Source organism: Castor canadensis, chromosome 1, assembly GCF_047511655.1.
Source record: "Castor canadensis chromosome 1, mCasCan1.hap1v2, whole genome shotgun sequence".
Classification (NCBI taxonomy): domain Eukaryota; kingdom Metazoa; phylum Chordata; class Mammalia; order Rodentia; family Castoridae; genus Castor; species Castor canadensis.
In genome coordinates this window covers 30,511,223-30,655,401 of record NC_133386.1, presented here as the reverse complement: position 1 = coordinate 30,655,401, position 144,179 = coordinate 30,511,223, and the positions used below count along the sequence as shown (strand labels likewise).

General features: G+C 37.2%; 1 long non-coding RNA gene across 1 annotated transcript; it reads left to right on the top strand.

Moving 5' to 3' along the window:
- Window positions 1–38,242: 38,242 nt before the first annotated feature.
- Window positions 38,243–108,684, top strand: LOC141423373 (uncharacterized). The gene is made up of 3 exons (XR_012448173.1): window positions 38,243–46,578; window positions 67,493–67,585; window positions 93,933–108,684. It is a non-coding gene; the product is annotated as an uncharacterized lncRNA (long non-coding RNA).
- Window positions 108,685–144,179: the final 35,495 nt, after the last annotated feature.

The following is a 144,179-nucleotide window of genomic DNA, read 5'->3' as shown; positions in this document are numbered from 1 at the left end:
TATTCTGAGCCATTATCTGACTTGATTTTTCTTCTGTAAGGAACCATGTATTGATAAGGCTTGATTCTCAACAAATGGTTTAGTATGTTTGAAGTATAAATATTAGTTGCTTTTAATAACCAAACACAGAAGATGAAAAATAGTTTTTAAATAGATCCAGCCCATGTAATTTCTAAGCATAATCTTTCTGTAAAATTTTATAAAAATCCTGCTTCCAACTTTTGCATTCCAGTTGAGCCTAATCACTTTGTGGATTTTGATGACCTAGCAGGTATGAGTACTATACACTAAATGCAGTGTTGACAAAGGAAACTCACTAGCAAGGATTTCATTAACTGGGGATTAAGCTAAAACCCTTTCCCAGAATTGCCAATAAATGAGACTCTAATCTAAAATTTCACATTAAGTTTAGTAGAACTAAAAATGTGTGTGTTCGTACATGTTTGTGTGCTTGCTGAATTAGTGTGTGAGTGAGAGCAAATCCCAAAATGAGTTTTTGAAAGAAAAATTTATTTAGTTGGCTGAAAAAGTGCAAATTTTCCTTGTAAGTATAAAGTACTAAGTGGGGATAAATCCTACAACTTAAGTATACTCAGTAGATCTGTCCAAGGAGCTATGTACATATACATAATTATACAGATATCTGTACATATCCAAGTACATAATTGAGAGATTTGAAAGGAGAAACTGGTCATAATGGATGGGTGTGCTTAGGCTTCACTTGAGGCAGAAGGTATCTCTAATATTTATTTTATGTAGAGGAGACTTTTTGCAAAGTTGATCCTGAAAGTGCCACTCTTAAAGAATAATTTGCAGTTTTCCTGTATTTTCCATTATATTTGGGTTGGGTTGTGATCATTAAATTTTACTGAGGTAAGGAAAAAGATTACTCAGACTCATTGTATTTTTTTTTCAATATCTATTTTCATATAGTTTTGGAGGTGAAATTGATTATAAATGAAAGTATCTACAGAAACCTAATTTCATGAATAAATAATAATATTTGCTATTTACTAACTACACTTTTTAGTTGAGCATTAAGGTTTACCAATTTTTTGGTATGAATAATTTGGACTAATGCTTAAATTCAATGACTAATGGCATATTAAAGTTCAGTTTGTGCTGTCATAGGCTAATTTTGATCAAATTAAAATGATGAATTTGGAGATATTTATAATTTGTAGTCCTGAGAGCTTCAAATGAACTCCCTAGAAAATCTGGCCTGGTCCCTGCTCTGAGAGTGATAGCTTATCTCTGACACTTGTAAATGAATTAACAAAAGCTCTTTGAAGTTAAGTGACAAGAAACTACTTGTTTCTGCCATGTATTTAAAGTTTCCTCCACTGCATCTTAACTATTTTTCACTTTAAAAAGTTTAATTATAAACTTATTAATTCCAAACACATTCAAACTTACTATGCTATTCAAAGCCCACATTATCCATTTGTAGTCAATTTTTTTGTTAGTATACTGGGATTTGAACTCAGGGCTTCACGCTTGCAAAGCAGGTACTCTACTGCTTGAGCCACACCTCTAGTCCAATTGTTTTTTTTTTATCTATACCTGGATTTACTTTACTTTTCCCATATTATTTGAAAGTAAAGCTTAGACATTATACATATATGTAGACACAAAAGATAATGCTTCCACAGGAAGCACAGTTTTAATCTCTTCTATTTTACACATGTGTCTCTTTTCTCTCATGCTGAAAATTCTGCATCTCAAAGGTTTGTTAGAATTAGAATATCTTCATTAAAACAATTTTTTTCATGCATTACCCACACAACAGCCTCGGAATAACAACACCAATGATGCCATAACACCATGATTGCTGAGAATTGTTTAATGTGTGTATGTGTGTGTGTAATTCTTTGTATCCTTGGGGTATATGCTCTATAATTTAATTCCTCTGCAATTAATTTGGAGATGATGGTAAACTCTCTGCACAAATAAAACCAAGGAATGTTCAAATATAAAGAAAATCCTCTAGAGAATAACAGAAGCATATGGTGTTACAAAGCAAAGCACAATGTCAGGAACTGGGTAGGAAATGAAAAGCAATTTCTCTCTATATGCGTTGATCAGTAATGGTCAGGCCACAGCTAGGATACCATACTTATTCCCTAGTTTTTTTCTGAAGAGCCAAGTGAAGACACTGTAAAAAATTAAAGAATATTCTTAAAGATTAGAAAAATACAGCTAGTAAGACCACTGAGGAAAACTAGGATCACCCACATTGGAGAAGCAAAGGCTGAAGTGATAATTGAGTCACAATCCCCAGGTATAAAAAAGTTTACAAGTACACTAAACAGGGAAAGTAAAGACTAGATGTAAAAATTGAGGAAAATGAAAATCAATGATTTTTAAGTATTTTTCCAAAATCTGAACAGTGTTACACAGTCTAGGGGAACCAGAATGTATGTGGCATCATTTCTTTTTCAGAGTTAATGATACACTAGGCACTTGGATCATCCTCCCAGCTCTTTTCTGGCAGGCACTCACAGCAATGGTCTTGAAGCAAGCCTGATTTTCTGTGTAGTCTGTGTTCTTGGACATAGATCATTGTTTCATTGTTTAGGGTAGATGTGTGGACCCACTATGGAACAGTCAGATTGTCTCTTTGAGGAAATATCAATTGTGACCAAAAGTTTTGAACTCTGCCTGGCTTAGTCTCTTGAATGTAGGAGATTCATTGCTGTGGAGCTGTGGTGTGGCCAGTTTTTTGCCATATGAACTAAATTGCAACAAAACCTGAGAGAAGAAAGCAACTGTGTGGAGGAGCAGCACAAAATGTTGAAGGAGAGGAGTTCTACCTCCCGAGAGCTTCTCAGGAGGATCATTTTGATCCTTGCTGGAGACTTAGCTATAGTTCTGCCATTGGATTGTGTGAGATACTCCTTTATTCACTTAACAAATTTCCCACTTTTCTTTTTTTGCTTAAGCCATTGTCAATCTCTGTAGTTTGCAAACAATAGAATTCGAATTAACTGGGCCAGTTGGGGTGGCTCATACCTGCAATCTCCACTCTACAGGAGGCAGAGACAGAAGGACCATTGTTCTAGGCTGGCCAGAAAGTGAGACCCTATCAAAAATAAGATGCTGGGCATTGTGGTACATGACTGTAATCCTAGTTACAGGGGAAGAGATTATGGTCTGAGGCCAGCCTGGGGAAGAGTTTAAGACTGAAAAACTAAAAGCAAAAGAAATGGGCGTGTGGCTTGTAAGGTAGAGTGCTAACATGAGGCCCTGAGTTCAATCCCCAGAACCACTAAAAGAAAACACCACCACCACTACCATCAACAACAAAAAACCCCTGAAATTTAAACAAGTATCCTCTTGGGGAATAATAAAACTAATTACCACCTGGGTATTTCTATTATGTGCCTAAGGAACTTAGGATAAATTTAAGAATGATGGGTAAAGAAATCAATAATAAATAACAGCAACCTGCATTTACTGGGAGTTCATCGCATCTCTTGCAGTAGGATAATCTTTTCCTAAACATTATCATATAGGTTTCATGCAGCCCTGAGGAAAACACTACTCTCCTTAATGTTTGGTGGGGAGAACTAAAGCATCTGAAATCTTATTCTCCCTTTTCTTTTCAATAATGTCAGTGGAATCAAAACTCCTTGGGAATAAAATTATACAAATCATGTGTAGATGAAAAATTGTTTAAAATGGAGACATATCTACTGCTCTTTTTGATGTCAGATAACAAAATGAGATGTCTTAAAAATGACAAACATTTTCTTTCTTTACAAAATGCTCCATTTTCTCTCTCAGATTAGGGAGGCCTCAAATCACCAATAGCTGATCTGACAGAATAAATCTGAAACAAATTGCCACCACTGTAATCCTTCCTACTGTGACATGCTAATCAAGAAACAAAATCACAGGGGTCTCAGAAATGAGTCGACTTGGTGAACAATACATTCATTATCTAATGAGATGAACACATGCCTTTTATCTTTACACATAAAAATAATTTCCTAAAAACTGAATAGGTATACTAATCTGGATAAAATAAGTGGTCATCTAATTATTTTCAATAGTTGTGACTCTAATATTAAAGTAATTCTGAATGAACACATTTTGTATGATCTTTACTTATTCATATTTCTTATACTCTCATCATGAAATGGCACTAAATGAAACAATAGAAGCTTGTGAAACTCAAGGTTTAATTCATGTCTCAGGCTGCCAAACAAAGAAACATCAGTGTTCAACTGTTTCTTGGAATGAAAACTGCGAGCAATGAATTAACATGCAAGTTTGGTCCTCATCCCTGACTGCATCTAAATGTCTTTCAGACTAAATCACAGGAGTAGTCATTGAACTAGTAACAGTTGTATCCAAGGTCAAAAGGCTTGATCTGGAGAACAGAAAAGATCTTTATTTTCATCAGATTAATTTTATTTAAAACACCTTTATTGTAATTGTATATATTTATACTTAATACTTCCTTTTATTTAGTATATCTTTTTTTGTACTAAATTAAAGCTCCAGGCCTTTGACCAGCTGAAAAAATTATTACAAATATAGTTGCAAGGAGACCAGTTCAGACAGATTAAAATGTAACATTTGAGGACTGGGGATATAACTTGGCAGCAGAGCACTTGCTTAGTGTATATGAGCCCTTAGGTTTCGTCTCCAGCAAAAAAAAAAAGAAAAGAAATTTGCAGTATTATTAAATAGTCTATGAGAAAATAATATTTGATGCTATAAGCAACGTTTTAAAAAGATATGTGAAGAATGACATAAATATGGATTAGATTTGGATAAGTGCTGTATTAAAGTCTCAGAAATAAATTATTTTTTTATTTTAGAATTTCTTAAAATTCTGCAATTGGAAAATGACAATTCTTTTTCTGAGCAACTGATACAGATAAAAATCCAAATGTACCAAAAAATGGAACTTAGATTTCCTTGCAAACCAATTCATGTTAAATTTCAAATCTAGCGAGGAAGACCCAAGTGTGTTTTTTATTAGCGCTTAAAACAACCAGCTAGTGTAATGTTCCTGAAGTTTCATCCATCATGCTAACCAGTTTCTTCATACTAGGGAAACATCATATTCTTTTGTTATGTCTGAAAGACAAGAAACACATTCAAAACGTTTTATCAATGACACATGAACAATTAAGAGAATGAAAATCACAGACAGCATAATGCTTGCTTGAGGTGTTCAGCAGTAGTGCAGGGAGATTTCCAGCGTATTTTACTATAGCATGAAAGATGCCTTGTTGATCCTGAAGTGGTGAAATCTACAACTTACTTTTGCACTTTTCTGTGGAATTCAGAGCTCATGTAGCAAACAGTTAGCAGTCAAGACTGTTCCAGGAATCACCACATGTTTTAAATAGGGAAAACAAGTCTTTTTGGAGAGCATGGCACACAGGCCTAGACAATCAGGACTGATTCTGATAGAAATTATAGCAAGAAGCTTATTGCTCTCATATGTTAACAGATTAAGAGTGTTTTGATACTTTTGAACAAGGAGAATATATCTAAAAGTTAAAATCGGATAAGGAGGTAACTTTCTTTACTTCAGTTGGAAGTAGGCTGTCCTATTTAATGTTCAAAAAAGTATGCCCTGTGTTTCTCTGTGTGAAACTGACAATTTTGATCCTGACTCTTTAGTACTATTCTGTCATTTTGATTCAGAAAAAGGAGTCTTGGTAAATAATTAATATAAAATAAAATGGACAATGGTCAAATCTGCCCAAAATTCTTTCTTCTGATCCAGATTTAGGTGTGCAAAGTGAGATCAAAGAGCATTGTCCTTGGATATGTAACACACACACACACATAAAAAAACCACCTACACCATGCTAGGTGAAAATTGATAATGATAAAAATCCCATAAATCAGCAAAATCTTGATTGAAGATTTATATTGAAAATTATTCTGCTAAAAACAAGCTCAGTAAAATTGAAAAAGTGACAAAAAAATGAAAGTGGTTAGATGTGTCACTTTGACAATCAAAGGATTAACCTGATTTAGTAAATTTTGCAAAAAAATATTCTTGATAACAACTTTTTATTAGGCTGGGAATGGTGGTGCACACCTCTAATCTCATTACTGGGAGGCTGAAGCAGAGGATTAGGAGGTTGAGACCAGCCTGGACTACATAGTGAGACCTTGCCTCACCAAAACAACAAAAATTTTTGTCAATAATGGTAAAATCATGATTAAAATGCTTATTTTTATAAACATGGACTTAGATTACACTGAACAAAAAAATGCACTTGTTCAGATTGCAAGGGTGAAAAATGACCAGAAGCTGGGGTTTAGCTCAGTGCTAGAAGTCTTGCCCAGCATCTGCAAAGCCTTGGGTTCCAACTTTACCACCACAAAAATATGACCACATATTTTGTATTCAATTTTATGAGTTACTGTTCACTCGTTTCCACTTAATTCTTCACTTATGCCAGTTCAACAATTCCTTGTGAGACCAACCATTGCGTTAGTGTTCCACACAAAGAAAGTGCCCAGAGAAAGCTAACATGATACTTGATGGCTTTGAATGTGGTCACACTCACCCAGCTTTGATTTGATGAACCATGGTTACCTTTTCAAATTCATGGTGTTCTGCTATTGTTTATTTTTATTTTTAAAAATTTATGCCTATTAAATATTCTATATGTTGGGGGGTTAATAAATTCAATGAGGTTTCCGTTAGTTATTTGAGCTATTAGCAAAGATAAATGGAATTATCAAATTTAATTTCAGCACCATAAGACAGAGGGAACAATTCGTGTTCTGTCTCTCTCATTCTCTCTTTCTATACATGTATATATGTGTGTATATATATAATATTGTATGTATATAATTATATATATATGTATTTGTGTATACACTTGCCTTTTAGGTCAACTTCCATATATGTGGGGACACATGCTCCCTTTGTCCTTCTGAGCCTCACTTACTTTGCCTAACATGACGATCTCAAGTTCCATCATTTACCTGCAAACAAACATAACTTTATACTTCTTTATGGATAAATAATACTCCATTGTGTATATATGCCACATTCTTACTCCATTCAGCAATTGCAGGGCATCTGGGCTGTTTCTCTTATTTCTTATATCCTTTCTGTCATCGATCTCTTTTTCTTTTAGGTGGAACTGGGGTTTGAACTCCAGTGTGGGCCCTCATGCTTGTTAGGCAGGTATTCTACCACTGCAGCTACTCCACCAGCCCTATCAATCTCCTTCATTTTTACTTTTTTTTTTATTATTATTATTATTGGTGTACTGGGAGTACATTGTGACTTTTATCAAAGTTCATAGTTCAACTATTTATCATAGTTGAATTCACCCCCTCCATCATTCTCCTTTATCCCTCCTCCCCCCATTCCTGGAATAGTTTCAATAAGTCTCATTTTTCCATTTTCATACACAAGTACATAATATTCCACAATAATCACCCTCCTTTACCCTTTCCTTATATCCTCCCCCATCCCACAGGACCCAACCCACCAGATGGACCTGTTTTACCTTCTTGTTATCTGTTTTTGAAAAAAGACATCTTTATTTGTATAAGGTACCTCTACAGGGAATTTCATTGTGACATTTCCATGTATCAATCTCTTTCTTTATGTGACATTCACATGCGTTTACTCCCTTTACTTGCAGCCACCACCTTAGTCTGTACTCATAGCACTCCTTCCTGGACTACTCAGCTTTGCTGCCTTTGGTCTTTCCTCACACTTCTGTCATTCATATTGACTTCTTATAGCCTGGATTGCCTTTGTCTATAATAACTCCTCTCATAGCAGACTCAGACTTCTGGTTGTGGTCAAAGTGTCCAGTATTTGGCTCCTTCTACCATCTAATATTATCTTCCCTCCTTAGACAGTCTTTCCCAATTAGATCAGTATTCTCAGAATTCTCATGTAGAGACCACAGCCTCCTTCTGTTCAAAGCTGTGTGCCTTTCTCCAGCTGTCCTCTATCTTCTTACCACTGCTCCACTGCTCCATACCAATGCTTCTCTTAAGCATATTTTGATTCCCACCTCATCTTTAAAGTATTTTTTCTGGATAATCCCAGACTATGTTGAAATTTTGTGTATAATTGACTTTATGGAATAAATTCAGACATGGAATTTTCCTTTTATTCTTTTTCTTCCTCTTTTAGTGGTGCTGAGGATTGGACCCAGGGCCCAGTGCTTATTACACAAGCACTCTACCACAGGAGCTATGCTTCCAGTGATTTTGTTATTATTAATTTTTCGTGGTACTAGGGGCTGAACTTATTCATGCTTTCAAGGCAGGCACTCAACCACCTGAGCCATGCCTTCAGCCCTAGATAATGTCTCATGATTTTGCCCAGATTGTCCTCCCACTGAGATTATGCTGCTTTTGCCTTTTGAGTAGCTAGGATTAAACGTATGGGCCACCACACCTGGAATTTTCTTGTATTTTTTAAATTAAGTCTTTCGCTCTGTATTTTAACTATGAAGGAAAAGTTAAGAATGCACTAATCTACACTGACCAATTACCATTTAAATATTTTTATTAGTTTATCATTTTTACATTTATTTACATGTGTATACATTATTTGGGCCACTTCCTATCCTCCTGTCCCCAACTCTGGATAGAACCTGTTCCACCTTCTTGTTCTCCAATTTTGTTGAAGCAAAAAACATATAAGATAAAAAGAAAAACATAGTGTTTTTGCTAGTTTGAGATGAAGACAGCTATACAGGAAGATTCCTTGTGTTGTTTCCATGCACAGGTATATTGCAACCCCAATTGGTTCATCTCTATCAGACCTCTTCCTAGTCCCCTTCCCATTGTGGCCTCTGCCAGTTTAAGATTACTATATTCGCTTCTATACAGTGGGCATATCAACCACATTCAAGTTTTTGGTTTCCTTCCCTTTCCCTATTCCTCCCGTGTTCTCTGTCGATAATACCAAATATATGCTATGGTCAGATTTTACAGATCTTAAATTTGCTAAGCAAAGGAAAGGACTAAGAAATGAAAAACCTGCAGGGATTCACATATTCTTTTGTAATCACACACATAATGAAGAGAGGATTTAAATTTAAGTCAGAAAGAAGATATATAATAAATATGACTTTTCGTATAATTTATTTTATTGGAAATAACTAACATTTGTCTAAAGGCAAGATTTAGTACTGATTTTCATAACCTCTGTCCTTGCCATAACTAAAGTTTAAACAAAGAGCTAATTTTTAAGAAATTTTGTTGGTGTAAAACTGACAGGCATTGTAGCTGTTAATGTTTAGAGAATTTAAAAATAATAACACAACCAAGTTTTACTGAATCTTTTTTCTTCTTTTTTTAAGCATTTATTATTTGTATGAAATAATAAGTTTCATCATGACAATGACATACATCATGCCCAAATTTTTTCTGTTGAGGTGGAGTCTAATGAACTTTAAAAAATTTTGCTTGGGCTGGCCTGGAACTATGATCCTCCTTGTCTCAGTCTTCCACCTAGCTAGGATTACAGACCTGAGCCATTGCTGCTTGGCTACACATTCATTTTTGAAAGCAAGTTTTGAGGGTTCTACATCCCTCTAGCCTACTCCAGACACTGTGTCCACAGCCCCAATGGTACTGTATAGCTTTGCTTTTCACCTGTTGTATTAAAAATATATGCTAGGATGGTGATTGCTAAGAGGAAGAAACAGACCTTGAGTTACTTCAATTCTGTCATTCTCTATATCTAGCTTCAGCTTTTATTAATGTTTGAAACTTTAACCTATGGAAATATTTGATTGCTCTGTATTCATCAAGGGTTTCCATGAAAATAAAAACAGTAATATATAGAGAGATATATCTATATCTCTCTATATATTATATAGTCATCTGTTGGTATCTGTGGGGGATTGTTCCCAGGACTCCTGAAAATACCCAAATCTGTGGATGCTCAAATACTTTATATAAAATGCTGGAATAATGTATGCTAATAAAAAACTTAAAAAAGAGAATTGAATCCCCTTTCACCTTTTGTTACATTTGAGCTTATCATGGGTTAGATTGGGGAGAGCCATCTCCTTTACTCAAAACATAAATTCAAAAGTTATCTCTTTCAGAAACATCTCACAGACATAACCAGAAATAATGTTTAGCCAGATACCTGGGCATCCATAGCCCAGTTGAGTTACAGATCAGACTAATCATAACCAAGCAAAGAAACAGCAGAATCACAATTTCTGGAGTTTCTCATGCAATGAGATTTTGGTAATTATTTATCATATTTATCCTTATGTTTAGGAATTTTCCTCTTTCTATTGCCTTCTTCATGTGAAGGAAATTTTTCAAAATTGATATTAACAAAAATGTTCTTTAATTTAGTATAAGGAACTGACATATAAACTGATGTTCACAATATGAGCAAAGATAGGTTAATTTTGATAAAGTGATTAATAATTTGTATAAGTTAAGCTTTCCACAATACTGTAATGCTATTATAAATTAGTGTGATAGACCAATATTCAAACATAACATTTTTTCTTTTTCAAAAATATATGCAATCTCCCATTTCCTGTGTGGGGAAAAGGAAATGGCTCTCCCTTTTGTCCCCCACTCCTCCCTACTTTAGCCTCTTATATTGAAATAAATCCTTGCTAAAATTTACAGTTTGTGAGATTCCTTCTTGTAACACACCTTGAATTGCTTTTCATGTTTGTGATGAAAGAAACTATAATTTTGCATGAAAATTGGGAAGCGATTTTAACCCCTTCACCTCTCCTCCAGTAACAACTCTCTAGGTATGTGAGTTCATTTATCTTGAAATTCTTCATATAGAAGCCTTTCCAGTGGTCCAGTTGCTACTTTGGTTGGAGTTGGGGAAAGGCCCAGAAAAAATTATAGACATCTTACTCTGCCTGTACAGTGGACTGAGTCTATATATTGTATTATCAATCTATACCAGATTCATGCTTCATACAGGCAAGACTGAATCTTTCCTGATAAGCAGGACTTTTTCATACTGATCTAGTAGTCTACCATCTCAAAAGAGATTTAAAACATCTTATTAAATCTATGATAACTTCTGTAAGAACAAATATACAGTGTGTCTTAGGTACGGGCAGAGTGACTCAAGTGGTAGAGCGCCTGCCTAGCCGGCATGAGGCCCTAAATTCAAACCCCAGTACTGCCAAATAAAAAATATTGGGTTAAGGGATAAAGGAGAATGATGGAGTGTATGAGTCTAACTAAGATAAATTGTAAGCACTTTTGTAAATGTCACAATGTGACCATTACAGCTATAATATACTAATAAAAAATATTTTATCTACATTATTTTTGCTAATCCTTACTTTAAGAATCTTTAATAATCCATTATTAGATCTATTTTATCTTACTATGCCTATTGAAACTGAGGCAGACAAAGGTTAGATGATTTGAACTGACATTGCTAGTATTGAAACCAGACTGTAGCTTATACAATAGGCCATATTCTCAGCCACTGCCCTCTATACCCCTCTGCTAATGACTGTCAAAGGGGAAGTACTCCAGGCAGAGTGTCTCCATAGCACCATTTATCTCTGTGATTGTAGTTGCACATTGTCCATTGCATTTTACATTTCCATGTTCTGTTAGATTATGATCTTCTTGCAGGAGGCATTTTACTTTGTCTTTGCTTACTGTTTGTAAAATGAATGATTAAATGAATGATTCATGTTATTTGTTTTGTGGCAGAGTTATTTAGGACTCCTCCTAAATAACTGATAATCTGATGTGAGTCTAATAAGCCTTGTTGCTACTATGAGACCCAAGGGGTTGTTTTGTAAGTAAATGGAACCAGAACCAAGTCTGAACTGGGTGATACCTCTCTTAGTAATAAGATGTAGAACAAAGACATATTGTACCTTTCATGATGCAAGCATGAGTTTGGAGAAAAGCTAAATCCATAAATTTTTAGCAAAACAAAAAAACTTGAAAAAAATATAATCAGAGTATACCAAGCTTCTGACATCAACCTGTATACAGAGGACAGAGAAACTTGTTAAATCAAACCATGAAGATACAGTCTTTGATAATGGGAATATGAGGAACTATAGGAAAAATGGCTAGAGTTCTATAAATAGAATGCAAGGGGAAACAATTAAACAGAAGGGAGACTCTATAGATTTTTAATGAGACTTGAGCAATGAATCGCCTAAATGCTCTCTGTGGATCCTGACTTTTAGGAACAAAACAAGTGAATATTGGGGAAATATAATTAGTGATAGGATATTTAATTCCAAAGAATTATTAAGGACATTTCAATTTATCCTTAGATATAAAAATGGCATTTTTATGTTTTTAAAAAAGATTGCTGAAGTAGTTCTGAATGAAATGATATGACACCTTCAGTTTGCTCTAGTATCCCTGGTGGGTTTCCTGATAATTGAAAGGCATTTAACCTGAGTCATGTACATGCATGATAGGTAGTCTCAGTTCACTAATTGTGTGACTGAAACCATTCCAGAGTAAAAAGTTAAAACATTTTTTTTTTTAGCAAAATGGCTTACAAGTCCATTATAGTTTTATATGAAAACCTGGTCTTACCATTCATTAGCCAGTTACTTTGCTCCATCAGTCCTGTGATAAACTATCCCAAAGCTTATAGACTTATTAATTATTTTGTTCTTCAATTTGCAGTCTGTGTAAATTGCCAAGGACGGCTTGTCTCTGCTCTGTGCAGCATCAGCTGTGGCAATTCACCTGTGCTCAAGATGACTAATTTTTTTATTTTTTTTTTTTGCGGTACTGGGTTTTGAACTCAGGGACTCCACCTTGAGCCACTCCACCAGCCCTTTTTTATGATGTATTTTTTCGAGATTGGGTCTCACTAACTAAATTGCTTGGTCTGGCTTCAAACCTCCTGAGTAGCTAGGATTACAAATGTGAGCCACTGGCTCCCGGCAAGATGACTCATTCTTATTAACTGACAAGTTATATTTTAGCCAGGGCCATGAGCATGTGTGTCTATCTGGGCTACAGGGGCCTCCTAGAAACATGGTGGGTACATTCTAAGAACAAACTTCCTGTCAATTGAGAAACTGCCATTTTCTTAAGGTCTGGGTACAAAAACTGTCACAATGGCATTTCTTCGGTCTGTGGGTCAAGCAGTCACTCAGCCCAGATATGAGCAGTGAAACACAGAGTTTGCCTCTGACTGGACAGGGTCAAGACTTCTGAGGCCTTCATAGTCAGTCTCAGAGCCTTAGGGCAGGAGGCAAGCTAGAATAACAGTTACTAATGTTTGGGTCTAGAGATACCAGTTGCTCTCCTTATGGTAGACTGAGCATATGAGCATAGGTGATGTCCACCTTTGAGTAGGAAATAGGAAGCAGTTGGAGGTAACAAAAGTGAAACACATCACCTGACTTGTTTGCAATGGCAGGAGTTAAAGTGGGGTGGCATGGGAGGTGATCTTTTGCTTAAACTCTGTCTTAACTGGCTTCCCTGCTTGGTCACAGACATGACTTTAGCTGGCTGGGCCATTAGGGGCTGGTCCCTCACTCCTTTTTTCTCCTATAGTTTGTAGCAATACCAAGTAGTTAATGTTACTCAGTTTACTCATGAATGTAATAGGGACAAGAGATTCTAAAGTAGCCTAGAGAACATGGAAAATTGTCAAGGCACACACTTATAGATGAGTTTTGGAGCTAAAAGAGGGATTGGGAAAAGGTGGTAGGTGGTGTACACCAGACAATGAAAAACCTATGTTCCCCCCATACACACAAGTATGAATACATTATCCAACTAGAATGTTAGCATCATGGTAAATAATCATTTGGAATATGCTGATTTTTTCTGAGACTTCCAGCACATTTTGAGCTATGCTTTGTTTCCAACCATATCTTCTGGGAATCTTTTGCTGCTTAACTGATTTCCATCTCTCTGTCCTAAACGAATTATTGTTAATACACTTGCTTTGTTACCTGCTTTGATGTAACTGTCATTTTATACACCTCTAGATTCCATTGTTCGATAGACACTTATTAAGCACCTTCTGTGAATTGTCTTTCCCTGGAGAACCTGGCTATTGAGATTTTAAATGAAAAATATATTTCATGAAAGAAGTACAAAAGGGCTGTGGGAACTCAGTGGAGGTGAATAAGCTTTGCCTTGGGAAGCTGGGAAAAGCTGTCCAGGGCAGGTGACATTTGAGCTGAATCTTGATGGATGGGTGGGAGCCTGCCAGTTCAAGAGAGAGGAAATAACATGTTCAAGTGTCCAGAGTTATGAAAAATTCATGGTATGTTATGTGACAGAGAGTTTAATGAACTGACTCAGTAGGGAGCAATATGATTGGTGAGGTGCTCTTTTCTTTCTCTTGTCATTGCTTTTTCCTGACCTAGAATGAGAAGAAAAAATTCCAGAGAAATAAAACACTCTACATTACATATGAGCAAAACACTTTCCTCAATAAATTTATCCATCCTCATTTTGGATACAAAAAGGACAACATATGATATGCCAATGGATTCGAACTTTAATTTATAGGCAGAACAAAGTCAATGGCAAATATTAAGTAAGTGAATGAAATGAACATATGTTTTAGACAAGGCAATGACTAAGACTGATTTGCAAGAGGCAGACTATTTTATTGGCTAAGTAGCCAATGAAAGAAAGGAAGAGGCTCAACGTTTGGACTGTTGGTGCTATGGTGACGCCATTTACTAACAAACAGGCAAAGCATTTTGAAAGGAGGAGCAGTGGAGGATGAGTTCATGTCTGCGCTAATGATACCCAAAAAGTCTGACGTACATGCAGCAGTTGTGATGGGTCAGTTGTTCAGAGGGCAAGTCAGGTCATGAAAATGTGGGAGATAGGTGCTGATGTTGTGGAAATAGACATCTCCAAAAATAACCTGAACATTGTGCCTTCTCCATTCTATTTAAGATGATACCTCGATACTTTTCACATCTTTCTGGACCTTTAATTGAGCTTAAAGTGGATTTTCTGCAGTTCAGTTAATTTGACAACAGATCTGTGTTTCTGAGCTGTACTCCTCCAACAGCTTTAGGAGCATGTTGGAGAAGTTATGCTCTTTTAGTGCTTACATATTGTCCTCATTTCAATTCCTGTACTCAAGACTTTTCTATCCTTTCCTGCCTCTTTGACAAACATTTTTCTTTCCTTCTAACTAACTCTTTCTTTGCCTTTTGTGATTAATGTCCTTAGTCTAAGGCTTTCCACTCTGGATTTCTCACAAATCAGTCCCTCTTAATCGTCTCAAGATTGGTCTTTAGGAAAGAAATGCTTCTTTCTTTTTTTCCAGTGGTGAGAGGCCCATAGGCATTTGGTTATTGCTTGTTTTGGAATCGAGTTTACTTTGATGAGTTATTTTCTACAACCTATTTCCACATTTCAGCTCCTTCTAGTTAAATAGAAGAAATCAGTAAATAGTAGCTTTAAGTGCCATGCTCTGCTGAGCTCTTAGATTGAATCACCATAGCAGCAGGAGTAGCAAAGTCTTACGCCTGTGCCAGTCACAATTCTAAGTGTCAATCAATCCTTGCTATTATATCGTCAGGTGGGTACTATTATTATGTCCTCTTTGTAGCTGAGCAAAGTGAAACACACTGAGCAATTTGCCAAAGGTATACAAGTGTGTGATGGTCAAGTTGTTAATCAGATGCATATCTATGTACTAACTAGTGCTCTTCTCTTGCTCTACCAATTGGTATCCCTAAAGTTGTTCTTGTTCAATCTAACATGTTGTAGATGTACAGAGAAATTTTTTAAGTACTAAGGGTGCTTGACATCTTTTCTGTAATCTAGGTTAGATGATATTCTAATAGATGGTATTCTTATCAAGGGTAAACTCATAAAAACTATAGCTGACTTGCTATAGAAAACAAACCTTAAATTTTACCTCTGTGAACTCCATATGTAGTCTCTTATAGACTGTAGCTTTTTTTTTCCCCCTAAAAGCCCATGAGGCTGAGGAACTCTTATTAAAATCACATCCAATGGAAGTCAGTGAATACTTCAGGTTGAGCCTTCCCTTTCCAGTGTCAAAAATATACAAAAATACTTATAAGCATCAAGTGATATTTAGTGGCTAAGGTTAAATTCTTGTTTTTCTGAAAATGTCTAGGAAAATTAACCTTCTGCATAACTGAGGCCTACTTAAGCTGATTCTGAAAATTTAATTGTTGATCATTCTGATTACAATAAAAGTTATTGTTACCACTGAGGCCCAAAATCAATATGACAATTGAATTTTTGGGGTCAAGGGGCCATTAATTTTCTTCCATGTACTGGATTCATTGTAGATAAAACATTGTTTTTCCATTTCAGATTAGATACTGTCAGTAAAGAGGTTTTTGTTTATATCCCAGGTGTACTATTTGAAATGTATTCCATGAAAAGAATTTCATATCCTGTCACTGAAATCAAATGACATTTTCATATAAAAATTTGGAAATAATAAATTCTCAGTTCTTCAAAGAGCCATGGAAATTAATGAACAGGACTTCATTTTTTACAGTGCATCTATTATTACTTAGTTATTTATGAAAAATCTTTGTTTTTTAAGTGTCTTAAAAATCCACGTGGAGGAAAAAACCTTGAGATCGCAATATATTGTACTTGACCAATTTCAGCTACCAGTTGTGTTTACTTTCTGACAGAAACTCTATCAAGAGCTATGTTAACATTGTATACATTCTGTGAATTGTATTCATGATAGCAAGAATTGAACTGTGAATGGCCAGCAAAGATTCCTTCTGATTTCTGATTCTAGTAGATGCCTTAAACACAAAAATCATGTCATCTAATTTCTTCTTCTTATGGGAAGCAAGATCATTTAGGATATTGTCCTTTTTAAGAATCTTATAAAATTATTCTCCAAAGTATATCAATCACTCCATAGACTATTGCATTTCATTTATAATTTTCTTTTGCCAGGGTTCCCCTTTCAATTTTGATCAAACAGTTCTTTACTTGATTATGTCAAATCCAGCTGAGTTTCTTCAGTGGGCTCCACTAAGTCTCCATCCCTGAGAGAACGCCAGACTTCCGCTTTCTCATTTGCATGGCTTCCCAAAGTCAGCATTTGGATAATGACTTAAAATGAAAAAGGTCCTTTGAAAAGGAATGGTTTGCTATTGCTTTGGACAGGAGGCATTTGGGGTGACTGAACAGGCAAGTCATCTCTTTATTTGGGGATAAATGATGAAGGGAGTTTGTATGGGTTACCAAGTTATAAATTAATCTTGAGGTACTCAAATGATTGTAAACCACCTGAGTTTTCCTCTCAGCTTTTAAATCATATGATATCAATCTTTGCTCATTTTCCTCTGGGTAATTTGTTATTATGCTGATGGTAACCAACTCCATGAGACATTAACCGGCCATCCACATTACCAGCAAGTATACATTACAGCAGTAAAATAAAAATAAACTGGTGGAAGAAACAGCTTGGGAGCTCAACCATGCTTTTCTGTCTTGAAAATGGCATGACAGTTGAGGATTTCTAACTGAAAATAAATTTAATTATGTTGCTACTTTGCTTCTGCTAATTACCGCCTAAGATGTGTATCAGGAGGGCAGCCCCACACAGATCTGCAAAAGGGGGCTCACTACAAAGTCAGGATGAAGAAGAGAATTACTTTTCTCACTCTCACTATCTAGTCACATTTAAATTAGATCCTGCAATGTACTTTCTTTGTTTATGTTAGCAAGATTTTTCTCTTTTACTTTATTCGAATAGGGAAGTAGCTTTATAGCATTTTGCATCATATGTATGAAGTGTTTTGCATACCTGTAACCTTTCAATTAATGTTATTTATGTTTCAATAAACCACCATGCTACTTTTCCAGATGTCCTAATCCTTCATGTAAATGAATTTATTAGATCCAGCCACCAGACTCAATGAAATCTGCCAGATTCACTGTCTGGGCCACATACCATGGAGTTTAAACTATATTTGCATAAGCTTGTTCTGTGAGTGTAATCTTATGTATCATCTGCAGAGTTAAAGTTTCACTAATGTAAATCCCTGACAAATCAAATACAGATGTAGCTCTTTGCCCTCAGGGTTGAGCCTGTCAATTCTCGGCTCTCATATCTACCTCCTCCTCTTGGCGCTGGGCCCCCCATCCACAACTTTTTTTTTCTACACTACTAATCTTTCAAAATTGTTTACGGTAATACATTGCAGGTACTAACCATGGCAATGAAAACTGGTTGCTCAGGTCTTCTTTCCATCATTCTGCCAGGCTAAAATAAAGTTGGCAAATCATTTGAAGGAAGCTGGTTATACCACCTGGAAAAATTTGCCCTGCCAATCAGTGGATGGCAGACAGATTGTTTCAGTTTGCCTAGAGGTGCTTTAGATAAGGGGGAGTCAGCTCAGTAAATGGGTTAATGTGAGCCGGCAAATTCCACACCGTGGCCAAGGTAAATTCAATAATAAGCCAATAGAGGAAGGGGTTGGGGGTTGGCATGAAGAGGTTGGATAGGGTTGGGAGGGTGGGTGTATCTATTCAGGTCCAGTCCTTTTCATTATTGTCACAACCTCAGTGAAAGGCAGGATTCTTCTATAGTTTTAGTGATTAGTTTCCAGAACTCATGACAGGTTTAAGCCATGTATAAAAGAGGGAAAATATGACTGCTGAATGTGGAGGGTGTTAGTGTTCTTTGGGTTTGTTTTTGATTATTTAAAGTCTAAATATATTTCCTCTGCTGGTGCCCAGTTGCTATTTATTTGGCTTTAGCCTTTGATCCCCCTTATGCTGGCACATCATAAAAAACATATTCCTGCTCAAGTCTTATATTATGTAGTTTGTTTCTGCTCAGGGTGTTCACCAGGCAGGCCTGTACCCACTGAATAAGCCTCTCTTTGTTTTTGATAGACTCCAGGTGTTTATCGCTATAAGTTAGTAATGGAGTTAACCACAAGAAGCAAACTGGAAAAAGAAGGAATTGGGGAAAATTCCGAGTTTGATAACTTAGGAGTTTGCCTCCTAGCAAAAAGCCCTCAGGGAATAAAATACTCTACGAGCAAAGGGCCTTGCCTCTGCTTTCTAATCAAGTTGGATGAAATTGGGATTTTAGTATGCATAGATTCTCATTCCTTTTAGTTCTTCAGTGAGTTTCTTTGAAAGTGGCCAGAAAGTCTTGTTTCTCCATGCATTTTCTTCATGGCTCTAAAATGAATGATGGCAGCTATTCCAGAAGAGATTACTGATATCCATTTGCTTGATCTGAGCTAGGAGGATTAATGCCAGAAGCAATTTTCCACCTGGTGGTAACTTTTTCTTTCCCCTCTGAAGGGGGAAAGATGGGGAATAAGGATAGTACTGAGATGGATGCATGTCTAACTACTAAGCAGTGAGCATTATCAGGAGCACACTTCTTAGTTTTGTATTTCTTTTGTGCACAACCTAGACATTGTTTGGGGATTGGAGGCCATTGAAGGGAATTTTGTAATTGTGAGCAAGGGTATTGAAAAGGTTTGGCCAGTTGTCTGCTTTCTTGTGTTGAGGACCAAAGCTTTATTTTTGGACGTGTTGGGGACCAAGGTCTAAGGGGAAAGCAGGGTCTCTGGGGAATGCAGTTATTCTACCCCTGGATTTCATAAATGATTTTTAATCTGATACAAGTATTATAGTCCTAGCCCTACTAAAACTTTGTGCAGTTAAAGAAAGTATTTGTACAAAGTGAATTACAAAGAAATACAGTGTCTAAGGAATAGACAGTTTATCAAGTATTAATAATAGCAGTCTTTGAGCACGTGATAGGCATTATTCTAATTTCTTTAAATGAGTTAAATTGATTTGACTGACCTATGAAATAAGCCATATTATTGTTATCCTCATTTATTGACGTACAAAGAAATTTAGCTCAGTTTCCTCAATGGCAAAAGAATGGCATAGCCAGGAATAAATCGTGGGCAGTTTGGCATTAAAGCTTGGGTAAGATGCAAATAAGAATGAGATAAGTTTCCTAACTTTCAGAAGCTTATACTGCTGAAACAGAATTTTGAGTTAACAAGATACTATTTGAGATATTTAAGAAAAAAAGCTCTAAAAAGGATAACTTAATAGTAAATGTTCTATTATATTGTTTTGACATTTTTACAACACATGAAGGACAGAAAGGCAAAACAGGTCCTTTCTGGGAGAGGGTCCCAGTGGGAGAGGTGAACGTACAAGAAGAAGGAGGAGGCTGAATGCAGTCCATATACTTTGCATATGTGTATGAAAACAGAACAGTGAAACCTGTTGAAGTGGTTCTATGAAGAGTGGGTAAATGTAGTTATGATACATTGTAAGCACAAATGTAAATATCAAAATGAATCCCTCGTACAACTAATAAAATCCCCCGTATGCTAATAAAATGTTTTAAAAATGCATGAGACCCTGAGTTCAATCCCCAGTACCACAAATAATAACAACCAAAAACAACCCACCAAAACAACATCCATCAGTAAAATAGTTAATTCAGTGTCTACCTTCCATGTCTAAGTAGGTGTGTGCCATAAATGTGTACATTTCATCTCAAGCTAAAGTAGGATTCACCATACTACAATTTGAAGAGACTAAAGTCTATTCTGACTTTGGCCTTTCCAGAGCTTTAAATTGCATTTTTTCCTCTGGAAAATGGTATACATCCTGTCCAAAGTTCTCAAACTCCAAACTAGTTCTCAAATTCCTGAAATTAAAAAATTCAGAAACTCCTACTTCTTTTTTATCCTGGAAAAAAAGAGGAGCTATTAAGAAAGAAGAAACTGGAAAGAGACCCAGATCCTAAGAAACTGTGTTTAGCTTCCCAGAGGAAAGGGAATATTTAAGACAGCAATTAATTTGGGCATCTAAACCTTCTGTTTGTGCCAATAAGAGGACTAGGCACTTTTGATAGTTGCGGGTCCCAGTTTACTGAAAGTTCCATTCCTTGCTGGAGCTATTTGATTGATAGAGGAGGATGAAAGGGTGGCAAAAAGTAGTTCTGTTTTTATGATATACCATATGACAGTATCCTGTTTTTGGCCCTCTTCATTTCTGTACCCATTTATATTTTATTTATAAAGATATGTAGCCCTTCTTGGATACTCCCCCACCACTCTGTTCCACAAAATTAAACACAAAGTTTAATTTTTTTATAGGATTTATTTTTTCCTCTGTGTTTTTCAGAGCAGTCACGATCATATTCAAATGTGTGCAGAGCAGTCTTTGAAGGCCTCTCTATAGAGGTCAAGGTGAAGCATTTGTAAGTGGTCTGGGCAGTTATTACATGATATCTTTTTAGTTACCTTGCAGGTCATGGGGTTTACAGAGAGAAAACTCTTCTTGAGGGATGGGACTTGGACTCAGTGTGCAGGTCAGCAAAAATCAGCCATGTAATCCTACCAAGTGGATTAAGTGGGCTTAAGACTTGACAGTTTTCCAGTTGAAAAAATCAGCACAACTGGTGCCAGAAGACCACGGGTGACTCCACGCAAGGCCAGAGGTGCCTGCATATTTGAGAAGTAGCAATAAGTTCAGGAGGAAATTATTTCTTCTCACATTGCCACCTTCCACAATACCTCCAACAATTGTAACATCCTCAACCTGAATGGCAACACCAGCGACAGCACATCTGCACATTCCCACCAGGTGTCTTGTACTGTTTCCCCTCTACCTTTTTAGCTGCCAGACTCTTAATCATAGATTTTGTCTCAAGAGATACAATTAGGTGAGTAGTGTTAAATAGCTATGTACTCCATTTATTTCTCTAGCTTTTCTTAACATTTGCTGGTCAGCTGCACACCTTGACCAAATTGCTTTGTCCCCTGGGAAACGGCTTGTACTGAGCTGTATTTGGCATTAGGCCTTCAGTTGGCATCATCACAAGTAAGAAGAAGCAGTGACAGGGAGTGATTGTGAGTTTTTTTTTTTTTTTCTTGAAATGATGTTCTTCAAGAATTCACTTAAACTTGGATTGGGAGAATAGCCCAGTGATAGAGTGTTTGCCTAGCACCTTGAAGGCCCTAGGTTCAATACCTAGCACTGGATGTTACTCACTGTTGTCTTCTGTGGTACTGGGAAATGAACCTAGGACTTCATGCAGATAGGCAAGTGCTCTCCTGCTTGAACTACGCCCGCAGCTTTTTTGTTTGTCTTATATTTTTAAGCTACCTTTACCCAGGCTGGCCTTGAACTCAAAGTCCTCCTGCCTCTACCTCCTCAATAGATGTGAATACAGGCTTGTGCCACCATGCAGACAATTTCAATTTTTTATGTTTAGTTAATTGATAACAAATTGAAGGGGACAAGGAGATAAATGGTAGTTTCAAAATTCTGTGTGGCAAGGCAAATAAATTTATCAAGTAAAGTAAGAAAACAAATCTTAGGGGCTATGAAGCTCCTGAGATTTTGATATCAGATTCATTAGAAGGAAAAGAGCTATGGACTTTAAGTTGGCAAAAAGAGTCTCCTTGCTATTTAAAAAGTAAGGGACAAAAATTAAACTCAGTGCCCACAGAAAAAGGTCCTCAGGATATGGCTTCAGAATCAGCAATTGCAGCTTCATCCTCTCCTGAGCACCCTTTGGTGCAAGTTCTTGGCCCATCTTAGACCCCCTGCACCGGAAACTCAGGCCCTGAAGATGATTCTGATGTCCACAGAGGTGTGAGAGCCACTGCCGTAGAACAAATCTCAAATTTCTCCAAGGCTGTATACTGAGTCAGCCTTTTCTCACCCAGGCTGATGGCACAGAGGCTTCTGACCATTTTTATATTATTCCCCACACTGCAAGCTATTGATTCAAACAAGGAAATAAAGAAGTTATTCAAATTTTATGACTTATCAGCACATTTATCTTCATATGACTTTTCTTCGAAGAGGAATCAGTTTGCTATGATATAATGTTTTTCAGTGCAAATGTATTAGTAGTAGTGGAATTGGCCGAAGTGCCTATTCCAGAAGTCTCTGGATAGCAAGATCTGGCCCTGTGTTCAAAAATTGCTGAGTAGCAACTCTAAATGTATAGACTATTAATAAAAACTAAAGTGAATCACACAATGCAGTATTTGTACCTATCAGTTCTGTTCTTTTTTTCAAATCTTTGAAATTATAAAAATAATCATGCTCATTATATTTAAAAATATATAATATTTTTCAAAGGAAAAAACAAAAATCTCTTATAACCCCTACCACTTCTCCTTATCTTGCCAAAGCTCTGGCTACTTACTTGTTTTTTAGAGACAATTATTATGAATGATTTGGGTTGTATCTCTCTAAAGCATTTCCAGTCTAAGAAACCATAAATAAACCATATTTTAAAACTAATCAACTTATGTTTTCTATAATACTTTAATATACTAATACAGAATACTATGCTTTTTGCAATTAAAGTATATTATGGGGATACATTTCTCTAGCCAAGACTGACAGAAAATACAATTATGAAGAATCAATGCACAAGCTCTGTAGCTTACATGGAAATCCTATGAAAGGACAAAAGTGCTTGCTCTCAGTAGGTCTACAGTGTGGTTAGGAAGAGAATATTAATACAAATGAATCCGAACAATGAAGAGCTGAACTGCCATGAACTTGTTTTCATGTAATCTCATAGTGAAGAGATGCAAGCGAAACTAGTGAAGCTTAGTTGCCACCAAGTAGTGATGAAAGAGGAGGCAGTTAAAATGCAAAGGGGACAAGGAAGAAGGACGTGGAGGGTAAGACTGATCTTTGCAGCCTTTCTCAAGAAGGAACAAAGTCATCCTAGTAATTGAGCACGGCATCTGGAGGGATCATTTAAAAGACTGGTGTGGAGTAGAGGGGAACGTGTAGGAGTAGTGGGAAATTTATTGGATTAGTGTGCGGAGGGGGGGGGACGTTTGAAATGAAGGCATAGCAAGTTAGATATGATGTGGTGAAATATTTGGATCAGAATAAAAGTGAAGACATTATGTGGTGTGGTCAAGAAGGAACGTCTTTTCTTATTTACATTTACTTAACAGATGCTTGATCTTTTTGAAAAAGCAAACACACACACACACGAACAGCCCTACTTTTTCAAGTTTCATTTAAACAAACGGTAATTTTTAATGGTTTCTACACATTTTATAAGATGGGTATTTCAGGAGGGGTTAAGAAAGAGTAATAGAGGGAATGAATTTGACCATAGTACATTAAACACATGTAAGTAAATATTATAATGAAACCCCTTTGTACAATTTATGCTAATACAATTTTAAAAGATATATGTCAATAGTTAACATCTAATTTGACCTTGCATGATTTATTATGTCAGTCCATAAACTAAATTATTGATTTGTATTACAATTAAACCTAGGGGAATTGATCTATGGCTCTAACAACTATTTACTAAAGCATAATTTGTAGGTATATTCTTATTTCTAGTAAGAGGGTTCATTCTGAACCACAATTCATTGCATGTCACTGATAACAAAGTGTTCATAGTAATAACTTTATTTTTAAAATATGTAAATGGCATAAGGCCTATGTTTAGCACTCATCCAAAAGGAAAGTTTCCCTGGTAAAATACACATAATTGTTTAGCCCACTGGATTCACTGGACATTCTAAGCATCAAAGTGTAATCATCATTGCCTGAGAGTCCAACACTGGATAAGCAACGTGTTAGCTGGTTTTGAAACAGGCTGAACACTTAGCAAGCTTTGTTTACTTCTTTTCCTTAGACAACGATCAAATGAACACATTTTAAGTGAATGTTATAATAGAAGGAGACAAGGGAATATGAGCACTGTATTCCACTATTGACCTTTCCCCTTGCATTGAGTCAACATGTCCAAAATTTCAGTTTTGTTTCATGGTTCTGATGTGTGCATAGGATGTAGGATTTTCCCAAGGAAAGCAGCAGAAAGTCATGGGGTTTGCATGCCTTTAAGCCTTTCATAATGTGATTGGCTGTCTTTATAAAGAAGACAACACCACACTGAAGAATCTCTCTAGGCTCAATATAATAATGAAAGATGTTGGACACATTTTATTTATTCCCTTTATAAGCACTATACAAATTTAACACACAATTTGTTAACACAGTATGAAAGGAGAGTTAAATTGTTTACAAAGGGATGGAAACACATTAAAGGCAGAAATTTGGAAAAAGCCAAGGAAATCCTTGATCTATGTATTTCCCCCATTCTCATCTAGCTTGTATTTTAGATTTTAAAATATTATACCTTAAAGTTTCCTTCTTTTCTTCCAATCTTTTTTTTGGTAAGCTCTCTGTTGGTGAGAATTTGATCTAAAATCTGAAGCAGTTTATGGGCACCAGTTGTTTTTGGTCTACTAATCTTTCCCAGGCTTTCCCTATTTGTAAGATACATTCTAATTTGGGGTCATATGGATCATTTATTAGGAAATGCCTTTTTGTAATCCACTTGCCCCTACATATATTTTTATTTGTAATATTTACACAACTAATTTGACCAGAGGAAAACTGCTTTTGGAACATGAGTGATTTCTACACAGAGAACAAATTTAGTTCCAATCAAGATCTCCATGATTAGGAACGGGTGTTCAGGGTAATTTGGAATTCAGGGCAGCTACCAAAGCAGTACAAACTTAGATTTTTAGATGTGGTAGTGAACTGCTGAAAAGAAACTGGCTGAGATTTGAGCATCATTTGAAGTGGAAAAAGAAAAATAGTCTGTCTTTGAGCTTTGTGCCATTTGCCTCTGTGAGAATCTGGAGATTTTTTTTTTTCCATTCTGGTGTGGGGAAAACACAAAAAAGTAATCAATAATGGCTCCTGTATAAGCAAGGGGATATCTGCCCAGTGCTATCTCAGAAAGACTAGGTCTGGAAAATCATAGGCAGACTCTTATTGCAGGTTTGATATTAGGTTGTTTAGGATAGTTTTAGCTGCAACTAAGAGAAACCTGATATAAAAAGTGGCTTAACATAAGAGAAAATTATTATATTACATCCTAGACATCACAAAAGAAAGTCAGTTTTCAGGGGTGGTTCATTTAAAAACATGTGAACAGCACTAAGGGCTCTGTTCTTTCTCTCACATTCTGCTCTCTCACACACATTCAGGGTATTTCTTTTGCTGGCTATGACAGAGCAGTGAGGGGTAGTCAGAACAGTCCCTTCCCAGATGGTTTTCAAGAAGACAGTGGAAGGAAACTTCCTCTCCCTCACATGTTAAGGACTTACATGGTAAGGTCTCTTTGCCTCAGTGTGGTGCGCCTTTGAACCAGGGCAATGCCATGTGTGACAGACGAACGCAGGCAAGATGCACCTGGAGCGCAAGACAGTCAGCTTCTGCTTTGTTGTCTGCAGTGTGGGAATGCTGTTCTCTGCCACTTGTAGAAAGCATTTTTATATGGCCACATACTTATTTGTTATTGTTCTTTGGCGTAAATGAAGTTAGTATCAGGAAACCGTTATAGTATAAGATTAGAAACTGGCAGTAAAGAATGAGTACAGGAGAAACATACGGTGTATGGAATTGGTTTGTGGGAATTTAATCTCTTCATGATGGATTGCTTCTTTGGAAAATTTATTCTGAGTTTTAAAAAACTTCCAAATAAGTAGCTGTGTTTATTCCCAAGAAATAAACAGTCGGGCATGGGAAATTCTAGGTGATCAATAAATTTATGTTGAAAACATGACTTTGGAAACCCATTTGTGAATGACTGGGAATGCCTACTGTCTGCAACTTAATTCCCACCCTCCAGGAACTTTCAGTGGAAAAAATGACATGTAAAAGAGTATTTCTGATGAATAAAATACTACACAATAAAATGTTTACTGGAGTATCACTAAGATCTCCAAATACCAAGTGTAAACATTAAGATGTAGCCAGTAAGGGCAACAAGAGGAAAAAGATAGTTTCTTTCTAACAACATATGTTGTTAGAAAGTTTAAATGGAAGTTGAATCTGGAAGAGATAAAAGAAAGAAAAAGAAAAGAAGCACTCAATATATTATAGTATTTTAAAAAAGTATGTACATGTCTGGGTTACAAGAACAGGTTATAAGCACTCTCTTTTTCAGAAGCTCACAACTTAGTGGAAAGATAACCTTACACTCTGTGATACAACAAAAAAAGTTATAGGGATAGCAATCTTGATTTCTATATAGATAGGAGGAGGGACTAATTTTAAGGATGTGGACCTCTGGCATAGAGAAGATGGTGAATGAAAGGTGCTCAGTTTTGGTGGAAGGGAATTTTTAGAATGAAGAATAGGAATGGATAGGGAAAGATGAAGTAAGGAGGGAGAGCTCATCATATTTTAACTATTTCACAATGATTCTCATAAGTGGAAACTTTTATAAAATGATCACTTGAACTGCAATTCTTATGTAACATTTGCTTTAAATTTAGAGTCAAGATGTAGGCAATTAATAACCCTTGACAACAGAATGTGTAATACAAATGTTACAAGATACCTCTGAATATTGTGATGATGTCACTCTTGTTCTCCTTCATCTCCCAAATACATAACAGATGAAGGGAAAGTGACAGACATGTACACAAATGATGTTAATAATTGTATAATTAGAAGTTACTCGTGACTGACAAACCGTCACAACATTCCTTGCTTGTTTCCAAATACTCCTCCTCATGTCGGCAACAATTTCCTGTGCAAAATACCAGAGCAATTTCTTTCAAGACTCTATCTCCCAGTCATCACTCAGACATTATTTCTAACTTGTATGAAATGTTAACTTAGCCTCTGAGTCCTAGTGGTAAGGGCCCAAACCTGATTGCATGCTTTGATGGGTCAATAAATCTGGCTTGCAGCACCATCTTCAGTCAGATATCACACTTTTATGATCGTCATCCTGTAGGAGATCACCATCCATGTCTGAAGGCTGAGCTATAGGACCTGTGAATGCTTGCAGGGATCTTGGTCCTCCTTTTAGGTATGAGTTCCACCACCATGGGACCACGTGTTTCTCAACCTTAGCACTTACTAACATTTTGAGCCAGGTAACTAACAGCATTCCCAGATGCCACAAGCACCTCTGTCCTGAAGTTGCGGCAAACATAAATTTCTCCAGATATTTTCACATGACCTCTGGGGCACATGCCAATATCCACTATGTGATTAATATTGTTTATATATCTATCTTACAGGTTTGTAAGGTGTTAAAAGGAAGCCCACATGACTCAGTGAGAAATAATGAGTGGACTGGGAATGTAACTCAGTGCTTATCTGGCATGCTGAGGTTCTGGAATTGATACCTATCACTAAAGTGGAAGGGAGAGAGGGCGGGGTGGGGGGGAGGAAGGAGAAGAAGAGGAGGAGCAGGAGGAAAGGAGGAGAAGGAGGAGAGGAGGAAAAACAATAATAAGCAAACTAACCCGATCAATACCTGTAGCTGGTGATACTTCAGTATATAACTCATCTCAGACAACAGACTGTAGCTCAATCAGAAGGAAGTGAAGTAGGTTGTGAATCATGTGGTATAATAGATTTCTTTTTGATGTGTGACACTTATCTTTTTTTTTTTTACTGCTTTTGCAAGTAACATTTTGACTTTGAGGTCCTGAGTTCAATACTTTGTGCTACCAAAAAAAGTAACACATTGGCTGGGAATATAGCACTCAGTGTTAGAGTGCTTGCCTAGCATATGCAATGCCCTGAGTTTGTTCCCCAACACTGCAAAAATAAACCAATAATAAAAGTAATGTAATATGTATTCATTATTAAACATATACATAAGTATAAAGAAAAGTTAACCCTAATATCACCACCAAGAGATTTGGTTCTTGTGGTGTTGCAAAATTTTTTTCCTAGATTTGTTACTGTTCCTTGTGATGTCCTATCTATAAGATGACTGCCCCTCTTGCCCCAGGAAATCCAGTCTTGTCACTGGGACTTGCTTTGGCCAATGAAATATGATGGAAATGATGAACAGCTTCTGAGCACAGCCTTTAAAACTCATTATCTGATTTCTCTTTGGCTTTTTTCTCTTGTCTCTGATAGGGATAAAGTACCAAAGAAGGGCTCTTGTGTCATACTGTACAAAGGAGCCACAGATGAATAACTGCAAGAATTAAACCTTTATTATTACAGGTCACTGAATTTGGGGATTGTTACTACAGCATAACCCCATAAAATCTGGCTTAATGTATATTTCTTTTTTTTATTCATTTATTCGCATGTGTATACATTGTTTGGGTCATTTCTCTACCTTACCTCCCTCCCCCACCCTCTCCTCCCCTTCCCCCACTCCGTATATTTATTTTCTACTTTTTTTTAATGTGTGCCTATCTATAGATGACTTATAATGACTTATGATGGTTCAACTTACAGTTTCTCAATTTTACGATGCTGTGAAAGCAATGTGTACGCAGTAGAAACCATACTTTGAATTTTGATCCCTCCAGGCTATAAATTCTGATCATTTCTCAAGATACTGGCACTAGCAAAAAGTTAAAGCTCCCACTGAGCCCCACAGTCATGAGAAGAAACAACTGGTCTTCTACAGTGTGCTGTTTGACTTCAGCTATGATGTAGAGGTTATGGGTGTTGAATGCATTTTTGACTTACATTATTTTTAAAGTTTGTTGAGACCTAATCCCAAAATAAATATAAATAATATATATATAAAATGAATATATTTGTATACATAGTGAATAAAATATGTGTATGTTGCTTAATAATGCAATACTTCTATAAAATATATTAAAACTATTAGGATAATTCTAACTTTATAACCTCTGCTTTTATAAAGTTTTTTTCTCTTTATAATTTTCAAGTATAATTATCTATCTTTTAACAAAGATTTTTGCATTACAATTTAAGAGGAAAATACATATTTAGGAAGAGACAATATATTGACAAAACAATATCAACTGATATTTCAGGTGCATGTATGTGTAGATCTCTAATCTAGAAAGGAACAGGAGGTAACTTAACTGTTACTTTTTTTTTTTTTTTGGTGGTGCTGGTGCTGGAATCAAACCCTTGGCCTTGCTCAGTGAACTCCACCCCCAGTTCCCCACTGAAATTTTTACTGATATTGCTTTGTTAACATTTTTCTGTGATGGATCTCTGTTATTATTATTACTTCCTCTAACAATTTTCCATATAGTAGTTTAAAAAGCTAAGTTCTTTGGCAATTTTATGCCAATTCTGGTAATTATAGTCACTATATATACATATATATATATATATATATATATATATATATATGTATATATACACACAAATATATTTGACTTATTTTCATAATTGAATGCTAATTATTGAAGCAAAATGAAGTTTTAGAAGCTGGGTGGCTATTTGAGTTTGTAAAACAAGTTAAACTTGACAATAAGGCATGTGCTTTAAATTTCCTTGGTTTGCAGCACTGTTTACTCTGGCAGTTTTCTTGTTCTCCCCCATAAACTGTAACATGGTAGACTGATGCTGGCTGTTCCTAAAGGAAATATCTGAAAACAGCACATTTATTTTTGATCTAATGCTGATCAGTCATCCCTCTAAGTTCCTCTAGTCTATGTGGAAAAGCTTTTAAAATCTGGGAGAACATCCTAACATGGGCCACCAAAATTTAAGCATTTTAGAGAGAGGGGAGACTATCAAAGTTGAAGTGTGACTTTGCAAAGTATGCTATCCTGGCTTAAGTAGCTCAGGTCCTCAAGATGATCACTAGTTTATTTTAACTGCATCCTAAAGCAATGAGTCCGCAGATGAAAAAGAACATATTTTTTCAGAGTTATCATGTTTTATATCAAATTTCAGTTGATGGTATTGATTTGCCTTGATGTTTGAGTGTTGGTTAAGCAGAAAAGGCATGTCTAATACATGCATTTTTGTTATCTTTATTTGCTATGTAGCCATATAGCAAAGTAGAGGTAGCTCCTGAGTTAAATAGGAGGATAGATAAGAAAAATCCTTTAATGGCTCAGGTGTTGTTTGAACAAATGAAGGTTTATCAGTAACTCAAGGAGACAGATAATTTTTAGGGAGCTCTGTATGTTGCTATGAAGGGATTATTTTTCTGCCAGGAATATATTAGGCCTAACAACAATTTAGTTGGGTATTTCCACTTAAGCCCAGCTAGATTTCTCCACTAAATCAAATGTTTCCATTCATTCATTTATTTACTTGTCTAGACAATGAATACCTATCAACAATCCAGTATTTTCTAGTTCCTTGAGTTATGCTAGGCTTTGATAAGAAACACAAAAATTCATGCTTTGGATTAATAGGCTAGAAAATTATAATATTTTATTTATGTGTGGTGTGCTATGGCTTATAAAAATATTTGCTTGCATGATATCCTTTGATTTACAGCAACTCTATAAGGTAAAGATAGACATTGTCTGTGTTTTATAAATTAGATCACTGATTATTGTGTTTTTGACTAGAATTTACACTGAATATTGATCTGGAATCATGAGTTGGAATTCCATGTATATTGTAAACACAAATATTGACCTACACAATAGCAATTTCTGTGGAGTGATGGAAATTGAAAGATTGGTTAAGGAGACAAAAAGGTGAGGAAGTGCAGACAATTACTATTTAGAAAACATTTTTTGAAGAAGTGGGGAATAAAGCAATAGCTAAAGATGAATATGAGGTCCAGGGAGGTTTCTGATAAGAATTTTTTTAAAAGCATGTTTATATGCTAATAAGATTGAGCCAGTAACAAGGAGATGACCAATTATGCAAAATAGAGAGTGGGGAGAATTGTAAGAAAAAGTTTCTGAAGAAGCTCCAGGAAGATGAGATTGGGGTACAAAACAGTCTTAGGGAAGAGAGAAGGGAGCGTCAATTCAGCTTGACAGAAAGGAAGACAGGGATATAGACATGGACAGGCAGATTCATAGATCTGGCGGTGGAAAATGGGAGGATTCTATTCTAATCAAACTCTGTATTCTCAGTAAAATACAAGAAGCATTAGCTGAGAGTGAGGAGTATGCAGATGGTAGGAAGTTACAAAACAATCACTACATATTTCACTCTAAATTTTAATGCAATAGGTTTTCTCTCTAACTTTCTATGTAAAGATAAAACCACTAATTTCTAAAATTTTGTGTGACTGTAAACTCTTCACTATTGTCCTTATTGGTAATTTATCAGGAAATAAAAGTATTTATACCTTAACATCAGATTACATAGACTATTCAAAAACACTGTCCTATGGAATAAATTTACATGTGCCATATGCAAAAATGTTTAATTGACCTCACTTTTTATTGTCAATAGTGACTATTTCTAGTTTTGAAGTTTATCATATTTGTTGAGCTGATGGTGGTTATATGCTTGTGCTTTGCTGAGCTCTGCAATGGAATTCTGTAAAGGTGAGTAATTCTATAAAATTTTAACAAAATTTTTATGTCTGTAAAGACTATATCAAGGTGTGGGTATTGTTGAGGACACTTCTCCATGATGTTTCTATACATCTTGTGACTACTTTTTTTCTGGACTAATGTTTACAGACGGACTTGAAAGATAGGAATCACTTTGGAATACTGGGAAGATATTGCCGATAAGAAAAAGATAATTACTTTCTCTGGAAAAAGTTGAGTAGTTTTGTTAGCAGCCTTTATAAGACTGGAGTTTTCCTAAGCTCAAAATTCCTCAGGGAAGGCCCTGCTGGCTTCTTTTAAGGGAACCAAAGCAAGGTCTTAGAAGTGATCAAAAAGTGAGACACAAGCAGGGAGACAACCTTCTTGAATTGGCAAGGGAACATCTTGTGCTTTCAGGTACTGCAGGATGTGGGTTGACAGAATCAAGCATGCGTCGTACTTAGCTACTCAAATGAGGCAGGAGTCAAGATGTGATCAAAATCAAGAAGTAAGTAAAGGTCCCAAACACTGGAAACCATGATGCATGCTGCATCATAAAATCCAATGGAATTCTTTCAAGAGGTAAGAAAACATCATAAAACAATAATGTGCCGAATTCTAGAAAGCCTGGTACGTCTTAGAGGTGCTTTTTCCTGAATTGTCCATGTTAAAATTTAATAATTATTTAAATATGCATCATGTGTACGTTGCAAAGAATTTCATGTAAATTTAAGGTTTTAAGGTTATAGGCCACTAAAACAATCTTACTATGACAATGCTAATTCACAAATCATTGCATTTCATTTATTCCTGAAGTTTTTTTTTTATTATTATTCATATGTGCATACAACACTTGGGTCATTTCTCCCCCTGCCCCCACCCCCTCCCTTACCAACCACTCAACCCCCTCCCTCTCCCCCCTGCCCCCTCAATACCCGGCAGAAACTATTTTGCCCTTATCTCTAATTTTGTTGAAGAGAGAGTATAAGCAATACTAGAAAGGACCAAGGGTTTTTGGTAGTTGAGATAAGGATAGCTATACAGGGAGTTGAATCACATTGATTTCCTGTGCGTGGGTGTTACCTTCTAGGTTAGTTCTTCTTGATCTAACCTTTTCTCTAATTCCTGGTCCCCTTCTCCTATTGGCCTCAGTTGCTTTTAAGGTATCTGCTTTAGTTTCTCTGCTTTGAGGGCAACAAATGTTATCTAGTTTTTTAGGTGTCTTACCTATCCTCATATCTCCCTTGTGTGCTCTCGCTTTTATCTTGTGATCAAAGTTAAATCCCCTTGTTGTGTTTGCCCTTGATCTAATGTCCACATATGAGAGAGAACATATGATTTTTGGTCTTTTGGGCCAGGCTAACCTCACTCAGAATATGTTCTCCAATTCCATCCATTTACCAGCGAATGATAACATTTCGTTCTTCTTCATGGCTGCATAAAATTCCATTGTGTATAGATACCACATTTTCTTGATCCATTCATCAGTATTGGGGCATCTTGGCTGTTTCCATAACTTGGCTATTGTGACCAGTGCTGCAATAAACATGGGTGTGCAGGTGCCTCTGGAGTAACCTGTGTCGCATTCCTTTGGGTATATCCCCAAGAGTGGTATTGCTGGATCATATGGTAAATCAATGCCTAGCTTTTTAAGTAGCCTCCAAATTTTTTTTTCCAGAGTGGTTGTACTAGTTTACATTCCCACCAGCAGTGTAAGAGGGTTCCTTTTTCCCCCGCATCCTCGCCAACACCTGTTGGTGGTGGTGTTGCTAATGATGGCTATTCTAACAGGGGTGAGGTAGAATCTGAGTGTGGTTTTAATTTGCATTTCCTTTATTGCTAGAGATGGTGAGCATTTTTTCATGTGTTTTTTGGCCATTTGAATTTCTTCTTTTGAGAAAGTTCTGTTTAGTTCACTTGCCCATTTCTTTATTGGTTCATTAGTTTTGGGAGAATTTAGTTTTTTAAGTTCCCTATGTATTCTGGTTATCAGTCCTTTGTCTGATGTGTAGCTGGCAAATATTTTCTCCCACTCTGTGGGTGTTTTCTTCAGTTTAGAGACCATTTCTTTTGATGAGCAGAAGCTTTTTAGTTTTATGAGGTCCCATTTGTCTATGCTATCTCTTAGTTGCCGTGCTGCTGGGGTTCCATTGAGAAAGTTCTTACCTATACCTACTAACTCCAGAGTATTTCCTACTCTTTCCTGTATCATCTTAAGAGTTTGTGATCTGATATTAAGATCCTTGATCCATTTTGATTAATCTTGGTATAGGGTGATATACATGGATCTAGTTTCAGTTTTTTGCAGACTGCTAACCAGTTTTCCTAGCAGTTTTTGTTGAAGAGGTTGCTTTTTCTCCATCGCATATTTTTAGCTTGTCTTTGTCAAAGACAAGTTAGTTATAGTTGTGTGGCTTCATATCTGGGTCCTCTATTCTGTTCCACTGGTCTTCATGTCTGTTTTTGTGCCAGTACCATGCTGTTTTTATTGTTATTGCTTTGTAATATAGTTTGAAGTCAGGTATTGTGATACCTCCAGCATTGTTCTTTTGACTGAGTATTGCCTTGGCTATTCGTGGCCTCTTGTGTTTCCATATAAATTTAACAGTAGATTTTTCAATCTCTTTAATGAATGTCATTGGAATTTTGATGGGAATTGCCTTAAACATGTAGATTACTTTTGGGAGTGTAGACATTTTTACTATGTTGATTCTACCAATCCATGAGCATGGGAGATCTCTCCACTTTCTATAGTCTTCCTGAGTCTCTTTCTTCAGAAGTTCATAGTTTTCCTTGTAGAGGTTGTTCACATATTTTGTTAGGTTTACCCCTAGGTATTTGATTTTTTTTGAGGCTATTGTAAATGGAATTGCTTTCATATATTCTTTTTCAGTTTGTTCATTATTAGTGTATAGAAATGCTGATAATTTTTCTGTTGATTTTATATCCTGTTACCTTGCCGTAGCTATTGATAGTGTCTAGAAGCTTCTGAGTAGAATTTTTTGGGTCTTTAAGGTATAGGATCATGTCATCTGCAAATAGGGATATTTTCACAATTTCTTTACCTATTTGTATTCCTTTTATTCCTTCTTCTTGCCTAATTGCTCTGGCTAGGAAATCCAGTACTAAGTTGAATAGGAGTGGAGATAGTGGGCATCCTTGTCTAGTTCCTGATTTTAGAGGGAATGATTTCAGTTTTTCTCCATTCCTGCATTCCTGAGGTGAAGCCTACTTGGTCGTGGTGAATAATCTTTCCAATGTGTTGTTGAATTCGGTTTGCCATTATTTTGTTGAGGATTTTTACATCAATGTTCAAAGGAGATTGGCCTATAGTTCTCCTTTTTGGAGGTGTCTTTGCCTGGTTTTGAGATAAGTGTAATACTGGCTTCATAAAATGTGTCTGGCAGTTTTCCTTCCCTTTCTATTTCATGGAACAGTTTAAGGAGGTTTGGTATCAGTTCTTCTTTAAAGGTCTGATAGAATTCAGCAGAGAATCCATCAGGTCCTGGACGTTTCTTTTTTGGGAGACTCTTGATTGCTGCTTCAATTACATTTTGTGTTATAGATCTATTTAGGTGATTAATTTCCTCTTGGTTCAGTTTTGAATGATCATATGTACCTAGAAATCTGTCCATTTCTTTAAGATTTTCAAATTTATTTGAATATAGGTTCTCGAATAGTCTCTGATGATTTCCTGGACTTCCATGGTGTTTGTTGTTATCTCCCCTTTTGCATTCCTGATTCTACTAATTTGGGTTTTTTCTCTCCTCATTTTGGTCAGGTTTGCCAGGGATCTGTCGATCTTGTTTATTTTTTCAAAGAACCAACTTTTTGTTTCATTAATTCTTTGTATGGTTTTTTTGGTTTCTATTTCATTGATTTCAGCTTTTATTTTTATTATTTCTCTCCTATTTATTTTGGGATTTGCTTGTTCTTGTTTTTCTAGGAGTTTGAGATGTATCATTAGGTCATTATTTGGGATCTTTCAGTCTTTTTAATATATGCATACATGGCTCTAAACTTTCCTCTCAGGACTGCCTTTGCTGTGTCCCATAGGTTCCAGTATGTTGTGTTTTCATTTTCATTGACTTCCAGGAACTTTTTAATTTCCTCTTTTATTTCCTCAATGACCCATTGTTCATTAGGTAATGAGTTATTCAGTTTCCAGCTGTTTGCATGTTTTTTGTCTTTACTTTTGTTGTTGAGTTCTAGTTTTATTGCATTGTGATCAGAGAGTATGCACGGTGTAATTTCTATTTTCTTATATTTGCTGAGGTTTGCTTTGTGCCCTAGGATATGATCTATTTTGGAGAAGGTTCCATGGGCTGCTGAGAAGAATGTATATTGTGTAGAAGTTGGATGAAATGTTCTCTAGACATCAAGTAGGTCCATTCGATCTATTGTATATTTTAGATCTTGAATTTCTTTTTTTTTTATTGTTTTGAATTTCTTTATTGATTTTTTTTGTTTGGATGACCTATCTGTTGATGATAATGGGGTGTTAAAGTCTCCCACAACCACTGTGTTGGCGTTAATACATGCTTTGAGGTCTTTTAGGGTATGGTTGATGAAATTGGGTGCGATGACATTGGGTGCATATAGGTTGATAATTATTATTTCCTTTTGGTCTATTTCCCCTTTTATTAGTATGGAATGTCCTTCTTTATCTCATTTGATCAATGTAGGTTTGAAGTCTACTTTGTCAGAGATAAGTATTGCTACTCCTGCCTGTTTTCGGGGGCCATTGGCTTGGTAAATCTTCTTCCAGCCTTTCATCCTAAGCCTGTGCTTATTTCTGTCAGTGAGATGGGTCTCCTGTAAGCAACAAATTGTTGGATCTTCCCTTTTAATCCATTTTGTCAAGCGGTGCCTTTTGATAGGTGAATTAAGTCCGTGAACATTAAGTGTTAGTACTGATAGGTATGTAGTGATTCCTGTCATTTAGTTTTCTTAGTTGTTTGAAGGTTTAATTGTATGTACCTAAGTTGAGGTTACTCTCTACTTTCTTGCTTTTTCTTTTCCTGTAGTTTCGTGCTGCCTGTCCTTTCATGGTTATGTTGGGTTTCACTTTCTGTGTGCAGAATCCCTTGAAGAATCTTTTGTAGTGGTGGCTTTGTGTTCACATATTGTTTTAGTTTCTGCTTAGCATGGAAGATTTTTATTGCTCCTTCTATTTTGGATGATAGTTCTGCTGGGTTAGAGTATCCTGGGGTTGAAGTTATTTTCATTCAGTGCCCGGAAGATCTCATCCCATGCTCTTCTTGCTTTTAATGTTTCTGTTGAGAAGTCTGTCTGCTGTGATTTTGATGGGTTTACCTTTGTATGTTATTTGTTTTTTCTCTCTTACAGCCTTCAATATTCTTTCCCTAGTTTCTGAACTTGTTGTTTTAATGATGATATGCCGTGGGGTAGTTCTATTTTGATCTGGTCTGTTTGGTGTTCTGGAGGCCTCTTGCATCTGTATGGGAATATCTTTCTCTAGATTTAGGAAATTTTCTGTTATTATTGTTGAATATATTATGCATTCACTTTGCTTGCACCTCTTCTCCTTCTTCGATGCCCATGATTCTCAAGATTGGTTTTTTGATGGAGTAGGTGAGTTCTTGCATTTTCTTTTCACAGGTCTTGAGTTGTTCAATTAATAGTTCTTTGGATTTTTCCTTTAATTACCATTTCATCTTCAAGTTCTGAGATTCTGTCTTCTGTTTGTTCTGTTCTGCTGGATTGGCCTTCCGTTTTGTTTTGCAGTTCTGTTTTGTTCTTTTTTCTGATGTTTTCCATATCCTGGGTGGTTTCCTCTTTAATGTTGTCTATTTTTGTCCTGAGTTCATTTATCTGTTTATTATTCATGTTCTCTGTTTCACTTTGGTGTTTATACAGTGCTTCTATGGCTTCCTTTATTTCTTCTTTTGCTTTTTCAAATTCTCTATTTTTGTTGTCTTGGAATTTCTTGAGTGTCTCCTGTACGTTTTGGTTGAGCATATCCAGTATCATCTCTATAAAATTCTCATTGAGTACCTGTAGTATGTCTTCTTTTAGGTTATTCCTGTGGGCTTCATTTGGTTCTTTGGCATAGTTTTTCTTAATTTTGTTGGAGTCTGGATCTGAGTATTTGTTTTCTTCATTTCCCTCTGGTTCCTGTACTAATTTTTTCTGTGGGGAAACTGGTTTCCCTGTTTTTTCTGTCTTTCCATCATTGCCCTTGCTGTTGTTACTGTCCCTGTACTGTGTGCAATTAAGTATTTTCTAGCTTGTAATAATAACAATGGTGATATTTAGAATGGAAAGATGAGAGGAGATGGAAAGCAAAGAAGTTAAAGAAAAAGGGAAAAACAAATAAACAGACAAGTAGGAAAAAACAAAACAAAGAATCAAAGAAAAAAGTTTCCACGATATAAACAGGGAGCGTTAGTGTACTAATTGACAGTAAGGTGAACAGGCATTAGAGAGACAGAGAGAGGATTGAAAATAAAAAATAAAACGAATAAAGATAAGAATAAAAATAAAAAATAAGTAAATGAAAGAAATATATATATAAATAAAATAAAACAAAATGAAGAATAGAAAATAAAAAAAACCCTCCAAGTTCAAATGCAATGAAGTTTCATTCTTAATAATTTTGGTGTCTGTCTCAGCCCCCAATCCTGGAGATGGTGCCTCAGATGTTGTTCTGTAGTTGTCTCGTCAAAGTGGATGCATAAAGTAGAACAAAACTGCACACACACCAAAAAAAAACCCACAAAGTGTCCCAAATTCAAATGCAATACAGTTTCAGTAAGTTTTTCAGCATGCAGGCATAGTTCAGTTGTTTTCTCATCAAAGGTAGGGAGAGAGAAAAAAAAAAAAGAGTCTGGAGACAGGTCTGTCAATGGTTATCTGAGGCTGTGGCTTGCCTGCCCACTGCTGTCAGCCTGCTGTTGCTGGAGGTGTTATTTATGCAGATCTCTGGGGTGAGCTTAACACTCTCCTGGCCCCGCAGGCTTTGTTTAGTCAGAGTTCTGTGCGTGAGCCTCTGCTACAAGCTTTCCCCTTTCCAAGCACATTGGGGGAGGTGACACTGCACCTGCTTTCTCTGGCCTGCGTGTTTATTTACAGCTCACGTGGGAATTGGGTCCTCCCCCCTCTCCTGTGGAGTTTTCCTCCCACCACCGCTTTTACAAGGTTTCCCGCTCCTGATTGCTGGGTGGTGCTGCTGCTCCTGCCAGCCACTGTGTTTGTTTACAGCTTACGTGGGAGGTGGGTCTTCCCCTCTCTCCTGTGGAGTTTTCTTCCCTCCACCACTCTCACAAGCTTTCCCGCTCCTGATTGCTGGGCGCACACCCCTGCTCCTGCCGGAGCCTCTCCGGCCAGACCCGGCTTGTTTATTTACAGTTCTGGGAAGGATTCCCTTCCTGGCTCTTCAGAGCTCAGTGCGCCCTACCCGCTTTGCAACTGTCTTTATTCTTATTGCTTATTACTCAGTTTCTCTTTTTCCCCGGGTGGAGGTTGGTCTGTCCAGGGGGCTATGCTTTTCTGGCCCAGGGTTTTCTGTGGGAGTACCATGTACCGCTAAGCTCACCTTGTCCACATCTTCCCAAGCTGTCTGGGCACGGGCGACTGGCAGCCCCGGGGGCCCTCCTGGTTTCTCCGTTTAATGTGAAGTGGAGATTCTCTGCACCGGCTGGAAGTGTGGAGGGGTCAAAGTTTTGCCTCTTCTCAGTGGTTTTGCCTGCAAGGTGTGTCTCCAGTGTCTCTCCAACATTTCACTATAGGAGGCTCACTTTCCGCTTCCTCCCTCTAGCTGCCATCTTGGAATTCTCCTCCTGAAGTTTTTGAAATTTCAGTTTGGGGAGTAAGAAAATTTTGTCAAATTAAATTATTCTATTGTGCTATTTCTACCTGGTTTTAAAGGCACTTAACTTTTATGATATAATTTGGATATTGCATTCTTGTCCTCTTTATCTGAGAAAAAATCAGAGTGGATCATTGATGTTTAAGTGCTTTTCTTTTTTTTTATTCATACTTTTCATAATTCTAATTGTCCTGCTTGAAATTTTAATCCTCATGTTTATATCTTGGTTACCACCAAGATAGCTTGGTCCCTGGAAGAGAGGGTAACCAAATAAGTGCGTGAGTTGGAAGGTGGGAAGTTCAATGGAGTTTGGCTCAGAGGCCAGATATTTATTTATTAGATGTTTAGTGTAGGACAGGAACTTGTCCCTTTGTCCTTATTGAGCTTACCTTCCGGTAGGGGTGAGGAGAAGTCTGACAATAATAATAATAATAATATGTCAGGTGGCAGTAAGTGCCAGGGAGGAATATGTAGTAAGAGAAGATAAGAACGGCTGGGAGTGGGATGCAGATGTTATCAGTCAGATAGTTCAAAATCACATGTGTGATTACAACATTCCCTTACACAAACTCTTTAAATTCACCCCATTATGTTCAGCAGGGTGGAGCCTCCCCCCCCCCCCCCGCAGAGTCTGACCCTTGATAAATTCTCCATCCTTAACCCCTTCAGTGTATCCAGATATACAGTCTTCATTTTTGCCATATTTAGTTACACAGATTTCCAGAATAGGCCATGCTATTTATGTTTCCATGCACCTACTTGTTTATGGCATAAAAATATCTATTCCTTGCTTCCCAATTCTATCTTAACTATAAAAGTTTCTTCCTTTCTTTTAAGATTCACGTCTAGCTTTCTGTTTTCTTAAAAATCTATTTGATCCATTTGAACTACTCTTTAGGACAGTTTCAAGATGTATTAGTCAGCTTTTTATCACCATAACAAAATATCTGAGCAATGGTATTTATTAAGAAAAGGGGTCAATTTAACTCATACTTGTGGAGATTCAAAGTTCAAGATTTGGGATGTCCCATTGGTTCAAGCTCTAGTGAGGGTGGAGGGTAATGGTGGGAGTGCATGTAGGAGCAAACAATCGTATCTCAAACCAGGAAGCAGAGAGGCTTGGTGGATCCAGGCTCAGGCTTTTTTAAGTACCTTCTCTTGAGAACTACCAAGGTATCACAGAGAGCTACTTTAAATCCTTTCAAGGGCATGTCCCCAGAGACTTTTTTTCCATTAGGATTTATTTCTTAAAGGCACCTAGATGGAACTCAATAAATATTGGATATAATATGTCCTCAGAATCTGATGTGATATCTACAACAGAAAAAAAAAAAGAACCCGAAGTATAAGTATTCATATTATCCATCATAATCCTAGTGTGGAGAAAATGCTATAATGAATCTTTGTCACTAGTTCAAATGGGATCTACAGTTCACTTAGAGTATGCATATGTAAAATACACTGATTAAACAAAGATTTTTGAGAGCTGGTATTGCACTTGCCTAGCATGTGCAAGACTCTGGGTTCAATCCCCAGCACCAGAAAAAAAAAATAAGAAAGAAAGAAACAAAACGAACAAAAAATTTGTGAGATGTACACTATGTGCCAGGGACTGTGATCATGCAGGGGGTATAAAAGTATAATTGCTTAAGAACTCTGTCCTCAAGCAATTCACACTGTAGTGAGAAGAACCAATTAGAAGTCAGTGATGACATTTATCTATTTATACTCACAGAGTTCCAAATTTAAATAACTCAGTGTGAAGGGTGCTAGTGCAGAGAGAAGCACAGAGAATGGTGTAGAAATGTGGACAGGTTGCATAATTCAGGGACAGAACAGTGCTTGGCACAGTTTCTACACACCTCATGTGATCATTAACAACTTATTTACTCCTAATGACAAGCGTAGAAGTGGGTATTATCAATTTCCTCATCCTGCATGAGCACAAAGTGGTAACTTGCTCAAGGTCAGTCATATAGCTGGTTTCAAACACAGGAAATCTTAATCCAAACTTGTACTTTCAATCACTGTAGAATACGCTCAAGTTTTTTATTAAGCTTCAGAAAGTAAAGTTATTCATTCCTTAAGGAAGGGAAAAGAGGAAGCTGAAACATACTGACAGAAAATTTGAACTACTGAAAAATTTAAGGATTGTTTGGTACAGTGAGGAGGGTGTAAGTACCTTAGGAATCATGCCAAAGCTTTGAACTTAAGCCTCTAGGTACATTAAATTAGATACATGATACTCTTGTCATCTGCTGTCTACAATAATAATTCATTTAATCCAGTAAAGGATGGTAAGTGCTTTGGAATAAATACAAGATTCTGTGGTTGCCATGGGGTGAGTTAAGAAGATATAAAACAAATAACCAACTCTTTGTAGCCTGCAAACAGTTTTTCCACTGTATACTATATGTCTTATTGATAGAATTACATTTGAATAGCATGATCTCATGCACTAGTTCATTTGATTCCTTCTGCAACTCTGGAATGGAAGCAGTGCATATATGATCCATGTCTTACAGATGCAAAGACTCAAAATGCCCAAAGGCATGAGTGGGAAATGTAAAAAGCAGGAGGGAGGCATGCGAGTTATATCATTTGCTTCTATTTTCTCTCCATCTTAATTTTTATAATTATATCAGGTAAGATAGCTTAACTGCAATTGATACTATTGAATGTAAAACAATATCAGAACTGGTCCAGTTTTTAATTAATGCAAGGAAAAGTAATCGGTTGAGAAATCATCTCAGAAGTGATAAAAATTGATGTGCAAACCATCTCTCCATGGTTTCATTTTTCAGATTTTGATTGCTGCTATTAACTTCCATTGTTCCAACTCTATGTTCATCCCTGGGACCTTTCACCTCTCATTCCTATCAGGGGGGAACTTGAAAGAGGCAAAGTAATGGCTCCCACATATCTGCCTGATGTTGTCAGTGGTATGTTAGTGATAGTGATCCACATTTCTCTAGTGATAATAAAAGATTTCATATGCATTACCACATTGGATCATGACCACAACTTTTAGAAGTATGTGTGGTAGATACTGATGTCCCAGGTTTATGGAAGAAAAATTGTCCATAGCTAGGATAAGTCATTCTATGTTCTGTTCAAAAGTTTCTTGTTGGCTTCCCCTTGTATGAGTCTATGAGTTGAGGTCTGCTGTAAATCATGAAAAAAGGTATCTCTTCACAAACCTACTCCTTGCAGCATTTCTCCATTTAAATAACACCATCACCCACCAGCTTCTTGAGGAACAAATCTAGATTTCCTTGATTCCCTTCTGTTTCTAATGCTCATACCAGATCCAATGGCAAATCCTGATGAGTTTATTTCTAAAATATACCAGAGCTGTCCACTTGTTTTCCATATAAGTATTTTTGTGTATTCCTATGACCTAGGGGCAAATCTGTTATGTCATAGGTGCTTGCCAAATATTTGTAACATGAATATTTCCAGTGCTACACTAGCAGTGATATTCAAAATGTTCAGGAATGGACAGAGCAGGAACTGATGGAGTTCTATAGTTTCCCGGCTATGTCAGGTCTCAACCCTTTAATTACTGGGTCATGAGGAGGTTAGGAGGTTCTGGGGGAAGGACAGGATGGCTGGGAAAGGAAGGTGGAAGGCATTTAGGGGAGTCAGGACAAAGACTACTTATCAATCCAGAGGGAAATGTTTCAGTGCTTTAGCAACTGAAGGTTGTGTTATGACTATATCTCTATAACAGCCAGCTATCAGCTGGTACTCAGTTTAAGGCATCATCTTTGCTTCCAGGATATCTCAGTTCTAACTACGCACCTGATTTCCAGAGTGATGCTTTAAATAACTAACCAAACCATGCAAATCCTCTGCTTGGAATTCTCCAAAGAGCTTTCCATTACCTTTTAAAGTAAAACTCACCCTTATAAATCTTTTAATTCCTCACCCCATTGCTCTTATTTCTTGCCGAGCCCTTACCTGGCTGCCTTCTTATGCAGGAGAATTGAGCTGTGATCATACTCCTTCAGAGGGACCTTCTCTGGCCACCTATTATTAAGGGGTAGTGCTAGTCATTGTCTCCTTCATCATCCTGTTTTAACTTTTTGCATGGAACTCCTTGCTGCCTTTTGTGTCTATATTTTCATTTTATGTATCACTTTCCCCATTAAATTACATAGAACACTTGGTCTGACAGTATTCCTGGACCTAGAATGTAGTAGCCTCTTAATAAATATTCATGTTCTGATTTAATGAATGAATCAGACATGCATTATGGGCTGTTGTGTTAAGTACTCCTCACTTTGGGGTTACCTTTTTGCAAATGTAGGAGGTATTTAATTTCTACCAATGTGCTTATGAACCAAATGTCACAACATAAAAAGGAGTGTATAAATCGGCATTAGGGAGATGAACTCATCGATAATCTCACTAAAATTGAAGCACTTAAGATTATGAATATAATTAAATTCTTCTCTTACGATAAAGACAAATTTTTACCTGTCCCATGTAGTTTGGGTAATTCTGCTGAAAATGTATCTTTTCTCTAAGAAAAGTAATTTGAGTACTCATTTAATTTTATAGAAAACATTGCAGCAACAAATGTCACTAGTAGCAATAATAATTCTATTTACCTAAATATTAAAACAATCATCACAAATACTCCCTAGATTGCAAAAATGATATTAATGTACAAAAGTAAGAATATAAAATGCTTTAATAAAATAAAGGTGGAAACAAGGGATCTGGTAATTTTTTTTGATACTGGCTTAATTTTTACTGTTTTATTAATTCTAAGTAGAATCAGACAAAATTGCATTGTTGGTTGGTAGCATCTCTGTGATATAACAGGCACTTTACTACATAAAAAAAAGGGCAGACAAGCAGAAAATCCTTTGAATCCTGAATTCTTACATGAATGTGAAAATATTACTTCTTTGCTAGACTTGACTTGTCCACGATTGCTTGAGAATAATCAGTTTAAGAGGATCTGGGGAGAGCTTTTCCTGTTGCAAGTTTTCTTTGTTTCTGCCAGCTGTATCAGATAGGAGTTTGGTTAGAAGTGAAACATGACATTCTGACAGTGAATCCAGCAGACAGATTCTTGGCTGCATTCTCAGCTACACTTGAACTTCTGCTAAGCATGTGATGAAAGAGTGTTTTCAACTGTACCAGCTGTGGAGAGGTTAATAAAACAAAAGAGGAGAAACAAAAACGCTCACAGCAGAAAGCTTCTGGCTTTGCTGAGTTTTCTGGTTACAAACAATATGTCAGAGCTGTGACTACTGTATTGTGTTGGCTTTAAAAGCATTCTAAATTAATTGAGCTTCTGAATTAAAGTTTAAGGAGAATTAGTAAGTAGCAAATCGAATGCAGTGTTACATATGTTGGTCCTGGAAAAAGAAAGTTCTTACTTTGCACCAGCCAACTGTTAATTAGGAGGCTTGTATTGATTTTTTTTGCGTCCTTGATGGTTTCTGCTATAAGTAGAAAAGGGCACAGGCTTTCAGATAGATGTTCATGATGTGCACAAGTCAAGGTGACCTTGGCTTCGTGGCCTGGGAGCAGTAACTTGTGCTTTCTGCCCCTCTTCCTGTGTCCCACTGCTTGGCAAAGGATCATGGAATGTGGAGACCGGCCCAGCCTGCTCCTCCAGAGATGATTGCTCAATCCTTTCTTAGCAGAGCAGGTCAGCTGCTGACCCATGAGCCAGCTAAACTGCAAGAAGAATTAAGCAGTCCTTTGGGAGGCTAACTTCAGAGGGCCTTCCCCAGAAGTCAGAGTTCAGCATACAACAGAGGAAGGCCACCAACTAATTTTCCTGTCTCCTTCACGTGCCTTCTCCTTCCCGTAGGTAAGGTCCAGCACTCAACATACTAGTCATGTCTGCTATTATGGCATTCCCATGAGCTGAAGACAAATGGGATAAAGGCTGTCATCTCTTTACACAGGAGGAGGGAAATAAAACTCGCCTTTTATTGTCAGCTTCACTACTTCCTGCTAAACTGGAGGCCTGTTATATAAGTGTTTGGGGCTGTAATGAATGTGACTTACATATGTCATTTGGGAGATGTAGTGTTTATGTTTCTTGAGTTGAATTGGGACAGAAAAAAATTATGTACATCTAAAATTATCAATAATTGAGTGAAACTTTAAAAGTTATTTCTTATCCTGGTTTGTCTAAAATCTATTTTCATCATTTCATCCATCTGTACATTCTAGAATAAAATGGATTGTTTTGAAGACTATTTCTGAATAGTTGCAGAACTCCCAAGAAGTTCTGAATAGTTGCAGAACTCCCAAGAAGTTTTAGCTTGGTTCCCTCCCCCTCTCCCTCTGCACCCCACCCCACCCCCTAGTCTTCCAGCTGGCTTAAGTATAGGCCTAATGCTCTTCTCTTTAATTGTGCAGTCCCTCGATGAGCTTTCTTTGTGACTTCTGGTCTTATTCTGCCCAGCAATGGAGTGCCATGAATTTGCCAGGAAGCAAAACACATGTGCCCCACATGAGGACACAAGCAGATGCACCAATGTCTGGATTTACCAGGTTTGTAAATTAGGAGTTGATTTATCACAACACTGAGGAACCTGTCTTTTCAAACTGTACATACAACAGCATCGTGAATCTTATTTGATTTACACAAACGTGACCTGGCAAGTGGCAAGAGGTCTGTTTGGGAGTCCTCTGTCACAAACTGAGGTATACCTCAGACAAAGTGTTAGAGGAGGTAAAGAGAGTGAGTGGGCAAGAGTGAAGAAGATGTTATATTGGTTGGAACAATGCTAAATTGCCCCAAATTATGCTCAATATAACCATAAAATTATTAAATACTCACCTGCATATAGAGATGATAAATTTCACTTCTCTCCAGCTGGCCTGTGAAGGAGAGGACACGTGTAATATTTTTCCATTCCCTGCCTTTTCTGAGAGAACTCAATACCCCCAACAGCATGACTATTGTTTTGCATATGAAGAGTCACAGGCGATTTAAGAAAAAAAGATTTTTAAAGAATGGTTTCAGGATGAGTCATCGTCAAAGATAACATTTAGACATTATTCTTAAAACTAAAGCAAAACTGGATTTTTAATGTAACTTATTTTTCTGAACCTTAGGGTTTTTTTTTTTTTATCCCGAAAATGTGTCTGAGAGCCTGGCGAAATATAAAGTGTCTAAAACCAAGATACCTAGAAGTAAATATGCAAAATTTGGAGTTCTACCTCCATCCATATAAGAGATATAATAATACTTGCTGAATTTGATAGCATAGATGAATATAAATTAATTCTCTAAGCTTATACAACATAACAAATGAGTAAAAGTAGCTTTAAGAAGACATCTGGCTTCTAATTTAGAAAACACCCTGTCTTTGCATTTTCTTCAGAATTTTTGGAATGGATTAGCTCTGTGGGCAGGCAACATACAGAAATTTCAAGTCATCTTCATCTTGGTTTGGAAGCAGTAGAAATAGCATAACTATTGCCCATGCAGGATCTGTGGGTTTCCCAATTTCCCAAGAGACAAGATGTGCTGGGCGTGGAGCCTTAGATTGTGGAGGGACAAAATTACAGTGCTTGGAAGAAAATATTATTCTACATGGCCCGACAAGACATGTTATCAGATACTTAGTACTGGCTGCCCACTTGGACAGCACACCAAAAGGCAGCAGAGGGTGAAACAGAGGAGATCATTATTCTGGAGCCTGTTGCTCAACACTTAAGACCAGAGTGAAGGAGATACAGTACAATGTTCCTTTTATTGCAGTCTATATTTAAATGTCCACTTTTTGTTGTTGTTTTTAGGAATTTTTGGCTTTATTTGAACAATCTTAATATTTTAAAATAAAACCAAAATTGGAATCATAGGAATCACAGCATTAGGTTTAACATCCTAGAAGCTTATCTGCTGGTGTTTTCAGCATTAGCTACTCTGAGAGCCACTCTGTGTTGTGTCAGGGAAAGGCACAAGAAGGTCTCTCACCAACAATTTCTCCTGGAGGGCCCTTCTTCCATGAGGTGTCCAGCAAGTGAGACATCAGAGCACATAGAGAGACCACTAGCTGCTGTCAGTTTGTATGTGATGGAGAACTAAACAAAATAAAACTAAGGGACCCATTACAAGAGTTAAAAATATGAAAAAGTTTTGGTATAAATATTTGCCAGTTTGCTCTTCCACAAGGGTTTGCTATCCTGGCAAGGGTTTGCCTTAGTGTGATCTTTATTTTATGAGACTGATGCATAACCTACTGTGCTAACTAGGCAACTGTTATCTTTATTTTAAAATTATCTCTGAGTATGGGCATTTTTCTGTGTTGACCATAACACATGTAGCACACGTGGGCCTTTCTTACCAGGCAGCTAATTCTCTCTGCAGACTGTACTGTATAACATTACATAACAAATACACTATGATAGGATGAAACATTACAAATAACTTTACAGAAACTACATTTTGAAGGACATTTCTTCTTTGGGGACTGTCTACTTCATTTTTTACATTTAAATGGTGAGTTTTTAAAAAAGAGATTTTATAATCTCTTAATCACATAGCACAAGACAGAAGACTTGGGGGAAAATATTTCAAAATTATTGATACTTCTCATAATTCTGTAAAAATGCTTTTGAAAATGGCTTATTATGTCAAGGCCAAATAGGAACATTTCTTGATTTGTCAGATTAGTTTTTGTGGGTCTTCTTCTAAGAGTAAAGTCTTTTCCTAGATGTTTTATTAATTGATTCACTGAACTAATTTCTCAATTATTTTTACCCTTTATTTTGTTAAATGTCTTTATTAGTACATAATAGTTGTATGGGGGGCATTGCTGTAACATTTCTATATATATGTACAATGTACTCTGGTTTGGTTTAGTCCCTTCATTATTCTCCCTCTTCCTCAACCTCCCTTCTGAAAATGGCTTTAACAGGTTTCTTTTTCTTCTTCTTTTTTTTTTGGTGGTACTGGGATTCGAACTCAGGGCCTCACACTTGCTAGGCTCTACCAAGTGAGCCACTCTACCAGTCCCTGACAGGGGGCTTCAATGTTCCATATTTATACTTGTGTAGAAAATACATCAGCCATATTCACCCTCCTTTGCCCTCTTCATTTACCTCTTTATTTTTGTTACTCTTTAAAATTGTGAGTTACAAGTTATTTTTACCCATAATCTTGATTTTCTTTTTTGATTGTTGTACTGGGGATACATTTGTGGTATTTATAAAATTTCTTACAATATATCAAATATAACATAGTTGAATTCACCCCCTCCATCAGAATCTTGATTTTCTCTTCCACCTTCTTCTCCTTAGTCAGTGAGAAATCTTGGTATCATTACTGTCACAATCACCATCACTATCGTATTGCTCACTGGAAATCTATTATGCTTCAGGCACCTTATATACATTATTTTAATTATAACAACCCTTACATGCTTATAGATGAGGCTTAGGCAAGTAAATAAAGCCCCAAGGACTTCAAGACTCATAAGGGTGCTAGAATTTGAATTTAGGTTTGTCTCTTTCAAAATTCTCCACTGTCTCTAATTCTAAAATTTGTAAATGATCAAAATCTAAAATATTGGCTACCAGAGCGTGGGAATGGCACCTTTTTTAGCCTCAGCAGTACATCCGGCTTGTGAAGTCTTTGTCTTCAAAGTGCTCATGTTTATTTCTCAGAGACTAAGAATATGGGATAATATCATAAACTGTTGCTTTTTTTTCTGATCTCAAAACACCCAACTCTCTGCCAAAGAATAGTTTGAATAGTTCAAACATTTTAAAAGAATCAAGCTTCCCGAATTGGACAATACATAATTTGGAAATTGTCCTTATTCACTGAATCATATTGGTTTTATGTCAGGGTCTTGTTCTTCATCCTAATCATGCTCACCCCACTTTTTTCATATATGGAATTCTCATAGCTTAAAAAGCAACTGTCAAAAAAGATATTCAAAGGGATGAGGGATTTTCAATAACTTTATAAAATTTAGAAAGGAGGAATCAATTTTAAAGATTACTCTATCTGTAAAATATAAGTAACATCCAAGTTCTTGATAATAAAGCTATGTTATCTGGTACCCTAATAACCATAGCAGTGTTCCTCTTGGAATTTTCAGAAAATATAAAAAGAATACACTCAGAATAAAAATAAAAGCAGAGATAAGTTTCTAAAAATGAAAAGTAATTATGGAGAGAACGTGAAAGACAAACAGGAATGTTCAGAAAAATCAGATGACAATGATCCAAAAGAAAGAACTCTCAGGACAGAGAAAGATTCAAAGATAAATATTGATGGAAAATAACCAGGGTACAAGGTTATAATTCAAAGTAAATTTTCCAACTTGCACACCCTCTTTAAAATGTGTGTCTTAGAGTTTTACATGAGCCTGGTGCAATGTGAAAGAGCACTGGCCTTGCAATCCAAGGCCCTGGTTTGGGTCTGGCTCAGCCATTTGTTATCTATATTTTCTTGGACAAGCTATAAGACCCACTTTCTTATGTATAAATCAAAACGATGCTATTTAATGCCTTCCAGTGCTATTGCACTCAGTCTAGCAATGCCACCTGATTAGATGACATGATATTTTCCAGCCATTTACTGGTATTGTACTGATGACAACCTGCATAGGACTCAGTGGCTTTCAGAGATCTTGTTCTTTGAAGTAGAAGCTTTACCCCATTGCTATAACAATCATTATGCCAATGTTTCTTTAGAGTTTGTTGTACACAGTATACATTTGATCTTTCTTACTGGCTGGAAACTGACTATGCTATCGCTGACTATGAGGTCTATTCTGTTGGTGTTCTTGAGGTCTAGATTAAATCAGGATACAACTGGACACTACTGTAATTTGGGTCCTCTATCGAATATAGTTATTTTTGTTTAAATTTTCCCTATAATTGCCAAAGTCATAAACCCTTTAGTTTCACATACATCTGCATAAAATTATAGTGCTGTAGTTAGAATAAAATTTTAAAATGCAATAATGGAATGCATGTTAGAAAAACACAAGGTGAATTTGACATTGTAATGTCCACATAGGTTTTTTGTTTGTTTTTTTCCTTTACTGTTTTGCTGGGTGGATACATTGTGGCATTTACACAGGGTTCTTACAGTGTATCAACTATATCATACATGAACTCACCCTGTCTACCATTCTCCTTTATCACCGTCCTCCCTTGATTCCTGGAGTAGTTTCAACAGATAACATTTTTGCATTTACATACATGTGTACACATTTTTTGCACTGTATTCACCCTCCTCCCTTTTCCTATCACTTGCCCACATAGGTTTTAAGGAATCATAGATGATTGTTTTCTTCTATCCATAAAGAAAAAGATCTTTTTTCATCTGTTCCTCCCTCCTCGCGCTAGAGACTAAACTCAGGGCTCAGGGCTATATGCTTGGTAGGCAAACACCCTACTGCTTGAGCCATACCCCTAGTCCTAGTGCTTTTTTGCTACATATAACTATCAATACCAATACACATAATAGAAAAGTCCTATCTATTATACACACACACACACACACACACACACACACACACACACACAAAGTGTGTGTGCACACAAAACCCTGAGCATGTAAGTGTAAGGTGGTGGTGTGCCTCATGTAAGGCATGACTACTGTGGCTTTGATGGCTCCTGTATACACTCAGGAAGGCTGGGCCCATGCTGGGCCTTGAAGGTGGTTTGAGGGAAGGAACACAGAAGGGAATCAGAATCACTCTGAATAGAATTGTACTTTCTCTACCAGCTCTGTATCACCAGATGATTGTTGGTGTCATTTCAGCCCTCTGAATGCTGTGACATCTTATTTTATAATGTGATTATATTATCAGTTAACAAAACCCAAAAAACAATTTCTGTGTAATGTGTTCATTCTGTTTGGTGCAGGGTGGTGGTGGATTTTTCAAATTCTGGAGGGCTTAGAATACAGAGTTTGTTAAATCAAGATCTAGTCATGAACAAATCAAATACTTTTCTGTTTGTGAAGAAAAAATGTAAAGAACTAATTCTTAATCAGGTGGCCCTTTCTTGAGATGACACCTTGCCACTGTTCTCTGAGGAATTGGACCGGATCCAAGATGGTGACCAGAGGGCAGAAGCAGACAGTGTGAGCTCCGTAAATCAAAAATTTTGCTGAGATGCTGGAGCCACACTTGGCGGAAAAAAAAACACCAAGAAGAATCAAAACTCTGACACCCGGAACCCCCAGCCTATACAAAGGTTCTCCACACCATGTTACACCAAGAAAACAGGAGGGTTTCCCCACTGCCAGAAGCTGGCTCCAAACCTGCTTGGGAGAGGCAAATAAGCAGCATGTATCCAGTATTCCCACAGCTACCCCTGGGATAAACCAGCATAGCCCCCTGGACTGACTGATTCCCACCCTGCAAAAAAAAAAAATTGAATAATAAACAAGGAACTGAAAAGGAACATGGAGCAGAGGGAGCAGGGTGCTCTAAGTGCACCAGAGAAGGGGGTAGGAGCAAGGAGCTGATCTCTATGCGAACTTCCAGTAAATAAAGACTGGTAAGGCAGAAGGGCTGACAGTGGGCAAGTGATAAGCTGCTGCCTGAAATAGGGCAGATAGTGGTCCACGAAGCTCATCTGAGCCAGTGAGCAATTTCCAAAGTCAAATGACATTGCAAAATTGAAAAACAGTCAGTAAACCAGCATAATACGCTGACAACAGAGAGCCAGCTGACAGATCTCTGACCTTGCCCCAGAGAAAGGATGCGATGCAAAGAAACAAGCTCCCAATAAACCAACACAGTGAAAACCCAACTCCAAAGAAGGATGGCTAGTGGGCCACAGAGCTATCTCTGGAACCTGAGGACAAGCCACACCTCACTGAGGGAGGAGCTGACTAAGCAGCTGCCTCTGAAAGACAGGAAAAAAAATTGGTGAGTCTCCCCAATCACCTGGTGAGACTAAGACATAGCTTCTACTTAAATAGCAACACCAGGACTGGATGCTGAAAGAGTAACACCAGAAATACTAAGACTGAAATTCTGTTATTCCTGAACCTGGAATTTTTTTTAATGTGTTTGTTTGTTTTGTTCCCTGTTTGTTTGTCCACCACCTCTCCCTGTTGATTTCTTTGGTTCTCTTTCTTTTTTTCTTTTTCTTTCTTTCTTTGTTTTGTTAATTTTACTATTGTAAGTTATCTAATACTAAATTACACACAGACCAGGGACAGAAACAGCAACAAGTGGAGTGATGGGAAGATGAAAAAGGGATGGAAACCATTCTCCCCCCAAAAATAAATTAATACAGATTCAGAGGGAAATGAAGAAAACAGATACCCAGTTTCAGGCTCCAACAAAACAAAGATAAACTATGCCAAGGAACTCAATTAAGCCCTCAAGAATACTCTGAAAGAAGAAATCCTGCAAGTAATCACTGAGAATTTCATGGAGATGTTACTAGACATGGTCAACCAAAATATACAGGAGGCACTCAAGAAATTCCAAGACAACAAAAATAAAGAATATGAGAAGACACAAAAATAAATGAACTCACAGGAGCCCTAAATAAATACCAAAGTGAACAGAGAGATAAATGAATTAAGGATGAAAATTGACAATATTAAAGAGGAAGTGGCCCATGATATGGAAAACCTCAGAAAAAAGAATGAAGCAGAAATACAAAAACAAATGGAAAGCCACTCCAGCAGACTAGGACAAGCAGAAGACAGAATCTCAGAACTTGAAGATGAAATAGAAATTAAAGGAAAAATTGAAGAGCTATTAAACTACTCAAGACCTGTGAAAGGAATATGCAAGAACTCACTGACTCCATCAAAAGACCAAACCTGAGAATCATGGGCATTGAAGAAGAAGAGATGCAAGCAAAATGAATTTGTAATATATTCAACAAAATAATAACAGAAAATTTCCCAAATCTAGAGAAAACTATGCCCATTCAGGTACAGGAAAGCTTCCAGGACACCAAACAGACCTGACCAAAATAGAACTACCCACAACATATTATCATTAAAACAACAAGCACAGAGAATAGAGAAAGAATATTGAAAGCTGTAAGAGAAAATAACAATTTACATACAAAGGTAAACACATCAAAATCACAGCAGATTTCTCAATAGAAACCTTAAAAGCAATAAGAGCATGGAGTGAGGTATTCTGGGCACTGAATGAAAATAACTTCAACCCTAGGATACTCTACCCAGCAAAACTATCATTCAAAATAGATGGAGCAATAAAAGTCTTCCATGATAAGCAGAAACTAAAACAATATATGACCACCAAGCCACTACTACAAAAGATTCTTCAAGAAATTCTGCACACAGAAAGTGAAAGTAAACAAAACCATGAAAAGTCAGGCAGTACCAAACCACAGGAGAAGAAAAGGCAAGAAAGTAGAGAGTAACATTGATTCAGCTACACACAAACCCTTAAACAACAAAAACAACCAAATGACAGGAATCACCACATCCCTATCAATACTAACAATGTTAACGGACTTAATTCCCCCCATCAAAAGACACCATTTGGCAAACTGGATTAAAAAGGAAGATCCAACAATCTGTTGTTTACAGGAGACCCATCTCATCAACAGAAACAAGCACTGGCTAAGGGTGAAAGGCTGGAAGAAGATTTACCAAGCCAATGGCCTCTGAAAACAGGCAGGAGTAGCAATACTATCTCAGACAAAGTAGACTTCAAACTTACATTGATCAAATGGGATAAAGAAGGACACTCCATGCTAATAAAAGGGGATACTAATAAAAGGAAATAGCAATTATATCTCCATACTAATAAAAGGGGATATTAATAAAAGGAAATAGCAATTATCAACTTATGTGCACCCAATTTCATCAAACATACTCTGAAGGACCTAAAAGCATATATAGACTCCAACACAGTGGTAGTGGGAGACTTTAATACCCCCATGTCACCAACAGATAGGTCATCCAAACAAAAAAATCAATAAAGAAATTCTAGAACTAAATCACACCATAGATCAAATGGACCTAGCTGATGTCTACAGAATATTTCATCCAGCTTCTACACAATCAGCAGCCCATGGAACCTTCTCCAAAATTGATCATATCTTAGAGCAAATATAAGAAAATAGAAATAATCCCATTCATTCTATCTGATTACAATGCATTAAAACTAGAACTCAACAGCAAAAACAACAGTTAGAAGCTGAACAACACATTGCTCAATGATCAATGGGTCATTGATGAAATAAAAGAGGAAATTAAAAGGTTCCTGGAAGTTAATGAAAATGAAAATGAAAACACGACCTACCGGAACCTATGGGACACAGCAAAGGCAGTCCTAAGAGGAAAGTTTATGGCCATATATTAAAAAGACAGAAAGCTCTCATATCAATGACCTAATGCTACATCTCAAACTCCTAGAAAAACAAGAACAAGCAAATCCCAAAACAAGCAGAAGGAGAGAAATAATAAAAATAAGGGCCAAAATCAATGAAATAGAAACAAACAAACAAACAAAAAAATACAAAGAATCAATGAAACAAAAAGCTGGTTCTTTGAAAAAATAAATAAGATTGACAGACCCCTGGCAAACCTGACTAAAATGAGGAGAGAAAAAACCCAAATCAGTAAAATCAGAAATGCAAAAGCAAAGATAACTACAAACACCACAGAAATCCAGGAAATCATCAGAGACTACTTTGATATTCTAATAAATTTGAAAATCTTGAAGAAATGGACAGATATTTAGATACTTATGACCATCCAAAACTGAACCAAGAGGATATTAATCACCTGAATAGATCTATAACACAAAATGAAATTGAAGCACCAATAGAGTCTTCCAAAAAAGAAAAGTCCAGGACCTGATGGATTCTCTGCTGAATTCTATCAGACCTTTAAAGAAGAACTAATACCAACCTTCCTTAAACTGTTACATGAAATAGAAAGGGAAGGAAAACCGCCTAACTCATTTTATGAAGCCAGTATTACACTCATCCCAAAAACCAGACAAAGACACCTCTGAAAAAGAGAACTATAGGCCAATCTCCTTAATGAACATCAATGCAAAAATCCTCAATAAAATAATGGCAAACCAAATCCAAGAACACATCAAAAAGATCATTCACCACAACCATGTCAGCTTCATCTCAGGGATGCAGGGTTGGTTCAACATATGCAAATCTATAAATGTAATATATCACATTAATAGAAGCAAAGACAAAAACCACTTGGTCATGTCAAAAGATGCAGAAAAAGCCTTCAACAAGATCCAACACCATTTCATGATAAAAGCTCTAAGAAAACTAGGAATAGAAGGAAAGTACTTCAACATTGTAAAGGTTATATATGACAAACCTACAGCCAACATCATACTTAATGGTGAAAAACTGAAATCATTTCCTCTAAAATCAGGAATGAGACAAGGGTGCCCACTATCCCCACTCCTATTCAACATAGTACTGAAATTCCTAGCCAGAACAATTAGGCAAGAAGAAGAAATAAAAGGAATACAAATAGGTAAAGAAACTGTCAAAATATCCCTATTTGCAGATGATATGATCCTATACCTTAAAGACCCAAAAAAACTCTACCCAAAAACTCCTAGACATCATAAACAGCTACAGCAAGGTGGCAGGATATAAAATTAACTTACAAAAATCATTAGTTTTTCTATACACCAATAACGAACAAACTGAGAAAGAATATGTGGAAACAATTCCATTTACAAAAGCCTCAAAAAAAAAAAATCAAATACTTGGGAGTAAACTTAACAAAGAATGTGAATGACCTCTACAAGGAGCACCACAAACCTCTGAAGAAAGAGATTGAGTAAGACTACAGAAGGTGGAGAGATCTCCCGTGCTCATGGATTGGTAGAATCAACATAGTAAAAATGGCTATACTACCAAAAGCAATCTACATGTTTAATGCAATTCCCATCAAAATCCCAATGATACTCATCACAGAGATTGAAAAATCTACCCTAAAGTTCATTTAGAAATACAAGAGACTGCAAATAGCCAAGGCAATATGCAGTAAAATGAGCAATGCTGGAGGTATCACAATACCTGACTTCAAACTGTATTACAAAGCAATAGCAATAAAAACAGCATGGTACTGTCACAAAAACAGACATGAGAAGACCAGTGGAACAGAATAGAGGAACCAGGGATGAATCCACACAGCTATGCCCACCTTATTTTTGACAAAGTTGCCAAAAATATACTATGGAGAAAAGACAGCCTATTCAACAAGTGTTGCTGAGAAAAGTGGTTATCTGTCTGCAAAAAACTGAAACTAGGTCCATGTTTATCACTCTGTACTAATTTCAACTCAAAATGGATCAAGGACCTTAATATCAGACCCAAAACTCTGAAGTTAGTACAGGAAAGAACAGGGAATACTCTGGAAGTAATAGGTATAGGCAAGAACTTCCTCAGTAGAACCACACCATCTCAGCAACTGAGAGAAAAGAATGACAAATGGGACTTCATAAAATTAAAAAGCTTCTGTACAACAAAAGAAATGGTCTCTAAACCAAAAAGACCACCCACAAAGTGGCAGAAAATATTTGCCAGCTATACATCAAAGAACTGATACCCAGATTTTACAGGGAATTAAAAAACTAAACTCTCCCAAAATCAATGGACCAATAAAGAAATGAACTAAACTGAACTTCCTCAAAAGAAGAAATTCAAATGGCCAAAAAACATGAAAAAATGCTCTCCATATTAGCCATAAAGGAAGTGCAAATCAAAACCACACTAAGATTCTACCTCACCCCTGTTAGAATAGCCATCATCAAAAACACCACCACCAACAGGTGTTGGTGAGGATGCGGGGAGAAAGGAACCCTTGTACACTGCTGGTGGGAATGCAAGCTAGGGCAACCACTCTGGAAAAAAATATGGAAGCATCTTAAAAATCAAACATAGATCTGTCATATGATCCACTCCTGGGGATATGCCCAAAGGAATGCAACACAGGCTACTCCAGAGACACCTGCACACCCATGTTTATTGCGGCACTATTCACAATAGCCAAGTTATGGAAACAGCCAAGATGCCCCACCACTGACGAATGGATTAAGAAAATGTATTTATACACAATGGAATTTTATTCCACCATGAAGAATGAAATCTTATTATTCTCAAGTAAGTGGATGGAACTGGAGAACATCATTCTGAGCGAGGTTAGCCAGGCTCAGAAGACCAAAAATCATATGTTCTCCCTCACATGCAGACTTTAGATCTAGAGCAAATGCAGCAACGTGTTTGGACTTGGGTCACACGCTAAGGGAAGAGCACATACAGGAGGAATGGGGACAGGTAAGAAACCCAAAACATGAAAGTATTTGATGTCCCCACTGCAGAGGAACTAATACAGAGTCATTAAAGTGACAGAGGTCAATATGGGAAGGGGATCAGGAACTAGTGAAAAGGTCAGGTAGAGATGAATCAACTCAGCTGTAACACATTGTACATGAAAGCAATGCTAGGAATCTTTCTGTATAGCTATCCTTATCTCAACTAGCAAAAATGCTTTGTCTTTCTTATTTTTGCTTATGTCTTCTCTTCAAAGAAATTAGAGATAAGGCAGAAGAGTTTCTGCCTGGAAGTGAGGGGAGTTGTGGGGGAGAGATGGCCCAAACAATGTATGCACATGTGAATAAATGAATACAAAATTTAAAAAAAGAACTAATTGTTCAGAAAGTTTTTTTTAATATATGAAAAAATATATAGAGGACTTAGGAAAAATTGATTTATCCATGGATCTGAAACAGATTCATAAATAGAAGTGGAGCTAACAAAGTCTCTTCCTCTATTTCCACAAAGAAGTTTACTAAACCAAAATAATCCCTTATTATGGTATTACTTAAAGCTATTCTCTTTTGGTAAATATTTTCACTTCTTACTGAGTTTTTCAATTATCATTGGTGGGCAGATATCAAAAGCATCAGATGTCAGCTGAGCTTAAGAGAATCAATAACCCAGAGCCGTAAACAAAGTAATTGGAGGCAGGAACTGTGCAGTGACAGGACCCCATACTTAAGGTGCTTCATCTCTACAGTGGCCTGGAAGATGGTCTTCATGAAGTAGTAGCACCTGGGCCATCAAGAAGCCCTGTTGTCAATTCATTCCCATTCCCTCATATCTTGGTAGCTTCAGGACCCTCAGGTTGGCGAGCAAGATGATAGTTTATCATGAATGAGCTTCAACCTCAGTGGGAAGTGTGCTCATTCATGGACTGCACAAGTGCACAGAGAAGGGGACATAGGTTGCTTAAAGCTATTTCAGAAGTGGGAGATTTCATAGTGATATTCATGAGATATGGCCATAAACATCATAAAGAGTCCTTTCCACCATATCTCTCAGTTGTGTGGCTCTCAGAAAATATGACATCTCTTCAGTTTTACTACTCTGAGGATGTTAATTCATGTATTTTTTTCTGATAAACTAAGAATTCCCTTCAATGAATTCAAATATTGTATAATTAGAAACTTGTTTTTTATATTAAATTATTTTTCATATGGAAAAACTAAAGGTAGATGCAAAAAAATAATTCTTTTAGAAATGGGATCATAAGTAACTTAAATAGTACAAAAAGAGTATAAGAAATTGATAGTAAATAATACCTCTATTTTTGGATAAATATAATCTACCCCCTAATTTTCTTCCAGGGTTCTAATTAAATTAATTTCTATATAATGTATTTTATAGATCTAAAGTTAGTAAGTGTAATGTCTTCATTCCTTCTGTATTATAAACCATGTTTTCCTGAAAATAATTATTATGTTTGCCTTTCTTCACAGCACAGCTGGTCAGGTACAGAATGTAGACAAGTATGTTGTTTTATAAAAACCCTTATTCATCTGAGTCACCAGCAGCACACATTATAAGGATAAATGCAGGTATGCAAAAGCAACAGAATAATAAAAAGTTACAGTAGTTACCATATATCAGGACTGTCCTTTTCAGTTGTTTTGATAATACTTTAAAAATCGATCTCAGAATGTGTAATATTGAACTTATAAAATATTTCACTGAAGGGAATTTGCTTCAGGTAAATGTTTATAGATGGAATTGGAGTCATGAGGAAACATTGTGTAGTATGCTGTCCAGCCACAGTAAAAATACTCTTATTTTCCTAAACCATAAATGAATAATTTTTCTAAGACATTCTCATTATCATTTTACTGATATTTGTCATGATAAGAACATTATTCACTTGAAATAAAATGAAAACCTTTGGATTTTCACCCTAAACTTACTATTTAGAGTAAATTTTGTTTTTTAAAGTAGTAGAGATGAAAAACCATGAACAAATGCTGAGGGCATGAGGCGGGCCAGATTTCACACTGTCCCCCAGATCCTGGGCCCTGGGTGTAGCCATATGGTCTTTTCAAGAGCGAATTAATTGGGTACATCTTTTTATTTATTTACTTACTTACTTTTTGCAATGCTGGAGGTCAAATTCAGGTTTCGTATTCTTTTTGTATTCAGTTTCATTATCTTACCTCTCTTTCCTTTTTAATATTTCTTGACTACTTTTTTCACAAGTCTTTGTAAGTTATTGTCATGAGAGAAGGAAGTGATGTCCCTGAGAGGAAGGGCTTTGAAAAATTTTAATGATGGTAATGACTAACATGTTAGGTGTCAGGTACTTCACTAACCTCTGGGTAATGGCAATTGTTCTTTCTCTTTTGTCCATGACTTAGACAAAGAAATATGTTTTATCAAAATTGTCCACAATACATAACTAATGAATGGGGAGAAAACAATTCGTCAAAGCATTTTATGAGCGCAAGAGAATAGCTGAAACTCAATTGGATAAATGTAAAAATCTTACATTTAGATCAAAATAGTCAGTTTCTTGTGTAGAGAAGAATGAATATCTAATTTGGTACTGAACATAAAAATCCTTGGGATTTAATTTAAGTTAATTTAACCTAAACATATGGATTTGCTGTGAAGCCCTTTTAGTCTTATGCTCTATTAATTGAAATATAGCATCCACATCAAGGAAGTTATTGGTCTGACCTTGCTGACTGCTGTCACACAGGAAGTGATCTGTTGAGTCCTGGGCACCACATTTTAAGAAAGAAGTTGACAGCAAACTGGAACATGTTCAAAGGAAGGATGGTGAAGGGTCTGGAAATCATATCACATAAGGAATAGTTGTGGAAATGTGTTCACTTTGCTTGAGAGAATGACAAGTTGTGTTAACAACTTCAAAAGCTGTTTTGTAAAAAGAAGGGGCAGACATTTTCTACATAGTTATGGAATGAAAAACAATGAGGAAATTCACAGAGTGATGAATTTAGGCTCCAGAAGAAAATGGTTTTGTAACAATTAAAGTTCCTTACCTCATGAACAGGGTGGCCAATTAATATCAAGTTGCTGGCCTTGGGAATGTTAGGCAGGGTCTGGGTGCCCACCTCCCAGAGCAGACGAGGGCAGGACTGGAGAGTCTTGTGAGTCTGAGTGGACACTTTGATAATACTATTGCTTACTTCCTGTAAGAAGTAAAGTCAGGACTAGAGTACACTGGAGACAGAATAACATGTCACGGGATGATAATAAGCCTGTCATACAAGTGTGTATATTCTCTTGAGGGGGTACAGAGTAAAGACATTGTATGAAAAAAGGAAATTAAAAATTACCATTGTCTGCATCCATCTTTATACAGTTTCTAAAGTTTTTTTGTGTAAGTGTATTAGCCACCAACTGTGTTCTTGGTATAAATCTTTCATTCATGCAGATGTGTGAAGATAAATAATATATTTATGAATTGAGAAATGGTAACAAGACTTTCCCTTCCTTCCTTCTTGCTTTACTCTTTCTCTTCTTTTCCTCCCTCTTCCTCCTCCACTATTTCCTCCTTGTCTTCCCACCTCTACTATACATTCTGTCCATTTTCTTTCCTTCTTCTAAGAAAAGGGCACAATATTTGTGTGTGTGTGTGTGTGTGTGTGTGTGTGTGTGTGTTTCAGGGATTGAACTGAGGCCTCAAGCATGTTAAGCATGTTCCTCTATCACTGAGCTATACTCCTAGTCCACAGTTTTTTCTACCTTTGAAGTCCCCCAGTTTTCAGCCTAGAGGCTAAGAATGTCTTTTAGGTTAGGTCTTACATTTTAACTTTCTCCTGTGATTGCTGTTTGCTGACTCCATAACTATGTAATCTCTCTCTCTCTCTCTCTCTCTCTCTCTCTCTCTCTCTCTCTCTCTCTCTCTCCCTCTCTCCCCCTCTCCCTCTCCCTCTCCCCCCCTCTCCCTCTCCCTCTCCCTCTCCCTCTCTCTCTCTCCCTCATTAAAGCAAACAAGGCAGCATAAACTATACAGAAATTATTAGTTGGATTTCAAGAAGTCAACTCAGCATGTATTGGATAAAGAAGTTTGGAATGCTTTACCTCTTGCGGCACAGTTCCAGCAGGGCAGGCAGCCTTGGCCCTGGTGGCTCAGCCCAGCCTGTCCTGTGTGGTTTGGGGCTTTTAACTGTGGGGCAGATCATTAACTGGCTGGTGAAGCAGCAGCACATTGTTCTGTTATTTTCAAACCACAACAGCCTCTGTGGAATCCAAGACCCATAAAAATGTAGTTCTGATGCTGCCTGACAGAGGCATAATTCATGAACTCTATAATTTAAAAGGATTTCAATGCAATTGTAAAGCTAATAAAATCTGAATTGCTTTTGGGGAGCACTGGTACCTTATTTAATCAATTGATTCTACTAATTTAAAAATACAATCAGCCTGGTAGCTGTGTGTGTGTGTGTATGTGTGTGTAAGATAAATAAGATTAAATGTGATGCCTGTAGTCTCAGTATGTAACACTGTAATACCAAAAACAAGCAAGAAAATCCCAGAACAAGTTATATCTTATAGCCAGTAACAAAGTAGTTTTCCCTTCTCTGCACTTTTTTTTAAAAATCATTTTTCCCTTCAAATGTTGATTATGTCCAAGGTTTTGTTTTTTTTTTTAATTTTGGGTAACTTACTAGAAGGTTTAGATTTCAGTCTGGATTTTTTTTTTTTAAGCTTCAAATGAAAGGTTCTCTTTAATCAGATAATTGGCCAGCCAGTAATTTTAGCCCCTGTGTGACACACCAGTTGGCAGGTACAGAGGTAGCCAGTCCTGAGCCTTTACCTCTGTCCCCCTGGCCTGCCCCCTGGGACTGTCACAGAGCTTCCCTTTCTCCCTGCTGCTCTCCAGAGGCTGCCTCCCAGGCATTTTGAAGTTTTGGAGAGGAGAGCCAGCTGTCAGAGGCCACCGTGCAGATGGCACAGAAGGGGCTCTACCCCACCGCTGCCTCAGCTCCATGGCACCCACGTTTCAGATTGATGCCTGGTTTCCTGCAATCTTGGCTCTGAAATTGTTTGGGAGGCTTTGGTGAGGCTTTCAGTACAAGCACATTACCTCCTGGATTTCAACTCCCCCATCATGAGTAATGGCAGCTGGAAATGCCATCTATAATGTCACGTCACAAAAGGCTTGGGAAATTATCCCCTTCTCCCTATTGTCTGCCTGTTTTCTTTTCTTCCTTCTCTACTCATCACGTTTGCTGGCAGCCATGAATGAAATGTAACATGCTAAATGACTGACATCCATTAAAACTCCTCAACAAAACCTTGGGCCGTGTTTTAAAAGGCCCCTGGAAGAAAAACCATTGTGTGCTCTTTGAGTCTTGGCCTGCTGAACGGCTGCCAAGGAAGGACTGCTCCATTCAAAAGGCTGCGTGAATAAATGACAATAACATCCCTTGGGGACCTGTGGGATCAGCTTACTCTGAAAATGCTCTGCTTCACAAAGGGTCAGAGTCACAAGGTAAATGAAAATGGCTAGGAGGGGACTTTGATGGCCGAAACACTGTAACAGTAGAGGACTTGAAAGAAAACTTTATTTTAAAAAATTTTTTAAAAAAGAGGAAAAGGAGGAGAGTGGGAGTGGGGGGACCTCAGAAGGGCTAAATCAGTTGATAAAGGACAAAACATTTGCACAAGGACATCAATGGATATTCGTTTGTAAGTTATACACAGGCAGTGTATAAATAAACACACATGCTTGTGAAAATGTATAAAATTCATCCATCTGCATGTATAAACATCATGGTTTAATTTCATTTCATATGTGAATAAAAGCTGGGTCAAGCCTGTGAGCTGATTTTCTTGGTGAATTATCACACAAGTACTCTAAGTTTTGTCTGAGTCATAGGGACAAAATCTAGAAAGCCACCAAACATGTCATTTGGGGGGCGGTCACTCCTTTTTTTCTATACCATTTCTCACTCGGAATGATTTCTATTTGACTGCTTTAATGGAGGTATGTTAGGAGCAGTTTCTAAGAAAGGAAGTCAGAGAAACCACAGGAATTCCTGACACATTTCCACAGAGGCCCTGTGTGGTACCTGACACAGGGTCACTCACAGGGAGGCCCTCAAGCCCTGACTCAGATCATTTTTAGATGTGTAGACTGTGGTAATTTAAAGAAATTCTGCAGAATTAGTTACCTCAGATATCTTCTGTAAAGATGTAAGTAAAGTTTAGGGCCCTCTTAAAAAATTCAGCAGATAATAATGAGGACAGAGTTACTGGCTGAAGTGGAGGAAGGAGACTTGAGGTGAGTGACTGCTTTGCCCCTGTTGTCTGAGTTCCAGTAGAGTTGAGATGTCAGCAGACAAACTGAAGCTCATATAATGTTATGGGTTCAGTGTGCCCCTCTCACCTCTAAAGACATGTTCACCCAGAACCCATGAATGAGAGCTTACTTGGGAAAAGGCATTTTGCTGATGTGATTGAGTTAAAAATTTGCTATGAGCATATCATGGATTAAAGTGGGCTCTTTCTCTTCTAAGTGAAGAGGAGAGAAGACAGAGGTGGGGAAGGAAATGTGAAGACAGCAGCAGAGATTGGAGGAATGTCTCCAAAGCCATGGAATGCCAAGGGTTGCCAGAAGCCATAAGAAGGAGAGCCATGGATCAGGCTTTTTCTCAGAGAACCACCCTGCTGACACCTCAATATGGGACTTCTGGCTTCCAGAACTGTTGGAGAATAAAGTTCTGTTGTTTTAAGTCATCGAGTTTCCAGTACTTTGTTCAGCAGTGTTAGGAAATGAATTCCGATGGCAATGGCTGTGTATTATTGTGATCACAGGGCCATTGGGCTTGAGCTTGCTGCTGTCCAGTAAGGGAACAATCACTTCTCCCCCATAGCCTCTGGAATTACTGGGTCACACTGGCTAGGTAAGCTCACTCTGTTGGAGGTCTCCTTGGTTAGTATTTTCCTGGAGAATGCATCCTGGTTTTCTCTAACCAAACAAGCATGTCTCCTCAGCACAGCACCACTTAGCAGGTGTTTGTAAAGGAAAAAAAAAAAATTGTCTCCCCCAAACTCATTAATGTATGGGAAGAGATTCATATTCCAAATACTTAGTATCAAAATTGTATGAAAAACTGCTGGAATTAAAGAAGTCCACCTTATTCTAGAGAGAGCAACTGTGTGTTAACTGTAATACTAACTCCTTAATAATTAAGAATTAATGTTTTAAGTCTTTTATATACATATTTTTTGTGGTATTGGAGTTTTTGAACTCAGAGCCTTGCACTTTCTAGGCAGGTGCTCTGTCACTTGAACCACACCTCCAGCCCTTTTTGCTTTAATTATTTTTCAAATAGGGTCTCATGTTTCTGCCTGGACTGGCTTCAAATCACAATTCTCTGAGTCTCTACCTCCAGAGTAGTTGCGATTATAAGCAGAGCTACCACACCCTACCCTTGAGATTTTTATATTCAAACTTACCATTTAGTACTTACATAGGAGTCTTAATGTGTTTTAATAGTTTGGTTGGTGGTTTGTAGTTAATATGTTGCACATTTTAATTTTTTCCATTTAGAAAAATGGAAACTATCTCTCAGTTACTGGTTTCTTGCAGAATGTGATCTCCCCAAAATAGATTATAGGAACTGTGCAGAAAAGATCTTTACTTCTTTTTATTGCTACATATAGACATTTTAAAGAGCATGACTGATGATATTCTTAGAGAAAATCTTTTGTGAAAAGATGTGACTTAGTGCTGTTCCCTAATGATCTGAATTAGAATCTTCAGGGAATGGCCAATGTAATTTAGATTTTGCATCTTTAATGTTTTCAAGTTATAATAGGTTCTTCTTCAGTTTTCATATATGGTCCTGCGCTAAAAGATCCTTTTGAATGAAGGTAATTTCTTTAAAATATGCTGTTTTTAGGACATAAATATTTTCAAAGAACATATTTGTTGAGCTTGATTTTGGGACATTTAGGCTGATAGTACAAAATGCTTTCCATTCAACTGTAAAAAAAAGTTTTGAGAAATACATTTGCAGAACAGTTCCAAGTATGTTTTGTTATCATCCCAAAGTTTTTAGATGTAAGTGGTCGGAAAAAGTCATTCTATTTTCCTAGACGCTTCAACAAGTCACAAGGAGAAATATATTGGAAACAGTGACTGAAAGAGTAAGTTTATGGAGCAGAGTCATAACCAACCATTAATACATAAGTACCCATTTATCTGTTTAAAATATGCATGAGAAAGGAATCTGAGTTTTTTTTTTAAATACATAAATTTTCTGTTGTGGATCTATCACAATTATGTGTTCTAAAACGCCTATCTTTAAAAAAAAATGCCAAATAAGGCTGACACATGGAATCCATTATATTCTAGCTAATGGTTTCAATAAAATTTATCACAGAGCTGAGTAGGCAGCAAGCATTTCTGTACCCTTGTCTCCAATCACGGGTGCCTAGGGACGCCAGCACTCACATGCAGGGGAAATTCAGTGTCCATGCCACTGACAGCTAGTGTCCATGCCACCCACAATTTTAACTTCCACACATAAAATATGTTTGTTTGTTTATTAGGCCTCTATGAAAAACTAAAATAAAAGGATACATTTTATTGTAGGATAAATGGTATTGAATCTTAAATTTAGTATTATATTAAGTTTATAGTAGAGTTGGCTGAATGCAGAACGTTATATTGTTTTGTGGCATGGCATGATACGTTTTCAAAACCTAGTAGTTCACACAGGGGGAAACTTAGGAAGAACAATTTATTGATACTCAACAGTGAAAATTGTGTCTATGCTTTTTCTCTCTTTCTTTTTTTTTTTGGGAGTACTGGGGTTTGAAACAGGGGCTCACACTTGCTAGGCTTACCACTCCATCAACCCAATGCTTTCTTTCTTCATGCATTCAAATGTGACTTAAATTTGACTTTTATCTAGTCTTTAAATTCTATTTTCTCTTTGAAGTATTTTGTTAATTGTATACTAAGACATTTTGTTAACTTAAAAAAATAAACTATATTTTTTGCTTCGTTTGGGGTGTTGATATTGGTGAACAGGAGAAGTCAAATGTTTGTTAACTTATTTTTGCAAAAGTGCTTTGAAAAGAATCAGAGCTGGAAACTTTTAAGTATGGCTTCAATTGAAATGCGATTCTCTGCCTGCGTGTACAGTGTCGGCCTGCAGGGGGCGTCCAAGTGCAGCGAAGCTGAGCGAGCTGCGCTACCTGAGTAACCCTAGTGCAGAAAAATGCAGCAAAAGCCAAAGTAAGCACTCCGTCCCCATCTGTCACTGCATGGAAGAGAGCTGAGGCAGCCATATTTAATCAGCAACGAAGTCTCCCCTTGGGTGATGTTCGTGCCCTTCTGTAATATTTTATTCTAAGCCATTTCCCAGACAGCATTATTGATTCATGTCATCATTCTTCCCCAAGCTCCGTGAGCTTGTGCAATGCGATACCAACGCAGCTCTCTTTATGAACACAACCTCAGAACCGAAAAGAGGTGACTGCCTGCAACACTCAGAATCACGCACACTGTTTAGTATGCAGTGCCTTGCAGGCATTTTAAATTCTTAAACTGACATCAGTTGGTTATAATGCATTTGCTAAAAAGTAGAGAATTAGCAACAACAAAAGGATTTGGCACTTGTTTCTTATTTCTGCTTTTTTATTTCTTAACTAATAGATTTATGCTCGTAATGAGAAGATAATGTACTTAGGTATATTGTGTCGGTGGTTTGGATGAGAAACTCTCCTTCCCTGGAAGACTCATTAAAACTAATAATACACTTGATATTTATCTTGATTAGAGTTCTGAAAATCTTTCTTTTCTCTTCTCTCAGAGGTAAAGGAGGATAGTGCAAAGTTCTTTTTTCTTAATGACAGATACTGTGTTGTAAGAGGAGACTCTGGTTGGTGAATGGCTTAGTGAGTGAGTGAATGAATGAATGAATGAAAACCCAATAATTTTCATTGTTTCCCAGAGGTCTTCTTTCTTTCAGAAGAGGGTTCATTGATAAATTTTCTCAACACAATTCTAATTTGGAGCACAGTAACTTCCTCAAAAAGTGGACATACTTATATATTTGCCTTTTAGACATAGTATCATAAGGAGTAATAAATGTTCTCTTTGTCATCCTTTTGTTTATGAACTTGCATATGTATCTTTGGATAAAGGTCTGTAAAATACCACGTTGGTGTTTGCACTTGAGGAGCTAAGCGTTTGTTTTGTCTTGGGCTCTGTGGAGCAACGGAAGTTGAAATGCCCAGTCTCCTCCTCCTCCAGCAATGTGTTCCAGCAATCTGTACATCTAGTAATGGGCACTTCAGGAATCTTTTTTGCCTAGATAAGGTTAAATTTGCTATTGGTACTTATCTTTATCAATTCAGAAATTTGCTTTCTACTTTCAAAAACATAAAGTTATTATGATAACAATTGCTTGAATACCATGATACATAACAATCAAGATTTGTTTGTTATAATATTACCAGTCATCGAACCTTTCCTATTCTTTAGGTACTCTATTAATTTACTGGGAATAGCATCCAACCCTCACAAGAAGTAGTTATGATGCCCCCTTTTGTGTATTTTTAAACTGAGACTGAGAAAGATTAAGTAATAGTTATTCTTTTAATTAAGACACATAAGTTACTTCCAGGGAAGAGTTTTCTAAAGAATAATCATATGCTAAAAGCCAGCATAAGTTTAAGAAAAGATTACCATATGACACTTACCTTGGTGCATTTGAAACTATATTCTAAAGACATAATCTTTAAAAGTCAATTACTGGCACAAGGGAGGACAGATAGGTAGAACTGGAAAGAAAGTCCAGCAATGAGCCCAGGTACAGCTGGCAACTAATTTTACTGAAATTGCCACAATGCCAGAGGTCAAGGTGAGTGTTCTGCATACTTTTTATCACTTAACTCCCCCATGGGCCTATGAGGCATTATTATCCTTACATTTTGATAAAGAAATTGAGGCACAGGTGCCTTCATTTAGTAACGTGCCGAAAGTTACACCATTAGCGAGTTAGAACGTAAGTCTTTCTAAGTTTGGTGTCAACTGCTCTCCCACTACACTACACTACACAGGTATTCCAATATATTGTGGAATTGAGTACATGATAAAAGTCACATTATGAAATCAGTCAGGGATAAAACAATACATTATTCAATAAATGGTACTGGATTAATGCTCTAAATTTTAAGAAAAATTAAGTTGGACATTTAGTTCAATCATACCAAGACAAATTCCAAATGGATTAAATATGTAAACATAAAAAGTGACTCCATAAACATCTTAAGAAAAGATTGGGATGTATATTTTTACATTTGGGAAGGCCACTCATTGATAAGAAGACAAGGACTCATAAAGCAGAAGTTTGATAACTATGATTATAAGATTTTAAACTTTTGACTGCAAATGATAATTTGAGCAATTTTAAAAGCAAATATAGTAGGAAAATATTCACAACACATGATAGATAAAATATTAATAATTTTTATATGGAAAGCACTCTTTAATAAGAAAAAATCAACACTATTAGCAAAGTAGGTAATGCTTATAAGTACTTTGTAAGAGAAGAAATACAAATAGAAAAAATATTAAAGAAAAGCAGATGAAAACAGGAGCACTTTTCATTCGTTTAATTGGAAATGTCTCTTTTGTATAAGCAGTGATTTGGGAGTGTGAATAGTTGAAGGCTTCATGTTTGCTAGACAGGTGCTGTACCACTTGAGCTAATCCTCTAGCCCCTTTTGTTCTGGTTACTTTTGAGGTAGAATCTCGCTTTTGCCTTTGCTGACCTGGACCACAATTCTCCTATTTGCACTTCTGTATAACTGGGATGACAGGTGCGTGCCACCCCACCCAGCTTTTGCTGGTTGAGATTTGGGATCTCATGAACGTTTTGCCCAGGCTGGCCTTGAAATGTGATCCTCTGGATTTTAGGATTACAGGCATGAACCACTGTAGGAGGCTAAAAATTTCTTTTAAACATATGAGTTTTGCAAAAGATAAAGGTAATAAAATAAAACATATACACCATTTGTCCTAATAATTCCACTTCAAAAATTCAGAAAATTAAATAAACATATATGCATTAGAATGTCCAAGTAGATTTAGTGCAGCATTATTTATCAGAATAAAGTTGGTAACTGTAAATGTCTGTCATTTCTGGTAGACATTAGAGTATATGGATAGAATAGAATACTATAAACCATTAGAAATAATGCTGCAAAGCCAGATTTATGGGCATGGGGATGTGTTTGTGACATTGAATCAAAAAAGGTAAGCTGCACACCAAAGTCATATGTTAATACCAGCATACTCCTAAAGAAAAGTCAAGATGACTAGTCAGCAAAACAGTTGCTTTTTTTTACATATTTGTTGTATTTAAAATTTTTGTTTGTTTTATAATGTCCCAGGCTTACAATCAGAACAGCCACAAAGCTATTTCCTTTGGAGAAATTGCCAGAAGAATATATATGGGATAGTACGGAATGAAGTGGAAATGGGAAGGAGGTGATTCAAAGACCAATTGTCTTCAGGCTTCCTCCAGGCTTCACTGTCTCAGTCTCAGAGCATCTCTGACCCCGCTGGGCAACCACTCTGTTCTCTCTTCCTGCTGATTTGTTTTGCTCTACCATTACTTTGGCTTACACATAGCTTTGGCTACTAGTGACCCATATTGTCATGGTGCCATTTCAGCATTTATATTAACTGGCTTATGCCTTGCTGTTCTCTGGGTACTTCTTACTTAAAATCACTAAGAAAAGGAAGTTGAATGGCCCAGGCTACTGTCTCTTCCTCCTCCTCCTCCTCTTCCTCTTCTCCTTCCTTCTCCTTCCTAGGTCATGTCAGATATAATTGGCAGGCATATGACTTGGTTATCCTTGGCTCAGGTGATTGCTCTGTACAATTAACTGGGGCTCATTAAGATATTATGATACCCAGGGTAGACTCTCCTGCAGGGGGCTGGAAACAAGGTCATTTCCCACATAAGAGCATCCTAGCAGGTAGGCATGAATTATCCAATCTCTATACTTTGATGTCGAACTAAAACTATCACACAGGGACATGCCTATTTACTTTCTGTGAGTATCGATTAACAATTTTAAAATCTAGTGGAACCAAAGTACAGTATATACATGTATGAAAATGTCATGATGAAAACGATTAAAATATAGTTAAAAAAACTGGTGTGAAAACCATATTGGTATTACCTCTATGTAACTGTGTAACATTGGAAATCCAGAAAGACAACAAAATCAAAATTTTCAGGAAAACCTACTCTGCTCAGTTTAAGAAGAGTTTTGTATTGAAATAGTCAAATAACAACACCAGGGTGTGTAAAGCTCAGACCATTGAGTGCTTTACTAAGCATTTTTAAAAGTCAATCAGAAATTCTTCACAGATGTGTAATATGATATGCTTTTGCTTCAAGAAATTTGATATGCAAATCTTTACAAAATTAACAAGAAAAATAGTATTTAAAATCACAATTTAAATGCTTTATTCTAAATCTTTTATAATTAAAAATTTATGGTGATATTATTTTGTCTATGTCGTACCAATTTAAAAGTTTGGATTTCTTACAAATTCTAAATGGCAATGATCTGCTCTGACCAGTTATCATGATTTTCCAAGTGGCTCCAAATATCCTATTTCAGGTCATAAGTCTCATGATTATAAACCCAGATAAGAAATTTAAGTAAAAGGCTTTACCCCAATGCATGTGTTCAATGATTTGTTTGAACAAAGCAAAAGCAAATCTTGCCTATTTATCCAGGAGACTAATTTGCATGAGCATTGTCACTAATGGTGTGAAAATTCCTAAGCAAATAGAATAAATGTAGATATTACCTTATAAGACCAGTTTTTCGGCCCAAATCTTAATATTAGAGTCTATGATTTTACTCCTTTCCAATTATAGTCACAAAAGGTTTTAATGCAAGTGAACATAATGCTATTAGGTCATTCCATTATTTCAAAATCATGATTAAAATTCCCAACATGCCTTGAAGTGTGCTAGCACTAGGAATAGAGATTAAAAGATACAAACACAAATTTGAAGGAAATTAAAATTTAGTAGAGGAGACAGATAAGTAAATAGATCATTGCAGCATGTGCTGTTCTAGAAGAATGTTCAGGGTATTCCAGGAAGCCTGTTCATTTCTCCTTTTCTCATTCTTGTTGGGAGTGGTCCATAAATTAACAAGCTATGGGCATTCACATGTTTCAATATCCTGGTTTTGAGTGTCTTCTTCTGAGAGTAGAGCTCTAGCACGTTGTTTGGAGTTAATGCATAGTCCACACATACACACACACACACACACACACACACACACACACACACACAGGCCCCTACTCATAATTTCTACTGATATGAAACATGACTTTAAGTTCTTGCCAAACAATACTTCTGTAGTGTTTCTTGCTTGATGAGAACTGTTATATTGAGCTCTGACAGCAATAAAGGTGTTTCATCAATCCATCCAATGAAGTAGTGGTACCTATCTAATACAACCAACCAAACACTTTATAAAGTTTAATATTCTCATTTCATTTCCAAACGCTCACTAAATACATGGCATATATACATATTTACATATATTTAGTGAGAGTACATATGTATATATATTTTTTAACACACATTGTTGATTTTCTATGTAGGATAAAAAGTGTGTGCCTCATCCAAGTAATTGGCATTCAATCTCCTACATTTGCCTTATTTAAAATTTCTTCTTTTTTCCTACTTTATAATATCAACCTGCAAGTCATTTTGTAGTACCCTGGGTCATCTTGTTTTGTAGATAAAAATCACTTAATCTAAAAAGGGAAAAAAATGAATTTCCTTGATGGACAGTGAAAAAAGAGGAAGAAATTTTCTTGATGATCCGTTTCATTTCCTAGTTATACAATGTAGATGAAGATAACCTTTCAAAAAATCCACTGGGCAAGTGCTCTTCTAACCTAACTGTGGAATTTCAGTTTCAAGTTAAATTGGACTTTCCTCTTCATAGTCAAATCGATAATGAGATTGGAATCTCACCCTCAAAGAGAAAAATGAGTGGAATAAAAATCGCCAGTCTTCAAAAAATATGTTACTACACTTTAAGCTAAATATTATTTAGGAGAAAAAAGATACATGAAGTCTTTCAGATATATAAAAACACAATTTATAGATATTTGCCTTAGTGTAGATAATGGAAATACAGTAGTTAGGGTGGAAAATAAATACATTTCTTTCAAAGAGCCAAATCCTGAAAGAATATGAATTATTAGAATTAAAGGGTTAATGGTCATTATTAATATCCATGTTTTGACTTGTGCAGCAGTTAAATGCTTCTGATTGCAATGCAAATTCTCTCTCCTCAAATTAATGAGCGAGTAGAAGAACAGATATATGGCTTCAGTTGTGCTTGATGTGTACCCTTATTTTATTTTTAAGCCTAGGACAATACCCATCTATCCACCTGGACTATGTTGGTGACTGATTAAAATTCTGAATTTTTAAATTTGAACTCTAAGGTAACTGTCTAGAATTAGAGTCATCTCTATCCTCTTCAGGGTCAATTATTTCTTAAGGGTTCTGATTGGAAACCTACTAAGGTACAATAAAACTATCTTTGAGTCACATGTTTCTCTGTCAAATTGTCAATGGAATTGAGAGGAAGTATACCATTAGATTGAACTGATAAAAGAGTTTTCTTACAAGAAGTTTAAAAATGCTTATTAAAGCCTTTGGAAGGATTCTGTCTACTGTCTTAAGGTCCATTGCTCTGTGCCTATTTTGATAAGTGCAGGTTTCATTTTGTAGGCACTGGTGTCAGTTGGCTTCCAGTTGGGCTTGACCTTGAGTAACTGTGTTGTGAGACTGGACACTGAGGAAGAGAGAAGACAGGGTATTCTCTGTGGTTTCTTTAGCAATGACCACATCACCTCCATGGCTCCAGGTCCCATCAGACTCATTTTCTATTTTCCGCCTTCTAATTGTATGAACTGGCCTCTACCATAGCATCTTCTTCCTTTGTTTATCCAGGAAGTGACTTCTTTTTTGTTAGTAAGTTCTAGATTTCATCAGTATCACCAGTTTGGTTACTTAGGTTCTGTATCATCTATGTAATCAGTTCCCTATATTAAAATCATTTGAAGTAATCTCTTTCTTCTTGGTTAGAACTTCACTAATCTAACTTATTTTTGTTAAGTTATTGCTGAACAAATTTTCCCAGGGACACATATTTTGGGGCAAGGGAGGCTAAGTTACACCAACAATATTGGCTGAATATTGCAGAAGTTAAAATAAAAATTAATTTCCTCCATGATACTAAGCAGTTTAATATATTCGTTTTTCCCCTAAGTGAGTAATTTTTTGGATTTGTGTGGGTGCAATTGTATCCCACAGTTTCTATTTCTCTTACAGTTTCTAAAAGAAAGTCTACTCAAAGCACAAAATTTGGAATTAGATGTTCACTTGGCTGTCCACAACTTTTTGGAAACATTTTGGCTTCTATCATAACTAGGCATATTGCATAGAAAAATGGATACCATTGGCTGTCTAAAAGATTTGAAAGGGTTATCTATATATACTGTGAGTTTAGTGAAGAGAAAAAAGGGAGAGAAGAAGAGAGATGAGGAGGGGAAAAGAAGAGAAAAGAATTTAATGTAATAGAATTTGCATGAGTTCAGATGCAGCCCCATGAATAACACAACACCAAAACTCATCCAGTTAAAACATTAAGGACTATTTATTATGCCAAATAGCAGTCTTTTGGTGGACCTGCTCCAAATTCTCCAGGTTTGGTAATGCAGGAGTTAAGGGAAATCACTGAAGCCCAGGTTATTTCAATTGTTCGGTCATTCTGAACTCTCTTGCAGTGACAGAGTTCAAGGCAGCTATGCAGAGAGCAGACACAATGGTCAGAAGAGACCCTGTCTTCTTTGGGTCTCTTTCTGTGAATGCAAGACCATTTCCCAGAAGTAACCCAGGTAAGCTGTGAAGTTAGAATACATCACTCCGAAATTTGGACATATCTTAGAAATAATTTTAATTGTTTATAAATTTTAGGGAATAAGAGTAGTATAAAAGTTTCTGATCAAAATCAGAATTCTTAAGAGGTATACCAAGAAAAAACATATTTCTTATTTTTAAGCATGTTTTGGGGTTAATACAGAGAGAATGGTTTGACATTTTCCTTTGTAGGAAACAATAATAATCACTACAGTATTTTGAGCACTTTTTATATGCCAAGCACTGGGATAAGCACTTCAATCTCACTGCTTCTTACAACCACTTCATGTGGTGGGTTCTGTTATGGCTACCCGCCCTCCCTACAGATGGAAAATCTGAGGTGCAGAGAAGTTCAATAACTTTTCCACTGTTCGCCCTGTTACTAATTTTGCACAGAGCTAGGACTTGAACTCAAGAGGCTTAATAGAATTCTCGTCTCTCAAGGTATAGGGATGCCTACGTGATTTTTATCCAGAATTCACCCAGTCAAAAATCTCAGGGCATTATGGATTTTGCTGCAATTTTCTTGTAGCTGCTTTGAAACACCATGATAACTGGGTATTTTCTTTCAAAATCCATTTGGTTTGCTAGAAGCAAATTTAAAACTGCATACATATTTTTTAAATTCCCTAATTTAGCATCCATTCAATTTGCTCAGTGCTTCTACAACTTTAAGGTGCCTAAGTATTTATTATACCTGGGGATCCTGTTAAATGCAGATTTTGATTCCAGAGTTGTGGGATGCTGGCTCACAGCGGGGGAGCAGATGCTGCTGTTCTGAGGACCACAGTCAGTTTGGAAAAGGATCAAATGACCCCGCACATGGTGATGGTGAGCCAACTATGCGCTAGGGACAGCTTTTGTTAGCTTGTGAAAGTCAATTGTCAAATTTTCAGGAATTTCAAGACCTGGTTGTTAAGCACAGTCATTATTAACAATTAAATTATATAAACTTACAGTGAAATAAGTTCTACTAGAAACAAAGGCAATAAATACTCAACTCATCACTTGCTAATTATTTTACTGCACTCCTCTTTACTAGTGCTCTTGGCGTTCTTTTCCTCTGTTGTAGAAACACTGTGTGATGGTTTGCGGCTGCAAAGCTCTTCCCAACTCCATGTTCAGTGATGTCAGCTTGCAAGCTTGAAATCAATCATGGTGGGAACAGTTACACCATGAAAACTGGAAAATACTCCAAGTCATGACCCCCCTCCCCTCAATGTTAAACATTTACCAGCATGCCTGCTACTCCAGTGAACGCATGTTGCATTTATCCTTATTATTTACTTCTTCTTTTTTTTTTTAAACTATGACTGTCATTCCAAAACACAAGACCATGGATCTATCTTTGCCTAATTCTACAGACTGGCTGAGAGTGTGAGGGAGAATCTTTTAGGTTCAGTTTGTGAGTTAGCTGGGCTACAGTTTCTAAATGCATATTCTGTGTTGTTAGTGTTCTTGTTTGGGGATAGGATAGACTGTGAGCTCTGTGCTGTACCTGTCCTTCAGGCTAATTATTCGAAGAAGAGGGAGTGTACAGAACAGTGATGTTGGATGCACGAAGTCTAGGCTCATGTGTAAGTTGCTGTATTTGTCAAATGTCATCTCGCTGTATTGTCTGGATCTGACCGTCCCCTCCTTACAGTCATTTGTTCTGCGTGGTCTGTGCACAGTTTCATATTTTGCTTTGGCAGCTGAGAGCTATTATTGGGCCCCACAACATCTGTTTCAACAACAGTGGGTTCCTGGTCAGAAAAACTAATTAAAAAAGAAGTCCAAAACAAAATGCCATAACTTATGTTGTACATAGACAGTAAACATGGTTACCAGTGAAGGAAAGAAAGTTCTCTCATATGGTTGGAGTTATTTAGAAAACTATGACAAGCGATGAAAGATTTGAGTCATATTTTGAGTATGAGGCTGCAAGAGGGGTTGCTAGCTGGCCAGTTTTTCTGAGTGGGATGCTTTGCACACTGGGTTCTAATTGGTGAGCTCATTCTCTTGTATGATCAGTGGTACAAAGAGCAAAATGTAATGGGTTTGAAAGCATTTGCTCAACTCTTCTTGTTCATTCTTCCAGCAAATTTTCACTCATCAAGATGTAAGTTCAAAGGACTGGTGATTTCCAGACGGCAAAATATTTTTTTTTTTCTAACCAGGAAGCCTCAAGAGAAGTGATGTTTACATTAAGCTGATGAAATGCAACTCATAGAAAAAACATAGGAGGTATGGGAGCAGGAACCTGCAAGAATTCCATTATCTTTTCTGTTTGCTTCCCATGGAAGAGGTGATGGGAAAAACCCTTAAGTGATGTTTCCTTCCTTTCACATCTATGGGAAGGAACAGGCTTCCTACTCTTTTGTTATGAATGAAGCCTCAACGGTGATTAAAAATAGTGTGTATGCATGTCTGTGCCTGCTTTTGAGAAACAACCACAACTTTCTTTCTCTTCAGATTTGGAGTGTTTACAAACCAGTGAATATGCTAGACCCATCATTTTCCAAAAAAAAAAAAAGCCTAATTGATAAAGGTTTTTCTAGAACATTTTCTTTCCTCCAGGAGCAGAAATGGGTCAAGCTAGCTTAGCGTTGCTTTATTTTAAGCCCTTGGGCTCTGCAGAACAGCTGCACAAGTGTTGGGACCCCTGAGAATACAACCCACCTGATTCTGTCCTCTTCCTCCCATCTACATCACATTTTTAGTATCTTTATTTGCTAACAAAGCAACTACTCATTTTCATGGTTGGCTGAAACTAGCATTGATGGTTTTAAAATTATGTTGCTAAATTAACTTTGTTGTTGCCACTCACACTTATTTTTGTGTTTTATTGTCTGACTCTGCATGAATCCTCACCAGGACATGGTGTGCACTGAGGGTGTAGGCCTAGCTAAACTGCCTGGGTTTGGGTCCCAGAGCTCATTCATGCTAGCTGTGTGATGTGACTTTAGGTAGAGTTCAAATTTGTTTGTTGCTTTTATGCAATCATTTATAATGAACTTGCTATCTATCTATTCTGCACTGTTTAAAACCCTAACAGATGCAATCCATTTAGTTGTTACACCCTGGGGGGAAACCTTTCATTCTCCAGTCTTCAGAGTAGGAAACTGACATAGGAAAGGATCTCAGGAAATATTAGTTAATTGAGTGGGCTGTGGAGTTTTCACTGTCTGAGCCTGGATTCCAAATTTGCCACTTCCTAGCTGTGTGTAACTCCAGTCAACAAAACAAAAACATATCTTAACCACCCCATTGCCATCTGTCTGTTCTTAGATTTGTTCTCTAACACCAAGAGAGTAAGAATGGCATAATATCATAATAAATAATAAACTATTACGTAGATTATTTCTAGCTTTTTAAACAAACCACTACATTTTCCTTACTTTTTTTTTTTTTTGAGATGGGGGAAATCTCACCATATAACCTAGGCTGGCCTTGAACTCAAAATTCTCTCACCTCAGATTCCTGAGTGCTGGGATTATGGCTGTGCCCTACCACACCAGGCTTACCTTACTTTTCTTATTTTATAATGTTCTAGCAAAATTTTTATTATGGCTTTAGTACTGGTCTGGACTGGTATGTGGGAATGACTGGCTCACTAATATGTCTCCGCAGCATTGTTGTTACTGTGATTGATACTATATTGTGTGGACAAATAATCAATACATTTCATCATTATTGGTTCAGTCTACTAAAAAAAAGAAAAAAGAAAGGAAATAGTCAGACAAACAAAAATCTATAGTCTTACATGTTATATAACTTCATAATATATATGGAAAATTCTAAATGTTGTCATTCCAAAAAACATGTCTTCGTATCATAAATTATATCCCCTTTAAATTCTGGATACCACAGAGCATGTCTTTGAGCAAACACAGCAGATCTGGGATTGTGGTAGTTCTGCTCTGTAAGTGTGGGCCAATCTGTAATGATCCATGGCTACACACACTGCAGGGTAATACCCTAGCCATCAGCCAACCGGAAAGCTCCAGAGACTTCTTGGCTATCTGAAAACACTGCCATTAGAGGAGGCTGGCTGTTTCCCTCTCTTCCAGAAAATGTGTCTAGCTTATTGCTGTCTTGTCTCGATGTGGCAGAAATATGGTAATCTATTCTTTTTCTAATGTATCTTCCATGATGATTTCCACAAAGAATTGCTAAACACTCTTGACCTTCATCCAGTTAGTGGGAAGATGGTCTCCTTTTCTTCAGCCATCTTTTATAATCTAAAAACATGTCAGACAGGATGGAGATTGAAGAGTTTTTGTTTTTCATTCACTGAGATGTGAGCATCTTCCCTTTGGCAAAACATTCTTAGCACTGAAACTTCTTTAGTAAATGGTGCATGTTAAATAAGTGACATTTTAAAATGCCTGCTCATTTACAAATTGTGAAAAATAGAACAGATTAGTTGTCATTTTTTTATTCCTCTTTGTTTTTATTTTACTTTGTTAGATTCACTCTGAATTTCTTGGATTATGAATTTACTCATGGAGTCCTTTACATCTACATTAAAAGGAAATGTGTGGGTTACTCTTAACATCCCACTATGGACATTCTATTGACTTTTAAAAAAAATTCCATTCATACTTTGAGATTAATGGAAAAATCAGTGTTTTGAAAATGATTTTTATGTCCAAGATATTTGCCTGCCAAAATCTGAGTATAATTTAGTGCAGGTAACTCAGAGTTCTGTGTAGAGGAGGTTTGGATAAATGGTTTATCAGACTTACACTCTTGTAAATATAAAGAGTTGTGAAAATGAATTGGGTCAACAGCCTGGTCAGTACTATTCTGTGCTCTCTGGTAAAGTGACTAAGTCACAGTTACTATTTTCAGTTTCCAGGTTGAAAGGAGCAGGGCTCTGGTGTCTCATGTCTGTAATCCTAGCTACTAAGGAGGCACAGATCAGGAGGATTGTGGTTTGAAGCCAGCACAGGCAAATAGTTCTCAAGACTCTATCTCAAAAATACGCATCACAAAAAAGGGCTGGTGGAATGGCTCAAGGTTTAGGCCCTGAGTTCAAACCCTAGTACCACACACACACACACACACACACACACACACACACACAAAGTAGATATTTGAAAGCCTAAAAAGTTAACACTTTGTTTTTAGACTATGTTTTTTTTTTAACATTGTCCAATTTTCAGTGATGTGTTTGTTCTATTTCTTTATGTTAACTGAATGGGGGATGGAAGAAAATAATACAAAGAGACAAAATCTACTCTTCTGTTACCCTTGCTTTTCTGATGGCAGCTTAATTAGGATATAGTTCTCCACCATCTTTTTCAGAGCTTTGCTCAAAGCATCCTTATTCCCAGTTTGAGACTTATTTCCATTTAGCCAGTGACCTTCTCAGCTACCAGCTCTGAAGCTGCAGTATGTGACATGGGTCTGTTCCTGAAAAACTAGCCTATATAGCAAAATCTGTCTCTTTCAGGCACTGATCACTGGACCTCAAAGAGCAAGATTAGTTTATTTCTCATGTAACAAACCCTTATGTGAAGGCAGTGATCACATCCTGCAGAAGTCCATTTTGTCTTTAAATTTTCCAATTCTTCTAAATTTCTCTAGAAAAGATAATGTCAAGTAAGCCCTTGATTTAGAAATGAGTGCAACACCCAGGAAGCTGTCAGGGTAGCAGTGGAGGATTCCACTCCCTCATCCAGTACTCTGAACTTTCCAGCCACTTCAACTAGTTAAGCTATTACATAGTTTCATGGACTTTTTTTTCCTTTCTGTAGGCCATATTTTTCCTTTGCTAAGGATATTTTATTCTACACTACTTGACTTGCTTTGTTGCAACTTTTGTTATCTTCATCCTTTCATCCTCTAAGACACCCTTGGGACTTCCTCCAGGATGCTGTTGCTTAGCAATGATATTTTTAACCTGATGAATAAGTCACTTAATTGTAAAGCATTAAGGCCAGTTTCACCCATCTTGTTCACAAAATAATTCTCTAGTCCATGATTTACCGAAGGTAAAAAAAAAAATCCAGCAGATATGATTTGTTCCCAATAAACATTGTTTTTTAGCCATTGATCAAATGCTCACCTCTTCTCAGCTGTTCTAATTGGCTGAAATTAAAATCTTTTGCTTTTCTCCTTATCATGTATCACCAGCTCATTCAGAGACAAGGGGTGGTATTTATGTCATGTTAGACTTCTATTCCTTTTTGGCCTTTCCCATTCTTCCTTCCCTTTTAGCTCCAAGGTCACTTTTATTTTCAGAAAATTAAAGAGTTCTCACCTCTCAGTCTTTCAATAATATTTCTCCATTATTTCAAACAGATTTATTTTACCATCTTTTTTCCAGACAATAACTAAAATTATCCTTTAAACATATAAAATTTTACTACTATTCTTTGCAAGTTTTCAGAACAAGGCTTTGCACGGTTTTCAATTTATCATCTGTATTTGCATGTTTAAAACACAATTTATTGGAAAGCTTTCTGGCCTGGATTCATCTTAGGTACATGCTCTTTTTTGTACTAATTTTGGCTTCTAATGGTTGTTGCTGGGATAATGTCAGTATTGTCTCTGAACAAAGTCTGTGTTTCTGAATTGACTCTAGACCTAAGGTGTTCAGGCTCTCACAGGGTCTACAATGCAACATGTAACACCTTTCTCTCAAATTCCTTTCACTATTTCTTCACCCACAAATCTCTCCTGTTAGACCACATGGCTGGTACTCCTGTTTGTTGAAGCTTGAGCATCAGGCCTGCCATGCAAGAGCATGCTTCTGCATGTGGAGATAATGAAGCCATATCATAGCTTTTCCTTTGCTTCTTAGTCATTTAGAGCCTACTTTTTATATTTCTACTTTGTTCTTTGAGTGGTAAAATTAAAGGGAAAATCCCAAACACTAAAGAAGGAGCCAAGGAATAATATTCTAGGCATCACTCAGCCATGAAACAACTGTGTAAGAGAAATAGTTGGCTTCCTTGGGCCTTAATTTTCTTCCCCATAAAATGAAGCAGTGGAGAAAGATCATTCAGTGACCTTGCAAACTTTGAAAATGAAGCCTGAAGGGGACTCTTGGTTCCAGGCTTGCATTTAGGATCCTGTGTCACTCCAGTTCCAATGATACCGTGTGTTGTGCTGCCTCTTACTGGGATTTGGGTTTCTAAAATTCTGCATGACTGACCTATATTCTATTCAGTAGGGAATAATTTTAATCAAGGAGAAAGTTGGGAAAAGAAAGATAACTTTGATTATGGACTAAATTAATGCATCACAAAATGATAAATCAATATGTGCTCACAGTGCCTTCTTAGACATTTTTGGGGCCAGGTACGTTTCAAATTTAGGGTAACTTGTCATCCTGGGGGAGCTTCAAAATCAATCATTTCTGCAAAAGAATAACATCCATACAAAGTGTGACAAATAAAGACTAATAGCATTGATATTTCTGTAGTAAAATATGAATATTAAGATAAAGTGAAACAAAGATTATAACATCATGTCAGTGATACCAGGTTTTCTAATCATACATATGAAATCTCTTCTCTACTCATATTTTCTTTTGGATTTTAGAATTTTAGGTAAAGAATTCTGAGCCTATATTAGTTAAATATAGTAGTTCTCTTTTATTGATGGTTTCACTTTCTATGGTATCAGTAAACCTTGGTCATCCAAGATCTGAAAATATTAAATGAAGCCAAGTGCAATGTCATGTGCCTTAGTCCTAGCTACTAAGGAGGCTGAGGCAGGAAGATTGCTTGAACTCAGGGATTTGAGAGCAGCCTGAAGCACATCATAAGGTCCCATCTTGAAAAACAAAAGCGAACACAAACAACAAACAAACTAAAAGAGAATGAAAATATTGAATCTAAAACTTCAGAAATAAACACCTCAGAAATTTTACATTGTGCACTATACTGAGTAGTGTGATTAAATCTTGTACCATCTGCTGTGGTCTATCTGGGATGTGAATCATTCATTTGTTCACCACATTCACCACCCACCTGCTAGTTACTTGTAGCCATCTCTGTTATCAGATCAAGTGTTGGGGTGGCAAAGTGCCTGAAGGTAGGGTATGGTATTATCTGTGGTTTCAGGCATCCAGCAGGATCTTGGGATGAATCCTAAACAGACAAGGGAGGCCCATTATGATAGGAACACATATAGAGGATGTCAAAACTAGTCTTATTTGTTGGTTTTTATTTTTGTCAAAACAGAAAAATGGAAAATTGAGCATGATATGTATCTACTTGATTTTGCAAAATTTATCCAAAGCCTTCAAATGAATTAAGTATGGATGATATCCTTCGGTTGCCTTCCCAGAATTGATTGCTCTCTTTTGTGCCCAGTTGATGCTAGACAGATTATTTCATTCAGTAGATGCTTACTGAATTCCTACTAGATGCTAGGCCCTGAAGTAGATAATTAGGGTAATAAGAATAAGTCAGTTACTGATTACTGAATTTACTAGTGAAGAGAGGAAGATAAGGATTATGCAAATACTTACACATTAGCAGGGATCCATGAGTTGTGGTTCAGGGGGTTCCATAAGGATAGACTTTAAGTCTGGCTCTGGTGGCTCATGCCTCCATTCTTAGTTACTTGGGAGGCTGAGGTCAGGAGGATCGAAATTCAAGACCAGCCTGAGCAAATAGTTTGAGAGACTCCATCTCCAAAATAACTAGAGCAAAATGGGCTGGAGGCATGGCTCAGGTGTTAGAGTGCCTGCTTTGCAAGTACAAAGCCCTAAGTTCAAATCAGTCCCACAAAAAAGAAAATTGACATTTAGATTGACACATGAAGGATGATATGGTGCCCATCAAATCATGAAGGTAGGGGAGAGATAGTGTTCCAGAAAGTGGGCATGTGCGATGGCGTGGCTGGGAAGAATCCATTCAGTTAGTCTAAGGACTCTAGAGGTTTGGAGCATAAAGCACAAGAGAAAGAGAGTAGTAAGAGAGGTAGATGAAGGGTCAGAAAATAGAGGACCTTGTAAGTTATATTAAAGAGTTAGAACTTGTTGGTTACCATTTTGGTCTTTTCTAAAAATGAGCAGTTCTTTGAGTAATGAACCATTTTTCATTCTTTGCATTCTAGAACTCATCACTATGACTGGCATATGATAAATATTTATGAAAGAAAGGAGAGACAGAGGGAAAGAAGAGAAGAAAAGGAAAGAAAGGAAAGGAGGAGGAGGGGAGAGAGAAAAGGAATGGAGGAGGAAGAGTAAATTTCAGAATGATTCACTAAATATAAACATTAAAACATGTATGAGAGATTGATGATGTTACCATTTTGAAGAAAGAGGATGTGGTTTCTTAGCTGTGGTTCAGAATCTGTGTGTTTAAATAAAGCCTTAATGTGTTCTATAGACACCAGCAAAGAGTTTTGCCCTCAGGACCTCAGTTTCTTCTTCTGAAAAGTGAGGTGGTTATCATCTCTATCCTTGAAATTCATAATTCTATAAAAAGAGCTCTCAAAGAAGGGAGGACGTGGTTGCAAATTGCAGCATCATTCTTGGGGATGCTACATCATGAGTGAAGTATCATGGGATGTCTATACGTGCCCACATATAGAGTCTAATTTTTTGACTCATCTTTGATTGAATATTCATCCCACTTTTTACAATATAGTTCTAAGAGCTGTTTTTCTTCAAATTTATATTCAGTAATGCCCTCTGCATTTCTCAGATTACTACTGTCAGTTAAGACAAGAACAAAACAAGAATGTTAAAAATATAACATGTCTCCATGCCATCTCCACAAAAACTGAAAAGCCAGCCTGCCAGTGAAGGCTTTCTTTTCAGGGAAGATAATTTGTGTGTGGTGCTCCATTTAAGCACTTTGAAAATGGGTCCAAGCAAACATAGCAATTGAAATGATTATCAGAAACTGGTTGTGTTTCATTCTAAATCACACTTATTTCCAAGACACTTTTGGTAAACTAGAGGAAGGATGAAGAGAGGGCCTTTGGAACCCACTCTTAGTCCTCAAACATACAGGAAATATGACTTATTTTCTAGTTTGATCTATGGCAACCTGGCCTATTTCCCTATTATGTTCGAACAGTATCTGCAGGTAAAATGGTTTTACAAGGTTTAGAACTTTGAAGAAATTTCACATAAACATATAAAACAATTTTTATATGCAAGAGACATTAATTATAGTAGTTTGGGGAGTAGTCTTGGGAGTCTATCAAACCAGTGAGCTTTATCATATTTTTTGACTTGGGTGTTCTACAAGGGAGATACAAGAGAAGAGGGCAAACAAATCTCAGTATTTTAGAGTTTGCAATATATGAAGCAGTGAGCCACTGAGGTAAGAATGGAGAAGTTGAAGTTTACCATCACCTGCAACATCTTGACTAAGGCTGCATAACTAGGGGTGGAGGGCAGTGAAGGTTTCTCTTGACCTCTCTGGGCCTTATTGTCCTTTTCTGTAAGATAAATTAGTCAGGCCACATGAAACCCAGGGACCCTTCATTCTAAAATCCCACAAACTCAAACAAGCATTTGCTTTATTTTACGTACAAAAATTTTACAATTGTAATATTTGCTTTTGAGTTAAAATACCACAGAGATTCAAATTTATTCTAATGAAAAGTGTTTGTTTTTATTTCAGGAAATATAGAGTCTATTGAAGCCAAAAGAAATATAATAGCTTCTAAATCATTAATAGTCTTATTTCTCACTTTGGAGGAAGCTTAGTTTAGTTTTCTTTCTCCACTAAGTGTATGTTAGGCTTCAGAGCCAGATATGAATCGCTGTAACTGCAAATGCAGTTGACTGTTCACCTTTGTATATTTATATGTAGTCAACTTTCCATATCTCTGGGTTCCACCTTATGGATTCAACCAATTGCAAGTAAAAAATACTTAGAAAAAATTGCATCTGTATTGAATATGTACAGACTTTTTTCCTTGTCAATATTCCCTAAACAATATAATAGATATTTACACATTTATATTGTATTAGGTATTCTAAGAAATCTAGAAATGTAAAGTATATATGAGGATGTGCATAGGTTATACACAAATACTACTCCATTTTACATAAGGAACTTGGGTATCCATGCATTTTGGTATCTGAGGTGGGTCTTAGAACCAATTCCCTGTGAATACAGAAGGATGTCTACATGTTTGTTTTTCTTCACACACCCATACACACACACAAACTATATACATATAATTATACTTGGTTCATTATTTGAAACCTATTTACTCCTAAAAGCTCGTTCTACTTTGAAGTTGAAGAACAATGTGTTTTAGGTCCTTGCATGCATGACAACACTATTCAATTCTGAGAAATTACACAGAAGTCGCTGCAATCTGAGGTTTCTAGAAAATTCACTCCAGGAAGTGAGCATTACTCAGAGTAAACTTCTGTATGTCTGTGCTAACACTCAACCTGAAACAAATTTCTCAAGTCTACTGCACTCAAGGTCAGAGGCTTCAATATACCATGAAATGATTAGTGGTAACAAGTTATCTTTGTGATTTTATTTATTTGTTAGCTTATTTCTACCCTTTTACACTGGCATGGCCTACACAGCACTGTGCTACTCTAGACTAGGTGTCCTGGATAAGTCTTCTGTATAATGAGAGGAAAACGGGGTTATTTGCCTTAGATGAAAAAGACTGTAAAAGTAACATTTTAAAGGTACGCTTGCCCCTCAGAGAAGGCAATACATGTCTAGAACTTGAAATTTAAAAAAAATTTAGTCCCCACTGATGACCGAAGGTATTTGATTAGCCTATAGTAATATATATGAGTATAATAAGAGAGAAAAATCCTTAATAGAAGAACAAGAGGAAAAGAACTGAACATTGGGGAAGCAGTAGTAATTTGTGGTTTTATTGTACTATTGTTTGACTTTTCGAAGAGTTGAAGATCTAATACTGAATTTTCACCCCCGAGGAATGTGTACATATTGACAAGATTTGCTTATTGTGGGATGAACACAGGCCATGAAAACCCATTACTTGGAGGCTGCTGAGCCTGAGTAGTAACTATCAGCAATCACCATCTGACAGTTATTCTGTGGTTTCAGGAAAATGACTTGTGGTCAGCATCCAATGCCTGCTGGACAGTATCCATATCATAAGAACCACCACTAAATTTGGCACCTAGACAAACTGTTATTGGCAGCAAAGAGTGAAAGCCTGAATCAGCATTGACATTTTAGAGCCCTGACCATCTAACCTGTTCACTCCAGGTCAGGACTAAGAGAGGCAGGGATGTAGGGCTTAAAATGGGAGCACTTAGAGATTACTGCCTGCTGCCATTTGACAATCTTTGAGTAAAGTGATTATTCAGAAAACTAGGGTTTCCCATCTGGCACATTTTTATGTACTTAAGGAAATCCCTCCTTTATATTGAGTATGACCCTTTATCAGTCTATTAAAAATATAAGCAGAAACTACAGGCACTAGTGCTATATAATAGTGTATTCAAACATGCAAGGTGGCTCCAACCAGTCATTGTGCTCAGGAGAGTTCACATTTTTGTGGAATGACAAAGTGATGATGAAGAAAAGCAAAGAAGTCCACAACACAAGGTCATTCCACAGTGAGTAACTTTTAGTGAGCCAGCAGGTTCATGGGCAGTTTACTGCTGACCACCTCAAGGGCAGCAGAGGCACCATGGTGTTTCTATCCAGATAGCAGAATTCTCATGGCTTTTTTGGACTTGAGGTCCAATAGGGCTGTGTCTACTGCAGTATAAATGGCTTATTCTTCCAGTAGGAGCTGGCTGTGTTTCCTTCACTTCTTTATACCTGGTTACTTTATTCAACACACAGTAAAATACATCCCTGAATGGAGAGAGCATACTAATGGATCAAAGGTGTTTCAAGGTCCTTGCCACCAATATGTCAACAGTAGGGTTTACCTGGCCCTAGGGGACCAGCAGTCATTAAACAAGGTAGCAGTCTGGGGCGCCAGGGAGCTCACACCATTGTAGTTAAGACTAACCTCAGTAGGGTGGGTGCATCTCCTGTTGGTCAATAAACGAGGTTAAATTAATGGCAGCCTTTGAGGTAAACCAATGCTTTATTCCTTGGCCAAGGCTGAAAACATCACTGGCCATAAGGAGCAGAGGGTGATATTTAGGAGTACAGAGGTAGGCAAAGTGCTTGTAAAGACCTTGGAAAATGCTTATAAATGTGGTTGAGAAGAGACAAGACTTGGAAACAAAAGCAGATTTTTCTAAACCAAATCTCTGAGATGCCATTTTATATATACATATATAAATTTTTTTTCTAGAGACAAGCCCTGGTTGAACTGTGTCGTACAACTGCTAACAGCCTTTTGCCAGAAGGACTCAAGCAAACATTCTCCTTTAGAGAATACTGACTTTTCTCTTTCTTGTGGCTGTTGTGTTTTTGGCTTTTTATTTTTACCTGGGAAATGGTTACGGTTGCTATAATCACATCAAACTGAATGCATGGAAATGAATTAGTTTGGAGCGTACTTAACATCAGCACATGGTTTAGTCTCTGTTCTCAATGTAATGTGGAATAATAAGTTTGTGGGGTTTTTCCTTCTTCTTTTATACTGTATTTGCCTAATTTCTTTGCATAGTCATAACCTTTGGTATTTGAAATTATTGAATGAAAAATGTTGTATGTGCTTTTACACTAAATCAAAGATAATTTTTTAAACCATGTTTCAAAGTAAAAGGAACAGAATATGACTGTAACTGAGAGGGACAGGACGTGATTAAGGCAAATGTAGTCCAATTGGTAAAGACCACGGTTGAGGTAGAATTTGATTTACATAGTTTTATAATAGATAAAATATATTTACCTCTCAATCTACAATAAAAATTACTTTCCTTTTTCATCTAATTTCTGACATTCAAAGTTTTCTTTGTAAATGACTTTTAAATGGAAGAAAAGGCTCAATAAAGTTTTAATACTTTCTTATTATCTCAGCTTGTTCTTAGGAAATGTCGGGGTACATATTATTCAGTATTTCTGGGATATTTAAATTAGTACAGGCAAAGGAAGCATTTGACTTGTGCTAAATATCTAAGTGCCTCTTCTTCTCATAGTGATGAAAGAAGTCCTTTTTCTTTAAGTCCTTCAATCTTGTCCAGTCTATGAGTTTATGATGTTGATGCTAATAAAGCATTTGATTAATACAGTTTACTTTTAAAATAAGCCTCTAGGAAGCAGTGAATGAAAAGCTACAATGCAACAACGAGATTCTGGATTGTTTTCCCCCTGGTAAGACACAATGTGGCCCTGGCTAGCGTTGGTCCCCATAGTATTTCTTCACGAGCCTCAAGGTTAAGGCAGGTGTAACAGCTGTAGACACCACCAGGGGGTGCCAAAGGACAGCACCTGTTAGCATTTTAGGCTGAAGGGTAATAGGAAAGCCTAGAAGAGAATTACCCCAAAGCTAGAAAATTAGTACATAGATTCACCTTGGGCCATCACAGAATATCTTCTTTTGATAATAGGATGGCACAAAGAGTCTTTGATCTCCGTGGGTGGACAGGACCAGTGCAATCATCCAGCAAATCTCATTTTACCGAGTCTATTCATTTGCAGAGAGATTGAGGACTTGTCCAAAGTCCCACTATTGGGAGGCTGTGGCAGAACTAGAACCAGAGCTGAGGTCTCCAGATTTTTTTGTTCAGAGCCTCTTCCACTCCCCACCCCATGCTGTCTTCTCCCAATGAAAGGGCTCTAAGGAAAGTTCATAATATGCATTTGTATCCGTCCCATTGTCCTTTTCAACACTTTGGAGGATAGAAAACAGTCTTGTTCCCCAAACCTCTGGGTTTTAATTAATAGATATTGAGAGTTTCTCTTCCTTGATATTGAGAATTTTCCTCCCTCCTTCCTCCTTAAAGATTATTCTAGAAGTGAACAGGATTCACTCCAAGGACTTTGTGTCCTGTTTAGGGAAACCACATTCTATTGGAGTATTTCTAACTCTTTCTTCACTTTTTATCTCCACTTCCCCTGTGAGCACCAGCTGCAGGGTCTTTCTTATTTCCATAGTCAATGCACTGTTGGCACCCTGTCAAAACTAACAAAATCTCTCATGCCAAAAAATACATTAGGAACTAATATTTTAAAATATATTAAAATGTCTGTGTTATAGTGCATGCTAAAACCCCATTTCCAACTGATGCAGATCCGATGTCTTCAGGTAAAACCTATGTTCTCACTTTAAGGTAGAGCCCCTGCTTTCTCTGTAAACTACTGATTTTGGGCTCATATTATGGACCTAGGTGAAAAGCCCACAGCACAACATAAATTAGAATTAGAACCATAACTGAACCTTTTAGAGTGCCTATTGATTTTAACATGCCTGGTCCTCAGAGGCGACTTCAGTGAGTCTACTTCCTCCTAATTTGACAGCTGCTCTGCTATGACCAGAGCTTGGACTAATGAGGTTACAGCTGTCAGGGTTAATCAACAGATCCAAACATGAAGAAGGAATTGGGTAGCTGGTTTCAGTTAATTTGTGCAAATGTACAGATTGGGTGGGCAATATTTACACTAGTGACTCAAAACAAACTTTCCGGAATTGAGCCAAATATGATCTCACCAGTTCTCAGCTCTACTCTGGGGAGATAAGACACAAATTACAGAAACAGGAGATGGAATGCAAAAGAGTTTATAGCTTCGAGCTCACCATGAAAAGCCCATTTATATCCAGCTTATTTTCCTCTTCATCGAGTATCTAATTGGATTTCCAAGACTTGCATCTGCTCATTCCAGAAAAAGTTCTCAGAATGTTCTGGTGATGCAGCTTAGGATTCGTGGGTCTTGTACCCCTGCCATGGGACTTTATGTAAGAGCCACCCCTCCCCCCGATCTCTGCACTTATGAGAGCATCCAGAATAAGTGCTAGGATTGCTGCACATCTATTCTGTTATGAAAACATCATTCTATTAATATAAATACACACTGCATTTGCCAGGGCTAACTAGAACAGGTGCAAAGTCTTCAGATGCTTCCTGGTACTGAGAAATGAAAAGAGTGTACAAACAGTTTTCTCTGGTGGTGGCACTGCTGGTGTCAATGTAACATTCATCTCTGCTGCATTCCTTGATGTTCATGGAAGGTAGCCTAGGAAACTTGATACGACCTGCTTATAGGGTAGAAGGAAGAAGGAGGAAGAGAAAGATAGTGATGACATGGTCTCTAGGATTCTGCTTATGCAAATACTTTCCTCTTGATCTAGGGCTTGCATGGGTTATGTATAGAGTACATTCTGTCAAATCTCCTGCTGAGAGTTAAAGATGCTGCCAACATAAACATTCTGCTGATTCTGAATTTAGAAAACAGCTTAAAGGCTCCTGATGTTTCTGTTCTTCTTCTTTTTTTAATCTTATCCATGTGACTGCCACTGTGTTGCCCATGGTTTCAAATTCACTTTGTAGTTTTCCAGGCAAGAGAAAGTCACTCCCTAAAAGGCATATCTGAGTTCCTGTCTCCATCAACAGATTTCAGAAGATTTCACTTTTCATTTTGTGAAGTGAAAGCAATAAGTGAATGTACCATTTGGTGGAGTAGCTCTAATAAATAAATAATGAATATTCTATATGGTGGTAGAGAATTGTAAGTCCATGATTTTAAACATTTTGGGAGTCCATAATTGTATCATTGTAAATGACTTTCTAAACGTTTTGTGTGTGTGTGTGTGTGTGTAGCAGATACAGTCGTCCCCCTTTATCTGCAGTTTTGTTTTATGATTTTTAGTTACCCAAAGACAACAAAGCTCTAAGCATACTAAATGAAAATTCCAGAAATAAACAACTGATAAGTTTAAAATAAGTTTTTTTACAGTATGTCATTAGACTTTTTGGTTATCGTCACTTTCTGACCGCACCTAATTTATAAATTAAACTTTGTCATAATTATGTATGCATAGGATAAAACCTAGTATCTATAGGGTTTAGGAATCACTAGGGGTCTTGGAATGTGTCCTCTCTGAAGAAGAGGAGGTACTGTACATAGAAAATCTCATATATATATATATATATATAGAGAGAGAGAGAGAGAGAGAGAGAGGGAGAGAGAGGGAGAGAATGTATATATATATATGTATGTATATATATGTGTGTGTGTGTGTAAACTCATATATAGTAGTTTGGGATAAATTTTTGCCAATCTAATTACAGTAGTCTTTCCCACTCTGCTAGGCAAAATTCTAAGATGCCTCCTAGGACTCCTTCCAGAGAATACCAATCCTTCATGCTTTCTTTTCTTTAAGTGTGGGTAAACCTGGGACTATGATAGGAGAGATTACCCCCCAGATTATGCTGTATTATATGAAAAGGTGAAAGATTTACAATAAAGATGTAATTAAGGTATCTAACCAGTTGACTTTGAGTTAATGAAAAGGATGCTTACTATAATTAAGTGAACCCCATAAAAGAGAGATTGGACCTTCCTTAAGGTCATAGAGTTTCTCCTGATGGCTTTGAAGAAGTCAACTGCCATGTTCTAAGCCCATGAGACCAGAAGCAGGACTTCAGAGGACTCTTGGAGCTAAGAGACACCCCCAGCTGGCACCCAAAAGAAAACCAAGATCTCAGTCTTATAATAGCAAGGTGATGGACACAGTCATGTGAAAGAGGATTTAGAGTCATAGTCAGGATGGTAACTTTGGCTAACACCTTGATTTCAGTCTCACACTGTGAGCAGAAACTCAGCTAAACTGAGATGGTGGATGAGTATTTTTGGGGGGATGATTGGCGTTTGAACTCAAGGCTTCATGCTTACTAAATAGGTGCTCCAACACTTGAGCCACAATTCCAGTCCATTTTCCTCTGGTTATTTTGGAAATGAGATTTCATGAACTATTTGCTTGGCCTGGCTTCGAACTGCCATCTCCCTCTCAGCCTCCCAAGTAGAGTCGTGGTAATTTTTTATGCACCAACAGAAAACTAATACCCTCATGCTCAGTGCAGATGGTACCAAGGGTTTGAACATCAAGACTAGCACTCTCAAGAAAGGGAAACATATGCCCACATTGTGCATGCCACAAATTACCTGCTACCAAGAGCATCAAATTATAAATGGTGGTGGTGGTTGTTATATTCTTCTTGTCAAACATCTCATTTTCTTCTCTGCTTTAGGGTTAGGAGCTACTCTTTCATTTCTCTTTTTTTTTCTTTTATTATTCATATGTGCATACAAGGCTTGGGTCATTTCTCCCCCCTGCCCCCACTCCCTCCCTTACCACCCACTCCGCCCCCTCCCTCTCCCCCCCACCCCCTCAATACCCAGCAGAAACTATTTTGCCCTTATTTCTAATTTTGTTGTAGAGAGAGTATAAGCAATAATAGGAAGGAACAAGGGTTTTTGCTGGTTGAGATAAGGATAGCTATACAGAGGAATAGAGGTTTGTTTGGAGTCTGAGTGAAGACTTCAAAGCACATCATAACGAAGATATAGCATATGTTTGTTTGGAGATTAAATAATTATTCATGAGGGTTTCCCACCTTTTGTCTACACTGTCTTCTAAAGCGGCAAAAGGAGCATTTTAAGGAGCTGTTCTCTCCTCTGCAGATCCACTTTATGCTGTTAAAAATGAAAACAAATGACTTAGATTATTTTATTACTTCTGCGTTCTGGATTCTGTTCTTTGAGCTGTGTTCTCTTCTTTTAGGTTACTTTCAAGTTACCTTTGTAATATGGCTGGAAGTCTGAAAGGATTGGAAACAAGAATTGAGCAAAATTTCTTGAGTGCTGATGTTATTCCCAGGACTGGATCCTTGTGACACCGGATGTGTTTGATGCAGGATTGTCCATGGGAGCTTCTGTGCAGTCACAAAGCTGGCCAGAAAATCAGCTTTTGTATGTTTTAATAAGATCTTCAGGAGACCCCTGCAGCCCACAATGTGGGTAGGATGGTAGAGTAGGCCTGCAGTCCTGAGCAGAAGCAAAATATAAGAACCAACCAGCTTTCTCTTTTCTGCAATGAATCATTGGTGTCCTCAGCCCATGATTTATAAATTAAATTTTATTATTACTGTTCTTAAACAGGAATGTAATGTTGTAATGAAAAAGAATCAGCATGGTTTGTATCTGAAGTGATTTTTCAATAAAGCACCAACATATGCTGGAGTAGTAACACATTAAAAGGGAAAACCATTTGTTTTTTTTTTGGAATCATGTTCAGCACTTTACAGTCTATGTGCCCCAAACCCAGGTGTTCCCATGGCTTTATAAATAAAGTTTTATTGGAATACAGCCATATTCATTGATAGCACAGTGTTTATGACCACTATCATGCTACAATGGCAGAGGTCACCACTTGAGACAGAGACTGTCTGGCTTGTAAAGCTTAACATATTTACTAATGTTTCCTCACAGAAAAAGTTGATTGAGCCATATTTTAGAAAGACTTATTTATCACAGAAGGAAAAGTTTGGTCATTGAGGAAGATTTAGGAAGACAAAATATTTACATGAATCAATTTGACTAAACACTTTATAAGCATTACTTAGTTGATCTCCATAATAAGTCTCTTGGAATTCCCATTTTATAGATTAAAAAGTTGAGTCTGACTTAGGTAAAAAAACTGGCAAAAGACAGCTTCATGCTGCATCTGGGATTCAAACCCATATATCTGTGTCTGTCTGAATTCAGAATCTTAACAGATGATAAGTATTGGAATGTCTTACACAAGGCAACAAAAAGAGAAAATAGAAAATCTTTCTATTTGGTGGTCAGTTTCATAGTTTGGGCTTGCAAATTTATAGTAGAAAAATGGTGCCAAATAAAAAAATGTTTTTTATGCACTATACACGATCTTAGAAGTATATATTAATTTTTCAATATATTATACCCGAAACTTCTTAGTTTTTCTTGTCTTTCTTGTCTTTGAGGTGTACAACAGTCATGCACTGATCCAGTAGACATTTACTGACTATTTAGTGTGGCAAAATCCTGTCCCTGTGAACAGTCAGCCTTTCCTTCAAATGGAATGATGTTTACTCACACGAACATTTCTTTTCATTCTTAATACAGAGGGAAGGTGATACTTCTCAAACTGATGTAATTCTTAGGCAAGAGCTTTCCGTTACAAAAGGGGACACCTTTCTGAGGTTAGTCTCATGGTTATGATAATTAGATTAGATTCATGTGTCAGAGAATCTCTCTCCTAACCAGGGGTGTCAATGAGAGGGCTTCAGTAAATGGTATTAAAATTGGATAGGTTTCATTTGCCTGTAAAAACAAAACAAAACAGGGCTATTATTACTAAAATTTGGAAAAAGTCTCCGAAGGCCATGAAAACTGAGGATTAGGGAATATTAAGTATAGCTTATTTTGTGTGTGTGTTAAAAGACTGCAGTTACTCCCTGAAAAGATGTTTTGAAACAGTAGTTCTTAACCAGAGCCAGTCCAGCTCCACAGGGGACAATTGAAAATGTCTGCAGATATTGTCACAACCCATGAACAGTGCTACTGGCATGAGGGAGCCCAGAGCAGGATTGCTGCTGAATATCCTACAGTGCCTGGGCAGTTCCACCACAAGTGGTGATAGGGGAGCTTCTGGATTAGAGTCTTCTTTTTAGCATTTGGGAGCAATAGTAATTTATTCAGTCTAGATAGTCTCATAGGAAAGAAGACTTCTTGATTTCTCAGAAAGTTATGAATGAGCAGAATCTAGTCCATATCTTCCTATTACCAATTTACGGGAAAAATATTTTCAGTTTCGCCTTTTTTTTCCATAACCTTGACATTAACATTTTTCTAGCTTCCTAGGATGGCTACAAGCAAGTATTATACACTGGTTGGCCTAAACAACAGACATTTATTATTTCACAGTTCTGCAGGCTAGAAGTACAAGATGAAGGTGTGGAATGCTATGGAAGAATCTGCCGCACGTTTCTCTCTTGGCACCTGGTGGTTTGTTGTCCGTGAGCTTCTGCTGCATTCCTCTGCTACCTACCTTTACCTTCACACGATGTTCCCCGTGTGTGTGTGTGTGTGTGTGTGTGTCTCCATGTGTGTCTGTGTCCAATTTCCCCTTCCTATAACAACGTCAATCATGTTGGATTAGAGTCCACCTTAATGACCTCAATTTAACTCAATTACCTCTGTAAAAACTCTTTCTCCAAGTAGAGTTGCATTCTGAGGTACAGGGGGTCAGGACTCCAGCTTACCTTTTTTGGGGGGGGTGTGTGAACACAATTTAACTTTATAGCACCATTAGGACAATACTATTTTAGAAATGGTCAGTATAGGGATTATGCATTTCCACAATCTGCTGAACTTGCTTTCCTTTTGAGCACCTAGAGATGTAAATTCTGAAGAGATTCAGTGAGAAAGACATATATCAATATATAAATGTCTATAAATCTATAGATCTATCTATCTATCTATCTATCTACTATCAATTTGCTGATGGAGATGGAACCCAAGGCTTTACACATGCTAGGCAAGAGCTCTACCACTGAGCTACATCTCCATCCCTACTGGGAAAGATTTAAATGAACTTTCATTGTAAGATTAATATGAAAAGAGTTAGTTTTCAAGACATCCATGGCACTGTTCTCTATCATGAAATGAGACCTTAAAACTCCCTATCAATATTCAGCAAAATATAGGGCATAAACAATGAAGATATGCATCTGCAGAAAAGTTGCATTTGTCCTGAAACAGAATGGGAGCAACTTAATTTGTGCACAAAGGGAAACTGAGTCGGGCAGACTGGCTTACATTATGGCTCTTTCACTTTTCTAAATGTTCTCTATGCAGCTTGCAGTCGCCTTTGGTGGTCAGAGACAATTAAACAAAAGAGTCCAATGTGCTCCCTGCAATCCTGCCACCCAAAAGTGACCAGCCAAAATTACCTGTGACCTTTCCCAGGAGTGTGAGCAGAAAACCTTCTTGAAAGAGGGAGTGATAAAGAAATTTGGATTTCATTCTTTCATGGGTTTGCTCATAGGAATGTTTATTGGCGAGACACTAAGAATAAACCCAGTTATTGAGGAGGGAGCTGGGAAGTTGACAAGCATGGCTAAACCCAGCAGAGAAATTTGATGAGGAAATTAGATGCTGTGTAGATGGTGTATAGTGATTAGTCTTCTGAAAGCCAGGATTATTATATAAGTGAATGGGGGAAGGGTGGCTTATTGTGGCCAACAGATTCCATTTATACAGGTATGTTTCCAGCTAATTAGAGCCATAATGCTGCATTTGTTTATACATTTCCAGCAAACCCTTTTCTAGGGAGTAATGTAATGAGATGAAAGACCAAAGCCACAGCTTTTTCCCTTCAGCACCAGATTGCAGTGAAGGGAATGAGGATTGGTAAAAATGAACCCTAAAGCCTACTCCTGTAATAGTTTTATTTTCAATTAAAGTGATACATTTTAAACTTTACATATTCATTAATATTTGGACCTGAGTGTGCCTCTAAGCAATGCAAAACCCAGCTGCTTCAGGTAGGGAACTACAATCAGACAACACCGAAACAAAGACAGGTCTAAACTACCCTCCTCAAATGAGCATTTTAGAATCTCATTCTGGGGTTCACATTTGAGCAGACCCTGCCAGTTCAGGATGCAGCTTGCAAACCTCTTGCAATCATCTGGCTTTTCTAATTTTGCTTTCTTTCCATTGATCAAGTGAGATTGTGTGCAGTAGGTTTACTTGGTACAGTATATGGCATGTAATAAAAGCTCAATGAAATGGATTCTCATTTTAATTTTCTTCCCTGACAACTGTCACTCTTCCTTCCCCACCCCTCACCTCAAGCAAAGATGCCATGGGTTGGCTCCAGTTGGGAGAGTGCAGGAGTCTCTACCACGAAAACCACGTGACTCTTCTGGTGCTTTGCTCCGCATCTTCCCACACAGCCAGACCAGTTACAGATTAAATGGCTTGTTTAAACTGCGGTAAACAAATTTTGTATGTGGATTTCTTTGATAACCATTATGACCCTTTTGTGGGAAAAGCCCAACCTTAGTAAGCTAAAAATGCAAGTGACAACAAATGTTCAAATGTGGTCTGTGTTTCAGGTTGTACAGAAGAGTTTTCCTATAGTTGCAAGATGCAATAAGAAACAGTTTACCTCATGTCAATCATGAAAGAAGCATCTCCTAAAACCTTTTCATCCTTGATTTTTAATTTTAAATTGTGCATGTCCTCTGGTCTTATAATTATTTCTCTTTCTCTCCCTTTCTCTGGTACTTAGTTTTGAACTTAGGACCTGTGCTTGTTAGGGTGACACTCTACCACTTAAACCACGCCTCCACTTCTTTTTCACTTTAGTTATTTTTCAGATAGGGTCTTGTACTTTTGTTTTGGCCAGCTTTGGGCTGTGATCCTTGGGAGTACAGATTGTACCACCATACCCAGCTTGAGATGGGGTCTGGCTCTTTTTGACTGGGCTAGACTTTAACTACATTCCTCATAATCTTGGGCTCCCAAGTAACTAGGATTACAGGCATACTCCATCATGCTAGTCTTTGTAGTCATTTCTCTTAATGAACTATTTGCTTTTGTAGGCTATTATTTGTTTAAGCAATATACCCACTTTGTCACTGAAAAGAGGAAAAAATAGTTTACCAATGAATTAATTTCCTAAGCAAAGTAGCTAATAAGGACAATTTACAATTAATCAATTCTTGTCATAATTCAGACATGTTGCAGAGAGTTCTCCAAGATTCTCTGGTTTGACATTGTGTATGATTGGCTTAGAGACCTTCAATAAGTGAGTGATAGATTTCATTAACATCACAAATGGTTTTTCTTCCTCTTTCCTAAATACAGACCAATATTTTGTTCATACAGTGAGAAATGCACACAGAAAAGAATTTTTAAAATAAATGTTGGTATATAATTTAAGTGAACTTGGCTTATTTAATGTATGGTATGTTTGATGATCACACATATTTTATAAATACATATTCCCTATAGTAATAAGTACACTCAAATTGCACATATTCAAAGAACTTCTATATTCTTTACATATAAATATATGTAATTTGTTCCTTAAAGTTATCTAATAAGTAAAAAAAAATTTAGACCCATTTAACAGAGTAGGAAATTGAGGTCCAAAAGCTTGAGTAATTTTCCCTAGGTCACACAGCTAGTAGATGGTAGAGTTGGAATTCAAACCCAGACAGTTTGTCTTCAGATTTCTGCTCTTAAATGCCATCCTACCTCTTAAAAATGTGGGGGGAAAAGCTTGTGATAGGAGAAAGGTCTTAAAGAAGGAAGGTTTCAAACCAACCATTTAAACTTCCTTCCCTTCAAGGAATTGGAAAATGTTTGGTTATAATAAATCCAAGAAGGAAAACAATAATGGAAAAAGGAGAAATCAGTGAAATGGAAGACAAAAGCAACAGAGAAAACCAGTAGACCACTTTCAATGTGAACTATATGGCTGAGATAGAATTGGGTTTATGTAGTCCTTGCATACAAATAGCTGACTTTTATTCTTGATTTGTAAAGTAGAAAATCCATTTTAGGATCTTAATGGCATATGAGACTTTATATCATATTTAATCACTGCCATTTGCAAACTCCTTAGAAGTTAGGTTCTACGCTTGAGAATGTTTCTTTCTTAGTCCAACAGTTTCACATTTAGACCAAAAGCATGCGTTTGGAATATGTATTATGTTTTGTGCACACCCATTCTTCATTTCTCAGTGGTTTCACATATTGCTGAATGAATTGTTTTAGGCACGAAAATCGTCTGCTTTTTCTGAAGCGAACATTCTGCCTCACAAAAGATGTGGAAGTACAGTGACATTAAATTAGTCACGAATGCTTGCTTTGTTTTTTTTTTTTTTTTTTTTTTGCAAACTCTGCCAAACCAAAACTGTTTCAGGGATTTATTTTACCTTTAAATGGAAGGACCAATTCCTAGGAGGGAAATTATACTTTGCACATTACATTTAAAAATTATGTTTATTTTATTTTATTTTTGCAACAGAAGAATTGTGACAAAACAGTTTTCTCTTTGCAGTCACCATTTGCCAAGACAGTCTTTAAAAATGTAGCTCATTTTTCTTTCTGAGTACCCTGTTATTTAAAGTATGTTTCTCTCTAATTTTTTTTGCCAGCTGTGCAAATTTTTATAAAACAGCTTCAATATGAATCTTTTATGACTATTCTTCAGTCATCTGAGTTATACCGAGCACACAAGGCATAAGAGATATCCACTTTGGATACTGGTGCAGAAAGAGAGCAGTATGCAATCCACACAAAGGAAACTCAATCCTCTAACAGCTAATTAAAAAAGCATTACTTTCCACCAGGGCTGACCTCCAGCCATATAAAGGATAAAGATGGCTGTCTGTCAATCAAGTTTACCTAACAAATTCTGGCACGGGATCATGATGAATGGACAGATCTAAAAAGGGACGATATTGCTCAGAACTCTGAGGTACTCTTAATACCACCTTTAAAGAGGCAGAAGACCTCATCAGTAATTTGAAACCCCTGCCTCAGTGTTAGGGATATACACTGGCTAAATTTGCAGAGGACAGCAGATACTAGACACAAGAAGGGCAGTAGAAACATATTTTTCACATCCTCAAGGATTTTGATGTAAGTGTGTTTAAGATATCCTAAGGAGTTCGTGTAATCTAATGTTTCTTTTCAGATCTTTTTAAACATTTCACTTACTTGAGAACAAGCCAAAGACTTAACAATAGTCTGTGTTTGTTCTTCCCTCGACTTATCCCCCAGTCAACCACCAGGAAGGAATCCTTGAAGTCTGTAATCCACACTCCAGTTTCCAGGCAGGCCAGCAACATCATTTTCTCTTTCAATCCTAACAAACTAAGAGAAGGTGAGTCCACAGTTTACTTTGCCATATGCCATTTCAGAGTCTGGAAGGTTTTGCAGCCAAGAAAGTCCTCCTAAATTTAAACTACACTACCATTTTTAAAGCATCATTTCATTCTGCCTTTCATTATCATTTTTGGAAAAAGTCTCCCATCAGCTGTAAAATGTCTCATCACAACTTTCCACTATAGGGACAACTCTGAAGAGTGCTCTGGATGGGAAAAAGTTGACACTAGGAAACAGTAGCCAGCCTGAGACTCTCCAATCTGATAATGGATGGTGTGGTTATCTCCTCAGACTTTCTAAACTAAGTTTTCCAGCACAGTCTTGACTACAGCTGACATGCCCTTTCCATTTGCTTCCCTTACTACTCTCCTAGTCACAACAGCATAACAATAACCTTCTAGCATTGTTAGGGAGTTTGCAGGAATGATGCAGTGCTCAGAGCAATCTCTAGTACATAATAAGCATTGTAAATACAGTTATTTTCAAGAGCTAACCATCTATTTAATGTTACAGCAATGCCATTCAAAAGTCTAAGCAATCAACAGTACAAAACTCTTTAGAAACAATTTCTGGGGTTTTGTTCAGTTGCCTTGGTTATATGATGCTTGTTTTGCTCTACTGGGTGATCTTCTAGCATAAGCAGTAATTCTGCAGTCAGGCTCCTTCACAATTTGGAAAAGTACATTATGCCAGTTATTTCAGTGTATTTCTGGTGTATAGATGATTCTTTTTCAGAGTCAACTTACAATAGACATTTTCCTCTTTAGTTTGGTTAGATTTTCAATTATATTATAAACACTACCAAGGTAATTTGGTTTACTGTTCTCACTCATTACATTAAAATTTTACTTAATCCAATTAATTTGCTTCTCAAGTACAAGTAATGAGTTTAAGTATATATGCAATCTTTTATCCACAGTCTTGAAGGCCAAGACCAGATCTGTGTCTATCCTCTTTTTTATTTTTGACCTGAACTCTTTTAATTAGAGAATCTACAGAGGCCAACGTTTAGTCTTTTTTTTCACAATTGCTAATAAAAGATTAAATTGTAATTCTTTAAATATTCTAGTCAATGAGATTATAGCTTCTTGTTTGTTCTTGCATGTCCAAATACATTAATTTAGCATACAAAAATGAAATTGGGATATTGGGAAATTCTACATACTGATACGAATTCAGTATCAGACTTGGTCTCTCTCTCTCTCTCTCTCTCTCTTACTGTGCATGTGTGTGTATGTGTATGCCTTTTCTAAGAAGGGAAAGAAAATTTAGATAATTTATGACATATTAATGATGCCTTGTTGAAATACATCTGTAACTTGTAATGTTTAATAGTAGTGAGAAAGTTTAATTTGCCCTCTCTTTTACCCATGTTATAAAGAGAAGAATTTTGAGTTTAGAGAAAGTGAAACACTAAGCAGGGAATATTATGTGGCTCCTTCTTTTTATTTGCTTTTCATGAGCTTTCCCCCAAAATTCTTCTAAATGTCTGTCTTTATAATGGCTTTTGGCACTGTTATTTTTGGGTGACCTAATAAAGAATGCAACACAAGAAAGAAGTGTAAGGGTTTTAGGCCCTATGGACAAATATCTGCAATCAATCATAAATTTTACAGTAGATACTAAAACAGGAGAAGTGATTTTACAAAGAAAGGATCTAGAGGATGGCATAATGTCAAACTAGGAAAAGAGTTTAAATGACACTTAATTCCAGTGTGGTCCAGAAGTGCAACTGATATTCCATAAATCATCTACATTAAAATATTATGTTTAAAGTTTATAAAAATGGAGGCATCAAGGCATGTAATTTAAAGTAGTTGGCCTGAAAATGAAGTCACTCCCTTGAGACTGATAAGAAGCATAGCTGTCCCCTACACAACACTTCATGATAGAACTTGTTTAATCTCAGAATTGCCAGAGTGAAAGAAAGTGATTTACAGACTGAAAAATCCAAGGAGTTACATTCCAAACCTTGCTGCTCCTATATGGTATAACTGGCCATCATTTTGAAAGGGTCCAGGAAAGACTGGATTACTCATCCAAGTTAATTTCTAAGGAAGAGAAATACAGTATATAGAAGTGAACAGAATATCAGACAGCTCATGAATTGGCCGTATAGGCACCTGTAACCCATTAAAGGAAAAATGGTAAATGAATGTTTTAATTGAGCATCAAGATCATCAATGCCATACTTCAAAGGAAACTGAGACCATGAAGCACTGTTGTTCTTTTCATTCTCCTGGAAAGTTCCAAGTACACATAGAAGAATGTGGAAATGTGTAATAAATTCCTATGTGCCCATCACTTAGTTTCAATATATGGCCAGCCTTGTTTCACCTCTATTCCACTCTCTAACATATTATTTTTAAACAAATTCCAGACAAGATATTGTCTCCTCCAGAAATACCATAGTTGGTATCACTAAAAGATAAGAAGATGACTGGTGGAGTGGCTCAAAGGGTAGAGAGTCTGCTTAACAAGCATGAGGTCTTGAGTTCAAACCCTACTACCACCAAAAAAAATAAAATCAAAAGGATAAGAAGGATTCAATATTTAATACAGCCATATTACCATTGTCCCTCTGAAATATTTAACTACATTGATTTGAGATCAAATATCCAACATTTTCCTGAGTGTCATATTTTTTTCATAGTTACCATATTTGAGATAGGATCCAAACACAGTCCATGACTTACATTTGGTTGGTGTGTTCATTTAATATCCTTTAATTTATAGATTTCTTCCTTCTTGGTTTGTTGTGAAGCTTTTTTCCCTAAAATCTTTGCATGACCACATACTTCTAATCATTTGGAGAGGTTTCTGCTCAGAAGTCACTTTATTTGAAGGACTCTCCAATAGCACTCTACTGCAGTAGACTCCACACCTGCTCTGGACAGACCCTAGCACATTACTGTTCATTGTTTTCTTTGTAGCACTTATTAATAGCTAAACTTACTGTTTAGTCTTGGTTCAAGCACTTCCAGCCTAGAATATGAGCTCCATTATGGACATCCATGACAGTAGCTATTACAACAGTGCATGGCATGGGTAGTTCTCAAGAATTATTTGTTAACTGACTTGATACTACTTAGCCTATTATTATATCTGAATTAAATTTTAAATATTGTTTGAATAGTGCTTTGTATTTAATCTTATTTACTCTAAAACATGGATCTTAGAATTTCAGAATTTGAAGAGAACTAAATCAGATCTCTAGTAATAAATTGACACATACTTATAAAATGTTGGATGTTATCCAAGAAAAGTGCTTCTGAATGTGTATATAATAGTATCTGCAGAATCCTTTAAAGAGATGACTTAATTTTCAAACTCAGAACTGTGATGTCGTTATTGAAAAACAATGGAGATTCCATCTTCTATAATTTATGTCTTCATTTTTTCAATTTTAGATTCTGTATATGAGAAATGCATGCAATACTTATTTTTCTGAGTCTATTTCTCTTAACATGATGATCACCAGTTCCATTCATTTTCCTGCAAATGATGTAATTTTATTCTTCTTTACAACTAACTAAAACTCCATTGTGGAGTTATACATCACATTACCACATTTTCTTTACCCGTTCGTCAGCTGATGGGCACCTAGGCTGATTGCATTACTTGGCTATTGTGAATAGTTCTGTAATAAACATGGGTGTGTAGGTATCTTTATTTATTTATTTTTGAGGCTATTGTGTATGGGATAATTTTCCTAATTTCTTTCTCACTATGTTCATTACTAGTATATAGAAAAGCTAGTGAATTTTACATGTCAATTTTCTATCATGCTACTCTGCTGAAAGTATTTATCAGATCAAAGAAATTTCTGGTGGAGTCATTAGGATCTTTTAATATAGGATCACATTGTCTGTAAATAGTAATGATTGTACTCCTTCCTTTCTTATTTATATTCATTTTATTTCCTGTTCTTACTCTACTGCTTTAAGAATCCAAGCATTATATTGAAAAAAGAATGGAGAGAGTGGACATCCTTGTCTCATTATTAAGTTTAGAGGGAATGTGTTTGGTGTCCCCTATTCAGTATGATGCTCTGGATAGGTTTATTGTATAAAGCATTTATTATGTTGAGGTATGATCCGTTTACTCCTAGCTTTTTCAGGACTTTTATTATGAAGAGATGTTGAATTTTGTCAAAGGCTTTTTCTATCTGTTGGGATTTTTTTTTGTCCTTGCCTCTATTTATGTGCTGTATTAAGTTTACGAATTTGCCTACGTTGAATCGTCCTTGCATCCTGGAAGTGAAACCAACTTGATCATGGTGTATGATCTTTTTAATGTGTTGTTGAATTCAGTTCACAAGTATTTTACTGAGGATTTTTGTATTTGTGTTCATCAGGGACAAAAGTCTTCTTTATGTGTTTTGTTTTTTTGTGATGTTGGCGATCCACAACCATGGTTTTCCTAGGTGAACTAATAATTTCCTTTTCAACTTTAAAAATTTTACATTAGTTGGGAGATAGCTTTGAATTCAATGACACTTAGAGATAATTGTGAATTTGTTAATGCTTCTGGGGAAGAAAATCATTCCACATTTTAAAATGACTTTTCTGTGATTTACCCCCCCCCAAATTACAGTTTGTTGTTTACTGAGGACAAGCAAACTTGAGTATTCACATTGTCATCTCAACTTAGTTTTCACTGGGATTCTTATTTTCATGTTTATGTCTCTGCTATCATTTTTTTGAGGATATCAGTTATGTTAGGAAAAAGGAGAGTAACTTTCAAAAATGTATTAGCTTATTTTATTATAAATCTTGTTCTAAACTTCTGAGATTTCCTGAACACAGCACCTTCTCATTTCTTGCTATGTATATAAAAGAACTACAGCAGAAAAATAACGCAAAGGAACAAATAGTGCCTTTTTTCTATTTCACTGCCCAATGAAAGAGAGAGTTTATGCCCCACCCCAAGATTGGAGCACAGGAAAGAAAGACCAAAGTTAAAAGAAGTGAGTTAATTAATTAAGAAGCTTAATCGTGTCAAATTTACCTAGACATATAGCTTCATTATAGTTCTTTCAATCCTGAAGAGGCGATTGACTTCTCAAAGCAAGCTACAGGCACGCGAAGGATCTCTAATAACCATCAACCTCTTCTGAGCTTCTCCAATGAGAATAAGTTTCTCCTCTGCAAATATTGTTTTAAAAAGAAACTATTGATACTATGACAAGGATTTCTAGTGAACTTCTGCCCACTAGAACAAGAAAGTGTATTGTGTTACTATCATAACTGGGGTGAATTGTTTCACACGTCAATAGGCCAGCTATGTAGCCTGGTTGGATTAGGATAGAAGAGATTGAGACCACAAAGAGACGTTGTGAGAAGGGAACTTGGAAACCAATGTTACTAAGGGAACTAGACCCCAAAAGTGAGTCATAAGGACTTATACACGTTGTACAAAAAAGGGGAGTAGACTTGGATTTGACTGGCAAATGCTAATGCCATAGGCTAGTTGATTAATTGATAGGGTAGATCAAGGGGATTGGGTATGCATTAAAGTCAGCTTTATTATGACGACATAAGACTTGGAGTCATCATTCAATCTTTAGTGTACCTTCACATACTACTGTAAGGGAAGGGGAGTCCTATGAAAGTGAGAGAGCCATCAAGACTGTAGTGCATATCTGTCCTCAGGTGAAGGAGAGAGGAGGACAGGATTGGGAGGATGCTTCTTAGACTGATATAAGACTGCCATGGAGTCCCTCACCCAAAGCCACCCATTTGAGGTGTGTCACACTGGCATTGTTCAGAATGGACCTGCTTGTGTATTTCTGTTGCACTCACTTATTGGCTGGCATTAGGTTGTGGGAAGTGTGGCTTGGCATGACCACAGTAATGGATTTTAGAGAATAGCAAGTGGGCCATCAGTCAGTTACCTCCCCACAGATGGAGCTTTGAAGGGTGCATTTTTAATGATCTCTGTTGCATCTGAGTTCTCTTCTTCCTATGCTCCTCTTGGCTTAGTACATCCCAGTGTCACTGTCATCTTCAGTGTTCCCTGAACATGTCATATATGCTCCTAACTGGGGATTTCTACTAGCTTTTTCCAGAATCACCATTAGCCTAAAGGATGCCTTTGTTTGCATTAGAAAAATTTTCCCCTTTCTCAAGAACATCCCCACATGGCTACACTTGGTGTCTTCCCTTTGCCTGGCATGCTCTTCACTCAGATATAGGCTGTTGTCACCCTCAGATCTTTGTACAAATTATTATAATGATGCTTTCTCTGACCACCCTATTTTAAAATTGTACTCTCCTTCAGCACACGTTTGCTCTTTCCTACTTTATTTTATGCCATAGGCTGTATCACCTTTCTGATATGCTGCATATTTTACTCATTTATCACTGGTCTTTTCATAATAAAATATAGTTCTTCTGTTACGGTGGGTATTGCCATCTTTTTCCCTTTTCATTGCTGTATCTCAAGATTCCAGGAAAGTGCTTGGAACATAGTACTAGAATGTTTGTTGAATTTTCACTTAAATGAGCTTTGTTACCTTTCTTTGTCTCTACATCATTTCTTCCCTCTTACATTTCTCCTACCTTAAAACTTTGGCTAATCCATAATTATAGTTTGTTCATTGTACTCTTTTATAAGTTTTCTCTATGTTTGCATTTAGCTTGTTTCTACTTCCCATACCCCAAATCAATAAATATTTCAAAGTTCTAATTACCAAAATAGACTTTCCAAAATTCTTACTATTTGTAGCACTTTTTTAAATGGGCCTAGTGAAATAAAAATTTTTTGATTCCACACTAAAACCCCTCAACTATGACCAAGAATTCAAACAGAGTTACCTAGGGTTTTCTACCCTCTCTCCATTCTGTGAGGCACATATTTAATCTACCTAGGTGTTAAATCATTGGTGTTTATTTTTAAGACCTGGAACTATGAACCAAGTTGAGCATAAATGTTTAAAAAATGTGTTGATCTGCATTATCATTTCTTACAGTACTTCTTATTAATTCCTTTTCCTTTTAAATACCTCTTATCTCCTGGCATGTATAACTATCTTACCTAATGACCTCAGTACCTATAACGGACTGCCATACCTTATCAGTTCAATTTCTTAAAGTTCTCTTGAATTTTTGTTTTCTCTGAACCCCCACATATTTTTCCTTAATTCAAGTTCTCTAGAACTAACTTCTCACTTCAATAAGTATTCCATACCCTTCCAGAATATTTATTTTGCCACAATGATTTGTACAAAAATATTTTCAGAAGCTTTATTAATAACAGCTTAAACTAGAAATAATCAAACTGCTTGAAGACAGGAAAATGATGAGTCCTCATATTTGATGCTGAAGCTTTAACCCATAATGCAATAGTATTTGGAAATAGGGCCTTTGGGAGGTGAAAGTTTAGCTGAGGTCTTGAGCATGGAACCCTCACCATGGGATCAGTGTGCCACTATAACAAAAGGAAGACACAGGTACCAAGGACAGGACAGATGAGGACACAGTGAGAAGTTGGCCATCTGCAACTAAGGAGAGAACCCTCACCAGACACCAAACCTGATGGTACTTTGATTGATCTCCAGCCTCCAGAACTGTGGGAAAATAATCTATTGTTGTTTATGCCACTCAGTCTATAGCAGCCCGAGCTAAGATAAATGGTAAATACATTATGACATATTCCTACAAATGAAATACTATGTAGCAATAAAAATTATCAAGCTACTGATGCACACATTAGTGAATTGAAAGCATACTAGGCTGATGGGACAAACCCAGATAAAAAAGAATACATGTTGTATAATGTTATTGATGTGAAGTTAAAGAATACAAAAGCTTCTTGTTTACATAGCATGTAATGAATACTCTTTATTATTTTACTATAACTTCCCCACCTTTCAAGGTCATTGTGCTTCATTCAAAATACAAATTTTGTGTTTCAGGTGCTCTGCTTTTTAGGCTTTGCACTTTTCAAACTCCATACCATCATTCATTTTTAAGAATTGCCTCATCATTTCTGCATGAAGAAATCCTACATTCATTTTGATGGTCTTTTCAATTAGTGGATTCTTGTATGATATTTCTAGGCAGAGAACTTCCTTATAGAACATTGTTCCTGTGAATATTAAGCATTTGCTATTTTCTTTTGCAATTAGTTGCTTGTGAATTTTCCCATTAGAGGCTCAATTCTAATTGAGCCTCTTGAAAACAAGTACATCTTTACATTTCAGGCATATAGCATAGTGGCAAAACTATATTAGTGCTCAGAGTAATTAACAGAAAACACCTTGGCCCCTTCCCAGCTCTTGGCTCTAGAGAAAGAAATGAAAAGGTATAACAGCAGAAGTACTGTGGAGTCCATACTTACTCAAGTAGGCTGTTGGCTTTTTCCTCAGGCATTGAAAAGGAAATGAGATCAGTTAGAGATGAATCAACTTGGGTTGTAACATATTTGTGCATGGAAGCAATTCTAGGAATCTCTCAGTGTAGTTATCCTTAACTCAACTAGCAAAAATGCTTTGTCTTTCTTATTATGCTTATGTCTTCTCATCAACAAAATTAGAGATAAGGGCAGAAAGGTTCTGCCTGGAAGTGAGGCGGGGAGAGGGGCAGAGGGTGGAGGTGGGGAGTAAGGGGGGAGAAATGGCCCCAAAAATGTATGCATGCACATGTGAATAAATGAATTAAAAAATTAAAAAAAAAAAGGAAGTGATTCTTAGGACTAACTGGGCATCCTTTCCTTTCCATAACCAGAGTGGGACAGGACAGAACATGGTCTTGCAGAGACCATCTGATTGTCAAAGACTGTAGAACCACAGCTTGGAAAGACAGTTGCTGCAGCATGCAGTCTTCTCTGGACTAACAGCCATAGACTATGCCTTCATTGGGTTCTTTTATTTGGTTTGGTTTTAAGCTAAAAAATTACTCAAGCCATGTGCAAGCAATCTAATAGAATAAATAGGACGTTAAGGAAGTGTATGTGTTGAAATTGGAGCAGGAAATCATCAGAAACCAAAAATAGCTCTTGGGACTGCTTATGTTATCTCTTCTCTACTAACCATTTTATTATTTTTTCCATCTGCTTCCTTGAACTTGACCCATCATGATTTCTTTGTCTACTGCCATCATGACCTTTGAATGTTAAATTCACCATCAGCTTCCTCACCATTTATATCTGCCAGTTTAAATTCCCAAAAGTGGCTCTGAAAGATCAAATTTATCTTTGCCTGCCCAGCTAGGGTGTGAGTCACTAGCCCAGCAGGTACCAAATTAAAGCATCTCCCTATAAATCATCATGTATTTCTATGTGGACCAATTATTCATTAAATGTCAATTTTTTCAAGACTCTAGTGATCAAAACAGGTAAGCGTGCATTCTCAAAGTTGAAAGTCTCATTTTACTTTACTATTACATCTGTATTAGTGGATATTATATAAATGTTTATTAAATTAGCAATAAATATGGTGTCTACTTAAGCCAAAGTAGAAACTCAATAAGTGTTGCTGGTTTACTTGAAAATTCAAATATGCTTTGCTCACCTTGGTAAAATAGATTCTTTTACTCCTCTAAGGATGCAAATAATTAAGAAAACTCAATGGTGGGCCTCATTAAATTTTCTTCTATTTTATCTCCATAAATATTAAATGTATGGAAACATAAAATGAAGGATGGGGCACATTTCTATACATGTGCTTATTCTAGAAAAATCAAACTTCGGATTCAAAGAGTTATTTATATTTCTTTTTTTTTTTCTGGTGCTGGGGTTTGAACTCAGGGCCTATACCTTGAGCCACTCTACCAGCCCTTTTTTGTGATGGGTTTTTTTGAGATAGTGTCTTGTGAACTATTTGCCCAGGCTAGTTTCGAACCGTGATCTTCCTGATCTCTGCCTCCTAAATAGTTAAGATTACAGGCGCCACTGGCACCTGGCAGAGTTATTTATATTTCTGGTAACATGCTTGCTTCTTTAGTATCCATGATGAGTCCCTAAGCAAATCCAGGAGTCATATAATTTTGTCATTTGGTCAAAATGTAATAAAATTATCAAATATAAATATAATTTTTAAGGGTGCATGAAGCGTGATTTATTTCTGTTTTCATTTTTCATGAATGGGGTCTTTCAAGCATTTGATTGGGCTTAGCATCATTGAATGTCTGTCCTTGGTTGTGTCTGCTCTGTACAAATCTCTGCCCTGTAGGAGAGTGGCCAGTTTCAACACATGGTTCTCAGGGTTCAGTTGGGGTTTTGGTGGCAGAGTGCAAAAAATATATGTATTTGGTGATGGAGGTAAAGTGTCTAATTTGCTTTATTCTAGATGTTGTCTGACTATATGATTGCATCTGGACATTCAATCATTGTCACAAGCATTTCCTATTTTGAAGAAAATAATTAAGCCTAAATGACTAATTTGCAGTTGCCGAGTCATGAACTCCAAATATGATTCATGGAAGTAGGCATGGTTTCACATCTAGGACCTGGTAACACTTTATTTGTGTGCATTTAAGGAAGGAGTGGCAAGAGTTCATTTGCTGCACCTGTTACAAAAAGTTGTGAAGGCAAGTAAGAGTCTGGAATGGACTACACATCATGCCTAGTGGCACTCCAAGAATGGCCACCTATGCCAGCCACATTCTGGCATCCCTGCTTCTTCAGAGGCTTTTCATAACTCTCCTGCACAGTTAGTGCTGCGCAGAAATTGAGAGGAGGGAATAAAACCTGCGGTGGAATCAGAATTATACAAAGGAGGCAGTGGAGATAGGAGTAAAAAAATTATTTTCCTTTTAGTTACATAACAAGTGGTTTGCATTTGTTGATTTATGGACATTTACAAGATGCATAATTCTTCACGTCGGTATATAAGTTATGCTCTTCAATCTGAATCAGAGGTTCTCTGAGTCCCACACATAATTTTTTTAAAAAAGCATTAACATTTCCTAAGAAATTTGGTGCTTAGGATTTTCTACAGATCCCTAATTCCTGATATTATGTAGCTCTCCATCTGCTCTTTCCAGTAGAAAGAAAATGGAGTGCAGATGAGCATTTGCGTACTAAAACTGCTATTATATAGGAGTGTTTTATTCTATTTCACTGCCTCACATTCATGTCCCTTTTTTGACAGCATCCTCACTGAGGCCTAATGTCTTCTACGCAAGGACAAATATAGACCAAATTGCTCTGCTGTCAGGTTTTAATCTTGAACAGAACAAAAGATTCAATTGTCTGTCGTGGTGGTTTGGTCCTCATCAGCTTAGGTGGTGTGTTCTTTTTGCAGCTTTGAGCTTAATGTGTCTGTTCCTCATTCCCAGCTCTGGGAGCTGACTCATTTCCCATGTGTCCTGAAGACTTGCTCTTCACCATGTGATAAATTTTGAGACCCTTTGGTCCTGATTTCCTTCTAATAAATTCTCTGTCTGTAGCTTTCAACCAAGGAAATTTTATTGATACATTATAATTTTATTTGAAATTTTCACTGAAAATGCAAATGCTCACAGTATAAATGATATTATAAAATGGAAGTAAAGCATTGATGAATAGGATATTGTACATTTATTGTTAATCACAAAGTATATATAATTACTTCACAATGATTGAAACAAACATGTCAGAAAAATGCTGAGATCTGATTGCTAAGAAGCAATCACCTAATGGCAACCTGTTTTGAATTCTACACACAGTCTCTGATAGGGTTTTTAGCTCTAAAGATCTGGGAATGTATGGAAAACATAATTATAGTATTTGTAGGAACCTACTGGAGTTGAAGAAAATTCTACTCAGAGGGAGCCTTCAGGTAAGCTGAAATAGTTATGAGATGAGAAAGTCTGGTGTTCATGACAGAGAGGCAAGAAGAAGGATCTCAGGGGCCAGAGTGGAGTTGGTTTAAACAGAATAAACAGCTTTATAATTGAGAATTCTTCTTTAGTGTATAAGTCATGTTCTTGGATTCTCCAATGGTGAGAAGGTACTGTATAAGTTATTAACAATTACAGCCACCCCTCAGTATCTATGGGAGATTGGCCATAGGATACCACCCTTCATATACCAAAATCCATGGATGTAAGACCCTCACATAAAGTGCATATAATTTATACATAGCCTTCCTTATACTTTGTTATCTCTAGGTTACTTTATAATATTTAACAATGTAAGTGCTATGCAAATAGTTATATTAAGTGGTTGCTTCATTTCTTAGGGAATAATGACAAGAAAAAAGTCTCCACATGTTCAATACAGATACACATTTCTTTTTTATTCTGAATGTTTTCCATCTGTAGTTGGTTGAATGCATGGATGCAGAACTTATGAAGATGGTGGACACACTGAACTTTCCTCATTATAGTCATTCTATAAACTGCTTCACTGACAGAACTCACTGCAGCCAACTTGTATACAAATGACCGTGTTGTTGCGTTTGTAGCTTTATGGAACCAAGTAGTGAGTAACTGGTACTGGGCAGCCAGTTCACAGACAGACCAGAGGCCTATAAAGAGAGCTCCCCATACAAGGATCTTCCTAAGCAAGGATTAATGACATTAGTTAGTAAGGACAAATCCTCCTTTCTTTGGGGGATGTCATAAAATTGATCAAATATGAACTCAGGGTAGAGAGAATGTAGTTTTTGGTAGGCACCATGAAAAGTTAAAGAACTGAATAAGTTGAAAGTAGAAGTAAGAAGAAACCATAATGTGAAAAAGAGATGAAATAAAACAGAAGTCTTTATTTCTGGCAATGTAGTAGAATACAACATGAAAATCCTCCATATTACCTGGAAATGTTGGATACAAAACAGAAAATACCTACTTAATGCTCAACTGGGTTTCTAAGTATATATACATACATGTGTGCATGCACACATACAAACATATATTTGCATAAAAGAAATCTCAGGAAGCTCGAACTGAAGAGGAAAATGAAAATTAGAGCAATAAGATTTTTTTTTTACTTGGGTTTTATGGAGTGTTTTCTTGAGGTATTCTTTAACCTTAACAATATTTCTGCCACTATAACAAACCCTGAGATAAATCAGCTTATAGAGAAGAAGGTTTATTTTGGCTCATAGTTGCTTATTTTGTCAGTTCTGGGGAATGAACCAAGAGCCTCATGCATATTAGGCAAGTTCTCTATTGCATCTCCAGCCTGCAGCATAGGGGCCATTAGGAAATGTTCCAGTTACAAATTATAGCAACCAGGGATACAATTTTAATGACATGGAGGTCCTGAGATAAACTGCCTGCAAACACAGGAAGATGATATGGTCGTTTGTCTTACCTTTAGATCAGGAAGGGAAAAGATTCTCCTTGATTATTTGTGTCCATAAGCCTTCAGCTCAGTGATTTTGACATTTAAATTCATTCATTTGTAGAGTCTAGAATTCAAAAGTCTGTAAAACTATTTTTAAAAGTAATAATATCCACTCCATAGTTTTGTGATAATTATATTTTTGTAATAATAGCTATATAATGCAGCTGTGGAGGAAGACACATTCTCAATGTTCTCTGAAGATGAGCTCACAGTCTAGGTCACAGCACACTCAAGAAAACAATTCACCTTGAAGGAAAGTTAGCAGAGTACAACAAACATCAGGACTGGACCAATTAGAACTTGAAGTGGTAAAATTTTTAAACAAAGATTATATGCTTTTAAACAGAGATCAAAAGTTAAGGGACACAAAACAACTTAAGTATCAGATTCCACCCAGAAAGATTATTGTGAGGCAAATACTAGGAACTTTAAAGGATTTGGGGTTGTTATTTGTTCACTTTTCATAAATGTAGAAAAGCATTGGTGGTAGTAGCTGAAGACAAAGAGAAAGGGAAGAATGCAAGCATTGTCTTCGCGATGTTTTGAAAAACCTGCTGTGGGGAAATGAACATCACTTTAAAAGGCTTTGGTGCAAGAACAAGATTTTAGTGTAAAACAAGACTGTGGGCCATGCATGGTGGTAAACATCTGTAATCTCAGATACTTGAGAGGCATAGATAGGTGGATCATGGTGATCTAAGGCCAGTCACAGGCAAAAAAAGTGAGACCCTATCCAAAAATAACAAGAGCAAAAAGAACTGAGGGCATGGCTTAAGTGGTAGAGCAGTTGACTAGTGAGTGCAAGACCCTGAGTTCAAATCCCAGTATGGAAAAAAAAGACAAGATTGTAGGGGGGAGGGTTCTTTTCAGAATATGGGCATGTTTAATTTATTTTAATGGGAAATACTTTCAAAAGACACCTTGAAAAGAATTAGAAGGGAAATCAATAGAGGAAGGAAATATGGAAATGATACTACTTACGAGTACTTTACTTGGTTGACCAGAGGAATTTTATTCTTTCTGGTGGCTCACAATGGCCAGATGAGAAGAATGACTGCGCTGCTTTTACTTGAAGTGACATTTGCATTTGAGACGTCAAGTGCTGTCTTAGGATGTTACCATGAAGACATCATTTCTCTTTTAAGAAGGGCATTGAGTTCTGAAATTTCTTCACGTGCTGCTGCAAAAATACATGCAAACTGTGTATAATGCTATCCGGTGAACACTTTTCATGCCATGTGTCATTTAATCCTTACTTCAGTCCCAGAATATAAATATTCACTATGATCTCCGTTCATGTTTAAGAAAATAGAGGCCTAGAGATTTTAAGTAATTTGACAAACATCATACACCTATAAAGACAAGAACATTATTAAATTTGGGCTATTTCTAAATGTGAAAAGAAATTACTCATAGAAGTAAAGGAAAAACAATCAACATTATATCTGCCATATGTCTAGAGGCACAGACTAAAAAAATATTTTGTTTTGTGAACAGACATAGTAAGAGTGAGGGATCTATGTGACAAGGCTGCAGAATAGTCACAAATCAAAGCATGCATGACAAGATGTGTGTGCTAAGCTAAGTCTTCTTCTAAAAACCAGTGCAGTTATCTTTAAGGGAAAGGACTATAACATAATTTTCATTTTAGACCAATCACTTGTAGTAACATGACAGATGGACCTATCAGGAACCAAGTCCAGAGACCAGTCAGGTTTGTAACAATCAAAACAAGAAGCATTTCACTAACTGAATGAATGAAGAAAGAGACTTCCTAAGGAGGCAGCATCTATGATATCTAGTAGTGTGTGTGTGTGTGTGTGTGTGTGTGTGTGTGTGTGTGTGTGTGTGTTAGGAATTGATAACTAGGGGAAGGAACTAAGTAGTGACTAAGATGAACGGAGTGATTCCGCTCATTGAGACAAAGAATGAGGATTGAGTTTGGATTCAGTCAATTTAGTTTTTTTCCTTTGGGATATTCAAATGTTGCAGTTGTAAATTTTTAGTCCTCAGGTTTAGTTGTATAAAACAACAAGCAGTAACCCAGTTTCTTCAGCCTTCTATGGTAGTATTTTATTCTAGGCTCTCAGATAAAATTCAACTTTCCCAAAGGTAACTTTTCCTCTTCTATCCCATTCTCATCAAAGATATGTCTTAGACATGACATTGGCTGATATTTAAGCAATTTATTCTAGCTGGTCTCTTACAAGAGGGATAGTGGATCAGGCCAGTGGCATGGCCAGTTACAGTCAGACAATTAGATTTAGATAGGTTAATATACACAATGTACTCAGCCTGATAGACATAGACACTCAGTCAAGACTAGCTATAATCATCATTCACTATGAATAAGAGTGTGAACTCTGGCCCCAGAGAGGTCTGGTTCAAATCCAAGTTCTGTGGTTTATTAGGGATATGAAGTCAAACAAGTTGGTTGACATACATTTCTTTAGTGGGGATAGCAATGGCACGTATTTAATATTGGTAATTGGGAGAGCTGAAAGATTTAGAAGGGTCATTTACATGTGATTTTTATTTATTACAGTCAAGCATTATTGGGCATTTTGATATTTCTTATATTTCTCATGCTAAGTGATGCAATGAGAGGCTTTGTAACTGAACACTGGAATCCATAGAATTATTGACTTAAAGATACTCATAGCTTATAGCTTTTATTTTTGTACTAAAATATTCTGAGAAGTATTATTCTCTTATCAACAATGTATAGGTGCCCATTTCTTAGTAGTCTCATGTTTATTGAGTATTAATTTTAAAAATATTTATGAATTGGTAGGTAGGACAAAACACAATTGGCTAAGTAATTTCTGAGTAGCTTTTGTTTGAGCATAAACAAAATCTTAGAGAACTTGATAACTATTTTTGGGTTCTTATATTCTCAGTTTTCCCAGCCTTTCAAATTTGAATAATACCTGGGGTGTCCTTTTATTAGTGATGCAGTTTACTAAAGATCTTTTGAGGAATTTGGGAAAGACATGTCTATTCTTAAGAAACCAATAAATACTGATTTCTCATTACACTCAGGTAATAAATAGTGAATTTTCTTGCTGAAATTTAGAAATTATATCTCAAATCTATAAACTTCTTTGATTTAGTTTTTAAAGAAACAGTGTAATGATCATCTTTGCTACTGAAATTGCTTTCTTTAAAAAGTGCAAAAGCCTACAGTAGTTTGTTCCATTTAATTTAGATAAGCAGACAAAAAAAATTTGTGAGCCCAATTCAAAATTATTCTTAGTTTTACTAGCTAGAAAAGATCAGATTAAATATCACATAAGAATAGGCTTTCTTAGATTTCTGGTTCAGGACTTCCCAGCTTTGGCATGAAATGAGGAGACCACAATACTGTAAGTAATTGACTCAGGACTGGAGTGTGAGCAAGTGGTACCTAGAAGTCTAAAATCAAAATAGTATTTCCATATTTTATTTGAATAACTCAGAAGAACTTCTTTTTTTCTTGCTCTGTGACAGCATCAGTTAATGTTTTTCTACCTAATGATTTTAATTTACCAATAAAGAAATTCCTACTATGTTAATTTGCAGTCTGTCTGCACAATTGTTTGTCCTGAAACAGACACATGCCCTTTAACCGCTTGATCATTACGTTTCATTTTTATACTTCTGGGTGGTATAATTTTTGCACTTTAAATAGTACACTATTAACATGCGGAGCATAGTTTTGAATATATCATACCAATGGACATTTGGTTTTTAAACATAATATGGTCTCTCGAAAGGTCTGGTATTGGAAAAACAAACTTAGAATAAAATTACTCTCCTAACCATATCCCAAATGTTGTCTGAATTCTAGCTGTTGATAAATCCTACTTACTTTAGAGGCTTCCTCTCCCTTCTAGACAGCCATCCCCAGTAATTGAGACTCCCTAGAGAACTGCTGACAGTTCCTGCCTCTACTTACAAGTTGTGGGATTAAGAACTTTTTCATGAAGGACACTTGTTGAATATTTCCTATCACATCCTAGTGCCACCACAAACTGCTACAAAGACTATATATTTTAAATTTGGTGCCCACAAATTTTAATCCATACAAGATACTTACATTCCTTTTTTAAACATTAAATCATTTATAACTTAATTTCCTAGTTTAGAATATTTTGTCTTGAGTGAGATAAGCTGTTCTCAAAAAGCTACATACTGTGTTATTCTGATTCTGTGACATCTGCAGAAGCAAAAATATAGAGATAGAGAAGAGAAAAGGATGAATAGGGAAAGCAGATGATACTATAATGATAGATGTAGGACATTGTACATGTGTCAGAACACTTAGAACTTGGTAGCAGAGTGAACTTAATGTATGTAAATTTTTAAAAGGTTGGCGGAATCCAAGGAAGAAAGACTGATATATAGAGACTGTATCTGTATTAAAAATTTAAGAAAAACTTCACAGACAGGGTTTGAGGTGAAAGATGCTGACATAAGCAACTTTGGAAATGAGAAAAATCTGTAAGACTGAAGGTAAAAGGAACCGCACATAGCACTATATTCTGGCTGATAAAGTTGCTTTTCTTGGGGTGCACTGACACTACTATACACATACCCCAGAACTGAAAAGAGTAAGTACATGCATGGCAATGAGGGGACCTAGATTTGTCACTCTAGGTGTAGGAATCTACAGATGTCTAGAGTGATATGCTAATGGCATAGAATTGAGACATGTGAACTTACATTCACACAGGTGACTACACAAAAACATTTATAGGTCTTGTACCTATAGATGTTAGCATATACATTTGTATTTCTCTGCTTTATCAGTTGAAAAGCAAAAACACCCCTGTAGTGAAGAACAATATTGGTTAAGAGTACCATTCTCCAAAAAGCAGAACTGGAACCTCTTTGATAAATAGCTGATTCTATGGCTGAAGAAAATACACAAAATGGGCTTGGAGAATCTTGTGCCTGGAGATAAGGAATTATTCAAAAACCAGACAAAACTCATGGATGAAAGTATGTTAAGAAAGTACAGGAACCAACTGAAAGAGCTCCCAATGGCCAGAGCTGGAACACTTTGAAGAATAAAATAAAGAACTATTGGGTTATAGCCTAAAGAATAAAATAAATATACATGGATCCATACTTATAAAAATACATGATTAAATAGGTTAGTAAATGTGGAGAAGAGACAAGTCTCCTTTGTAGGCGAATTCTAAATAGTTTATGTTAAAGTACTACACCCTAAAGAAGTGGGAGCATAAATTCCTACTCCTTAAGTATGGTCTCTGCAGAGTGACTTCCTTCCAAAACAGTACAGTATGAAGAGGGGATGGGGTTGCAGGGAGAGATCAACATTATAGTGTAGAAACCTGACAAATGCTAGTTCAATTGGGAATTAAGGTCAACATCAATAGTTACTAGTTTTGTTTGGAAGTTTAGGCATTGTTTGCTTTTAATTTTTTTTTTGTGACTAAAGCTTTGAAAGGAATCTTTTTATAAGCATTTTTCCAAATGGAACTCGCAGTAAGTGAGACATTTACAAAAGCTATTGATTTAATATTTGCAATTTAACTAGCCACTTTACTGAGAGCTATTAGTTTCACTACTTTTGGAATTCCTACTTTTGGATGTTCTATTTTGAAAATGGCATCAAATTCAAATAAAAAAGGCAACGCTTCCTATGGAATTAACTTTATGGCAGGAAGCCCAGGCACAAGAAGAGTATTACCCCAACATTCACCTAATTTACATTGCTGTTGATAAGTCAGGAGACGTGCATGCACACACATACTCATCCATACATATACCCACACACAAGCAGATGACAGACACACACGCACAGATCAGAGGACAGTTAGTCTATAGCTTCCTAAATAGGTAGAATTACGTGGATTCAATAGTATTGGAGGCAGTTTCTTGCACCCACTGGTACTTGGTGCATACTTGTTCAGTGACTGACTGGCACACTAGATGCCCAGTTTCAGCCATGCCCATGCTGTCTACATCCCACTTGTCCTTTCCACTGACTTGCCTTGTAAAGTAAAGGCTTTTCCACTACAAAGTCCTTCTATTCCTATTATTTCTTCTCAAATCTCTAGAGCGAGACAATATTATTCTCTATTCTTCTTAATTGCCTAGCAATCAGGTTAAGATAGAGACAAAATCAAACATCTCTTGGTCCAAATGTAACTTTCATTTGTGTAAATCTCGCAAAGTTTTTTTGTTTTCAGTGAAAGCAATAGATCTTCATTTGGTTAAGACTTGGAAGCAAGGGATGTCTTATGTTTCAAAGTCCTCTCCAAATGTGAGAAATAGGGTTTGTATTAGTAGCAGGGTAGTATGGGGACCAGAAAGAGAGAATTGAGGACAGAGTAAAAAGAAGAGATTGAAGTGGGACAAATTTGAAAGAGGACTGTGAGAAATGGGAAGAGTTAAGACGTGATAAGTTGGTGGGAAGATAATAATGAAAATAGATGGGTGAAACATGCATGCCATTTGCAGGTGGTTGGGTAGTGGTAGGTGATATTTGATTCAGAGAGGCTGAGTTGAATAGTAGTGAAATATGTCTCAAACTTGCTGCTAATGGTATTGAGAGTCAAGTTAAAACTACAGTTTGAGAAACCTGTCTTCCCACAGTAGTCATTAGTAAAGTAGCATGCAGAATTTCCAAATAATACTGTGGTATCTCAAATAAAAATGTTACCTTGTATGTGCCCTAAAACGTTGTTGTTGATTCGTCTGAATAATGTAGGAAGCGATTTCTTGGTGATGAATAAACACAAAGTGCCTATTGTTCTAAAGCTGATGCTACTGATATTAGTCAGTATGTATTCAGATATATCTTGCAATACATCCCACAGATTGGATGTAATGGGGTTGTTCAAAGTTTTTCATGAATTGCATTAATATTGCCAAGGCATTTTAGTTTTAACAGTGAAGCCAAGATTTTAACACTGTGAAGATTTTCTAAAGAACCTTATCCAGAAAGTCTCACTCTAGAGATTTGAGAAGAAATAATAGGAATAGAAGGACTTTGTAGTGGAAAAGCCTTTACTTTACAAGGCAAGTCAGTGGAAAGGACAAGTGGGATGTAGATAGCATGGGCATGGCTGAAACTGGGCATCTAGTGTGCCAGTCAGTCACTGAACAAGTATGCACCAAGTACCAGTGGGTGCAAGAAACTGCCTTCAATACTATTGAACCCACGTAATTCTACCTATACAGGAAGCTGTAGACTAACTGTCCTCTGATCTGTGCGTGTGTGTCTGTCATCTGCTTGTGTGTGGGTATATGTATGGATGAGTATGTGTGTGCATGCACATCTCCTGACTTATCAACAGCAATGTAATTAGTGACCTTTTACTTAGCATGTTGTTATACATATACAAAGACTAGTGTTTAAGAGTGGAGAGGTAATATACAAGCAAGGTCTACCATTGTCAGCATTGCTTAGTTAAAGGTAATCAAATGAAATCAGGGGCTGATACCCAGAACCCAAACTACCATGGATTGGTCAGTTGGTGAAGAGAAAGATTCACCCTACATTCTGAGAAGCTGCACAGTCCAGCAGAGTGGAGGGGGCAACAGTTTGGACATCAACCTAGTCAAACAAGTCAGCATCCAGGTGTCCTACCTGGAAGGTGAGTCATAGACTGTTAGGCTTGGGATTATGTTTAAGTACAAAAAGAAAAGAACCAAAACTCAAATCTTGGAACCAGGACAAAAGAGGAACACTGAACTCGTGATTTAGTGTTCAGTCCCTGAGAAATGGCTCCTTTTTGATTAAATACTCAAAGTCAGAACTGTCTTAGAGATTTGATGTGATCTATGCATGAAGGGTGGAGACTCAGGTGAGGTGAGGGAAAGAATTAGATCCAGGCAGGCAAACTTTGAATCAAAGGCTATTTGTTTGTTTGGTTATATATCCATATGTGATAAGTGATGAATGACATTTAGAAATGCTTAATTCTTTTACACATTTGATTTTAGTTTTTTAGAATTGAGATTTTCTTTCTCTATGATTTGAGCTAACATTGGAATTATTGTAAAATTTAGGCCTTTTTTGTTTTTGTTTTATGTTTTTTATGAAATAGCTCACTACATAGCCCAGGCTGGACTCAAACTCATAATCTTCCTGTCTCAGCCTCCTGATTGCTGGCATTATAGGTACAAGTCATCACACCAGGCTAAATTTGGGCTTTTAAAATGGCAGCGTACCTTCTTAATATTTTGTGTATCTTTCATTTATTCCTAGTTTCTCAGAAATTTAAAAAACTTCACAGAATTTTCTTTTATGAAAGTTGGTGACATAGTTTGAATGTACTCCCCCCAAAGTTCATGTGTTGGAAACTTAATCCCCAATATGACAGCGTTGGCAGGTGTGACCTTTGTAGAGGGATATAAGCCCTGAAGGATTTACCTTTATCAATAGATTAATAGTCCTATGAAAAGGGCTGTGGGAGTCGTTTGTCCTCTTTTTCATTCTTCTGTCATGTGAGAACAAAAATTTTTTCCTTTCTTGCCCTCCTCCCTTCTGCCATGCCAGGAATAAGGAGGTCCTTGCTGGGTACCACCACCATAATCTTGGACTTCTCAGCCTTCAGAGCTGTGAAGAAACAAAATTTTGTTCTTTATAACTTATCTAGTTTGTGCATCCTGTTATAGAGACACAAATGGATTCAGGCACAGTTGGAAATAGGACAAACAAAGTTGAAGACTCTTCAGAAAAGAGTGATGGAGTCAGGGTTACAGCAGCATTGGAAGAGTTGTTCTATAAATACCATTGAACTTTTCTAAGAGATGCTGCTCTCAGTGCAAATAACCTGTTTTTTATTTTGATTTTGACCTAAGCTCTCTTTAGCTAAATTACATGATAAACATAATTTATTTATATTTATGTAAATAATGTGACATTTTTGAAAAACAAAACATTTTCAGTCCTAGAAAAGCAAGGCTCTGGAAACCACAGAGACCTTGGCAATAATGCAGTTTAGAGCCACTAAAAGAAGAGGTGAGGTTCCACAGTGTTCAAATGACTTGTGAGCCACGTCTCTTTCTTACAGTGGGATGATTTAGCAAACTCTATAAAACAGAAGGATACACAGTTTACTTCCATTAAACATGTTGTAATGTGTGTGCATGTCCACACACACAAATTTTCCAGAATCTAAAAGAAATGTATAAGCATTTTAACACATAACATTGCATTTTTATAAAATATACCAGTTTAATGTGTGAAAAAAATTTAAATACCAGTTGGGTACTATAATACAATATAATACAATATACTATGATATGATATTATTGACATAATAAAATAATATGACATAATATATAATAAATATAATATAAAGGATAGCTACATAGACTACTGGACTGAAAAAGAAAAATGTAGTATTTACTTATAACCCCAAACTAATGTGAAGAGAGTCTGGATTTATTAAAGCAAAATTTCACCAGGCAAAATGCATTACATTTTGAAGTTGATTTTTAATGATAAAAGTTTAAAGCATATTTTTAAAAAAGTGAAGATACTCTTACTACAATAATGAATTAATAGAGAGAATAGATATGGCTGAAAACTCCCTTTGTGTTTCTAACTTAAATGTTACCTATAATCTTATAAGGGATTGTGCGTGGGAAAAGACATAAAACTACGATTTTGGAGTCTCAGGGTTCAAGGACAGCCAAATAAGGCACACACAAAAAAAGCAAAATATTTGTTTTGTGCCTTAAGGCAGTTTCAATTTAGACAAGAGTTATGTCTGCTGCTTACATTCTCTTGTTCATAATGTCAGTTTTGGGTTATGATTTCCTTGATGACGCCAGGAAAGTGAAATACACAATTTAAATGCATTTTCTAATCAAGACATATAAACAGATTTTGTATCTACTTTTACTTTTCTTGAGAAATAAAAGGCTAAAGCCACTTAACAAGATGGGTTGTCTATTTCAATACTGTGATAATGAAAATATTTGCACAATTTAGGAACCAAACACATTTTTTCCAAGTACACAGATTGTATTAATACATACATATATTATGACAAACTATTTTAACCAATCAGAAAGTGTTGTTTTAAATGGGCGCACTTCTTTTGGATTTGAATAATGTGGGCTTTTGCTTCCAATGTCTTTATTGTTCGCTAAGGGGGACATAGCCCTTGAACTGTTCATTAGTCATTATTCAGATTAATATAGACTGTGTGCTAAAATGTGATCCTTTGTGTTTAGAATTTAGACTTTAGCTCAATTTGCATTCCACTAAATACAAAAATATACTTTTCATATACCTTCTGTATGTAGCATATTAGAAAAACAATTGAAAAAGCATTTAGCATACGTTAGAGTGGAAACTTTTGTTTTTCCTCTTGAGATCCATTGTTCCATTTCTCACTTCTTGAAAATGCCCTGACTTTTCCTTATGTGTCCATTGCTCTTCTGAACAGCTGAGGAACTTCAAAAAAAGTTTGTACCTTTGATGCAAGAACAGGTTCAGAAAAATAGGGTTAAATCAATGAACCACTGTAATTATTTCACATATGACATATGATCCAATTTGGGCTCATAAGACATGAAGAAAGATTGCTGGGCTTTTGTGAGAAAGAAGTTCCTTCTCTTTGAAGTATATGGTGGTGTGCAGATGTGAAGCCTAGAACTGCTCTTGTCCATTTAGACACCAATTTGAGAATGCAGCAGCTGGCATAGCTAAATGCAGAGCAGAGAAATGGAAATTCAGCCACTGAGTGAAGTCAATTCTATAGTTCACCGTATCTCTGAAATACATTATGTCAATTTCCTCCTGACTTAAGCCAGTTTGAATTTTTTTCAAAAAAACCCCCAACATTCTAAACAGATGCACTAATAGATGTAGCCTCATTCACTTCCTAAGTAATTTATCTACTTTTAGGAAAGGGAAATTCACGTGTCAAGTTATATATGATTGATTTTGAAACATCTTAAAGTGTCTGTATAAACAGATTTATAAATCACAAAAGCTATTTGTCAGGTGATGTATTCTAATTTGGAGTTCGAAGATTCCACTTTTGGAGCTAATATTTATACTGGTTTGATTTTCTTTTCAGTATTTTACAAGATACTTGCAGTTCATCTCCCAAACATCATTAAAACATTTTCCCACCTGTTTATGGTTTGTGCTGTCATTGTTTCAGTTCATCACGAAGCAGTCATGTCCTATTATGTGCCTTGCTCTGTCACCATTTTTTCATTCAGAGGTCTATAACACTAACTACTATTTAATAGTGAATGAGAGCTCTTTGAAAGCCACATTTCCCTGAGTCTTTCATTCATCCATCATTCATCTGTTGTTAGTCATAGAACTGGTGGAATTACACATTCCGTGCCAGCACAGTGCTAGCTGTTGTACGGATACCAGATACAACCCCTGCCCTCTATGGCTTGTTGACTTGCGGTTTAGACAAAGAAGGAAATTCAAAGTAATAAGTATATTATGGGGATAAGAAATGAGTCTTATGATGATATATAGGAAGTAGTATGTAATCTAGACTTGGGTATTTGGAGAGCACACAGAAAAAGTGACATCTAAGCTGAGACTGAAAGGCCAAGTAGGAAATAACTATCAGCCATATGAAGTTCTGACAAGAGGAGCAAAGGCATAGAAGTTGGGTTGCAGGTGCACAGAGAAGAAAGAGCATAGCACATACTGGACAACTACAAATAACTCAAGATGCTGGAGTATAGAGTATCTTCATGTTATCACAAGGGACTGGATGGACTGAAATGCACCTGAGCTTTATTCTGAGAACATTGGGACACTTTGGAAGGAATAACTTTCAAACAGGCAGAGTGAGGAGAATACCTTTTAACATGGTCACTCAAAAGGGATCAAGATTTGAGGCAGGGAGACCAGTAAGAAAACCATTACAGTAATTTAAGCAAGAAATAATGGTGACTTGAGTTTTTTCCAGAATAATGAACAGGGTTTAGTGATAAATTGGGCATTGTGAGGGATTTGGGGTGTTAATTTACTATAATATTTAACAGGTATCAGATCAGTTTTATTTGCATAGAACTCCATTTGACAGAACGGAGGTTTTATTCATAAAGTGACTCAAGAAATCTATATTGTGGAAAAGAGCATGCAGAGAAATGCCATACCAATATGGTAAGCCAACTCCACACTCAAAGTAATTTCAAAAAGCCCTGTGTTGGATAAAAAGTGTATTGGGCAGAAGACAGGCATGATAGTGTGAGATTGTCCCTCCATGGATTTTAATGATCACAAGCTCATCAGTGCTCTGGAGTTCAGAGGACAGGAGTGTCACCTGGCACAAATCCACCATGGATTACTAGCTGTGCCTGTGGTTTTGAATTTTAGAAAAGCAGCGAGGTCATCATTGTTGGTAACTTTTAAAGTAGTAGAAAATAGGAAAACATGTATTTCAATTTGTAATTAAAGGCATTTAAATTAAGGTAGTTTGGGGGTACTTGTAACTTGAAAAAAGTGTTAAGAGAAAGGAAACAAGTAAAGACACAAGGTACAAATTCAAAAATCTCTGCTCAAATGAACTAAGCATCCACAAAGGACAAGGAAAAGGCCAACATATTCTCATACTGATTTTTGGTTGCTTTTGTATAGCAATGCATCCTTTGTAATAGTTTGTTTTTTCTCCAGCGTGTATTCTTTGAATATGAGAAGGAAAGAATAAGAAAAAAAAATAGCCTTCTTCAGGAAAACATTTCTGGTGACAAGATACTAATACTCAGACTCCTTAAGAGCTATTGAATTCAAACCCAAAACACCACAAGTACATAAACTTCTATTATACCCACAGTGTACAAGCCATCTTCTTCTCAAGATAAAACATTCCACACTTTATATATCGTTCTCTATTCCTTTCACCTCTAAAGAAAAAGAATAACAAAAAGTGATTTTCTATAAAAAGTTGACTCTCAAGCTGAAATTGATTTTATTTTAGATTAATCTAGTTTAGTTTTTAACAGTTTTATTTTGAAATAAAAACACATACAGAAAAAGAATAAAAAAGTTAACTCAATGATAATAAATCATTGAACATACTTGTAATCATGATCGAGAAAGTAGAAAATAGCCAGACATGAGATGTACCCCTTATATAGTATAGTCACTCTCCCCTACTTTGTCCTCCTCCAACTTTCCATTGCCATAACTTTTATAATAATTACATCTATGCTTATCTTTATAGCTATACCATAAAAGTATGCATTATTTATCATAATGGGTTAGTGCCACATTTCTGAAATTTGTATGAATGGAATCATTTAGTGGCCATTCTTTTATTTTAAAAACTTTCATTCCCTCTTATAAGATAAAAATCGCAAAAACTGTATGACTATACCAATTTCTTTTTTAATGATTTTATTAGCATATAATAGTTATACAGGTGATACATTGTGATATTTGCATGTGTCTAAAATATATTTTAGTTGGATTTACTCCCTCATCATTCTCTTTCTTTCCCCCTACTTGGAACAATTTCAACAGATTTCATTCTTCTACTTTCATATATAGATACAAATACCATATACACCCTCATTCTTCCTTTCCTTCTGTCTACCCACTTTCCACTGGCTCCCACTCTTAGAAAAGATTTATTTTTCCCTCCTGCCCTTCAGTTTTTAAAAATTAAGTGTGTATTGATAGTCTGAGGGGGGTTTACCTTGGTACTTCAGGTCTGAACATATTATGCCTTAATCAAATTAACCCCTCCCCTCTGTTCCTTACTCATTCTCTATTACCACGCTCCCCTAACATTCAACAACTTACTGCACAGTGCATTATATATATTCATATACGGATGGGTTGTTTCAATACTTTTCATTCTTTAACATTTTCTTCATCTCTTCCACCTCCCATAGCCTCCTCAAACATACTCATTTATACAGTTTTGTTCTGTCTCTCACTACATACTATATTATATATATGTATATATAATCATATATGTTTCTATATATATATTTAACTTGTAGGTCTAGCTTCCACATATGAGAGAAAAATGTGCAACCTTTGATATTTTTCAGCCTGGCTTACTTTGCTTAACATGAAGTTCTCCAGATTCATCTATTCACCTGCAAACAACATTTCATTCTTTAAGACTGAATAAAACTCCATCATGTATATATACCACATTCTCTTAATCCACTCATCAGTTGTGGCATATCTGGGCCCAGGAAACTAATCTGGTGTAGCTCTGTGAACTGGAGGCAGCAGCTTTCTTTATTCCACTTCTATTAAACTTCTTGGTTGCTTCCAGTTAGGGTTCTTATGTACAATTGTAGCAGAGAGGAGAGGATGGCATAGCAGGGAGATAAAACTTAAAGAATCTGAATGTGAAGAAGGTCTCCTAGCACTGGGATGAAGTAGCTAACAGAGTTGCATGCAACCATATATGGGTTAAACTTTGCTTGTTGCTTCTGTAATCTGCTTGCAAGGGTATATGATGTAAAATCCCATTGTTCTCAGGTCTCAGCCTTTGGACACAAGTCCACTGAGTCTGTGCTGGCACAATAAAATGTGCTTCCTGCTGATCTGCCTGGGTGTCCCATCTCTGTATTCGAGAATCCTGCAACATTTCTGGAGGATCATCCAGGATTTGGAGAGGGTGTTTTTACATCTCCCTTGTCACTGGAGTGCATCTCCCGGACTGCTAGGAGAAGTGATTCCATCAGGTATCAACAGATGGTTTGATCCAGAAGAGGGACTTGTCCTTCTGACAAGTTGGGGTGAGGGCCTCCAACACAAAACAGAACCTGGAGAGGTGCAGGAACCAGCAAGTGGAGCACCGCCCATCAGACTGGTAAGAACCTGTGTTCAAATATTAGGCCTGCCTCTAAGTGGCAGAAGGGGAGCTTGATCACCTGGAGTCACCCAAGTAGCTTTGAGCAAAAGTGAAACCATAACTCTTAGGTGCTGGGAGTGGGGCAGATATGTTGGATACCTGTATGTGAATGTGTGTGAGTGAGACATAGCCTAGCTACGAAGCAAAAGTGAGTCTCAATCCGAGGCTCATGGCAAACTCATATGGTCTAGGGTGAGCCCTAACAGGCCTCTGGTTTGGGGTTTATATGGACTCACTGCAGCCAAGAGGCACCTCAAGTTCCTGCAAGGGACATGGCTAGAGATAGACAAAGCAAGTAGTGTATTGCTTTCCCTTGTGTTTTGGAGAGAAGGACCCCTTACCTCTCCTCCAAAACTACTACCCCTCTGTGTCTGTCTTGACGTCTGGTGATGGGAGGAAATGGGTAGAAATCAGAGTAAAAACACTCCCTTGGATTGTATGGTTAAACATTTTAACAAGGGATTTAATGGAGAATACGGAGTTAAGTTAACTCCTAACAAGCTTAAGGAACTTTGTGAAGTTCCTTAAGCCCACTTTTAGTATAGGGTGGCCCCCAGAAGAGTCGCTAGACAAAACTGTGGTTAATGGAGTTTATAGGGTGGTTGTAGGGAATCCTGGGCACCCAGATTAGTTTTGCTATATTGACTGTTGGCAAGATGCTGTCCTCAGCTGGCCCACATGGCAAAGACCCTGTTTGGAAGAGACCTTTAGGATTATGGTAGGTAGGGTGGCTGCAACTTCCAAGTGTAGGTAGAAAACAAAAGGGCCTATACTGGTCAAGAAGCCCAACATGCCACTTTATCCACCTCTGCTACCAGCAGTTCCACAATCTTGACATCAGATGGGAAAGCCTGAGGGACAAACACACCTGTAAAATCTGGCCTGGAAGCCTTGGGGACCTCAACTCCCCTGACCTCCCTGAGTTCTATGGACCCCATACCCATTCCGAATCTGCCAGTTTTCCCCCAGATGCCCCTGAGAGAAGCCTGAGGCCTGATATATTATGACCAGCATGGTCAAATACAAGGGTGAGGGCAAACATTTACCTACCAGCCTTTTATCACCACAGACCTCTTAAACTGGAAACATCATACCCCTCCTTCATGGGGAAACCTCAGGCTCTAATTGATTTGATGCAGTCTATCATCTAGACTCATAAACCCACCTGGAAAGACTGTTGACAGCTTCTTCTGACTCTGTTTAATACTGAAGAGTGATGCTATGTAATGTTGGCAGGTCTAATGTGGCTGGAAGATCATGCCTCTGCCAGTACTTTAAATGCCCAAACCTATGCTCAGGCTCAGTTCCTGAAGGAGGATCCCCATTGAGATCCTAATGATAATATAGACTACCAGTGGCTTGAATGGTATCAGGAGGCACTATTGGGAGGCATGAAGGAAGGAGGTTTGTTCATAAACATGAACAAACATCAGAAGTTCTCCAAGGACCAGATGAGAGTCCCAGTCAGTTTTATGAGCATCTGTGTGAGACCTTCCACCTGTACACTGCTTTTGATCTGGAAGACACTGAAAACCAGCAGATGATTATACTGCTTTTGTTGGCTAGGCTCAAGGGTACACAAGGGGACACAAGGTGAAAATTACAGAAGTTAGAAGGATTTGCGGGAATGAACACTAGCCAGCTTCTGGAGGTGGCCACAAAGATTTTTGTCAATAGAGATCAGGAGGCAAAATGGGAAGCTGACAAGAAGATGAAAAGGAAAATAGACCTCTTTGCAGAAGCCCTTGTTGAACAGTCTGACAGGTCCCAGTGAGCTAGTCCAGGCAGAGGCAGAGGCAATCACCATGGATGGCGACCAGTGCCCCTAAGGTGCCCTCACCCCAGGAAGGAACTAAGATGAAATCAGTGTGCCTACTGTTGTCAGGAAGCACACTGATCCTGATTGTAATGTGGGCCTGATAGGCAGGGGCTTATTATGTAAACTGAGGACACAGTTAACTTTTGATTTGGATGGTATGGCAACTTTAAAACTGAGAGGATCTGAGGTAAGACCCTCATGGTCGCACAAGAAGAGGAATGATGTCTCTATGCCCTTGAGGGTATCTCCTAAGATTTCTGAGCTTCCCCTCAAGATTCCAGATATGCAGACTGAAGAAAATCCCTCAGGCCTGACCCAAAATGTGTCCCCAGTAGTGGTAGAATTAAAGCCAGGAACCACTCTCACCAGCCAAAAACAGTATTTCATTCCCCACGAGGCCCAGGTTGGAATTCAAAAACACCTTGACAAACTCCTAAAAAATGGGATCCTCCAACCTTGCCCATCATCCTGGAACACCTCCTTATTACCTGTCCAGAAACCAGGGACCGAAGATTTCAGGCAAGTACCTCCATGCAGTAAATTCAGCAACTGTTACTCTGCACCCTGTGATCCCAAATCCCTATATGCTTTTAGGCTTTGTCCTAAACTATGCAGGCAAAGTTTTTTACCTGCCTAGATATTAAGGATGCATTTTTCTGCATTCACCTGACCTCAAGAACCATCCTATTTTTGCCTTCCAATGGGAAAATCTCAATACTGGAGAAAAGGGACAACTAACCTGGATTTAATTGTCACAAGGTATCAAAAATTTGCCCACTATTTTCAGAACTTCCTTGGTATCAGATCTCAAAACTTTTTCAGCCGACTAGCACAGCTGCCTACTCCTCCAGTATGTAGATGACCTCCTGCAGCTGGACCAACCAAGGAGGACTGCATGGAAGGGACTCACCTCTTTCTCTCTTATGGGATGCAGGATACAAAGTTTCTATGAAAAAGGCCCAGATTTGCCAAAACACTCAAATACCTCAGCTTTCACCTTTCACAGAGACAGCACAGGCACAGCCCAGACCAGAAAGGAAACAAGCTATCTGTTTCATTCCAGCCCCCAAGACCCACTGGCAAATCAGAGAGGTTTTGGGACACACAGGTTTCTGCCAGATCTGGATTCCTATCTACTCCCTCTTGGCCAAACCCCTCTACAAAAGCACAAAAGGAGGAGAATGGGAACCCTTAGAATGGGGAGAGGAAGAGGAAAAAGCCTGTAGAGAATCAGGAGGGCACTCACAAATGCCCCTGCTCTGGCTGATGAAGCCTCTTTTCCTGTATGTCCATGAGCTAAAGGGGACAGATGGTGCCAGGAGCCTAGTAGCTGAGTTACTTTTTGCACTCACACAGGCACTTTAGCTTGCTGCAGGAATATGGATTAACATCTACACTGACTTTAAATATGCCTTCATGACCATTCATGTCCATGGGGCCTTTTATAAAGAGAGGGGACTCATTAATTGGGGAGGAAAAAATATCAAATATGGGCAAGAAATCCTCGAACTACTAGATGCTGTGTGAGCCTCTAAATGGGTGGCAGCTAGACACTGCTAAGGGCACCAAAAGGGAGGTGCAACAATTGCTCAGGGAAACTGGAAATTTGACAGGGAGGCCAAACATGCAGCCCTTATGAGGGGACCAGCCCCAACTGCCCTGACTGGTTCATTGTTCCCATGTGCCTTAGCTGATTGGGACCCAAGGTACATATCACAAGAACAGGCCTGGTTTGAGACTGAAGAGGAAAGTTTTCTACTGGATGGATGGTCAAGTTTGCTGATGACTGCATTGCCATTCCTGAGTCACTGGCCCATGCATTTGTTAAGCAGCTCCATGAAGGAACACATTCAGGGTGAACAGCCCTTGAGACCATCCTGGCCCAGCACTTTTATGTCCCCAAGCTGTCCAGCATAAGTAAGGCAGTGTGCGAAAGATGTAGTCTATGTGCCAAAAAAATCCCTGGCAGAGACTAAGGGTGCCTCCCCAGGTGCAGAGCACTGGTGGAACAAATCTTGAAAACCTGATTGTGGATTTCACTGAATTGCCACAAGCTCAAAGATGCAAATATCTATTGGTTTGTCTGTATCTTTTCAGGATGGATGGAAGCTTTCCCCATATGGATTGAGAAGGCCAGGGAGGTGTCCAGATGCCTGCTAAAGGAAACCATCCCTCAGTCTGGAACACCTGTATCTTTGGGGTCCAATAATGGGCCAGCCTTTGTGGCTGAAGTGGTACAGCTGGTGGATAAGGGCTTAGGAATCACTTGGAAGTTGCATAAGGCTTACCACCCCCAAAGCTCAGGAAAAGTTGAATGTATGAATTGAACCCTAAAATTACGGTTGGGAAAATTATGTCAGGAGACTCATTTGCAGTGGGATCAGTTACTACCCTAATCATTACTAAGGATTAGGTCTAGTCCCATGAAGCGGACAGGACTTTCACCCTTTGAAGTCCTTTATGGATGCCCACCCCCCCCTTAATCAAGAGCATATGGGGGAACCTCAAAGAAATAGGGGACCTCACCTTGGGGCAGCAACTGCAGGTCCTCAGGTCAACTCTCAAAAATCAATGACTGGGTCTGGTGAGACTTCCCGTTAGCCTGACAACTCCCACATACCCTTACAGGCCAGAAGATGCCATCTGGGTAAAGTAATGGAATATCAACCATTAAAACCTCATTGGAGAGGCCTTCTGTTGTTATTTTGTTTACCCCCACAGCAGTTAAAGTAGCAGAGAGTGCTCCTTGGATCCACCACAGTTGAGTAAAGCCAGCTTTTCTCAAGTGGAAATGTGTCCCTGACCCAGCCACACTGTGCAAAATCACCTTCTGGAACTCCTGTGCCCTTCTCTGGCAGGACTCTGCTCTCCAGGAGACAACAGGGGACCATAAACAGCGGGAGGACAGCCCCACTCTAGTCACTCCAGAAGCTGACTAGCCTATGCATGGTGGAAGGTTGAGAAGTCATCATCTTCTGCTTCCAGGGATGGGTCTTTTCCATGTTTTCCTTTTGTTAAATTTAATCAGTCCCTTGCTTGGGAACCCCCAGATCTCAAACTGTGACCTCTGTATGAATACTACACAGGCAGTAAGTACTGTCACCAGGACTTTGCTTTTCCATACTTACTATTCCTGTGCAGTCACTGTCATCGGGTCATGCATTCAAAACCATACCACCTATTACATGTGCTCCCATGGTAATCAGCATATCTGCTTCAACTCCACCTACTGCCCTCAGGACCAATGGCTGGAAGTCAGAAGCTTTCACAACACTGGGGACCTCATTGACTGTACCAAGGTTAGTGACTATAACAAACCTGTGCCCCTATACTTTGATGTGTGTGCTGTAATAGCTAAAACCACCACTATTTGGGGTCACTGTGGAAGTCTAGCCTGGGAAGGGCCTATATACTAAATGAAAAATATTTGTGTCTGGAGACCACCAGCTGGGTGTCCAGTTGTGCATCCTATGAGGAGCTATATGCCCTTATTGGGGCTGTGTGGAATGGGTGACTTGGCAGAGAAAGGGGGTTACTGCCCTTCTCCAGAAAGGGAAAGCAACCTCTAACTGCACTCTTGGCACTTGTTTTTTTTTCATAAAATTTGTATATAATTGGTATTAAGAGATGTTTTGACACATGTATATAGAGTATAAGTTTAATTCAAGTTACATGTATATCTCTCCTAATCCTTGGCACTTGTAACCTTGTAAGTTTTACCATTTTCAATCTCAGTGAACTCAACTTGGAAATTGGACACACAATTAGAATTTTAATTGATGGGAAGGGTATAGACCCCAGTACTTTGCTACACTTCAGGTTCATCACAATTACCCATGAGAGTTCTTACCAAGACTTTCATTCTTTTTATGAGGAAAAGAAAAGTAAGTTCCCTATATCTGTCAAGACCAAAACCTTTTTCCTTTCACTGGCTGGGTCTATAGCCCAGGCACTGAATGTCACTTCTTGCTATGGTTGTGGTGAAACCAACATGGGAGACCACTGGCCATGGGAAGCAAGGGAGTGGGACCCATGGGAGCTCTTTAATGAGACTGCTTTCCTGAAACACAGGAAAGGCATCTGGCTCCTAAAAACTTCCATCATCAGAAATTACTGTATCTCCCACTCAAAAGACCAGTTCTTCACCACAGTGAGGGATTTAACTTGTTGAGAACAAAAGTTTTACAATGACACTGCCCAAAAGACCCAATGGTGGAAAGCTCCAAACCACACAGAACCCCAACCCCACCCACTGGCCAAGTTCTCTAATCTCCGGAAAGTTTGGAACAATCTTACTATAAACATAGATTGGCGGGCACCCAGGGGGCTCCGTTGGATCTGTGGGAAGCAAAGGATCTGTATGGCGCTACCTAGTAGCTGGGTTGGGTCTTACGTATTGGGCACAGTCAGGCCGTTCTTCTTGCTCCCTCTCAGACAAGGTGAAAAGCTGGGAGTTCCCATATATGAAGAGAAGTTAAGTAGACAAAAGTGGGGTGCCTTACAAATTGGCAATTGGAAAGATAATGAATGGCTTCCTTAGCGAATCATCCAGCGTTATGGTCCTGCCACTTGGGCAGAAGATGGATCCTGGGGCTATTGCACCCCGATTTATATGCTTACATCAGTCTACAGGCTGTTGTTGAAATTGTAACTAATGAAACCACAAGAGCCCTCCATTTGCTGGCAAAACAAAACACTAAGATGTGTAATGCTATCTATCAAAACCACTTAGCTCTAGACTACCTGCTTGCTTCTGAAAGAGTTTGTGGAAAATTTAACCTAAGAAACTTCTGCTTACAGATTGATGATGAAGGGAAGGTCATAGGTGAAATCACAGACAGAATGACAGATTGCCTGCATCCCCACCCAGACTTGGAAAGACTGGAATACCAGTGACCTGTTTGAAGCATGGGTCTCGGCCAAAGGCGGATTCAAAACCCTGATAGGGACAATGGGCCTTGTCCTGGGAGCATGCTTAATTTTACCCTGCCTGGTTCCCTTAGTATTGCAGTCTATCAGGACTATTATGGAGGCCACTATAGAAAGAAAGACAGCCGCCCATATAATGATGCTATGGAAATACAAACCCCTAAATCAAGATGATGCGCTTTGACCTTAGGTGGGTCTGTGCATCAAAGGGGGAATAATGTAGCAGGGAGGAGGGGATGGCATAGCAGGGAGATAAAACTTAAAGAATCTGAACTTGAGGAAGGTCACATAGCACTGGGGATGAAGTAGCCAATAGAATTGCATGTAACTATATATGAGTTAAACTGCTTCTTGCTTCTTGCAAGGATATATAAGGTGAGACCCCTTTGTTCTCGGAACTCAGCCTTTGGACATGAGTCTGCTGAGTCTGTGTCAGCACAATAAAATGTTGTGTCCTGCTGATCTGCCTCAGTGTCCTGTCTCTCTGTTTGAGAACCCACAACACAATGTTACTATAACATTCTTGTTCTTGTGTCTTAATGCTCGTGGGTATAAACATAGGATTCAAATTGTCAATGGATCATGTGTAAATTCAAATGTAGTAAAGAGTTTTACAGGGTTTTCTGAAGAATTATGCTGATTTACTTTTTGATCAAGTTCTGAGCATTTCATTTGCTTACCATCTTTACCAACGCTTGTGGCTGTCAGCTGTTTTCTTCTTCTTACAGGTATGCAGTGGATTTTATTTGCATTTTCCTAATTACTAAAGCAATAAGTGCTTTTCCAGATGTTTATTTAGCACTCTGAACCTTTTCTTCTTTGAAGTACATATTCAAATCTCTTGCCCATTTTCTTTCAGGATGTCTTGTAAGTGATCCATAGGTGCCTTATGTAGGTTGGTATGTGAGCCCTTTGTCAGATATCATATTGTACATATTATCTTCTAGTCTGTGGCCCACCTCTTTCCTTTCTTGGTAGTGTCTTTTGATAAACAGAAGTTCTTCCTTTTAATGTAGCCATTTTATCAACTATTTCCTTTAGAGTTACTGGGTTGTCTGTCTTTTGCATATATTGTACGAAGTAGCAGACAGCTTCCATTTTTAAGGTTGATATCCATTTATCTCAGCACTCTAAATTTTCTACCGCCCTATAGAGCTAACTTTTGGGGGAGGGAAAGTTCTCCTCTCTCAGCATTCTGTTGGCTGCTCTAAGTCTTTGCTTTTCCATATAATTTTTTAAAAAAAATTATCAAATGATTGTTGTACTGGGGGTACACTGTGACATTTACAAAAGTTCTCACAATAGATCATAGTTGAATTCACCCCTGCCATCATTCTCCTTTATCCGACCCTTCCCCATTCCTGGAATGGTTTCAGCATGTCTCATTTTTGCATTTGCACACATGAGTACATATTTCCACTACTTTCACCCTCTGATTTTCTATGCCTAGGTCTGCTTGTGCGGTTCCCATTCTAATGCATTCATCAACTGCATCAGTGCAACAATATGTCAGTTTTTTTAATATTATATGAAGCCAGTGCATTTAGGTTTAGCCATGTTTGTCCTTTCCGTTGCCTTCTATTCCTTTCTGCATTCAAAATTTTTATCTGAACTTATTTTCCTCTTCCCTAGGACCACCATTTAATGTAAGTCTTTAGGAGAAATATTTACTTCTTCATTCTTGAAGTATATTTTGAGTATAAAATTCTAGCTTGAAGCATTTTCTCAGTCTCATAAACATATTATTCCATTCTCTTGTTCTTAGTTTTGTCTGTTGACAAGATGGCTCAAATTGTTGCTTCTTTGAAGATAATCTGACTTATTTCATTCTATGCTTTTTAGATTTGTTCTCTTCCCTTACCTTGTCTCCCCTCCCTCCCCTTATCTTGTCTCCCCTCCCTCCCTTTTCCTTCCTTCCTTCCTTTCTCCCTCCCCCACTCTCTCTTTCTTTCTTTCTTTTTTCATCTCTATCTCTTTTTCTTTCTTTCCTTCTTCTCTCTTCAGTAGATTTACCATAATGCTTCTAGGTATGAATTTTCTAAAAAAATTTTTTTGCTTGTATTTTGTTGGGATTCTTGAATCTGTATCTTACTATCTTTCATCAATTTTAGAAAGTTCTCAACAATGATCTTTTTAAATATTTCTTCCTTCTCCATTTTCCCTTTCCTCTATGTCTAATGTTTCAAATACTTATATTACAATTATCACTGTTTCCTCTCAATGTTACACCTACTTCTCTCTCTCTCTCTCTCTCTCTCTCTCTCTCTCTCTCTCTCTCTCTTTCTCTCTGCTTATTGAAATCACTTAAAGCTTAAGGATTTACCTTGTTTTTGCCAGGCATCTGAGCAGAACTGGCAATCTGAGAGTCATTCTATCTCATTTCAAAGATCTCACAATTTGAAACTAAGTTTCAGGCACTGTGACAGTTTCTTTATTTCTGATTCACTGTTATTCCAAAGGTACATTCGAGCAAAAGCGAGGAAAATTAAAATGATTCTGTCGTTTTGGCAGGATTGGAGCTCCAGTTACTGAGCCCTGGGCCTGTGAGTTTGTCAACAGCCTGGTTCAGTCTCACAGCTGCTCCTCCAGAGCAAGGAAGAGTCCCTGGAAGAAATGTCTCAGGCCTCACTACCTTCTCTGTCCTCTCTCGCATCCTGTCTTAGTAGTTGTTCACTGTTTTGATGGATTCTCTCTCCTTTAAGCATATTCTTACATACATTTTGTTCAATTCTTACAGTCTCTCTTTTCTTTTCTTCTATAGGAGGGTTGAATTACTCTGTTTGGAACAGAAGCTTAGAAAATGAGGTTTTTTTTCTATGCATGAACTCACTGCCTTATCTTCTCAAGTATATAGCAAATACAGGTAGGAAAAGTTGAGTATTGCATAGTGACTCAAATCTGAGAAAAAAAGTGGTGTGGGTAACTTTTTTAGGCAACTATGAGATATTAATTTTTTATTCTGATCTGACCATATTGTTCCCTTTGTTCTTTTCTTTAATTAAAATTCTAGCAAAATAGTTCAATTCTACCAGGGAATCACTGTTATCTAAAGCTTAGAAAACATGCTTTTAACTGCCAGTGGAGGGAAAGAAAATGTTGGGACTTAGCTAAAGTGCCTTGAGGAAGCTAAGTGGAGGCCGAATTTTAAATACACCATTTGGTTAATGTGAAGGGTAACAGAAAATGCATCATGCTAGAATGTGTTTTTCTTACTACAAATCCTAAGACTTTTTATGTTGTAGGTTAAAGGATGTAATAGAAGGAGAAAGTATTTTAAATTTTAGAACTAGAAAAAAGCATGGTAATCTAATGGAGTCAGTTAATATGTGATTTAAAGTTGAGATGAGCTATGCTTGTATTTGAATATCAACATTCCATTCATTTTTTCTGTCTGGCTCTAGGTCAGATTTGCAAAGTGAAAACAGAACCATAAACTACTTTGGAATCTGCTAACCAGATTCTCAATTGTTTCACATTAGCACTGTAATCAGTTCTCTCACTTATCTTATGATATAATTTAATTAGATCAAGGTGCAAGTCATAAACGAGGCTCATTTGCTTTTTGCTAGCAGAGAAAGAACTGTAGTTTCAGAAAAAGAGAGAAGCATTTGCAGCAATCTTTCACACACCCTTACCTGACAGTGTTTGTAAGACTTAAAAAAAAATTTATCCTGAAAAGATTAAAGTGATGGAAGCGATGGAAAAGGGAGAGACCAGGCTGGCAGCAAACATGGCATGTTTTATGTAAAGGAGAGAAGCCACCAAAGGATGTAGGATCTGGATATAATTGTGTGCTTTGACTTCTGTTCATATGGCAAACTAGATCATTTGAAGGTGCTTCCTAGGAAAATGAGTCTGCTGAAAACATTTTTATCAGCTTTCTGGGCTTGGAGAAATTAAAGAAAACTCTAAAGAAAGTGCTATCTCCAAACAAAAACATGAAAATATGTGCTGAAAATGGAACTATGAGCAAACTTGAAAGTAAGTTTCTTTTAAGCCAACTGCCCCTATTCCTACTAAAACTGGGAAACTATGTCTTGGGCCAAGGACAAGATAGGAAAAGTGACTCAAATACTCTAGAACTAACTCAAGAACTTTCCAAGATGGATAAAGCTGTCTGAGGTCAGTAGTACCTTCTTGCTTCTGACATAAGTAAACACAGTTCTCCAAAAATAAGCATCTTCAATTTAGGCCTCCAATTCTCTTGGATTCAGATAAACTAAATAGCACAGAATCAAAGATCACTAAGCCCATAAGAAAATGAACCACTCTAAGCTAATTCTACTAGAAACCACAAGTAACTTGTGATAATGGAATTATCAAATAAACAATATATAAAATAGGTAGGTAAAAATCTTAAAACAAACAAAAATGAATTATGAATGACTTTGGGAAAATTAACTTTCACGTGGTAGCTCTTGCACTATTTTATATCCTCTCCACCCACCTGTTGTCCTGCCGCTGATGCATCACCCTGTTCCCCTGAGGTAGAATCAGCTACATACAAGTACAACCTCGCAGTAGCTGTCACTCATGCCATGTTTTCAATCTTTCCATGTGCTGCCTTGTGACGTCTCTGACACCATACCATGGGAGCCCACTGGTACTCATGTACTATCTGGTGGATTTCATGCTCATAGCACCCTCAACCCTGTGACAAATGGGAATAATTTGTATGTAGTTAAAATTTTCTGCATCTACATGTTGCATAAAATTTCCCATCCCTCAGTTTTATAATAGTTTCCTCTTGTATTATCTTTAAAAGTGTATAAGTTTAATATTCTACATTTAGGTCTTTAATCCATGGGGATAGTCTTTGGTGAGGGTATGGCTGTGGTATACAGCAGGGATTCAGTGTCATATGTTTAAAAGCTGAATAACTGTCCTAGGCCCCACATAGGTCTCAACCCGGGCTTTCCACTTTGTTCAGTGGATACATTTCTAATATGACAGTGTTTTCCTTTATTAAGTTTTATAATGGATCTTGCTATTCAGTAGGACATCTCATATCTCCTTCCTTGTTTTTGTTTGGTGTCTTCAGTGTCTGTAAAAATTTTAAATTAATTTGTCAAATCATTGAAAATTTTTTGCTGGTAGTTTTGAAATTAAATTTGGGGTTTTGCTTGGTCCTTCCTATTATTGCTTATACTCTCTCTTCAACAAAATTAGAGATAAGGGCAAAATAGTTTCTGCCTGGTAGTAAGGGGGTAGGGGGATAAAGGGAGGGGGTGGGGAGGTAAGGGAGGAGGTGAGGGGAAGGGGGGAGAAATAACCCAAACATTGTATGCATATATGAATAAAAGAAAAACAAAAACAAAAACAAACAAAAAAATTGGGAATTTTGTTTTAAAGAATTGATATCCTTATGATTTTGAATCTTTCTATTGTAAGTGGTATCTCTTTACATATTATATTTTAAATATTATTTTTAATAAATGTAATGTAGTTCCCTGTAAATATTGATTTTATATCTTCACTTTTTCTATAGTCCTTTATTTTTCTAATATCTTATCTGCACATTCTTAATTTTCTAGGTAGACAAAAACATTATGTGCAAATAATGAAATATTCTATATCTTTCAGATGCTTAAATCACTGGGCTTGGAAACATGACTTTTTTTGGCCATAGGATCAGAGGCTTGAAATTTTGCTGCACACTGGGCTGACTTTCTAAATTCATATCCTTGGTGATGAGTTGACCAGGCTGTGAATAACCATTGATTCAAGGAGATGAAAGACATGAATTGTAGATCAGGGTGCAGCCCACAGTTTGGACCAAGTTCAGCCAAGCCCAAGCTATATCAGCCAAACCTCAGCAGAGTGAGAAATAAGTGTTTATTGTGGCATGTCACTGAGATTATTGGTTGTTTGTAGGAATAGCAGGCAGATGCAACTCTGAACATTTCATCATAGAAGAGTGCTCCTATATCAATAAAGGTTTCAGATCAACCTTATAATCTACTTCCCTTTGTATTGTTTCCCATCTAGTCCCTTACCTTTAAGGGCCTCTTCTACACATAGCCTTTTTGTTCCTGCCCTTATATTTTTTGCCAGGTTTAACAATTATTTGACATGCAAGATATTTTCTTTAGGAGCAAGGCCTGTATTTTCCCATTCGGGCTATGCTGTCATCTTGCCCTACTACTGGCCCTAACAGCAGTAAGCAGCAAAGACATCAATCTTCAGAAAGATGAGAGTCATCTTGCAAGGCATCTGTCTCAGGTAAGGCCTTTGTAACGGGAAGACTGCTGTCCTCTGAGGGCAAAGGGTTTGTGAAGACAGTTGGCTCATTGGACTCTGGGGATCTCAGATTTTCACCCAAATATCCCTATCCCAGGTCTGAATCCTATTCTTTTCCTATTACAAGAGAAACTTGGAGAAAGAACTGTCAAGCTTAGGTGTTAAGTTTCATTTACAGCTTTATCTCCCTCATCCTTAACAGATGGAGCGTAAGAAGTATCTGCCATAAACACTTACTATTAATTAAGCCCTCACCAACTTTGTTTAAGCCACCTAATGTCTCTGTAGGTCAGGTAAATATTATCCTCATCTTAAAATGAGAAAAATGAAGTTTACAGAGATAAAGCAACTTGTACAAGGTTCATTTTGGCAGAGTCAAAATTTGCACAATTTGGTCTATTTGACTTTAAAGCCCATGCAGTGATATTCAACATGACCATAGACATGAAAATGAAGTATAAAAATAGTTTCTCAAAAAAAAGAAATCGTTTCTCATTTTCTAATTATTGAAAGCCAAAAAGCATCAATGGAATGAAAAGGAAAACAATCATAGGTGTTGAGGGGGGAATACCATTATTAGAAACTGACCATATCTAAAGAGTCGGCTATGAAGTAAGATAGACATGTGTAGGCAAGGGTGATTATGCATGTGGTAGGAAAGAAATTAAGATGACTGAATAGCTACAAGTTTACAGCCACTACACTGCATGTTTTCATATAGATTTGTTTATTTGATTTTGCCAATATTTAGTTATTCTAGACTTTGACCAGAGCCAGTAAGCGAGAGTCACAATTTGGGCTGCTCTCCGATTTCAATGTCAATGTTCTCCATTCTAGTCCCATAAAATCATAATGTAGTCTGTGGACCATCACCATCAGCATCAACAGACTCTTAGGAAAGCAGTCTCAATAGAAGCTTATAAAAAAACCAACAGCCTGGATCTCCCAGTACTCTTAAAATAAAATCCATGGTTAATGGCATGGAAATTCTGGAGATTTCTCTCTAGCTCTTTCCTTTAAGCATACCGACAAACTTGAAGTTATTCCATCAAGTTAGAGTGAAGGACATTTATTAAGAAGCCCCCAGTTCTGAACATAGTTCTAGAAGGGCTTTAAAAAGTAAGACCTTTCATGTCCTTAAGAATCTTTTAATATAAATGAAAGAAGAGAAGTAGGCATATGGTAGTATTTGCTACAGCCAGTGAGCAGAGCCATGAGTTGACATCATTAGGCTTTACACAGAGGTGATCCCAGTCAGGGTTTTGAGGGAAGAACTGTGACTTTTGGGAGTGGGGGCCTACAGGTATTTTCTTTATGCTTTTCTGTATTTTCCAAAGTTTCTATCATGAATGTGTATTAATGTTATTTTTAACAATGCAAAGCCAATAAGGCCAAGTCTACAGTCTACTTTATTTTGACCACAAATGACCCTGTGTATAGAAGCCCTTCCGGCCCTTAGAAAAGTAAAGGGGTCTGTGAGACAGCAGCTGGGAGAGAAGAGAGCCAGAACTTTGCCTAACCTCTTATTTTTTGAAAAAAATCTCATTGTGGTTTTGACCAGTATTTTTTAGCATATGGTTATTCCAGGCCCCCTATTTTCTGGCAGATTCAGAACACCAAAATTTAAATGATGATTTTGTTTTCCTTTCTGAAGTTGGAAATGTCTGAAACTTAGTGTCCCAAGGCACGAAGGGAGGTAAGACCTAGGAGAGTGGTAAGGACTTTGCTTAGTGCTCTGTTTTCTGTGATGGCAGGTCAGGGCACTGGAGGGCCATCAAGCTTTGCTAGGTGAAGTTAGGATATGGAGGTGAGATGCAGGGAAAACTTCCAGGAGAAAGCCTGTGTACCATCATTCCAGACTACAGGATTGCCACCCAGACATGGAAACATGGGTAGGAAGCAGGGAGCTCACATCCTGACACCAAGACCTTGGTGTCACTCCCCTGCAGTTTACTTCTGTAAGTTTATCCTCAAAGAATGGGCAGCACAGCCAACTGTGGCAACTGTT